The sequence below is a fragment of the Mus musculus genome, chromosome 8, assembly GCF_000001635.26.
Source record: "Mus musculus strain C57BL/6J chromosome 8, GRCm38.p6 C57BL/6J".
In the NCBI taxonomy this organism is placed as follows: Eukaryota; Metazoa; Chordata; class Mammalia; order Rodentia; family Muridae; genus Mus; species Mus musculus.
The window spans coordinates 42,381,049-42,525,227 of NC_000074.6; positions in this window are offsets into that span (position 1 = coordinate 42,381,049).

Sequence of the window (144,179 nt, forward strand, 5' to 3'; positions counted from 1 at the left end):
CCTCATCTTCCTCTCTGAGGGCTCAGGTGAGTATCTCAGGCACACATTCACCATCTGTGGTCTTCAACAGTGTTGCTAAGCTAAGATTATTACTTGGTTAAATATACATTTTTTTTGAATTATAACATTTTCTGTTTATGTTTATGATGAGATTACTTGAAAACAGCCCTTTCATCATCTGAGGAATATGTTTTTAGGAACACATTCCTGATGATACCGCCCTCCACCCCCCAATATTGGAAAGAGCATTTTAAATTTTCTGAATGAGACCATGAAGTACTTGACACTAATCAACGTAAAATATCAATATCAAAGGACTTAATGCATATGTATTTATAAGACTGTGTGCACAAAGTAAAGAAAAGGAAATCTAAGAATCTCTGAGAATTGCTACTTAGTTGAATGATTGAAGATAGGGGCAGAGAGTTGGAAAAAAAATATGATATGTACAAACAGCAGTAAAAAGACTGATCTGTTGCCCAGGATCTGCAACCTGAATTAACTGGACTCAACCAAACTTTTAGGTATCTGCTGAATGGAGCCGTGAACATAAAGTCTTGTTTGAATTTTTTGTTTGTTTGTTTTCCTGACAGGAGCCTGATATAGCTGTCTCCTGAGAGGCTCTGTCAGTGCCTGACAAATACAGAAGTGGATGCTCAGAGTCATCCATTGGCCTGAGCACAGGGCCCCCAATGAAGGAGCTAGAGAAAGTACGCAAGTCTTGGGTTCTGTTTCCCTCCCATCCTGCGGTCTTCCCTGTTGTCTGCTATAATCTATTAAGTCTATTCTTCAGGTTGTGATGTTTCACCATTTCAAAAATATGCCATTAGAAGCATCCAAATTCAGGTTTGCTATATATTCTTCATGGTTTGAATTTATTAATAAGAGCCTTCTTTACTTTTGTAATTACTTAGATTTTGGATCATGTTATGGATTTTTCACTATCACCATTTTTCCTGAAGTATATGTATACAAGTTTACTGAGATTTATAAGATTTATTTTATATTGCTTACTTAATTTTCACATTTTCCATTAGGTGATCCCTTTAACTTTTCTTTAAATCTATCATTTATAAGTTCCTGTCAATTGTTAGGATTTCCTCTGTTATGAAGAGATACCATGGACATGGCAGGACCCAACAAGCAGCTGAAAGAGTCAGATATAGATATTTGCACCCAACCAATGGACAGAAGCCACTGACCCTTGTTTGTGAATTTGGAAAGGCGGAAAGAAGCTGAGGAGAAAGGCAGCAGTCTCAATTAATCTGGACCCCCGAGATCTCTCAAATTCTGGACCACCAAACAGATAGCATACAACAGCTGATATGAGGCCCCCAACATACATACAGTAGAGAATTTCCAGGTCTGTGTTGATTCAGAGATGATGCACCAAACCCTCAAGAGACTGGAGGCCCCAGGGAGTTTAGAGGTCAGATGGGGTGGGAGATGGGGGCATCCACGTGGAGACAGAGGGTGGGGAGGACGTGTGGGGTGTGGAGCATTTGGAAAGTGGATGGGGGGGGGTGGCGGGGAATGGAATATGGAGTGTAAAAAATAAATTTAAAAAGTTTCAAAAAAAAAAAAAAAAGAAAAGAAAAAAGAAGAAAAACATTTAGTTGGAGCTGGCTTGCAGTTCTAAGGCTTAGTCCGTTATCATCATGTGGGGAACAAGAAGTAGGATGGTAACATGCAGGCAGGCATGGTGCTATAGAAGGAGCATAGAGTTCTACATATTGATCAGCAGACAGCAGGAAGAAAATGAGACACATTTCCTTCAACAAAGCCACACCCACTCCAACATGGCCATACCTCCTAAAAGCTCCACTCCCTAGTAGTCTAATGGGGGCTATTTTATTTCAAACCACCGTAATTCCTTTAGAAGATATTTAGACATTACACAAATATATACTTTGAATTTTTTTCTACAGCATTGGAAGATAGTTCAATAAGCAAATAAGACTACTGAAAAGCAATTACTTTTTATCTAAGTAATTGAACTATGATTGTCTGTTAATAGTTTAACTTTCATTTCTGAGAAATAAAATGATTGCCTCAGTAGAATTTTGATTTATTGTATTTTTTTTATGGCATTTGTGCTCTATGAGCTGAAAGCAAGCCCTCCTTCTCTCTCACTTCCTTCTTCCTTCCCTTCCCTTCCCTTCCCTTCCCTTCCCTTCCCTTCCCTTCCCTTCCCTTCCCTTCCCTTCCCTTCCCTTCCCTTCCCTTCCCTTCCCTTCCCTTCTTCCCCCTCCCTCCCTTTCCTTCCTTCCTTCCTTCCTTCCTTCCTTCCTTCCTTCCTTCCTTCCTTCCTTCCTTCCTTCCTTCCTTCCTTTTTTTTCTCCCTTCCTTCTCAGTTTTTATACATTCTAATGTAATATCTCTCCATTAAACTTCACTCTCTTGTTTCTAGGGCTATTTTTTTTCTCATCCATATTTGTCACACAAGCTTGTGATATTATTTTGAGATATTCTGTTTCCACAAACAGTGTTTTTCTACCTTACTCATTTTTCTACTTCCACATTTATTATTTTCAGCATTGCATAGGCCTTTTCTTTGGAGAGTTTTATTTTGACTTAGAATGAATTTTAAATTGTTTTTTTTTGTATCATTATTCTTTGAACACTTACATTTTCTTAAGCATTCTAAAGATACTTATTTCATGTGTTCATTTCTAACAGCCTAACCATCACGCTTGCAGTGTCTGCATTTTCTGCCCTCTCTCATATTGATTTGTTTCTACAAGTGCTGGGTGTTTTTTTTTTTTATTGCAAATTCATGTTTTATGAAATGGTTTAAAATAGATTGTTTCAGTTTATGGAACTTTTTCTTTCTCTTCTATTGGTTCAATACTTTAAATTATCTACCCAGGCCAGACATAAATTTAATTTTCATCATATTTGGCAAGGAAGGGGAAATAGGGATTATAAACTGTAGCCCAAAAGTATAGAGAACTGATTTTTTATATACATTATCTTTTACATACATTATCTGGGGCACTGTATTTTTCTTCAGTATGCAAGGGAATCTATTTATTTCAACTTTTCATTGAGGGGTTAATTTTTTTATTTACCTCTATATAACTTTTATGAAAATTACTTTTGTTTTTTTCTTCCTCTTGTTAGACTTGAACTATAAGGATATCTTTTGTGTGGATACTACTTATAACAACAAAATACCTCCTTTATTTATTTATTTTTCTTATTACACATACTGAGATTGTAACAGGAAAGTTGATTTCTTTTGTGTATATATTATAATAACTACAGGGATAGTATTTCCGATTCAGGAGAAATTATTTATGTGATTGATTTCTGGGAGTTTTTTTTGGGGTGTTGAATTTTGTAAATTACTGAAATGATGACAAGTTACAGGAAATTAAAAGATATAAGCCCGAGCATCTCAGATTCCTAATCCACCAGCTAACAGAGCAGGTACACTAAATATCACATGTTCAGAAAACACATGTTCACATTATTACAGTCCATCTTTATGCCATATACTACTTTCTTTGTAATATAAACTCTTCATGAATTTAGAAGAAAAGTAGAATAAAACTTGCCTATGTTTGGGATATCAATAATTTCACTAAAACTAAATCTTGGTTTTGTTTCTGTAGAAGTGTAGCCTTTTAAATTATCCTCAATTTTAATCCTACTCATTTCTTCTCAAAACAATAACAACAACAAACCTAAAAGCAGCAGCAGCAGCAGCAACAACAACAACTACAACAGCAACAACAATAAAAATAAAACCATCAATTTACACACTATAGGAAGGCAAATGATTTTGTTTGTTTTACCTTTTAAATTTTTGCAGGAGGTGTTATAATTTAATTTGAAATTTTCTCCCATCCCTGTTATCCATTAAAACCATTTCACATATCCTCCCCCATTTTTCTTTAAATTTAAATTCATAGCTTTTTTGTTCACTAACTGCTATTGCATACATATATGTATATACACATGTACTCCTAAATGTAGCCTGTTCAGTCCTTATAATGCTCTTTGCATTTATGTTTTCAGGGCTGAATGGTTGGATTGGGAAACCACTTGATGTCCTCTTCTCTGGGATGGGCGGCCACTCCTGTTTCTAAGTTGCCTAGAGTTCTTTCTATGGATTGAGGCATCATGAGCTATTCTCCACCCAATTTGACTTAGAAGCTGGTGAGGTCTTTTTTTTTTTTTTTTTTTTCATTCTCTTTTGAGGCAGGTCCATATTTCCTTTGTCTCTTTACAGCAGAACTCTGAAGAGTTGGAGAGCAAATGTTAAAAATAAATGGTAATGTTAACTTTGAAGCAGACTAATGGAAGCCACAGAAATTAGATAGTAAATGTACTTGTTGTTTAGTTATTCCCTGTTTTCCCTCTCTTTCTCTCTCCCCCTCTTCCCTTATCTTGTTGTGTACCCCACTCATGCCTTGAACTTCTAATTCCACAGTCTTCACCTTTCTCCTTAATTCTAAAATTATGGACTTGTGCATTCATAGGGAATCCCTCCTTTTGTTCATTGAAAATGGTTTTTGTTTGGTTTTTAAGATAAATCTGCTCATTGAAGCCATTTTAGTTCATATTCTTAAGTAATTTTAATATTTACTCTAGAAAGAAAACAATTGACAATAAATATATTAACATTTTTTTAAATTACCGAGCAAAAACTGAGAGACTCTGAAGCATTTAGTCCTAAAAGTGAGAGGTTATTCGTGCATTTAAACAACTTCTGAGATGCTTAGAATTCTTGCTCTACAATTGTGTATAGCTTGTCTACTGAAATGTATGTATGAAGAAAGAAAGAAAACTAACAAACATAAATTCCCTCTTTAGGTAGAGTTTACAGGAAGCAGAACTGACCTCTTTGTTTAATACATATGTGAATTTTAAAAAATCAAATGAAAATATGAAACAAAGAATGTACAGCAAAGTTTATATTAGTTCTTTACCCAATATGCAATAAGTTTTAAGGATAAACCTGTTATTTATATTTCCCTTCCAAGCTATACATCTTGAAAACAAAAAGGAGCGTATTTGTGCTACCAGTGTCTCAGCCTCAAGTCAACTTTTTAAGAATGAATGTTCAACTTTACAATTCTATATATATAATATATATATGTATATTTACAATTATATACATTATTGTAAAGTGGAATAATATATATATAAATTGTAAATCTTATATGACTGGGGTACATCACAGTAATATAACTTTAAAAACCAATATTATTACTACAGATTTATTACATTTTTCCTGATAGTCCTTTGAGTATAACTAAATCATTGTGCTTTTACTATCTTATTACTTGCTTGTTAAAAAAAAACCATATACATGCATATATGCAAACATAATCAGCCCCAAATTTCTACCTTTAATATCCTTTATTTTTGTTTCATCTTACTTGTGTGTTTACCACTTTCAAATAATGTATTTTATTTTTTCAGTTGGTGTATTTTAAATTCACATCTGTCAATTAGATGACTTATTCTCTTTTTGTAGATTTTATAGACTCCTTCTTGACCTCAGCTCTGTTTGGACCATATTCCCGGAAATCAGGTTAGGAATGTTTGAATTGAAAACCCTTCTGCTCAGCTCTAACTGACCTTCATAAGAGCACAGGAAATTTCTTTGAGGATTTATTTATAAATGCATCAAATTACTTTCACAGAGATGTCACAGTCAAAATTGCACATGAGAATTTTCAAATGTGTCACAGTATAGTCCTGGCTTTCATATTTCATATTACATTTAAGCAAAAAGTTTATCATTAAATATCCTGAGACACATTGATTTTTTTAAAAGAACTGTCTGATAAGCCAAAATCACTCAGCGTGATTTTTATAGGTTGCATATCCATAAGGCTATAACATAGCTAAAGCTCATTCTTGTGATTTATGCATTCACACCATCACTTTGCTGATGATTTTGTAAAAACAAAAGTCATTTAGTTTTTGTCTTATAGGTTTTAAAGGTTTTCAAAGTATATTCACAAAAGCCACAAAACCACAATTGGTAAATTGATAACAATAAAGAACAGGAGACGAGCATAGGTAAATAACAAAAGGCTAAGAGTTAAATAGTATATGTTTGGTGTTAAAACACACAGAATTCTGTTTAAAAAATAACTTCAAAAGAAAGAATGAAGCTGGAATTGTATATTGCTAAAATACACCTTAGAATCTAACATAGTATTTGCTTGAAATGTGTTACATAACTTCTCTGTTAGTGTCTTCATAAAAAATTCAAATCAGGAAATAAACTATTTTTAGTAAGGGTTAATACTGTTATTAATGCTAATGTTAGGCTGGTCAAATAACCTGAGATTCCAATTCTTGATGATATGACACCTACTTTGTGCTTGTACTTACATATACTCAAAGAAACACACATACCTAAACAAAAATAAAATAAGTTAAAATAAATAAATTGCTACTTCAGGATGAAAATTCTATTATGAACACGTATCTAGGTCTCTGCTTTGAATGGTGATGTTCACATTGAGAGCTGAAAAGCAGCTAACGTAGACAGGTCAGACTTACATTAAAGCAACCTTCATCTAGACAAGCTGTGGTTCCATAATTATACCTGGTACCTTCATTCTATGGTCACTTACAACAGTGCTGGGCTAGATGACATGACATCATATATTAGCTGTCCATGTTGTTTGGTGATGTTTGATTCTTGGATGCTCTGTAATAGGCATTCCTAGACAAATAGTAACAACTGACTTCTGCCTACTCCCAAATCCATTAGAATTTTCTGGAGTTATCAAATTTCATTCTTGATTTAGTGTCCTAGCTTTGCTTTATTGCCTATGAATTAATATGATGGTATTCTCGCCTCATAAAGTAAGTGACCTGTACATCATCAAAGTCATAATGATAAATGTGCTTCATTTTAACTTTCTCTCAGAGTATCTACTAGCATGAGTATATTGAGCTAACACATCTGAGAACCAACTTTGACTTTGTACTTTATTTTTCTTTTTTCCCACCAACTATGTTCTTTTAATGACATCATGGGCTTGTTACAGATTCCTAGGTGTATACTTGATAATGTTCTCATTAAGGCATGCCAAAAAGATAACACAAAAGTTGTATGAGATCAGATCACTTATCCATTAGCTTAATATTTCTCTGCTTTGAGCTTCAATTGACAGCATTAAATTCACTTAATAAGTGGGCTAATTTAGCATTCCCAACTACGACTATGACAGTGTCAAAACCCAAAAATGTTTACCTGGCAGATATCTTACTTCTTTCTCCTTGGTTCCCTGACTTTGGGTAAGACAGAAATCTTCAGATGCTAATAAATCCAGGAAAGGGCTAGCAACTGAGATCATTTCCTGGTCAACTTTCTCAAGTGATAGGAGGATAAAGAGTCAGTCCCCACAAAAATATCTGAGTTGTAGTGCATAGTAGTAGTGGTGCTGATGCTGTGGTCATACATAATAATCCTTCATGATGTGGTCATGCAAGCTTAGTTCCTAACTTGACAATATCAAGATGAATGTACTCTAAAGCTCATACCAACCTTGCATTAATTTGTTGTTATATATGTATTGCTTCTATTATTTGACACCTAGTGCTTATCAGTGATAAGCATAATATTTAAGCCTCTCAAAGTCATGATAATAGACACGACTATCTATGAACAGAACTCTCTGCTTGGAATCTACTCTAATAATTTTTTGAATGGGCATATTCATCTCCTTTACACATATTCAATGGATTCATCTAACCACTAAAATGAATGAGGTTAAATCTGGTAAACATTATTCTACCTCATTGTTGGCCTTTCAAAAATGAGTTATAGCTAAGAATAATGGTGCTTGCGAAAGCACAGACAAGCAAATACACTGATCTCCCAGGACAGACATTTTAAATCATTTAAAATTTTGAAATATGGGCCTCATTTTTTCCTTATAAGAAAGATAATGGTTTCCCTGTTGGAGCTCATAATGTGTTAAGATGTCTAAAGAAGCTGAATAATGGAAACTGACTTCATCACAATGCTGCTTTGTCTCATTATGAAGGAAAAAAAGAAACACCGTGATGAATTAGGCTCAATTCACAATTTATCACGACATAGAAAGAAATAGAAGAATTATTTCCATTAATGCTAAACATCTTCTGAAGACAGATATATGTCAGTTCAGCTTAATTTTATATTTATTACAAAACCCATACAAAAGGAAAGATTGAATTAATGTAAGACATATATTCATACTTTGAACTTCATGAGTAATTAAAAATGAAAAATAAGATTCTGAATAGGACTTTTGATACTTTCATCCGCCAATATGTTCCCATTAAGCACTGTAGTTTCAAATTTGGCACTCAAGTAATTTAATGTCAATTCAATTTGCCATTTAAAATGCTATATAGGAGCACAGCCTTTTAAAAGAATTAGCATGGGTAGTTGAACACTTTTTTTTTCTTTTTTTACATATATCAAATGAGGTACAGACAATTTTACATAGTAAAGTAAAATGAATGCAGTAAAATAATTTAAACAACTGAATCAGAAAAATATTAACTAGTATCTGTCACTCAATAAATATTTCTATTACTTTAAAATGACATGATCTTCACCCCACCTACACAACATGAGTGTATTATCTTCCAGGTTTTGTTGTTAGGAGAATGGAAATGATATTTTATTCATCTTTTCAAATTTCAGAAAATTATCTTAAGTGGTCTCTTATGATGCTTCTCTTATACAAAATGATGAATTAAGAATTGGAAATAAGCAACTCATGACTTAACCTTTTACATTTTTTTTAATAGCAAGTACTTTGTTGTTTTTCTTCTTGTTTGTTTTTTTCTGAAAACATGCACAGAGAATTTAGAAGGTCAGAAATAGAGATAAGGACCATCTGTGTAGCTAAGTGGTTTAAATTTTTTTCTGGTAGATATTAAGCTTTGGGTTTTATGTCCATCACCACAAAAAAAAAAGAGTGTTTTATTTTATGCACTAAATGAAGAAGTAAGAAACTTAATGAAGAAGAAAAGCAAGCAATAAAAATTCTTTTTATTATTTTTCCACTTTTATTGAAAAATTTTTCATAAATTATGTCCTGATTGCAGTTTCCCCTCCATCTACTACTCTCACTTCCTCCCATCTTCCCCACTCCAGATCCACTCCCTTTCTGTATCCCATTAGAAAGCAACTGGCTTTTAAGAGATAACAACAAATCATAACAAAATAAAATGTAAAAAGATAGAACAATAGTCATCACACCACATTTGGACAAGGCAAACCAACAGAAGGAAAAGAGCCCCCAAGCAAAGGAACAAGAATTAGAGAATTTACATACTCAGGAGTCTCATATAAATACTAAACTAAAAACTATAGCATCTATGCTGAGAACCCTGTATGGACTCATGAAGGTCCTGTGCATGTGTAAGCACATAGATGTTTAGTTCAGTTGAGTGAAAGGGCCCTGCTCTCCTGGTGTCCTCCATGCCCTATGGCTCTTATACTGTTTCTGATACTTCTTCAGAGGATTCCCTGAGCTCTCAGGGGAGGGGTTTGATGGAGACAAACCATTTAGACCTTTATGTTCCAAGGTCCCCGTGCTTCCCCCCCACCCCCAATCCCCTGCCTCGGAGTAATGTATGCCTGAAGGTCTCTGTATTTCTTCCCATCTGCTGTAGTTTCTCTGATGATGTCTGAATAAGGTACTTATCTATGAGTGTAGAGAATGTCATTAATACTCATTTTATTGCTCCTTTTTTTGAGCATTAGTATCTGGTTTTAACATCTTTTAGGTCATCTAGTCTCTGGTTCTTGGTCGCCACATCAGTGTTGGGTTCTATCTCATGGAGTGGGACTTAGGTCAAATCAGACATAGGTTGGTTGCTTCCATAAACTTTGTTCCACCACTGCATTAACGTATTTTTCAGGCATTGTAGATCAAAGGTTTTGTAGCTAGGTTGGTACTTAAACGTTTCTCTTTTTGGTATGGTACAAGAATACCTTCATCTACCAAAGACAATAGAATGTAGAATTCTATGGAGGAACCAGAAATATCTCCCCGTGTTCAATGAACTGTGTGTGTGTTGTCTTCAGCTATAGGGCCCTGCTGTCAGTTTGTGGAAAGGAATCTATAGTCTCTGCAACAGCCTGGGTTGTTTGAAATTTCCATGTGACCCCTTTGGCCAACAACTCAGTTGGATATAACATACTACTAGTGCAGGAAGCATTGGTTTGTGACAAGAGATAGCCATGAGGGATAATGAGGGACTCTCTTTCCCTCATTATTTGGATACTTCAGTAAGATCACCTTCATATATTTTAGGAAGATTCTTTGAGCTGTTCTTGTTACCAAAATTTTTTGAGAATTCAGATTCACCACAGATTAAATTGAAAATTGGGTCATATCTTGCTGTCCTTTGTCTCTTTAATTAAATAATTTCAAAATATGAACTCAAAAAGGGAATTTTCAGAGCCAGGTATAGCGGTATACACCTTTAGTTCAAGTACTGGGTGGCAGAAGCAAGCAGATCATTATGAGTTCAAGGATTTCAAGGCCAAACTGGTCTCCATAGTGAGTTCCAGGCAAGGGCTACATAATTAGTCTGTCTCAAAAAAAGTTCTAGATAGACCAGAATACATAAGTTATAAAACTCAGAGGAAAATGGAAATGGGAAAAGTGGAAGAGAGAGGAGAGGGAGATTAGATAGATAGATAGATAGATAGATAGATAGATAGATAGATAGATAGATAGATAGATAGATAGATAGATAATGTGTGAGAGAGTCAGAGAGAGAGACAAAGAGAGGGAGAGAGACAAAGGGAGAGACAGAGAGAAACAGGGAGACAGAGAAATTGCTTATAAGCAGTGACATAGAAAGGGAAGGATGCTATTTCTGCTGATATCTGAAAGAAATACTCAGAATACTATTTTAAAAAGTTATGCCTTTATGAGTCTCAAGTCAGTCATGATTCAGAAAGGGAAACCAGTCACACAGAGCCTCATATCTGCCCCCATAAGGAATGGAAAGGCAGTAGGAGTTCTGGGAAGGATAAAACGTTTCTCTTAGTAATTAATGGGGTAATTATTCCTGCTTTCTCTTTTTCATGGCTTAAGGTTAATCCACCTTCCTTAAGGCTGATGCTTGCTCAGATATTATATCAGGTCCCCAATAGATCAGATATTCCACTCCAATACCTAGAGGGAATTAATGTTTGCTTGATGGGTCTTTGCTACTGTAACTATATGATATTCTAGAGAACTTTCAAGATTTTGAGTTATATTATAATTTATATGCATAGAATAGTCAAATGCATAATACCATTGTGGATCAGTTAATGATTAGTGCTATGATAAGTCATGTAATGAAGCAGATGTAGATTTTCGGGGTGTATAGGTATCTCCTATTCAATAAATGTCTATAACAGAAGACATATATAGAGAAGTAAGATGATAGGAAAATGTGAATTTTTGACAGTGGTTAAAAAAAGCCATCCTTAACAAGGAGTTGTAATTTAAGTGTAAGCAACATAAATTGTAAATGGAATTAACAAAAAGAATTTCAGGACATTTGATGAACTTACAATGTTACATAAAATAGAGCGCCAAATGGTTTGGGACTTACATGATATCAATCAGTGTGAAAGGCATGCTATTATGCTATCATAATATGAGATGATGTGCCACAGAAACTAGCTGTTATCAACAATACTGTTATTGCAGAAATAATTATAATAGGGTTTTTTTTTTGGCAACAAGAGTACTCTAGTTTCCCTTAGGTATAAGAGCTTTGCTAAACTGACTTTATTTTATCTTTCTTTCTTAAAGTATTGCAGCTCACTCATAATGTCCAAGATGCATTATTTTGAATTCCTAGGTTGGATAATATTCTTAAATGACAGCTGGAATTTTATCTGGCATCAATATGTTCTTCTGTGTAGTGTAATCTTGCCATTAAACCATATAAAGTGAAGTACATCCCTTCACTACCCTGATCCAGTGTAGACTTTGATGGCTTTGACAATAGAACACAATGAGAACATCCAGTGTGATGAACACAAATGTTCCCCTTTAATTGTAGAGGTGGGCCAAAATATACTAGGCACATATATAACAGCTATTGAGTGTGTAGCTTAATGCCACTCCCCTGAACTATTTCTAGCCCTCAAGATGAACCCAGTAACAGCAATGGATTTATTGCTATGTATTAAAATATCATGTCTCTGTTGGGCAAAAGAGGTACAATAAGATGATTAAGGCTATAACGACATGAAATATAGTCATTCTGAAAAGCAAGGCATCTCTATTTCATATTTTGAGCTTCCTGTCTTATATTCTAGGGTCATGCTAATCAGAGTATAAGAAAATTTGTATATGCTAAATATTTTATAATACCTTCTTTGTTCTCTATATTTCTGAATTTTATGATGACAATGCTATGCTTTTAAAATCCAAAATACATGAGAAATCAGACATATCAAAATTCTGGTAAAGTGGTAGTGGTATAAAGTATTGTCTTTTAAGATAATCTAAGTATAGCTTAATGTTGATATAAGATAATGATCTATTAAATGTCATTTAAAATACTTTCTTTTGTAAATATTGGACACTTTTTTGTTTTGTTTGTTTACTGGTTTGTTTTTAAGGAGATTTTTTTTTTAAAAAAAGATTGATTTATTTATTTTATGAATTTGAGTACATTGTAGTTGTCTTCAGACACACCAGAAGAGGGCATCAGATCTCATTACAGATGCCTGTAAACCAAAATATGGTTGCTGGGAATTGAACTCATGACTTCTGGAAGAGCATTCAGTGATCTTTAACACCGAGCCATCTCTCCAGCTCAAGGACACTGTTTTAATAGATTTAAACTAATGATAAACATTTATTCAGATGTTACTGAATGAACCACAATAGGATGATAATTATTCAGAACTTTGTTTTCTGCCTTTGTTGCCTGCATTTGTTTGCTCCATTCACAGTGCTTTCCCATCAATATTCATGGAATCATTAGAACACTTAGAAATTACTGGAAAAATTCAATGAGGCTAAATTTAGACTACATCAAATAAAAGATATTTCGAAATTATAACATTCAGTAAATGTCAAATTTAGGTATAAGTATATCCCTAATTATGTAGTTAATTTTTCATTTTGAAGTGTCAAAATTTCTAAGAAGAAAGGAAGGAAAGGAAGGAAGGAAGGAGGGAGGGGGAGAAGGAGACAGCTTCTGTTTACCACCAAGGTAGGTGCTTAAGATAGGTGTACGAACCCTTGCAGTTTTTGTGGCATGACTATTATTGTTATAGTTCATAAGTGTTAAAGCTTGTTATGACAGCTGGTTGCTTCCCTCCTACAGTGGCTTCTGGTACCATGAACACTAGTGTTCACAGGTAATGTTTTCAGGCCTCAGGGGCCTGTCGGTATTGTGCCCAAAGTGCACAGTGTCTTCAACAATAGAGATTTACCTTTAGTATCTGGAAGTTAACCAAGGGCAATAGCAATATCATACAATGTTTTGAGATTCTCTTTGAAAGCTCGAAATAAGAAGGCCTCTTATGTTTGGTGTTGGAGTTTTGTAAGTTGGTTTTATATGTCTATGTCTATAATGTCTATGTCTATGATGTATATGCATATGTATGTGCACATACACATACACACTTACATGTACTATAGTTATTTGAGGTAGATAGCTAAGATTATGATTCTTCATGCATTTTCAGATATCATTATGACTATTTTACCATCTTCCATTCTTCTTTTGTATTTACCTCCCTTCTCCATCTCTAATTACAGTCTCTACTTTTTCAAATGCCCCATAGGTCACTTTTCTATTGCTCTCCCATTCATACCATTTGAATTGGTCCCTTTTTAGGTTCCTACTCTCTGAAGTATCTCTGGGATATGTGATCAGTCTCATCAGAAGATTTGGTGCTAGGAGCCTCAAGTGGGAAAGAGAAACGTGATATTTGCTTTTCTGGCTCTTTGTTAACTCACTCAATATGACACTTTCTCGCTCTATCTATTTACCTGCAAAGTTTATGTTTTCATTTTTCTTCACAGCTGAATAGCATTCTGTAATACCTATTACCACATTTTCATTATTCATTCATCAGATGAAGAACATTTAGCTTGCCTCCATTTCCATGTGTAGAGAAGCGATATCTATGTAGAAAAGGATGTCAACCCTTAGGCAGACTCTGAGAACTTTTTGGATAATAGCCTCACTGATCTGCATTACCTCAGACACTTCCAACATTCTTATAGGTCTATAGCAATATACTCTGCTTCCTTTGGGGAAAAAAGCCTTTGAAATTCTTATCAAATAGATCAAATATTAAAAATATTAAAGATCTCAAGCTCAAGATCTTTATTTCAAACTTTCTACACATTTATAATATATGAATAATCCTTCATTTTTAAACTGAATTTTCATCATTTTGTACATTTTGTATGTATGATATACTTTTTTTTAACATTGCACTACCTTAAATGTGATACATTTTGTCACTTTTATAGTATTTACTAAGAATAGTAAATATAATATTAAAGTTCTAGGACCAAGCAACCTTGAAGTTTACTATAATTTTTCAATGCTTTAAAATAGGACAATATCATTTAACTTAATGATTTGAATAGTTTTAAAATAAGAATAGTTACTATTCAAGGTACAGTGGGATTTTGCATAGTATAAATTAATGTGAAGAATTCCTGCATAGTATAAATTAATGTGAAGAATTCCTGCATAGTATAAATTAATGTGAAGAATTCTTGTTTGAGGATATATATATACATATATATGATAACTAAATATTATTTAGTAGATATATAGATGCTATATAAATAGATGATAGATAGTGAGATCTTTAGGCAATTTCTATCTTTGAAAGAGTAATCGTTCTTAACAATACTTATTGAGGAAAATTTTAAATTAGTTAGTTACATTTTAGTAAATGATTCAATAGAAAGCATATTTATTACAGAGCTCTCTTTGGGAGACTTTAAATTTGGTGGAAAGTTAGGAAACATTTTGGGATAAATCTGAGTGAATGAAGAGAGAAAAAAACAAGAAAGTCTTGTAAAGTTATTAAAAATACTTCAAAATAAGTTGTATTTATTTTTCTTTCACTAATCTATTTTCTATCATTTTTAAGAAATAAAGGAATAGTTCTTAATGCTTATTAAAGTGGCCTTTGATAGAAACCTATATATAACATTGTAAAGATAGACAGTAGTTTGGACAATATCATTGGCCAATATTAAATGTCAGTAAGCTGAATAAATATTTATTATCCATACAACCAAAACTAAAATCCTATCTGTAGAAATAATGAAAAATATTTGTTTTTTATATTCAATAAATCTTATTTGTTTAAAATTCTATAGTTATTATAACTTGTTTCCCCAAAACTTCATTATTTATTCTCAAGGTTATTTTATTGTAATACAATAGATGATTCTAAACTAGAAAACTTCCATTAAAATGACACATACTGAATGTTTATTACACATACAGTTTTAAAGAGATAGGCAAGTTAATTACATAAACTCCATAACTAATATCCCCTGTTACTGTAGATATTTATTTTTAGTAAAAATAAAAATTAGGAGAAAGGGAATGAAAGAGTGAAGGGGAAAGAAATAAATATATTCAATATTTAATATAGAAAAATATGTGTAGGTCATTATATTTTTCATACAATTTTAATGCTCTATATTTTTCTAATTAACAATAATCTTAGTCATTAAAAATAAATATGGTCAAATAAAATGAAACAAAGAATTGTAATTTTGTCAATTTACAACAGGAAAATTATTTAATCAATAAAAATAGATTCATAAAGCTAAAAAAAAAAACCTCAATATTTTCTTGCCCACATTAAATATCAGCACCAACAAATGAATGAATGACTGGATATTTATTGTAACATGGTTGTATTCGCTACAGAATAGAAGGGGATTCTGTTTTGAATCTTGATGTGTGACCTGTTCCTGAAGAGACTGAAACAATGAGCAGCATGTGTTTATCCCAGATAAGAACCAACAACCGTCAAAATTACAGATACCACCAAAGTGCAATTTGATAACTCTAAAAATTTTTACTGAGGTTACTTACAGGAATATGGATGAGTGGTTCTATATAGGAGCAGAAACGACACAAAAATAATTGCATCACAAGCATGTGTGACAGCTCACCTGGAAACCAGGAAGCATTTTGCACAATCTACACATGGTTGAACAGGATGGAGAGTGTCCTGTCCAGATAGCTCAGTTGTTCTGAGCCTGTGCCAGGCAGGTGGGCCTCTGTTTCTTCTAAGCAGGCTGGCTCCTTCCAGGTATCTGAGATTGTCTCTTAAAATTACTCTCAGCTTATATATACTGGGGTGGGGTGGAGGGTGGAGCTTAGACAATCTGGTAAATTTTAGGGACTTCCTAAAACTTTACACCTTTAAAGTGTTTGTTTATTTGTTCCTGGAGCTTAATAAGATTCCCTGGAGAGTGGAAAGCTTCAACTCCCATTTGAATATTCTATAGATTACCTCTTTTTTATTTTATATTTGAGATTATAATCTAAGTTCATTATTTCTCCTTTCCATTTTCTCCCTTCAAACTTGCTATACACTCTTCCTTGTTCTTGTTCAAGTTCATGGCTTACTTAGTCATTAATTGGTATTACACTCCTTAATATGCCCTATAGGCTTTCCTAGAGCCTGATCTTATGAAGGCGTTTTCTTATTTGAGGTTCCCCCTTTCAGGTGACTTTAGCTTGTGATAATTTCAGAAAACAGTCTAGCACGTGTTAACTTTATAGAAGCTGGCTGATATATGATAATATTTTTATTTTGATATTTGTGATAATAAGTAATCATGTATTTATGCATAAAGGTGATTTCAATTGCTTGGAATTTATAAATTTATAATTAATATACCTGTAAGACAAATAAAAATACTTTAAAGCTCTAGGCAGTGCTTATCTGAGATTCTATCAGCTACAATGTGAGGAATCAATACTTCATCATAACTGGATGAGTTAGCGTCAATGATCCAGAAATGGCTTAATCCGTAACTACTAAATTTATTTACTGAGTACAGATTTCTTTATTGACTTACACATTTCAGAAGCATTTAGGTTAAAATAAAAACAAACTATAAATAAATGGTAGAAAATGCTACTGAAGACCTATAAGTTAACCTCTGTATTCATAAGTAGATAAAATGTAGATATCGAATGCCCTAAACAATATTCTTGCTGATGAAATATATTATTGTATAAATACACATTTCTAAATATTAAAGGCTCTATTTATGACACAGAGAAAAAGAAAACTAATGAAATGGAATGCAGTATAAACTTTTGTAATGGACACAGATATTTTACTCAGGACATACTAAACCTTCATCTGACATACTTAGAAGAATGTGTTGCATAGACAACCTCAGATAGAGGTCTGATGAGGTGGGAGTGGGGGATAGAGATATCCTCGTGGAGATAGGGGATGTGGAGAAGGTATGGAATGGAGAACAGTCAGAGGGCAGACCTGGGGGAGGATAAAGTCTGGAGTGTTAAAAAAAAAGATTAAACAAAATTTCTTTTAAAAGACCCAATATAGACTACTCTATGGATCACCTACCTAAACAGAAATTTCACAATGAAAACAGTAGCTGAAATCCCAGTATGGATGGGGGACATAGCATAAGGCAGCGCACCCTGATAAAGAGCTGTAAGTAAGAGATTCCTTCCAGGAGGAGAAGAATATCTCTACTGCACAGCTATTCTCTCTAATGTGGTAGAAGATATTAGCGATATCTACTACAACGTATGTTTTCAAAAGTATTTGAAAGCAGGCTCATGAGAATTAAGGTGATTACACCATTTTAACATTATTTATAAGTAGTATTTTTTCTAAAATAATTGTACTTTTCCCATATTCACATAACGTTGATGCATTATTAATTCATTATCAACTATGTACCAAGAAAGCATGTCACTAGTTTTCAAACTATATCTCTGGTTTCTATAAAGGGGTAATTAATCGAAATAATAACATAACAATTTTAAAAGTTTAGAGTGGTCAAACACATGAAAAGAATAATTATTAGAACTATGTCTTAATACACACAAACTGAATACAGGCACAGAAATATAAAATATTTTTATATGTAATACATATGTTACATATAATATGAAGTATATACATAGAATAATGTGTAATATACATATGTGTGTATATAAGACACACATATATGTATATATAATATTATATATTTATCATATATTATATAAAGTTATATTATATATATATATATATATATATATATATATCTTTCTGTCTCTGGATTACCTCAGTAAAAAATTTTATATATATATAATATGCATATATACATATATTGTAGATTATTCATAATATATATTATGAACAATAACACTTGAACTGGTACATTTTTTGTTATGAATTTTAAAGGACCTTAAGGACAAAGAGAAAGTCACCTAACTTCAGCCACCTGATTTACAGAGAAACTCTGTCTCAAAAAAAAAAAAGAAAAATAGAAAAATAAAAAAAAGTGTGGTTTATGCGTCAAAACACATATTTGATAACAACTTCAATATATGATAGATTGTGCAGGTTCATGCATGATACAGCCTGCCTATGAAGGTCATATGATAGCTTTCCTGAAATTGTCTATGGCTAACCTGTGGGATTCAGGGTTTTAATTCAAGATGTCTGAGTTGTAAACAAAGACGTTTTACTCACTTAGTTAAATATCTCCAGCAAAAGGTAAGAACTTTTAAAATAGGACTCTAGTTGCTCACAAAATCAGATGAATAATTGAAAAATGTGGTTATATGAAATATGAAGGCTTCTGTGAATCAATAGTTTAATGAATTTTAAAAGTGGAGCTTGTACAATGGTACCCTACATAAGTGGCTAATGCTGCTATCAAATACTGCAGGCCTTTCAACAAAAGTACATGGCCCAATATAAGATCTCTCCCTATGAATAGTTGGCCAAGGAGACCCAGTGGCTACCAAAGCATTGAAGTTTATTGTTTGCTCTTAGTCACTCATCAGAACCATATGCAAGAGACCATACACTTGAACTGTGTCACAGACAAATTATGGTAGAAATAAGCCAGCTAACCTCCACTTTGGTGACTATCGTTCAGGTGCTAGGAGGGTGGCTAAGGTAGAAAAGCCGTTTAATCCAATTGTCGATCCTGAATACTACATGAAGAACTTGCAAGGCAATGTGTTCCTATTGTGGATAATTATGGAAGTAATTAATTGTTCTCTGATTGGATTTGAAGCCTATTCCAAGAAGATATGCATGCATGCATGGTTCTGTAATAATGGGCAAAAATAAAAATCTATGACTTAGAATATCACGAGCCTGTAATGGAGCTTACTTCTGATATTAAGCAGAATAGGTATGTTGCAAACTCTCTTCCAGTTATTCATTTTTATATTTATAACCTTATACTGTGTCCAAAATGTAAGGTGCAAAAGTATTAAAGGAACTAAGGAAAAAAGGCCTGTACAAGTAGGAGAAACTAAGAGACTGTAACAAGTGGTTGGTATGCTCGCAATACAATGTAAATTTTGAAAAAGCAAGGTTGTGTGAAGAAAAACACTTAATAACTACATTATACAGACCACCTCTAAGGATTTCCCGCACTAGTACACTAAAAATGTTTTAGTCTATTACATAGGACAGAGATCTTGGTTTCATGCTGCCTAGCATTGTGACTGATATGTTTATTTAGTATTTCAAAAATTGAAGACTGAACAAAAAGACTGAGACTAGAAATGAAGACATTATTATAAAAAACTAAAAATAAAAAAAGGTTAAATACCTAAAAACAACTGTAGAAATTATTAGTAATTTAGATATTTGTATGAAGATTTGTATAAATACAAACATATTTTTAATATACTGTAAAAATACCACTTAAATAAAAGTACACATTAAAAATGCACTTTTAATTTTTTAAATGGTAAATATTATCTATAATATATATGTTATAATTTAAGTAATATATTTTATATAAAATAATATATTTTAGTATGAGAGAGCCACGAGTATAAGTAATTATCATAAATATAAAATATAGAAATTTTTATTCATGTTATATATATTCTGGAGAATGTTTGGAGGAGTCACTGAATAAATGAATAAACTTATAATCTAGTTTAAGCAGTGACCATTAGTCTTAAAACAATCCAAGCAGGTTATTATATGGTATAAGTCAAAGCCACTATTTCATGTTAGAGTAGCAGACTATATACACTGGGCAAGAAAATGTTCTAAGGAGATGACATTATGTTTGCATAAAAGGAAACATTACATCCCTGTCTAGCTGGAATTTAGATGAACATTGGCATCCCAACAATTATGTTAGCTCAATCGATGGTTATAAGTTCATAATGCAGTAGAAAGGCTGACTGGAAATCCAATCTCACTTTCAAACTATTAATATTCAGAGCAACAGTCTTGATGAACTTACTCATGATGCATTTAAATATAATACTTAGTAAGGAACATGAAATAGGAACAACACAGGTATAATCATTTAGTTTTTTCTAACTTGAAGAAATATAATAGAATTATCTTATATTCCTGTTTAAAATTATAAAATATATATTTGTTAATTCCCTCAAATTTTTAAATATATTTAACACTATTGAAATTATGATGACTTATTTTTTATATTTAAAATGACTTTAAGTTCATATGTAACAATAAATGAAATAAAATGAAGATAAAAGTTTTGTGAAGTGGTTTCAAATGAAGAGATATTAAAGCTCAATTCTGATATTCATATTTATGAGCTAAGAACATAGAACACATCAGAAAGTTTCATAACAACATTCACCCTCCTAGAACCTGAAAGTATAAACATTAAAATAATTTTTGCTATTCCCATCAAGTTTTCAGATTAAAAGCAAAGGATTTATTTGATTGACATAGGTGGGGTGATTGCCATACACACAGAGTTGCCATGGGAACATAATTATTTCCATCAATATATGCATTCCTGTTGACATCTATGAGGTGTAGACATACTTCTAAACTGTAATTTCTACTTCTTGTGATGTATTATGATAAAACATTCATATTTCAACACAAATAGGTATTTACAAAGCCCTTGGTGCAGACAATTAGTTGAAAGTAGGTTGCATGAATTATGCAATAATGTTAAACATATTTAAATCACATTAACATAAATAAGTTTCAATTTCAGAAACTGCTCATGGTATATTAAGTAAATAAACGTATATAACCCAAGTTCCTGAGGGGGAAAATTGTACAGATCTCGATATCTGTAAAAGCATTAGCTGTGAAAGGTTAGCTGCATAATTTTTGTTGTGCTGATAAATGGAGGATTTGGTTTTTGTTTTTATCATTGCTCTCAATTTCAGTATGGAACATTCTGCAGTCTTTGCATTTTATACTCTAATTATGCAATAATGAACATGCCATAAGAAATATTCGCCAAAGACTCACTATAGAGACATTTACAGCTGGTAAAAAGAACTCACTCTAGTTGTGCTGGGATTGATCACTTGCCTCCTGAATCCCTTGGGAACTTGTAAGAAACAAAGTTACAGAATGTCTTAAAGTGCATTTAAAGATAGAGGTAGAAAGGGTTTTAGTCATTCTTTTAGGATACTCAGGTGCCACTTAAGCATTTTGTCAGGTCCTTTAAAATGTCCACTTGGGTACTGTGAGAGCACTAATTACACAGGGTGACGTGATGAAATTAAAACACTTCCTTCAGCTTACTCTGGAAAAAGCTGGCTCAGAGGACTACTTTGGCACTGTTTTAAGAGCACGTCAGCAGGACCACCCATTTACTTAAAGATTCCACAGCAGAGCTTGGCAGGATCAATTTATAAGTTTAAGTAAGAGGTTAAGAAAGGTTCTGGTCTCCTTATTCAACCCAAGAGATACAAAAGCACTAGTGTTTGTGCTCATGACCCAGTAAGCAAGAAAGTGTTTTATAGTCCCCTAGAAATACCAGAGTCCCAGCACTGTGCTTGTGTGCAGGGAAGGAAGCAGAAGAGAGTAAAGAGCAATTGGAGCAGTTTAACAATGAGACTGGCTTTCTAAGGTTAGACCCAACGAAAACCATATCAGTGAACAGAAAAACGATGTGATGGAGTTCTGCAACACTTTGGGTTCTTAGAACAATTGCAGACTGTTTCCAGCTCCTTTCCAATTGGAATGCATTGCATTTCTCATTTCTCTCAACTATCACAATGTCCATTGTTACAGGCCCTGTGCTGTATGGAATCATGTGTGTTCACATGAACAATATGGTAAGTGACACATTTGTCCATGAGTGCAGTTAGAATCATAATAACTTTGCTATTTCCTTACACTCTGTTTGCAAGTTAACTTGTATTATTTACTATGCCCTGAAGTTTTCTACAGAACTCTCGATGAAGAATACGACCTATCCCCACTGCTGTCGTGAAGAATGTATCTGTGAATGGCTAGTTTTCACTCAAAGAATATATGCATGAATGGAAGGACATCACATGTTCTAAAAGGTCTATTGAGAAATATCAATATTTAATAAGGACTTTAGTATAACAGTATGTTCTTTATAAACAATGAACTGTGTCATTTAGCACTCCATTTTCAAGACCATCCACTCACTCATTCACTCACTCACTCACTCACTCACTCACTCACTCACCCACCCATCTACCCTAGCATTCATTCTTTCACTCATTCATGCTTTCAACAAATACATAATACTATACACGGTGTTCCTATTTTCCAGCTCTCTTCACTAAAAGACAATAAAGGAATGTCATGCACTCTTAGCCCACAAAGAGAAAATATAGATGTAATCTCACCACAAATCAGTGTTAATTAAATGTTGAAAACACAATACATATTTTAAGATACAATGAAATATATAATAGTGAAAATGTGTTGTTTTCTTCTATAAAATTCTTTAGAATATTAAATTATGTGTCACCCAGATAGAAAATTACTGCTTCTATATTGTATTGAAGGAATATTTTAACATGAAAAAAATAAACATTGCTTTATAAATCTACAAGATTTATGTACATAGTCCCTGAGTGAACTTCACTTTGTTTTTCTATTGATTAAGTTATTCATTTAATTTACATTCCAATTGCATCCTCCCCTTTTCCTCAGAAAGGGGGAGGCCTCCCACAGATACCAACCACTTTTGGCACATAAAGTTGCTATAAGACTGGGTGCATGTTAACTGTTAATTTTTCTGCATCTTGGGTGTTATATTTACAAAACCTATAACTTGTCTTCTAGGATTGGATAAAAATTATCATAGAAAAGCTTTCTACTGTCAGGCACAATGAAGGTAGAAGGCAGGCTGTGTAAGTAATTCTAAAAAAATGTAAGCTATTAGTTTTAATAAGTAAGCTATGTGGACTGCTTTAGTGTCATCTCAAAGGCAAAGTTATTTGTTGGAGCAAGTGATTGATCCTTTTTTTTTTCTTTTTTGATTTTTAGTAACTTTGGTTATAGGTCCTGGGAAGCAGGTTTGCTTGATAGTTCCCAAACTATGCATATGAGGGAGCAATTTTGCACTAAGTTACATCTTGGGTCCTTGAAAAGAAAGACACACACACACACACACACACACACAGAGAGAGAGAGAGAGAGAGAGAGAGAGAGAGAGGGAGAGAGAGAGAGAGAGAGAGAGAGAGAGAGAGAGAGAGAGAGAAAGAGAGAGAGAGAGAGAATTTAAAAAAATAACTAATGGAATACCAAGGGATATGTTACCACTGAATTCCCTCTTCTCCACCAAAAGTCAACTTTGTATGTGTACAATATGAACTATGACAAGATCAAAGTTATACACTTGTGAAATGTCTGAATATGACATGCAGGTAGTAGATGTTACTGCAAGAAAGGTCTCTACAGTGTTACCTATCTCCTCATGCCTGACACTTGATTCTTGAGAAATGAATTATATAATCCTTGGAGTTCCAGAAGGGGTGAAAGAAAGAGCTATGTGGATTCAGGAGGGTTCAGAAGCAGGGGCTCATTTGGGAGCCTGCCTCTGTTTCATCGGGCTTTGTGAATTATGACTCTTGAAAACCAACCTTGGATATTACTTTTCATTTACCGTGTATCCCAGAGCAACAGAGAAGTCATCAGCGAAAGCTTGCAGGGATTCGTAGCAATCCTCCTCTTTAAATAGCTACTCGCCTTCTCTCTATCCCATCCCCTTTCCTCCTTCCATAGCTCATACCAATTTATATTTCCCTATTGCATTTGCAGTATGAATGCTGACTGTTTTGGATACTGTTACCTTCAGATACATGCCACTGCTAAATTTATTTGAAAGTAGTATTTTGTTTAGAAGCTACAAATATTAGTCTTATTCTTCTAACATTGGATTTGGATCCATTTGGGCATATGGATCTTCCAATTGTCACTTCTGTGACTCTGAATAATTTCTTCTTTCCTTGCTCTGAAGTGAGGCCATCACTACCTTTCATGGCTTAGGGATTAAAAGAGCTAACAGAAGGCAAGAGAATAACATACAGTAAATATTATGGGTTGAATTTATATGTTACAATCTTAATTCCCAGTCTGTTTCAAATGTAGTTAAATTAAGAAGAGATCATGGGGATAAACTGTAGTTCATTAGAACTGTGTTCTTATAAATAAGACCAGGGAAATTGGAGGTCTGAGGTCAGAGCACTACTACAATAAGCCAAGAAATACTTTAAAAATTAACTGCTCTAATTCTAGAAACTTCTGGACACTCCTGGAATAGATTTTCCCACAAGTCTCAGAAGAAACCAAACTTAGTAGCACCTTGTGTTAGACTTCTAGCATTCAGAAGGATGGAGCAGCAGTACCTTTCTCCTTGTTAGTCTGTCAGTTTATTGCCTGGTTCTGGTGATGCTAATAAACCAGATGACAAGTTATCAACAAGGTACCAACAAACTAAGAGCTTCTGTAGTGATTTTTTACTGGAGCACTGGAAATCCAGATTTTGATGTAGCAGAGATACCCACTTATATATGATTTCAAAATATGTATCTGAGTAAATTATTCAGAACAGACATTAATAGTTTAAGTTTCTCCATGTTTCAGAACATGATCACATCACAGATATCTTATTTCTACATGGGAGAAGCAGTTTCCAGCTTCAAATTCATCTAAAACAACATAATGTCTTAGTGGTGTGCTAATAGAAATAGAAATGATAGCCACATTATCAGGAATAATCCATTAATTAGAATGAAAGTTTATAATCAAATTTTACTACATTATATGTATGTCTTCCTAACAAGATTAGGATATAAACATTTTAAAAATCATGACTGAGTATGTATGGTTTAAAGGCTTACCACTCTGCAATGGACAATTTAAAAATGGGTTCCATCACTGGAATTCTCTCTCCTGGCAGTCATTAGTTGCCTGTAGGTCATTTGTCTAGGAGCGTGACTACTTGAAATACCTCTTTTTAACATGTCTTTTGATATTGCCTTCATTATAGACTTTTTTTATGCAGCCATTTCTGGGAGCAATCTATTTGCGGCAGACTTCCTGATATAAAGTCATGATTCCTGAGTACTTTGGAAGCATGTTATTTGCTTGCTTCTTTGTTTTGGTGACAAGTTCTTTTTGTAAAAGTATGATTCAGAAGAGGGTCCATTCTAGTGTTTTTTTTTTTCTTTCTGATCATCAGGCTGTGAAAAGAGACTCACATTTAAATTGCATTATTGTGAAAGCTGTGGGCCCTGGGGCTCTATAAAGATTCTGAAAAACATTTAGCAAGAAATGAAGTACTTACTAGCTGTGCAGGCTGGGAAGGAGACTCAGCAGACATACTATCAAATATCTAACAATCATCCTTCTTCCTAAAGGAGAAGCAGAGACTGGACTGAGATTTGTTATCTCCTTCCTTGTAAGATGGTTTAAACCACCCAAAACAGCGTGTATATGAGCCCTGAGAACGGGCGATGGATACGTTTCCAGAGGACTCCTCGCTAGAAATGATTTAGGAGTGTGAAATCATGACAACACCAGTTCCCTTGGTACCATCTTTACTCTCTAATGGCATCACATAAAATGAACAACCCAACTCCCCTGGGGATTTAAAACCTAGCTAAAGCTTTCTATCGCCTTGACCTGAGTCTATCCATAATCAGAGGGCGTGTTGTTTCAAGGTTCCTAATTGTGTGAGAGTTTCAGGAAAGAGGAATAAGTAACAGAACCCTTCTCATATGAAAAAGATTAAAAAAACAAAACAAAACCAAAGGCCTTCTATTTATCTTCTCATTCATTCTTTTAACTAATATGTGGTTATAAAGACTTATTTTATTACTAGGTGTTGGGTACATCTAGAAGTACAAAATGCAAATAACATGGCTTGTGGCATAAGAATCATCATAAGCAATGGGAGATAAGTAAATATGATTTGTAAAAGCTAAAAATTTGAAATTCTGTAAATAAAAGAGAGTAGACATGTTAGAAGGAAATACTAGATAGAACCGTACAGGATGGAAATAAATGTTTATGTTTGTGGTCACTATGAAAGGATTGTAGCAATGGTTGATACATGATCTGAGATTCATGCACAGCAGGTGAAGAGCCTTCTGGAGCTAAATTAAATGTGAGAAATATTTTCCTATGATCTAGAAGGTGAGCTGTAAGTTGGCATGAGGAATATAATGGGTAATAGATTATAACAGGCACAATAGGTTCTAATTAGAAGTACAACTTAAAATTTTAAGTATAGGAATAATTTTTGAAGATTTTATAGCAAGAGAATCACTAAGCCTTTTGTTTGTTGCTTTGTTTGTTTTTTTTTTTTTAAGATTTATTTATTTATTATATGTAAGTACACTGTAGCTGTCTTCAGACACACCAGAAGAGGGAGTCAGATCTCATTACAGATGGTTGTGAGCCACCATCTGGTTGCTGGGATTTGAACTCTGGACCTTCGGAAGAGCAGTCGGGTGCTCTTACCCACTGAGCCATCTCACCAGCCCGTTGCTTTGTTTTTTATTCTTGTTGGAAATTTTGGAATTTAAAAGGTTTGTGTGTGTGTGTGTATGTAGGAAACAGGTGGGTATCTACAACTAGAGCAGTAGAGATGGTAATGGTTTAGACTAAAACCATTGTGTATGTACATGGGTGAGAGAGAGAGAAAGAGAAAGAGAGAGAGAGAGAGAGAGAGAGAGAGAGAGAGAGAGAGAGAGAGAGAGAGAGAGAGAGAGAGAGAGAGAGAGAGAATTTGAGATCTTATTAAAGTTAGAATTAACATAGAACTTGATCTTGGACTTCTCTGTAGAAGTAAGTAGTTTCTAACAATAGTTACTTTATCAATTTGAAGACATTGCTGATGTTCACAAATTGGACTTTAAAATAACCTCAAGTGAATTAACAGTCATGTTACTGTGGGTTGTGTGTGTGTGTGTGTGTGTGTGTGTGTGTGTGTGTGTGTGTGTGTGTGTGTGTGTGGTATTTTTATGTTTTACACACACACACACACACACACACACACACATATATATATATATATATGTTTGTATATAAATATGTTTTATATATACATTATATATACTATATATAGAGAGGGCATGGGGGTGTGGATTTTTGGCTGTGTATCTGAGGTCTATCTCTGTGTGGGTATGAGTATGTGTCTATGTGTCCTTGTGTCTGTATCTGTGTATAAAAGAGTAAATAATTCCAGGTAGAACAAGAGTTCTGGAGGTTTATCAGAAAATTAAACATTTTAAACCATTTTGTTTTGTGAGCAACTATTGTGCTTAAAGCAAACACTTAAGAGTTCATATCACCCAATTTCCACTCCAATTTCTCACTATAGTTTAAAAACTTTAATATAAAATTCAAGTTGCTATAATTACCAATTTCAGTCCCATTGAAACTGTAAATTGTGTTTTTCATCGCTCTGTGATTTTATTTTATTGCATTTCAAATGTGATAAGAACAAATCCTTTAAAGATAAATTATTATACTGTAAATTTAAAAAATTGAACTTGGTAGAGATGCAGACCTCTCGATTTCATTTTAAATCATTAGTTCTCAGCCTTCCTAATGTTGCGGTTCCTCATGTTGTCTTGACCCCCAACCATAAAATTATTTTATTGCTACTTCATAACTGTAAATTTGCTACTGTTGTGAATGATAACAGATATTTATGTTACAACTCAGATATTTATCCGATATGTGATCCTGAAGGAGGTCAAGACCCATAAGTTGAAAATCCATTGTGAATAAAGATACAGTGGTCATCAAGTTACTTTGATCATACACAGAAAGTCTATTTGTCTTCCTGTAGTCTAGTAAACATTAAAAATAGAATTTTAAAAGTCTTAATCAAGATAGAATTATGGCTAACGAACTAAACATTTTTTTTCTTTTTAGCAGCAAATGTGTAAATATAGCTGATATGTTCACATCTGAGCAGCCTCCATTTCATCTAATAATCTCCTGGTGCTCTTGGATACTGTATATTTCCACCCATCTTCAGGAAGTGTGCACATGCAGCTAATACTGAGTTCACTTATTTGATCAAAAGATAGTCCCCATATCTTGTAACCCAAAACCTACCTTGCTGCTCACAATCTTTTTATGTCCCAGAACTAATGGGAGGGGGAGGCACAAGCTTGATCAGCATTTTGGGACACTAAACTGAGGGTTGGCATATTTTCCCGTTATTTTGCTGTGCCCTGCTTTATTAGCTCAAGGGCTGAGATGAATAGATTCGCTTTAGTCCCGTTATCTCTGCAATTAGTGGTTACATGTGAGAGCCTCTGTCCTTGATGACACATTCATTGCTTCCTATGCTTCCAACTCCAAATCCATATCAATCCTTTGAAAAGCCAAATACTAACACACCAACCCAATATGCCCAATGAAACAATGATACTCCATGATATAAGAAAGAGGGGGCAAAAAAAGAATGAGAGGAAGTCTTATTATGGGAACACACTCATCCCATTGCTGTTTTCTAAGGTTCTTCTTGGATGTAAGCTCTGTGTACCATTCCTTATAATGGATTCATACCAAATATGTGAAAAAATATAAGATTCAAGATGATAAAACATTGACCTGCTTTGTAAAAATTTGGTGGGAGAATCAAAATAGAATTTAATGATTGGTTTTCTCAGACTGATTTCTCTGTTAGCATGCCTTGTAAAATGGTTGTTGACATCAATGTTTAGGAGGTGTTTTCTCATCTCTTTAATTTTTTAAAACTAAATTTCCATCTATATAATCAGTGATTTGACTCTTTATTAAGAGTTTTAGGTGAAATCAAAATTATAGAGTAAGTGTTTGAACCTAAGTTCATTCTACACTCTGATGGCACAATAGTAGTTAGGAGATGGTGGTGAGGTTATGTGCAAGAGACTTAGGAGTCACCAACTAATTACAAAAATAATTACAAAATGACAGAAATCTGTTTGGGATTCTGGTTCTCATCTTATATCACAACAGTCAAAATTATCATTACTTGTGAAAATATATTTTGAGCAGGCTGACCTATATACATATTTAATAAAATATAGCTAGAAAATAAAAAATCATATATATCTACTATGGTTGTCATTGTTATACAGGGATAGGTAGGTAGAAAGTAGACTAAAGTGAAGAAAAGAATCCTGAAGATTTTTCACAATAATATGACAGATTCTAAGGAGAATGTGTATTTTGGAATTAAGATGCTGAATTATGGTGCAAGATGACCAGCTGGTATGAGACAAACAAAATATAAAGCAGGAGTTCCCAGAGTCTGCCTAGGATAACTTGAATGTGGCGACTTGGTCTTTACTTAACTGAAAATACCAGCTTTATTTTAATCATGTGTGTGTTTGTATATTATATCACACAGAGGACAAACTAAGCTATCTATTTCCACAAGCTCCATCTTGTTTGAGACATGTTCTCTTTATTGTAAGGCTAGCTGATCACAAGCTTCTGGAGACTTTCCCATGCCATATTCCTATAGAGCTGGTGAACTATACGGCCTTTAAAGTTTCTACTGCATAAACGTCTACATGAGTCTTGCAGGCCCAAACTCAATTCTCTACACTTGAGCAACAGGGGTCTAATCCACTGAGTCTTATCTTCAGCTATTTAAATGCTACTATTTATAGTTATTTTAAAAGCAACACATACTAGGTAAATATGTACATTAACACCATCCCTTCTTTTCTCTTCTGAAGATTCAAAGTATCCAAAGGCAGTTATGAAAATCATTTACTGCCTTTTATGTAGTTCATGTCTTGTAAAATATAACAACTTTTAAACATCCATTTGACCCTATGCATTTGCTTCCCGGTAATATGATAGCTTGCTTTAAAGGATTGGCAATATTTAAAAGTAACACAAGGCTTGTAATGGCTGTGCTTGGAAGATGGGAAAAATAACTCAAAGTTTTATGAGAAGAGGGACAAAAAACTAGGGATGAGAATAAAGGCATTTACTACCTGTCCCATAAACTCAAAATAGCCATATATTCTTTAAATAAAAATGAAAATCATAAAATGTCTCATTTAATATAAACACAATATCAAAGAAAAGAAAAACTTTAAGGCTCTTTTTTAAGTCTAAGCTGGTTTCTATTGATATAGTAATATCAACAGTCTAGTAAAATTGAGAGTATAGTTGCCAAAAGTAGTTTGATTTTCATAAATGTGTTCTTTTATTGTTTCCAGATGTTATTAACACATTTTCTGCTTTGAAATAATTCCTAGGTGATTAAGTAACTAGTAAGTTTCACAGTTTAGACTTTGTGGTTGAAATTAATAAAGAAATAGTATTAAAGGTTGACCATTTTTCCATGAACCCAAGAAAAATCCATGTATCTATTTATGCATCTATCTATGGGACTATGTATCTATGTTTTTATGTATCTATCTATCTCTATATATCATCTACCTATGTATCTATCATTATCTATCTATCTATCTATCTATCTATCTATCTATCTATCTATCTATCCACATCATGTATCTATCATCTATTTGTGTCTATCTTTACATCCAGTCTTCCCTTTCTCCTTTCCTCTCATCTGAATATAGATATAAAAACATAAATAGAATAAATATTTCTCTTTGATTTTTCTAATATATAACCACCCCATTTTTTTCAAGACAGGGTTTCTCTGTATAGTCCTGGCGGTCCTGGAATTCACCTTGTAGACCAGGCTGGCCCCGAACTTAGAAATCTGTCTGCCTTTGTCTCCCGAGTGTTGGGATTAAAGGCATGTTCCACCATGCCCAGCATATATAAACTTCTTTGTTAAATGTCTCACATTAGGAATGATTTTTATTATTTTGACATACTTATCTGACAAAACTATCTTAAAATACTTAATATAATTAATATATATTAATTATGGCATTCATAGGTGAGTTTGTACATTATATTCTGTGAAATATTATAAGAATAGTTTTGTTTTATTTTCAGAGTTTTGTTTTTCAAAACACATATGACATGTTTTAAAGGCATTCATTAGAGGCTAAATTAAAAGATTCCAGGCTGGGCAGTGGTGGCACACACCTTTAGTCCCAGCACTTGGAAGGCAGAGGGAGGCAGATTTTTGAGTTTGAGACCAGCCTGGTCTACAGAGTGAGTTCCAGGACAGCCAGGGCTACACAGAGAAACCCTGTCTCGAAACAAACAAACAAACAAACAAACAAACAAACAAACAAACAAACAAGATTCCAAGATAAAAAGATTCATTAAAAAGATTCATTCAGTTCTACAAATGAATTCTAGAATCCTTGCATTAGGAGACTTCCTAAACTGGATACACATTGGCATCTGTACAGGAACTGTAGCAACTTCTAATCTCAGAAACCACCTTCTGGTTGCGAGACTAGATTTCAGCTCCACCATCAGATTGACCCCATTAAAATTTATATCAATGCAATTTATCACCTGTAACTTTCCATTTCCTATATCTACCTCGATTTCAGACTCAGTTTTCCAACTCACAAGAGAGCATTAATCTGGCTTTTCTATTCTTAATTATACCCAGAAAGTAGACTTAGTTGGAAGAAGATTCAGTAAACACAGCATTGCCAATATCTTGCTGACACAGAGGCTCATAAGCTGGACCTGATGGCAAGTGGACAACAACCCTCTTAGTTTCTGCAGCACAGGTCTTTAACTGTCTTCTTTTGGCTGCCATAGAAGAGCAGCAGCATCCTCACTCTAGAGATGAACATGGTGAAGAAAAATACTCTTATTATCTTTCTAAACTTGTACAATGGGAAGGAAGTAAATCCAGACTTGCAGCCTCAAACAAAGCCTACTCTGTCAGCGGTGCAGTGATGCATTTGAGGTGATTCTCAAGGGGCTGGAAAATCCTTCAAAGTCAATACTTTTTCACAGTCATTTTATATTGTTTTCTCTTCCATTTGCACCATCTTTGATAAAATGAAATACATTGTAATGGCTGTTGATAGAGTCTGAAAACTAAATTTTGGTGCTGGTCTGTAGCCATAAACTCTGTTAGGATACACTGGAGATGAAATGGTATAATTAAGGTTCAAAAGTATTTATTCTATACTGTCTCAAAGATGAAAATTCAGATGATTTTATTGTAATTATCATTTTATAATGGTACGAATTAAAACCTGCATTTTATATGTGCAACACAAATGCATTGTGACAAGGGAACATCCTGGTACAATCTGAAATCATAAAAAAATAGATAGATGATAGGTAGATAGATAAATAGATAGATAGATACATAGATAGATAGATAGAAAAAAGAAAGTAACTTTGTTCAAATAAGTTTTTAAACTGTTTAAATAACATACTACCTTTTAACACTAAACATATCTTAGAAACAATGAGATAAAAGATCACTCAGAGTTCCTTTCCATAGGCGAATGTTGGCTATTATTTATTTGAAAGTATTCAGTGGATTTACAGTAAGCATTAATGAAACTACTCGCACTTTCAAGAACCATAAATATAACCCCAAAGATTTTAGATAGAAAAAAATTTAATTACACTATGATAGTTTTATATAATACAGCAGAATATCAAAAAGAAAGTTAACGTACACATCAGAATGTTAGGATATATTTTTATCTTGCATCACCACCCTCTTCTTCTATGTTCACGCCACATGGTTTAAAGCATGACTGTAACAAATTCCAAGATTACATGTTCTTCTGTCTTTTCAGGAGACACTCAATAAAACTTGCTTAGCCTCAACCTTCTGGGGAAAAGAAAAAAAAAAACTAATGTGAGTCAGAAATCCATCCTTCAGAAACGTTGTGAAACAGAGGATAAAATCAACCAATAAAAACATCATCACTCCCCATTGTAACAAAGTGAAGTCAAAAAAGGAGGCGGGGGCAAGTCCCAGAAACAGAATGGAATATGAACATAATAACTATGTGCATTTATTTCATCAAGAATGGATTTTATCGGTCATTGGATGGAATTGTTAAGCCACTCAATTTTTATATTCACTATAAAACTTCAATATATAGACTTCGAGTGAATTCCTTTATGAAGAGAAATAACTGGTTCATCTTAAAATGTTCTCTCAAAGTTTCCTTAACAGACTTCAGAGCCTACTGAAATGGAGTGTCTGAGAAACACTTCGCTAAAGATAATTAATCCTCTTCTTGCTTCTTTATGGAAGTCACCAGAACAATGGTTATAATGATCAAACTTCATTTTCAGGAAATAGGCAAAAACTAATTGGGGTTTTATGAGTTTATTGAAGGCCAGTCATCCACTGTTACTCCACTTTATTTTATTGTTGACTTTTCAGTAGCTTGGCAACACAGAAGAAAATGAGATTCAACTTAGCCTCTTCTTAATGGCAAGCATTCAATATGCTAAGCCAATGAATGTACTGAACTGAATTTTGTTCAGAGAACATCCTTCCAAAATCCATATTGCTTGTATTTTGTCTGGAAAGAAAATAACATTTAAAACTAATATTGAATAGCATGCCAATGCACAGTTGTAGAAACAGAAAACTGCAGAAATGCTATCCCTCTGCTATTGTGTGGCTCAGGGCATGACTCTCACTCTTGCTCGAGGAGGACAGATTTTAAAAATGTGCTGATTTTGGAAGCAGGTGCCAACATAGAGTTCCTGTGCCAATCTCCATCGACCAGCTATTAAGACTTTGCTACTGTTCTTTCTTCCTTAAAGTCCCACAATTGATTCACTGAAATTCTTTTACCCCAACCCTGTTTTAAAATTGTCAACCATTAATATTTATGTTTGACCTTGGAAATTAACTCACAACCAGATTTTATTTTGTTCTGCCTTTTTTTGAACACTGTGGTATCTGTATTGAACAGTAGTATTTTAGGCCAGCAGTTAGTAAAATTAATATAATGTTCAAATAAAATATGATCACAGTCTAGAAAACATGGAATTCTTACATTACTACTGGAGGCTGGCAAGATGGCTCAGTGTTTGGAAGCACTGGCTAGATGTTCTCCAAATACCCAGACTTGATTCCTAGTACCTACATGGTGGTTCACAACCACCTGCAACTCTGGTTCCAGGAAAACCAATGCGCTTTCTGGTCTCTCTTGGCAGCAAACAGTCAAGTAGCTAACAGACATACATGTAGGAAAACACCATCCACATAACGTTTTTTTTTTTTTTTTTTTTTTTGCATTCTAATAGCAGGCATTAGAAATACAGGAAATAAATTTTAGCATTTCTATGCAATGGCCACATAGCAGGTCAGTATAATCAGAAGTCTTTGAGGAAAGACTTTGGTCTTTCATAGCCTGAATGCATCATCAATTGATTCCCATGAAAACTAAATTCTAAGGAGCACTTTCCAAAGGATATACATAATAGTTAAAACATCAGTCACTGCTCGAGGTGAAATGAGGAATGTAGATGGCTACATAAAATTCTACAGGGAAATAGAGGAAACAAAAATGAAAGAGACTGAGAGGAGTAAGAAGTCAGAGAGCTACAGCATGTGGCTTAGGATTTCTTTTTTTTTTCCATTTTTTATTGTGATTAAAAACCAACCAACCAACCAACCAAACAACCAAACAAACAAACAAACAAAACAAACCTATCCAAACCATCCTGGAGAGGGAAGGAATTACAACTTTCAAGTCACACACTATCACAGAGGGACCTCAGGGCAGGACTGTAAATGGAACAAGAACTTGGAAGTAGGAACGGAAGCAAAAGCCACATTACTCACAAGCTTGCTTAGTCTGCTATTATATAGGACCCAGAACCACCAGCTCAAGGTTGACACCCGTTCATAATTCCCATACCAATCACTAATTAATAAGATGTACTGTATACTTTCACTGGCCTTTTTTCCCTTATATTAAAAATTGTTTTTTCTCACATAGTATATTGATTATGGATTCTCCTCTTATGATGTGGTTTCCAATTGTCAGAGGATGAAGTTGCAAGCAACTGAAGGTGTTCTTGACAACAGCTCCCAGTCTCTGATGAGCAAGTATAGTATAAAATGATCTGAGGAGATTTTGTTACTGAAACTCTGCCTTCTTGGTAAGGAGTACATTTTGTGATGGCCAGACAGACAATACTGGAAAGGTACTTCTCTAAAATTTTCTTTGAGGCAGATGCTGAACTTCTTGACATTTCCCATAATCTAAATTACTTTGGATATTAGGGATAGGCTTTCCAGCCAGTCTGGAGACAAGCGATGGCTCTCATAGATGCCCCAGTCAATCTGCATCATTTCCCACTCTGTAGAATCAGTGATGATAATTGCTTCACCAAAGACATATTCCATTAGAAGCCAGGAGTGACTCACTGGTAGAGAACTATGATGGGTATTCTTGGAAGTCTTATAAAGGTGTTTCATGGGAAAAATCACAGAACTCAATGACCTACGTTTCAAGTGGATGAAAGATAAAACCTCATCTTTGGCAGCCAAAAACAAAACAAAACAAAACAAAACAAAAACAAAGATTATGCCATTTCCAAGGTCTGTTTTGCATTTGAGGACAGAGTTGCTATCTGGAGAAGCTCTGGAGAAGCTGGCTTCCTGTGGTCCTTACCTTGGCTCATTTTCACCATACATTGTTACCTTTTCTATTTGGTTGGAAGCTATTCAAAATGCTTATGACAAATTAAGGGAGTATGAGACTTTGGATTTGATAAGGCAAATCCACATTACTTCAACTAAGAGCACTCAGAGTCAAGCAAAGGCGAGTAAAGGGAGACCATTTTTGGTAATTCTAAAGCATAGAGGCCAATAATGGTTTAATACTTGTCTGCTCTATTCTCATGAAATAAAAATAGAACTTGTACTCTAAAGTATATTTTTCTCATTTTTATCAAGTACATAAATCTTCAAAGGTTAGGCCTACACAGTGTGTAAGTGCTATTGAAAATGACAACACAGAGACCTTGCTTCTTCAGGATTGACCCAGAAGCCCTGAGGCACACTGGGAATTACATGTGCACATAGCATTTGCTTCTGTCCTTCTGTGAGAGGCTCTTTCATTTCTGAACAATATTATGCTTTTCACTTAAAAATACAGATTCTCTGTGTGGTGATATGTTGACTTCATTTTTGTGTTACACTGATGAAATCAGGTATTTTTTTTCTTCTTCTTCAGACAACCATGTTGTTACATCTGCATTGAATTCCTACCAGGAACCAAAACTTTCCAAGAATATTTTTTGGCTTAAAAGTAAGTATATAAAAAATGATGTTACTAAGTTCAGTTACCTTACTTTAAGAGCTAAAGATGACCCATTTCTGGAATTGTTAAAATTTGTCATATTATAAATGCACCTCTCAGCTCACCTGAAAACCTAATAAAATATAAATTCATTATAACTCCCATACCTGCGAGTGTAAATGACCTTCTCGAGGATAAAAGCTGAATATGACAGAGAGATTTTCTAGTTGTTTGTTCCTTGCTCTACACCTTTGTTGATTCCAATATGCAAGCTGTATCCTCCTCTATCCAAACTTTACCTCAATTTATTGGCCTCAAATTAGCATTGACTCTTCATGAGGCTAGAGATGAGGTGAATTAAAAACAAGTCTAGATTGTTCCTAGTGCAAGAACTGAACTTTGGCTTTGCTCTGGGGAGCAAATTTTATTTTCCATTTTCTTTTCCTTCTTTCTTTTTCTAACTTTTACTTTTATTATTTTAATTTATTAATTGTATACCTATAATTTTATGTACGTGTAGCACATGCATCCCTGGTGCCGGAAAAGGACAGGGAATTAGAATAACAGTAATTTGAGGATCTAAGGTTGTAGTCAGTTGTGAGCCACAGTGTGGAGCTGGGAATTGAATCTGTATGCTTTGCAAGAGCAGCAAGGGCTAGTAAGAACTGAACCATCTCCCTGTTTGTTTTTTTTTTCCTTTTAATCATTTTATTATTTATTCCTTTCTTTAAAATACAATATATATTTATCAAACCCACCACCATTTCCTTCCATCATCCCAGAAGTTTATGTGTTCTTTTTATTTCCACCGAGTGTATTTCGTGTCGTCAGTGTCTGCAAACGGCATCCATTCGAGCATAGACCGCCTATCATAAGGCACATCCCTGAAGAAAACTGCTGTTCTTCCTTTCTTAGCAGCACTCAATTATCAATACCACTTCGGCTAAGTGTGGAACTGCATAAACCCCTCATCTGTTCATGTTGAGATGTTGGATGGATTAACAATATGCATGATTTCTGCTACTATGAGTTCATGTTTGCAACAGACCTGTAATGTCTGGGAAATTTCTTATAGTCATTTCCATCTAATACTCTCTCTTAAACTCTTTCTGTACGCTATTCTGCAATGACATCCTTAAGTAGGCCTGGTAGGAGGATGCATGATGTAGACTTCCCATGTAAGGCTAAGCACTCTGCAGTGTATTGTCTGTATGCCGACTAGTTATAAATCTGTACTTCAGCTTTTCTAATTTACCTAATGGTGGTCATTACTTTCCCAATTTGTTGGTTCCATGTATATTTATTCTCTCTCTCTCTCTCTCTCTCTCTCTCTCTCTCTCTCTCTCTCTCTCTCTCTCTCTCTCTCTCTCTCTCCCTCTCTCTCTCTCTCTCTCCCCCTCTCTCTCTCTCCCTCCCTCCCCCCTCTCTCTGTGTATATATATGTATCTTCATTTTGTGTTTACAACTCTAAAGTGAGTTGATATTTTTTTGTTTTACTTTAAACATTTCTTTTTTTTTTTTCTTTTTTTTTTTTTTTCCATTTTTTATTAGGTATTTCGCTCATTTACATTTGCAATGCTATACCAAAAGTCCCCCATAGCCACCCACCCCCTCTCCCCTACCCACCCACTCCCCTTTTATGGCCCTGGCGTTCCCCTGTACTGGGGCATATAAAGTTTGCGTGTCCAATGGGCCTCTCTTTCCAGTGATGGCCGACTAGGCCATCTTTTGATGCATATGCAGCTAGAGTCAAGAGCTCCGGGGTACTGGTTAGTTCATAATGTTGTTCCACCTATAGGGTTGCAGATCCCTTTAGCTTCTTTGGTACTTTCTCTAGCTCCTTCATTGGGGGCCATGTGATCCATCCAATAGCCGACTGTGAGCATCCACTGAAGAATGCATCTTAGTGTAGTATAGAGCTTGGTTACCATACCTTGTACAATCTCTATCACAGAAACTGAAGGAAAGTGTTAAAGTAACTTGAGCAAGGGAATCTGAATAAGATAAAATAAGACCTGCACTTGAAACTGAAGCTGAATTTACCCTCTGAAATAAAAGGAGACAGTACTCTTAAACTAAGTAACTTAGTGAAAGTTCCTTGTTTCTGCTTTATTTACTATTTTTATATTTACTTACGTATCGTCTTCCTGTCTGAATAGTTTGTTTCCAACTGGAAAGATTTCCTAAAAGTCTAATCCAAGTGGGCCCTATGCTTCAGTGGTGTTTGTTAGATGCTCTTTTATAAAATGCTGGTTGACATCTCTGTCTCTAAGCCCTATTATAGATCCTAGGGACATTGTCCATTGTTTTGGTTGTTTGTTTTTTGTTGTTTTGTTTTGTTTTAGTTATTGACTTTTGTTTTCTTTTTTTTTCCTGTGCCTCCATGGAAGGTCTGCCCCTTCTACAATTGTGTACATGTTCATTCCTACATGAGTTGTTCAGTTTCTTCAGACCGACAGCATTACTTGCTATTTCTCAGATTTCATTGAATGTAACTCCCTGGTTCCATTGCTGCTGTTGCTTAGCACAGAACTCCCTGAGTCCATTTCCTAGAAAAATAGCACACCTCCAGGTTGTCAAGTGAGCCTTGAGACAAGAGAGTGAAAGTTGTGCCACTGGCTAAAACTACCCTGGACCACAGCCGCGTGCAGTGTCTGTTCTCTGCATGATAGTGTGAATTATTTTGCTTCTTTTGCACACTCTAACCCCACAAAACACCACGAGATACAGGTCCAACTTCCATTTGCTTAGAATTTCTGTCATTAATATTGGTGAAAGACTATAATATTAAATATAACTACACTTATTTACTTATGTAAGTATTCACAGTATTCTGCTAAATACTTTTTTAAAACTTATGTTCATATAAAATACTTGAGAGTATTGTAATTCTGCCATGTTCTTTTGTTTTTCTTTTGTTTGTTGTTCTTTTGTTTTGTTTCCAACTCCTAATTAGCGGTTAGTGCTTTGGTTAGAACCATTATTCCTATAAATGATGGTGTCAAGGTTTAACATATTTTTACAAAATTTACGACACCTAGGTTCTGATTGTTCTATGCATCTGGAGATGTGAAAAATGTAGTCCTCTTTTCCTAAAACAATTACAGAACTTGCTCGGGTAGATAAGGTGGCATTAAGTAATCCTCAAAGAGTAATATAAAACGTAGGCCGTAGCCATTGGCTCCATGAAAAATGGATTCAATAAGTGTTCTTATCAAAGATGACATGGAAGGTAGCCATCCTTAGCCACAAGTTGAAAGGTAATTATGCTGTTTGCATACCAGATGGATGGCCCAGGCAGAAGCAGCTGGAGCTTGAGGAAGAAGGATCAATTATTGCCAAAGAGGACGAAGGATCGGTTAGTGCCAGTGAGGAAGAAGCCTCATTTATTGCCAATGAGGAAGAAGGACCCGTCATTGCCAAAGGAGAAAAGAACTGTCAACCTCAGAGAAAGATATTAGATGGGCTCAAGAACATTGGATTGAGAACTCTTCAAGAGCTGAGACATAAATGTTAGTGTACTGTACTGTGTAGCTGAGGTGCTGAAAGAGAGATGTCATTTTTCATCCCCACTGTGATGCCCAGAACTCACCTCCCACATCACTGACTCCTGTGGCCACATTGCGTCTTCCCTTTGTGTTAGGAAGGTATTATCCCTACCAACACACGGAACACAGATTTCCTTTCCACTTAATTAGCCTTTGTTGCCTTTTAAATATTCTTATAAAAGAATAATGCTATTAAAGTGTACTTACTATTTTATTGCCAATCAACTGTAGTGTAATCCTTTCAATAGTCATTTTATTATGCCAATTTGATTAAAAGTCTGACCTTGTAATGGGAATGAGATTTATTTTGGTTATCACTAAGTGTGAACATAGCTTTTGAAAGGTGATATACAGCACTAAGTTTGACTGCTACTTACAAGTATGTGCTTAACCTCATTTGTACCAGAACTTTATTGGCAACAGACAGATCCGGAGAGAGGGAGAGTTTCTGACTTCAGTTGGGTTTTCACCAGCGACCCATCCAAGTTCCAATGTTTAATTCAATGGTCACACAGACAGCTCTGGTTAAACTAAATGGGTCACAAAATAAACCAAAGATCATGAATCTGGGAAATGCATTGATAGAGAAGAGAGGGTTGATAGCATTAGGAGTGAGATAAGAAACAATAGCCAAAAAGCATTTCACAGGAAGTATAAATTACTATTTAGATTTAAATGTTAAATGGAGCTTATAGGAGAAAGTGAGATATGACTTACATGGATAAAAGAGTTGATGTATGAGTGATGTGGATAAATCCATTTGATGAGACACAAACTGAAAGTACTATACTAAGTATAATGACTTAAAGGGATGGTTTCTATATGCCTTGCAACTTGAAAATTGTCCCAGATGTCACTCTACATTATCCATACCTCTTTAGTTTTCATTCACATAGATCACCAGATGCCAACACTGAGAGCATGGGATATTGATGCTCTTATTTAAATGATGATTAACAGTACTTGTATGGAACATATTTTGATTAATCTGTCTCCCATTTTGTTTATTTTCTTCCATCCCTATTAAAATCTTCACTTGCCTACCAGAAGTGTATATCACAAACATCATTCATTATAAATAATCATATTAATGAGATGAGCCCTTGTAAAAAATTAATGTTGTCACTCAGACAAACACTCACTGAGTTCTAATTACTACACATCTAAATCCCAAACTTATTGAGCATTAGTCATAAACCCAAGCAATATTTAAGATACCAGGGATGTACTCAATAAGAAAAGGTACTCTTGTTTGAATTACATGTGATTATTTCAAAGATACTAATTGGTTCATGATTATAAGCCATGAGCTGAAGTATTCTTAGGAACATAGATTAATAATGCTATATAGTATTCCTACTTCACATTATGTTGCACATTAAGAACAATAAACACACAAAATACACTGATATATTTCTCTACTATTATAGGAATATGCACGTGGTTAGAGACACATGGAGACATGAACTAGACCTATTTTTTTCAAAGGAAGAGAGATAGTTTATTCTGAGCCAAATGATTGACTATTGCTTGGGAATGCAGGATTAGCTGCCAAAATGGCATAGTCCATCAAGGATGTGTTCACATGGATTTTTGTAGTCATAAAATGATAAAGTTTTAAATCAAGGTATTTATTAAATACATTGGTGGGAGCATCAGGTGTGCAGCTTACAATGAAGCAGGGAGATGAGAAGATGTCATCATGTTGTCTGATGACATCTTGGCTTTTGTGGTCTGCTGAAAACACCTTCTATGGTGTCTAGAGGCAGAGATCAGCAGTTAAGTTCACTGCAGGAGCAGTCAGTGCTCTTAAGTTGGTTTCCAGAATCCATGTCAGGCAGCTCACAACAGCCTATAACACCAGCTCCAAGAGATCTGACTCCTCTGTCTGTCCTCCATGTACTCTGCACTTACCTGTGCAAACCCACATACTAACATATATACATATACACAATTTAAAATAAAAAGAAAATTGGAAAAAAAAAAAAAGGACATCTTCCTCCTCCAGTGTTTTTTTTTTTCCTAATAGTTGGAAGGATGTGAGGTCAGATCCAGGCAGGCAATTAATGTCTCTTGAAGTGATTAAAGAGTACAGAACAATGTGGCTCTGGGTCTGCCTTTCACCTTGCCACAGCCATGATGTTCTAATCATTCAACGCTGGAAGACTTTGAAGGGATTAGGGATGCCTTTTTTTCCTCCCGAGAACTTCAATTCACCATACCTCATGCTGGGTAAATGGCACATTTTGTGTATGCAGAGACTAAATGTTATTTATAACCCAGAGCACTAGGAAGGCCCATTCTTGAGTTCTCATATAGATTAGCAGAGTAGATAGCAGGGCCGAACTCATGAGAAAGAAATGACTGTTAATCACTAGAGAGAAGTTACTGGGCCATAATCAACATTAGCCCTTGTGATCTACCTTCTTTATCTGATACAATATTTACAGAGGCATGCAAATGTCTTATTATATCTAAAGTTAAAACCAAGAGCATACCCCCCCAAAAAAATTCTAGCCCAAAGAGGTAAAGGTAACACATGAGGAAAATTGGCCATTGTAGCCAGCCATATTGAAGACTCAATCTACAAAGATGGAAAAGTTACCTCTTTTTCTACATAAAATTTAAAATGCTTTATTTTTTTTTCTAATATCAACATAAAGATGATATGTGTCCTTTTAAATTGCTGTAAGAAAATTTTTCATGTTCTGGAATTCATAGCCCAGTGCCCATATGGCCAGGGAGCTATTTTTTGCTCTGCCATTTGACTAATTTTCATAAAAATACCATGGATGTTGTTGCCATGGGAGAATTTTTGTAAATTTGGATAAAAAAGAGTAATTTTTGTTTTGACAGGAGAATAAGTAAAGACAGAATTTCTGAAAGATTTGATGTCTAAGCGGCCTTAGGAAATATCAGGCTGACATGCCTTTGGAGACAGCAGAGAGGATGGGGTGAAAGGTAAATCTACTAGAATTCTAGGGTATATGCAATGGCAAATTACTATATTTTTGACATTCCAAATGTTGTCCCACATTCCAGTCCCCCCTCCCAGAGTTTTTCACCCCACCCCTCCTTCCTATTGCCTCTGAGAGGATGCTTCCACTCCCCTCACCCACCCACACCTCAACCCCCCTAGCATGTCCCTCCCCTGAGGCATCAAGGGTCGCTACAGGATTAGCACATCCCCTCCCACTGAGGCCACATAATGCAGACCTCTACTATATGTATGCCAGGGGACCATGCTATGCGTGTCCTTTTGGGTATGAGTTAACTCACTCAGCTGTCCCTCATTGAAGAATGGATGCAGAAAATGTGGTTTCTTTACACAATGTGAATACTATTCAGCTATTAAAAAGGAGGACACCATAAATATTACAGGCAAATAGATGGAACTAGAAAATAACATCCTACAATTCTTATAGACAGGATAAATTTTGGGTTGAGTGTTTTGTGGGTGGTAGTGCTGGTGTCTTTATTCTCCCACTGTGTTCTTGCCCGGCTACAAGAAGTAGCCTTTTTAGCTTCCATATTCCCAATGCTGTGAGTCACTGCTAAGGTCACCCTCTTTGATTCTTGTGTTCATACCTTATCTCAAATCTCTGTCATGTTCTTGAGATGCCCCCTTACATCCCTACCCTTGCTGGTTGCAGATTTTTATTCATTCTCATGGTCCCTCCCCATACCTGATCCTGAATCACTGCCCCCAATTCCTTTCCCTATCCCTTCTCCCACCCTGTTCCCTCCATCTGTCTGACTCCTACAACTATGTTATTTCCCCTTCTGAGTGATATTCAAGCATCCTTGGGACTTCCTTCTTTTTTACCTTCTTTGGATTGTGGAGTGTAGAATAGGTATCCTGTAATTTATGGCTATACCCACTTATAAGTGAGTACGTACCATGGATGTACTTTTGGGACTGGGTTACCTCACTCAGGATGATAATCTCAAGTTCTATCCAGTTGTCACAGTGTCTGTTTTTATATCTCCCTTTTCATTTCTGATTGTGCATAATTGAATACTGTCTCTCTGTGTTTCAGTTAGTTTGACTAAGGGTTTGTTTCTCTTGTTGATTTTCTCAAAGAACCAGCTCTTGGTTTTGTTGATACTTTGAATTGTTTTCTTTGTTTCTATCTGACACATTTCAGCTCTGATTTTGATTATTTCCTGCCTTCTACTCCTCTTTGGTGCTCGCTCTTTCTTCCTTCCTTCCTTCCTTCCTTCCTTCCTTCCTTCCTTCCTTCCTTCCTTCCTTCCTTCCTTCCTTCCTTCCTTCCTTCCTTCCTTTCTTTCTTTTTTTCTTTCTTTCAGAACTTTCAGGTGTAGTTTTAAGTTACTAGTATGAAAATATTCTAATTTTCTTATGGAAGCACTTAGTGCTATGAACTTTCCTCTTAGCATGCTTTCATTTTGTCCCAGAAATTCAGGTATGTTGTGCCATCATTTTCTTCGAATTCTAGAAAGTCTTTAGTTCTTTGTTTCTTTCTTCCCTGACCCAGAGGTCACTGAGTAGAGAGTTGTTCAATTTCCATGAGTGTGTAGGCTTTCCAATGTTTCTGTTGTTGTTTTAAGTCCAGCTTAAGTCCATGCTGGTATGATAACATACAAGATATTTCAATCTTCTTGTATCTGTTAAGGGTTGCTTTGTGACCAACTACATGGTCAATTTTGGAGAAGGATCTTTGAGGTGCTGAAAGAAGATTTATCCTTACATGTTTGGATAAAATATTCTATAGGTATCTGTTAGGTCCATTTAATTCATAGTGTATATTAGTTTCAATATTGTTGTGTTTAGATTTTGTCTGGATGGCCTGTTATTTGGTGAGAGTAGGGAGTTGAAATCTCCCACTACTAATATGTGGGGTTCAATGTACAATTTAAGCTTCAGCAACGTTTCTTTCAAAAATGTTGGTGCCCTTGTATCTGAGGCATAGCTGTTCAGTATTGAAATATCATCTTGGTAGACTTTTCCTTTCATGAGTATGAAATATCCTTCTCTGTCTTTTTTGATTAATATTGGTTGAAAGTCTATTTTATTGGATATTAGAATGGCTATTCGAGCATGCCTCTTAGGTTCATTTGCCTGGAAAAAATTTCATGCCTTTTACTGAGGAAATGTCTATCTTTGTTGCTGAAGTAGATTCCTTATATGAAACAAAATGATGGTTCCTCTTTTCATATCCACTGTTAGACTGTGTCTTTTTATGGGGAATTGAGTCCATTGATGTTGAGAGAGATTAATTGCCAGTAATTTATTATTTCCTGTTATACTGATACTGGTTCTGGTTTTGTGTGTGTGTGTGTGTGTGTGTGTGTGTGTGTGTGTGTGTATGCTTCTATTATCTTGCTGGTATGGAATTACTTTTTTTTTTTTTTGATGTAGTTATTCTCTTTGAATTGAAGTTTTCCCTTCTAGTATTTTCTGTATGGTTGGATTTGTGGCTAGGTATTGTTTAAAATTGAATTTGTCTTGAAATATCTTGTTTTCTCCATCTATGGTGATTTAGAATTTTGCTGGTTATAGGAGTCTAGGTGGGCCCCTGCGATTTTTCAGAGGTTACAAGCTATCTTTCCAGGCCTATCTAGCTTTTAGAATCTCTATTGAGAATTCTGGTACTTTATGTTGGTGTCTATGGTTCTTTTAGGGGTTGCACTATATTTATCCAGGCCCTTCTAGCTTTTAGAGTCTCTGTTGAGAATCCCAGTGTAATTCTGCTAGGTCAGCCTTTCTATATTACCTTGATTTTTCTCTTGCAGCTTTTAATATCCATATCCTTTCTTCATTCTGTAGATATTTTTGTTTTGATTACTCTGTGGTAGGATGATTTTCCTTTCTGGTCAGTCTAATTGGTGTTCTATAAGCTTCTTTTATATTTATAGGCATCTCTGTCCTGGAACTCACTTTGTAGAGCAGGCTGGCCTCGAACTCAGAAATCCACCTGCCTCTGCCTCCCAAGTGCTGGGATTAAAGGCATGTGCCACCACTGCCCAGTGGCATCTCTTTCTTTAGATTGGGACAGTTTTCTTTTATGATTTTGTTGGAATATTTTCTGAGCCTTGGAGCTGGGACTCTTCAACTTCTTCTATTCCTATTATTCTTAGGTTAGGTCTTTTCATGGCATCCCAGATTTCCTGAATGTTTTGTGTCAGGAATTTTCTAGATTTAACTTTTTTTTTTTTGATTTATCAATTTCTTCTACAGTATCTTTTACACCTGAGATTCTGTCTTCCATCTCCTCTATTTTGTTGGCAATGCTCACATCTGTTGTTTCTCTTCTCTTCCCTGGGTTATCTATCTCCAGGATTCCCTCAGTGTATATTTTCATTTATTGTTTCTATTTCCATTTTCAGGTCTTGCCCAGTGGTATTTATTTTCTTCACCTGTTTAATTGTATTTTCCTGAATTTCCTTAAGGGATTTATTTGTTTCCCCGTTAAAGACCCCTACATGATTGGTTGTATTTTTCTATGTTTCTTTAAGACATTTATTAATATCATCTTTAAAGGCCTCCATCATCTTTATCAGTTTGAATGTAGGTCATTTTCTTGTGCTTTGGTTGTGTTAGGAAATTCAGAGTTTGCTGAGCTCTAAAGGTGTCATATTGCCCTGGCTTTTGTTGATTGTATTCTTTTGAGAGCCTTTAGCCATCTGGATGGCAGGGACAGGGATGTGTTTTCAGAATGGAAATCATAGGGAACTTTTGGAGAGGAAACTAGGAAAAGGGAAAGAATTTGAAATGTAAATGAAGAAAATATCTAATAATAAAAAAGAAGTTTCTAACAAGATTCTTAATTAAACATGGGAAAAAGAGAAAAGGAATTAGTTGAGAAGAGGAAGAGGATTGGGAGGTGACAAGGTAGGATAATGGGAGAAATATCAAAATATATTAAGTGCATGTATAAAAATTATTTTCATAATGAAACAGTATTATGCATAATTAATATATGGTAATAAAACACTACATCAAAAAAGAATGGAAATCAAGTATTTCACTTTCCAAAAGTACACAAAACTAAAAGGATAGTCAGTATTTGTGAAAAAACTTTCTAATATTTGAGAAAACTTTATATCATAAAAAATAATAAAATGTGCATTGTATCTTATACATAGCTAATTATTTTTTTATATAAAAAGAGGTTTTGAAAAGCTGGAAATCAAGTAATGTGTTGAAAATATTCATTTTAAACTTACAATGGCTTACTCCATTTTTCACATTCAAATATGTTAATAAAGCTGTAGCTGAACAAAATCTTTCTAAGTATTCTGTCTACATTATAATGAGAGAATATCATTATGGATAAATTAAGCTTCATAATATCTGTTATAAATTTCCATATGAGTAAGACTTTCTTTATGAATATAAGTTAACACTGGGCATCGAGTCTACTATTTTTGAGGTGAAAAGTTGAATACAATTTTAATATAAAAATTTCAATAGATCTCCCTTTACACATGGAGCTGCCCAAATCTTTAGAATGTTTCCTAGTCTACGCACTCACTTTTTTTTTTGCTATTTTGTTAGAAGTTTGTTGCACCAAACTAATAATATGTTTACTAAAGATCTCTATGTTAAGTTTCTAGTTGACTGTGAAAATCATGAAAACCGAATCCCAACAAGCAATAAACACACACTTGTAGCTTATTAAAATTTGACTTTTTATTATTTATGTATAGACTATCTATATAAGATCATGGTTTGTTATTGACATCATGTACTTAATAGTAAATTGATTATATGTAAATTAACCTTGTTAACTTGGCCCTATTTCATTTTGTTTATAATGAAATTAAACTTAGAAAATAAGTTTGTTGCAGTAATTATTTCCACAAAAAGGATATTGGACCATGGTGAGTATTGATGAGTTTTAAAAAAAAAAATCAGTATGCACATTTTATCCTAGTTTGTATTATTGTCATGCATGTGGAGAAATCTAATTTTATATATATATATATATATATATATATATATATATATATATATATATATATACACACACATATTTCTACATATATATATATATTTCTAAATATAAATCTACATATATTTTCACATTTTACTTTTTACTTTGGGGAACCAAGACTCATTGGATCTTAAATCTGCAAAACAGCTCATTCCCTAAGATACTTAACAAGGGACAGGTTAGGTTTTCTATTTAGGAGATATCCACCAGCTCTTCCCACCACACAAAATGGTATGGCTGACATGGAGAATTGATGGCTACAGTATTTATTTCAATGCTTAGCAACTTGCATGAAGGTCTGTGCCAAAAATTACAGAATATAGGAAATGTTAATGTTTTCATAAACCTATCAATAAATGAACTGATAACAATGTTTATCAAAGAACTAGACACTGAAAAATACCAAATGTGAAATAGTTTTTAAACGATTATTTACAAGAATATTTATTTTTTTAGTGGAAATATATAAATCACTATAATGTTGAATGGAACTCTGAAGAGGAAATGTAATTATATTTAAAATTTTCTGATATTCAATGATACCAGCTGTAGCTGATTAAATATTGACAGCTTATTATTTTGCTGTTGATGAGCAAGTCTGGATAGATCACAAGCTAATTTCAAAATACTATTGGCAATAAGAGACTCTCAGGGCTTAAAGGGAAGGACCCTAGATGAAATGCCCTATAGTGGGGAGAGAGAACTTGTAGAGCCCACCTCCAGGAGAAAGACAGGGCATCAAATGAGGGATAGGGTTGCTGTCCCACAGTCAAAACTCTGACCCATAATTGTTCCTGTCTGAAACAACTGCAGAGATGGAAATGGAGAAGAGCCTGAGGAAAAGAAGGTCCAGTGACAGGCACAAAGTGGGATCTAGCTCAAGGGGAGGTCCCAAGACCTGACACTATTACTGAGGCTATGGAGCGCTCACCAAAAGGCACCTATCATGGCTGCCCTCTGAAAGACCCAACAAGCAGATGAAAGAGTCAGATGCAGATATTTACACCCAACCAATGGACAGAAGCTGCTGACCACTGGGGTTGAATTAGGGAAAAGCTGGAAGAAGCTGAGGAGGAGGGCAACCCTGTAAGAGGACCAGCAGTCTCACTTAACCTGGACCCCAGAGATCTTTCAGTCACTGGATCACCAACCAGGCAACATACACCAGCTGATACACACATACAGCAAAGGACTGCTGGGTCTGGGTTCAGTCAGAGAAGATGCACCTACCCCTTAAAAGACTGGAGGCCCCAGAGAGTTTAGAGTTGGGGTGGGTGTGGGGACAACCTGCTGGAGACAAGGGGGCAGGGAGGAGGTATGGGATGTGGAACAGTCAAAGGGTAGACCAGGAAGGGAATATAATCTGGGGTATAAAAAAGGAAGAAAGAAAGAAAGAAAGAAAGAAAGAAAGAAAGAAAGAAAGAAAGAAAGAAAGAAAGAAAGAAAGAAAGAAAGAAAGAAAGAAAGAAAGAAAGAAAGAAAGAAAGAAAGGAAGGGAAAGAAAGATAGAAAAAAGGAAAATGATAATAAAAAGATTATTGGCTATTATTTCTCTCCAATCAATTGTAGTAATCACTAACAAATTGTACTCTACTGCTTTTTATTTTTTTCATTTGTGACTCAATACCAAATTCCTCAAAGGAATCAGTTTATTAAATAGACCAGGAAGATAGATAAGGGAAAGTATCATTTAGATAATTATCTAGAAAAGGACCAGCTTTTACATTCTGCCCTTCTTATACAAATTGCCCTGGCACTCAAGAACATGGTACTGCCTAGCTTCTATTTACTGACCTCTAGCAGGCATAGTAGCACAGTCCTGCATGATCAGCCTCAAGGTGAGTGGTACTGCTTAATTTTAAGTTATTTCAGTGTAATAAATGGTACATTTGTGAAAATGGATTTTTTGGGGGGGGCTGGAAATAGCTTTTAAGAATCACAGTTCAATCATTTAACAGGTTGGTACTGTTCCACCCTCTTCCTCATACCTGATTTCTTATATACATATGTAGCTTTTCTGCCAGAAACAAACAACTCCTCCTCTATTACAGTTAACCACAGACTTTTTAAAAAATATGGAAAATTTTACTGTCCAGTAGATTCAGCCGTAAAATCATTTTAGCATTTATGATTAGCACACATAAAATTCTATGCTTGGTTTATGTACTTCAAAATGTTTCGTGTCTTCAAACACCAAGAAATGTAAGGTGTATTCATGTTAGTTGTCTTATTTCAGTTGAGTCATAATTTGCTACTATCCCTGCAGTTATCAAAACTTATTTAAAGTAGTTTATGCAGTCAGTGCAATCTCCAATTGTACACAGAATCAACAGGCTTAAATCCATGTATCGTGTCCTTTCTATATTTCAGATACTGTGTCAGTACAGATGAATTTCTAATGATTGGCATATTTTTGAGATGTTGCCTGATAAATGAGAAAATATTTTTAGATGTCAGTGATACACTGAATCTTACCTTTCTGTGATTTCTATCCCCCTACACTGTCAAAACTACCCTCCTCTTAAAATTGCTGCTATGCAATGTGATGGTTATAAATTTATTCTCCAGGAACATCATTACAGTTTACATTTGGTAAGACTTAGAAAAAATAATTTTGAAAGACATATCACATCACTGTCATTTCTAAATCCTCTGGTCTTTCTCATATACATTGGGAAAGTCATGCCAAAGGGAATGTCAATTGCAAAAAATATATATATGAGCTTTGGCCTAAAACATTTCCTTGATGTAGTCATGTTTGTGCTTACTCTTGGCATATAAAAATGACTTATTCATGTGAAATCTGGAAATGCATCCCAGTTGAAATCTGCAGATCCTACCAGCTGTTAATCAGCTCTCTCTAATGTCTATGAAATAGCCAAAGAAGCTCCCTGCAAACACTTTGAAGTTTTCTCTCATCTTTTGCAGATCAAGTGAGTGAGTAAAGGTAAAATTTTAATTTTGAATGCTAGCTGTATAAATTCAAATGGAAGTCACCAGCATCTGAACCAAGCTGAGCCTTTGGGAGGCTTCATGACATTACTATGTATGCTCAGCTAATGGGAAAGGGGGAGTATTCTTTGATAATTACTGAGTTAGAGAGCTACTTCTGCATACTCCTGGGTCTTAATATGTGGTCTTCCATGAGAGGAAGAAGATCCAAGAATAAAGCATAGATTTTTATATCAAGACAGGAATAAGCAAAAAGCCCGCAACATGATTTATTGCCTCGATGGCTGTCACTGTTCTGTGATGGAGAGCCAGAGTGGGTGAGTAGTTTGAGACTGAGGTGGGGTTGTTCAAATAGATACAGATCTTACCAATAATAAAAGAAAATGTTAGGATCAACCAACATCAATTCACTGTGTCAGTAATTTATATAAAATCCTTGATCCAAAGCTTATGGTTCTCAGCCCTGACAAAACATTACAAGTTTTCAAAATATGCTTGTTTTATGCAGAGGAAAATCAAGCCAGAAGGTCCATCTGGAAATCAATGTGTCTCCGTGACACAAATGTATTTTTTCATTATTTATTTTAGTGACTACTCTTTCTGAAGGTTTCAAATTTCAGCTAATATAGCAGGTTATGCAGAAACATCAAAGCCTTCAGCCACCGGCATAATCATTAGATTTGTTGCTACAGGAAGGCAAAGGGAAAAGTTTCTAAGTCAAAGATAACCTATGATGAAATAACAATGTAAATAATCAGAATATGATGGGTCCCTTTTTGTGAGTGCTCCATAGCCTCAGTAATAGTGTCAGGTCTTGGGACCTCCCTTTGAGCTGGATCCCACTTTGTGCCTGTCTCTGGACCTTCTTTTCCTCAGGTTCCTCTCCATTTCCAGCCCTGTAATTCTTTCAGACAAGAACAATTATGGGTCGGAGAAGTGACTGTGGGATGGCCTGTGTTCCTGCTGGAGGAAGGCTCTATAATTTCCTCTCCCTACTGTCTGGCACTTCATCTAAGGTCCCTCCATTTGAGTCCTGAGAGTCTCTCACCTCCCATGTCTCTGGTGCATTCTCGAGGGTCCCTCCAAACTTATATTTCCTAAGGTTGCCTGTTTCCATTCTTTCTGCTGGGCCTCAGGGCTTCAGTCCTTTTCCCTCAAGTTCCTCTCTCCCCTCACCCCACACCCATTCACAAAAAGGAACCTATCCTCTGAAAGACCCAACAAGCAGCTGAAAGGGCCAGATACAGATGTTTGCCTCTAACAAATGGACAGAAGTACCTGACCCCTGTTGTTGAATTAGGGAAGGCTGAAAGAAGTTGAGGAGAAGGGCAATTCTGTAGGGGGACCAGCAGCCTTAATTAATCTGGACCACCGAGATCTCCCAAACACTGGACCACCAAACAGACAGCATACACCACCTGATATGAGGCCCCTAACACACAGAGTAAACGACTTCTGGGTCTATGTTCATTCCGAGACGATGCATCTAACCCTCAAGAGACTGGAGGCCTCAGGGATTTTAGAGGTCTGGTGGGGTGGAGTAGTGGGGAAATCCACGTGGAGACAGAGGGGTGAGGATGAGGTATAGGACGTGGAACGGTTGGAAGGTAGATCAGGTTGGGGTGCATAAAATATGGAGAGGAAAAAATAATTAATTTTAAAAAAATAAGAATATGCAGTATTACCATCTAGCTACTGAACTGTATTCAGGATTCTTCAGAACTGTGATATATATATATATATATATATATATATTCTTTTACTTGGGTGAATGTATCTGGGGAGTGTGCCAGATAAAGGACACAGATCTGAAAACTGTTCACAACAAGGGGTGCACATTGGTGAAAAGCACCTATCTCAAACTACTCTTTTGTATTAGGTATCTAGAGAAGTTTTCAGCTCTAACTAGCAGTGTATAAAGAATGCCAAGGCCAGAGGAACATGGTGAAAAACACCTGACTGATGAAATCAGAAGCAAATCCAGACTCAAATTACTGAAAATAGAACAAAGTCTTTACTCAGAAAGTTACATAGGAAGAACAGCAATGGTGAAATGAAAGAGAGAAGAAAGAGAATGGAAGAGAGGGAAAGAGCAAGGGTAGAGGGGGGAAAATAAAAGTTAGGAGAGTCAAGATTGGTTATAAATACAAAGTGTAGACTCAGTTTGATTATGATCAAAGAAATGAATTAATGGAGATTTTACTGGTTGTATAGATTGCTTTGGTAGAATGATCATTTCACATATAGATTTTTTTCTTGTTTCTCTGCAATTACTGATTTTATTCCATTAATTTATTTTACTCACCTTATATCTGAAAAGCAGGCTCCCCTCTCCTCTCAGTTCTTCTTCACATAGTCTTTCCCTAAACCTCCCTCCCCTTCTCTGAGAAGGGGCCAGCACCAGCTGGTCACAGACACACCCCCAGCTCATCAGGTCACCCCAGGACTAAGCACATCCTCTCCCATTGAGGCCAGGCAACACAGCTCAAATAGGGGAACAGGATCCACAGGCAGGCAACAAAGTCAGGGACCGTCCCGACTCAAATTATTGAGGGAACTGAATGAAGACCATATATGCTCTTTGGCTTTTGGTTCGGTCTTTGGAAGCCCCCAAGGGTCCAGGTTAGTTGACTTTGTTTGTCTTTATGTGGAGTTTCTATTATCCTCAGGTCCCTTAATCCTTCCTCCAAATCTTCCACAGGACTCTCTGAGCTCTTTCTAATGTTTGGCTGTGGGTATCTACATGTGTTTTGGCCAGCTGCTGGGTGAAGCCTCTCAGAGGACAGTTATGCTAGGCTCCTGCCTACAAGCATAACAAGGTATCATTAATAGTGACAGGGATTTGTTCTTGCCTATGGGACGGGTCTCTATGTGGGCCACTCATGGGTTGGCCTTTCCCTCAGTCTCTTCTGCATTTTTGTCCCTGGACTTATTGTAGGCAGGACAAATTGGGGATCAAAGATTTTGTGAGTGGGTTGGTGTCCTTATCCCTCCACTGCAAGTCCTGCCTGGCTACAGGATGTAGCAGATGCAGCCACCACATTATTCATGTAATTTTCCCTTCAAAATCTAGAAATTATTGAGCACATGGTATAGCTATCTCATTCTTAGGCGCATACCACAGAGACTTTATGTGCTACTACAAAGATGGTTGCTCAATGATGATCACTGCTGCTCTACTCACAATGACCAAGATAATGAAGCCAAAAAGATGTCTGTCAACTGATAGGTAGATGATAGAAATATTCTACATTTACACAATGGATCATAATTCAGTTGTTAAGAAAATGAATTCAACTGCATCTTTGAGGTTCTTTTTTTCACAATGTTGTGTCAGGGCATTTGTTTACTTTATTATTATTATTATTATTATTATTATTATTATTATTATTATTATTACCTGAATGGTCTTTGCATATGCATTGTGACTTCCAGTTTTGTGTTTGTATGGGATTACTGTAGGGTGAACACATGTGTCAACATTTACATGTGTTTCTGCTATTTTGCTTTAACCCCTTTCCTTCTGTTTGTTTATTTTGTCTTATTATAATTGGTTTGTCTTTGTTATATCTTATTGTATTTCTTTTATTTTATTTTTATTTTTTATTTTTTATGTTTTGGTATTTTGAGACAGGGTTTCTCTGTATAGCCCTGGCTGTCCTGAAACTCACTTTGTAGACCAGGCTGGCCTAGAACTCAGAAAACCACCTGCCTCTGCCTCCCAAGTGCTGGGATTAAAGGTGTGCGCCACCACACCCGGCCCTTTTTTTTTTTAATTTTATTTATTTTTATTAGATATTTTCTTTATTTACCTTTCAAATTTTACTCCTTTCCTCATTTCCCCTTCTAAACCTCCCCTATCTCATCCCCTCTCCCCCTGCTCACTAACCCACCCACTCCCACTTCCCTATCCTAGCATTTCCCTACATTGGGGCATAGAGCCTTCACAAGACCAAGGGCCTCTCCTCTCACTGATGTCCCACAAGGCCATCCTAGCCACATATGTATTTTGTTATTAACCCTTAGACGCCTATTTCTTTTCAAAGGAAAGACAGAAAGGGAGTGGGGGAGTTGGGGAAAAAAAGAAATTTGAGGTAGAGTAACCCTAGAATATGCTATATTAAAAATTATCTTCAATAAAATGTAAAACAAAAGTTTATCTGAATGTTGTTTCAAAGTGATAATAGGCCTGTAGTCATCATATTTAAGTTAATCTTTTCTGGAAATATGTAATAAAATATCTGTTGATGAAATGTTACAGTCTCTGGACATGAAGAAATACAGTAACAGAGTCAAGCAAATGGGGACAGTTTGAGACACCACTATGGCTGATTTTGTGAATATTTGATTATTTCTATATCAACACTGTCAATAAGACAAAAAGGCCACCAACAGATTAGGAAAGGATCTTTACCTATCCTAAATCAGATAAGGGACTAATATCCAATATATATATAAAGAACTCAAGAAGGTGGACTCCAGAAAATCAAATAACCCCATTAAAAGATGGGGCTCAGAGCCAAACAAAGAATTCTCACCTGAGGGATACCGAATGGCTGAGAAGCACCCGAAAAAATGTTCAACATCCTTAATCATCAGGGAAATGCAAATCAAAACAACCCTGAGATTCTACCTCACACCAGTCAGAATGGCTAAGATCAAAAATTCAGGTGACAGCAGATACTGGCGAGGATGTGGAGAAAGAGGAACACTCCTTCATTGTTGGTGGGATTGCAAGCTTGTACAAACACTCTGGAAATCAGTCTAGCAGTTCCTCAAAAAATTGGACATAGTACTACCAGAGGATCCCGCAATACCTCTCCTGGGCATATATCCAGAAGATGTTCCAACCGGTAAGAGGGACACATGCTCCACTATGTTCATAGCAGCCTTATTTATAATAGCCAGAAGCTAGAAAGAACTCAGATGCCCCTCAACAAAGGAATGGATACAGAAAATGTGGTACATTTACACAATGGAGTACTACTCAGCTACTAGAAAATCAATTTATGAAATTCCTAGGCAAATGGATGGACCTGGAGGGCATCATCCTGAGTGAGGTAACCCAATCACAAAAGAACTCACATGATATGTACTCACTGATAAGTGGATATTAGTCCAGAAACTTAGAATACCCAAGATAGAAGATACAATTTGTGAAACACAAACTGAAGAAGAATGAAGACCAAAGTGTGTGTGGACACTTTGTGCCCCTTCTTAGAATTGGGAACAAAACACTCATGGAAGTAGTTACAGAGACAAAGTTTGGAGCTGAGACAAAAGGATGGACTGCCATATCCGGGGATCCATCCCATAATCAACCTCCAAACGCTGACACCATTGCATACACTAGCAAGATTTTGCTGAAAGGACCCTGATATAGCTGTCTCTTGTGAGACTATGCCGGGGCCTAGCAAACACAGAAGTAGATGCTCACAGCCAGCTATTGGATGGATCACAGGACCCCCAACGGAGGAGCTAGAGAAAGTACCCAAGGAGCTGGGGGGATCTGCAACCCTATAGTTAGAACAACAATATGAACTAACCAGTAGCCCCTGGAGCTCATGTCTTTAGCTGCATATGTATCAGAAGATGGCCTAGTTGGCCATTAGTGGAAAGAGAGGCCCATTTGGTCGTGCAAACTTTATATGTCTCAGTACAGGGGAATGCCAGGCCAAGAAATGGGAGTGGGTGGGTGGGGGAGTGTGTGGGGGACTTTTGGGATAGCATTGGAAACGTAAATGAAATAAATGCCTAATTTAAAAAAAGTCAAATAAACACATTGATTAAAGATAATATGCAACCTTAAAATTAAACATCACTTACTTTAGAAACCATCAACTTTTTTTTAGAAACAACACTAGCACATCTAAATTAATAGATAAAAAATTAAATTGACTTAAGAATTCACAAATAATTTCCTGTCAGTACTTAATTTTGGCCAAAATTGTTCCACAGGTTATTTATTCATTGATATATTAATGTTATATCTTTATCTCTTGCATTTTATTTTGCAACTGTTTTATTGAAGAGTATCATAAGTATGTGGTTCTGTTTCCTCACAATATATTTTATGTTTTTTATATATGGCCATGTATATTTTTTTCTGATGGAATCAAATTTTCAAAATAAGCATATAACATGACCGGAACCGAGGTGAAAGAAAATTAAGGATATGAAAATTTGTGAATTCTGCCTAAAAAGTAGTATTTCAAGTTTGTATCGTGGGGCAAGTGTTTATTGATGGTTGGGGTGTTTTAAGTGTTAGGATCTAAAAAAAAACAAAAACAAAAACAAACAAAACAAAACAAAAAAAACCCAAAATCATAAAGTGTTTGTTATATGATTTAGGAATCCAAAAGGGCCCAGTATAATATAATAATAGTTGATTACTCCACAAGATGGCATTCATGGTTAATAGTTGATATCATTAATAGAATTACAATTTACAATATTGACAGAATAAAAATGAAACAAAAAGATGTATTTTGTATATATAAGTATGATTTAAACTTCTGTAATATTTCATAATCACATATATTTCCAAAAGATTATGCCTTATTCACTAGTGAAACATAAGCATCACAGCATTTAGAAAATATGTGTTTTACACAGCAATAGACAAAGAGATTCTTGCTCTTGATGCTGCATAATGCTTAAAATCTGTGAAAAAAACTTCCTTAGGGAAGGAGAAAATGTTGCTCTAACCTTGACAATATTAGGAAGTAAGGCAAACCTAGATGGGAACTTGTCTTTAAAATAGGATGTGGCTGTGCTTCTTGGCACTACTATCCACCAGGTAAGATGATCTTTTATTAGTAAATAAAACTTACAGTACAAAATAGTCAACATTTGTTCTACTTTCAATTTGTATCTGAGACCATCCAATTGACCTAAATCATACTGATCACACTGATTAATAGAAAACACCTGTCTTTATCAGTTAATATCTATCATCTGATTGAAATTAAATAACAGCTTACATTTGATATAAGCGTAACTGATTTGACAATTTTAAGGTGTTGTGGATAGCTCTGGGGCTAATTATATTTGATGATAATTCAGTTCTCCTGTGGGGGGTTGTGAACAAGGAATGAGTTAGTACTCAGGTGATTTCCTGTAAACCTGCTTCCCACCTTAATTTGTAAAATAAAGGAGAGCTAATTATTGGGCAGATAAAGGGAAGGTAGAGCAGAAGGTGGGGAGAGAGAAGAAGGAGAAAATGGAAGAGGAAGAGAATGCAGAAGAGGAGGAAGAAGAAGAAAAGCAGAGCAGAAGCACATGGCCTGGAGAAATCGCAAGTTCTAAGGGGTCTCCTAAGCTGTGGAAGATGATAAGATAGAGGTAGATCTGTCCAATCTAGGCGCACAGCATGTATTCATATTAATTGAATCATGTCATCATTGCCAGGGTTTATTTGGGTTGGAGATTTACCACAACATTAGGGCATTGAACAATATGCTGAATCATAATTGTTCTTACAAATAAAGCAACATAAAAGTATTTTTAATCACTGCACATAATAATCAAGTAGCAAACTAGAGCTGGTGAGAAGAAATCAGTAATTCAAGAATACAAGAATAGATACAGGCAAGGAAGAACATAGAACACATATGTCTGGCATCCCAGTAAAACATGGGAAAATACTAAGATGTTTTATATATAATTTCAGTTCTTGAAAGACAGGGATGAGAGGAACAAGGAAAGGAAGATATATTTCAAGGAATGTTACTTCAAAATTCTACAAACAAGTATAAAACCCCAAGGATACTCATGAAGCCCAAGAAAACAAACATGAAGCAAACGCATCTGAGCACCTCATCATTAAACTGATGAAAAATGTAGGTTTTAGAATTACTGAAGAAACAGAAAAAGAAGAAATAGCTTTTGGGGTAGACAGATGAAGCCTAGAATTAATGGTTAGAAATTAAGAAAAAAAAAAAAAGAATTAAACTGATGTAACGCTTAAGGTTTAACCAAAACAATTAATAAAAGAATTTATCCTTATTCATTCAGATTTCTAAACTTAACAAAAAATGCTTCCTTAAACACATAAAGGATAAGAAGATTTGTATCTAGTAAAACTACACAAACCAAAATAGTAATAATATGTCTTCAAGCAGGAAAAGAATGATGTGAAATGAGTAACGGGAACTAAGAAATATCAGAAATAAGGGTATATATTCCAGCAACTTGAAATAATCTCAAAAATATACTTATTATTTTTTAAAGCCCATAGAGGCAAAGGGGAGAGTAGGGGTAGATGGGGTAGGAGGTTGTTGGACAGGTAACTGGGAAGGGGGGGATATAATTTGAAATGTAAATGAATAAAATGATTAATTAAAAAAAGCTCTTTGAAATAATACAAATGACCATAGGAAGTAAACATATTAACTAACATATATATCAAGATTAGGCACCAAAATATGGTGTATAAGAAATAAAACAGAAGAAAAATGAAAGCGTGATATTTGTAGGACACTTGCATTATATGCCAAAGAAAAAATGAAAAACCACTTAAGAGGACAAAATGTACCAAATGCAAATAACAAACATTTTTTTAGTGAAGACACAAAAAATTGTATTATTTTATATTTAACTAACACAATATACACAATACATACAATTGTGTGTGAATGAATATATGTACAACTACATATACATAATGTAATTCTTAAATAATGTTATTTCTCTTGTTTAATAATGATGTTCATAAAAAACAAAGACTAACAAAAGACCAATACCAGTCTTGAGAAACCTTCTTTAGATTGGTTGTTTAGGGAAGTCCAAATGAGTTCCAAAAATGATACAGGCTATTGCCATTGCAGTTGATATCTCCCACATGTTGAAAGTAAAGCATGATCGATCACAGAAGACATCACACTCTTAGGACCCAGAACTCAAGTTACTATAATCTAGGGATCTAGCCCAGTGCTACACAAGCATGGCTCTATGATTCATAGCAATAGACAGCATGGCAAGATATCTCTAAAGATAAAATAGTGCCACTCACATGTTGGCAGTAACCAACAACCATGTAAGTGGACTTTAAGCTCGTTCTCGGAAAGAATGTCTAGAAACCTATCGAACTACCATGCCTTAGTAAGGTAAAGAACTTTAGAAGAAAACCTACCATCTCTAATTTTCTAGTTAATTAAAATGAAAGTTAAATATTTTTGAATAGTGGAAGGTGAATTAACTTGTAAGATATTACAAACTCTACCAAAATCAAACTTTATAAAAGTAAAATTGAACCTGAATCTAGAAAAAGTACAAAGCAATGTGCCAAGAAAAATGGAACATACTGGCAATTAATAGCAGAATTTTCCAGTCCAATTAAAATGCAGAAATTCCACAGAGCAGTAAAGTATTATTGATTACAATCTATTTAAAAACATCAATATTTAATGATGAAAGTAGTAAAGAGAATGATATTAAAAAGATAGAAAAATTAATCAGATATGGCTCTACCAGCTATTTTAGCATTTTATAAGATAAAAGTTAGAAAAAAGTAGCATTATCTATAATTAAAGAATTCATATCTATTAGTAAGTTTGCCAGTTAATCAATACTGAAATGTCTATGCAACAGACTACAGACTTTCATGATATGTTTATTTTAATTTTCAATCTAAAACAGAGGAAAATATTAAACATCAACAATTATATTTAAGGATTTCAGTCTTATCAATAACTGGTCAGTAGACAAAATCAATAAACACAGAGCAAGGCATATTCTTATCAATTCAACTGTTTAACATCTTCTAAGAATGCCAAGAAGACAATAGTTGCAGAGATATTGTGAATATTAACAGAAAAATGTTTATATATTGGCAAATTGAAATTAGCAACATGTAAAAAATTATCAAATAAAAGAAAAACATAAAAACAAAAATGATAAATTATTATTTCTCCTACTTAAAATTTATGTTGAAAGCACTTGTTTGTTTTTATTTTTAAATCATGCTGAATGAAGTAACCCAGACTCCAAAAGTGACATATGGTTTGTATTTTCTTACAAGTGGATGTTAGCTTTTAAGCACTGGATAGGCATGCTACAATCCATATATCCACAGAGCTTAAATAACCCGTAAAGATCTAGGGTAGAGGGCATAATCTCTTATGGAATGGGAAATAGAATATAAAGTTAGGGAGAGACAAGGCTCGAATGGAATAGGAGGATTAAACAGGGAGGGGAGAAAAGAGGTGGAAAAAGCCGGAAATACACAAGGAGAACAACTAACACTAGATTCTACTGAGGAGTCATATGTAAACTTACTGATTCTTTTTTTTTTTTCTTTTTAAAATTGGATATTTTCTTTATTTACATTTCAAATGTTATCCCCTTTCCTGAGCTCAGTCCAATGGTTGGCCACTAACATCCATCTCTGTATTTGTAAGGGCCTCTCAGGAGACAGCTACATCAGGCTCCTTTCAGCATGCACTTCTTGGCATACACAATAGTGTTTGGGTTTGGGTTTGGTAACTGTATATGGGATGAGTCCCCAGGTGGGACAGTCTCTGGGTGGCTTTTTCTTTAGTCTCTGCTCTACACTTTATCTCCATATTTGCTCCTGTGAGTATTTTGTTCTCCTTTTAAGGAGGACCGAAGCACCCACACTTTAGTCTTTCTTATTGAGCTTCATATGGTCTGTGAACTGTATCCTGGTAATTTGCAGCTTTGGGGCTAATATGCACTTAACAGTGAGCACATTAATTCTTAAATACACATATTATAGAAATAGGAGTGAGGTCACCAAATAACTAGGGAGACAAAGCTCCAACTAGACATTGTTAACTAATGAGTGAAATCTCCAGTGTCAGTAATGGGATACATCTAATTGAGTTGTTAGGCAAAGAGGCCCCATGGACATGCCAAGCAATTTGGATTGTTGCCAAGGCTATTGGTTAGTACTCACAAACTGATAGTAAGGCTCTATTTCATCTTAATTATTATATTAGCTCATTTAACCTCATTTATTAACTACTATCAGCTTAAAATCAGTAAGTAAAATTCTTTTTGTTTTAGTAGAAAATTTTAAGGTTATTTTACACTATTTAATGTCTCTGTGTGCATAGCTAAGAAATATCACAAGTTCAAAAGAACTTGTAGAATTTGAAATTGTTGATGTGTTTTGCTAAACTATAGTCTTTATAATTAGGTTTGTTTATATTGTTTTAGAATGAATTGTTGGTAATTGTGTGAAATTTTGTGTAATATGAGCTGGCCCCTCCTATGAATTGTAAATTTGCATAGCCTATATTTCATCCACAAAACTAGCTAAAGAACAATAGTGACTTCCATGTATTAAAGCTTAAAGACCAACCAGGTGTATTGGATTGATTATAACTAATCTATAATGCATACAGGCAACAATTACATTATAAAGAGTTATTCTTAGTTTCCTTTTTATATGTCATGATAAACTGAAGCATGTAGTGGCAAAATGATTTCCCTTGGATCACAGAAAGTAAAACCATTGCTTTAAAATTCTTGTTTGTTTATTTGTTTTGTCTTATTTTTTTTCTTTTATTGAAAATAGATTTTTTTTCTGTCACATAATACACCCTGGTTTTTGATTCCAGTACTTCTGCTCTTCCCATTTTTCCCATCTCCACACCAATCCAGATCCATACCCTTTCTGTCTGTCATTAGAGAACAAATGTGTTTCTAAAGTGAATAATAAATAAAATAAGATAAACAAAAACTAATATTTTGGAATAGGACAAAACAAAACAAACAGAACGAAAAGAGCCCAAGAGAAGGCCCACGAAGCATATACACAAAAAAGTGTAAAACTTAACGTGAAACTTCACAAATCCCATTTCAAATGTCAGTTCTATCTGTATGTAACTTCCTAAAAGTGTATAGACTCTGGATATTGATTTTTAACAATAAATTGCTGATGTATCTTATGAACTCAAAAGTGATACATGGTATATACCCTGTGCTCTCAAGTGATTTGATGACTATTTTTTTAACCTGTTATATACTTAAAATAAGGACATGAGAAATGCATCAGTTAAATAAATAAATAAATAAATAAATAAATAAATAAATAAATAAATAAATAAATAGTTTTAGGTAGATTTCTAGTTATTTTTTGTATAGAATAATTTACCTAATGTCTAGTAAATATTTTATAATTGGAACTAGATGCTTTTCAAAAAATATTTTCAAAATATATTCCAAATAAGTTTAAGTAAAAAAAAAAAAGAAGCAGTTTATGTAATTGACATTTAACTTGTAACTTGTTACAACTTTCAAGATACAAATAACAAGATAAGAAAGGAATATATTCATTATAAAATTACTGAACTACATAATCCTATATAAAATGCAGATTTATTGACAACATGCCCCATTTCACAGCTATGATTTTCAATTATGAACAGCATTCAATAATATATATATAATTCTCAATTTAAGTAGATAGAACTCTTAGATATAGTTTAATGAGCTAAAAATACTGAAAAATTAGTTCTCAATATATACACTTTTCAAATTCTAGTCAGAGATGATCCTTTCCACCAAACATTTTTCATGATGCACCTTACATATGAGTCAGAAACCTTGAGTAAATATCTCCCGGCAACAGCAATTTCTGGAACAATTGTTGTCCACACCCCTTGTGACATTGAATACTAAATTATTTCCTCCAAGGAAATTGCCATGAAATGCAGTGAAGCCAAGGATAAGAATAGGGCCAGAGAAGAGAAAAGCTCTCATCAATGATTTCCGGAAGTACTGCCACGACCAGAATTCCAAAATACGAAACTATTTTTTTATTTTTATTTTTTTTTATTTTTTATTTTATTTTATTTTTCTGAAACATGCTATCTTTGTGTAGCCCTGGCTGTCCTAGAACTCACTCTGTAGACCAAGCTGGCCTTGAACTCAGAAATCTGCCTGCCTCTGCCTCCCAAGTGCTGGGATTAATGGCATATGCTACCACTGCCTGGCAGAAACTTTAAAAATGAACGGGATACAATAGAATCAGGCAGGACAAAAGGGGGAAGTGTGAAAGGGAAAACAATATTAGCAAGAGAGAAAGTGCATGAATCAGAAAGTAGCTTTGTTTGAATTTCATTATATTAAAATAACTTAAAGTAGTTTAAATATGGTAGATTTACACTCTTTCCTTTTTCTGCTTTGGTACTTACCTATTGTCATCAAGAATGTAATTATTTAAAATCTCTATGGAATCATTATTCTCTTTATCTTCCTGTTAATAAATTTTCTCTTATAAAAAATATATATCCCATGGGTTTGATGATTCCAGTGTGTGTGTGTCCTGTGTATAAATTTAACAATGTAACATATGTAAAAATAACATTTTACAGTCTCAGAGAAAACTAATATAACTGTGTTAGTTCTTTAACATAAAATTTAATTTCTTGTGGTAAGAATGCCACTTAAGATTCTTTTTATCCATGAGTTACCCAATAACTTCCTTTTAGTGTATACTAAAGTCTAGAGTTTCTGTAATTAGTCTGCACTACTAGATCAAGTATATATTTTATTTAGTTAAGCTTTTTTTTTCTGTTGCCCTACCACTGTCTTAACATTCTTGAATAATATTGTTCTGTTATGCATGATAGATATCTTTTAAACAATGGTTTTCTTTCTAGAGTTCTGAAAAGCTGTTTGGTTTTTGTATGCTCCATTCTTGTTTGACTATAGCCCAAAGATATGAACTTGGTATGCAGTCTTAGCTCCTTCCATAATGAATCTTACTATCAAAGTAAAAGATTATTACATTAATAGAACATTTTTGAAATAAGTATTTATTGACACTTATTAATCTTAACCTACGAAAGCAGGAACTGACCTCCAAGTTGTTTTAATTGATTTCATTTTTCATTTAAAGCTTTATAAATTAAAAATACACCTTCATGTGTTCCATATTTCAATTTCAACAGATCAAAAGAACTCTCATTTTTCTTAACATAAAAAATTTATTTGAGCACTCAGCAAGTTGGTATTTCATTATACAGACACTATTTGAGGGAATTACAAATGTATTAAAAATTCTCTTTTATTTACCTACACTTTTATTTATGGAACCACCCCAGACCTTTAAGGAATAATGTTGCTAAAATACTTTTTGACTTTATATAGAACACCCTCAAAAGTATAAATAATAAGAATACATAAGAAATAGATACAATGGAAGAACACAAAGATTTCTAAGAAATTAGTCCTTTTTTAAAATGCACCAGAAATGAGTCATGTATTAATTACAACCTTGAAAAACAATATCTATAAGGAATGCTTAGAACAAATAACATTGAAAACATGCATATATCAGTGATATGTGTGTTTCAAGGATCAGAAACACAAATTTTATTTTATTACATCTACTCCTTATAACTTTTTTGAAAAGCTAATATAGTTTTATTATTTCACCTTCCCTTCCCTCCTTCATTTATATATTATAAATTATATATACACATATAATTTCATAAGTATATATATCTTTTAGATATCTTTTCTAAATCTTGCTAAACTCATTCTTTACAAAACTACTAAGAGTCAAATGGCTGATAGGATTTCTAAAGTGTGAAATTTGTAAAGAAACAACCATATAATCCATAGGAACAGATTTGCAAAGTACTGATAAGAATTCACAACCTAGGTAAATGAAGAAAAGTCTGGCCGGGCGGTAGTGGCACACACCTTTAATCCCAGCACTCGGGAGGCAGAGGCAGGCAGATTTCTGAGTTCGAGGCCAGCCTGGACTACAGAGTGAGTTCCAGGACAGCCAGGGCTACACAGAGAAACCCTGTCTTGAAAAACCAAAAAAAAAAAAAAGTCTGCTATCTTCTAGTGTTCTTCATATTTCATTAACACATACCAAGATGAGATTCACATTCTTCTAGGTAACATAACACTGTGCTATTCAGAGTAAATATTTCAAGCCCTCTCTTCATTCTAGGAAACAATCATAGTTTTATGTAGAAATGTAAAATTTACTAGTTAAAATCTAATCTTTCGCTATTAAAGGATCTAATTATTGGTTCTTTTAATATAATATCACCCAAGTAGTTTTATATTCTTGTGTATGGTATATAGTATGTAGTTGAATTATTTTACAGCATGCAAGTGAGTTTTAAATTCTGTAACCATTATATAAATAACGGCTATATTTCCTCAAATAGTGTACTTCCTGCAAGCACAACTAAAGAAGGGACATTCTAAATAAACTTAATGGTCTCCTAAGAACTAACTGTTCCATAACCAATGCTCTTACTTTCCCTCACGAAACATAAAGTGAATGGAATTGTCAGAACGCAGACATATAGTCAGGCTGGTCATCTCTGGAAATAATTTCACATTACATGGTGTATTATCCACTGCTGAATTCTCAGCTAGAGGAACTCATTTTAATCACTTCTTATAGATTTATATTCTCAAGTATTCTAAAGTATTCCTACAACTTTAGTGCTCAGAATCTAGCATAGAATGATCTGAACTTTCATCACTAAAACAACTCCATCATTTATGTCAGTACGTATAAATTATTAAAATTGTTTTAAACTTTTAACTTACTCTACAACAATTAAATCATGTGAAAGTCGCTTTGGACTCTGTACAAATCTGTGACTGTTAAGATTGTTGGTTTATTTTTAAAGGTAGCTGAGGACTTTGCAAAGGAGACTTCAGGGCAATTCATGAATATGTGACATGCTGTGTATCTGCTTTAAAACAATTTACAAGTAGTATAACCAGCTTCTAATAGGACACTGATATTCAACCTATGTATGGCTACTTAGCCCCATCATCCCAACATCTTAAGAACTGAAGCAGAAAGATTGTTAGGAGTTCAAGGCTAGCTTGGTTAGAATATGATTTATAGGCCAGGCTAAACTTCAGTGAGAGAAACCATCACAAAAGAAAAGAAAAACACAGGCTTAAACTTTATAATTTAAAAACCTTATAAATTTGTAAAAATATAATAACTAACATAATCAAGACTAAAAACATGAAGATCTAACTCATTTTAATTTGCCTTCAAGAGAATTAACAGGTGTTTCAAATGAGTATTTTTCTTAAATCTTTGAATTTTTTTTTCTTCCATTCATTTTGAAACTGGATCATTTTTCAAAAGTATATAGAAATTTGCTAAATGACTGGTATGATCACCATTTCAACAAGAACAAGAACAAGAACAACAACAACAACAACAGTGAATTCCATCAGGCCTTTTCAGAAGGATGTTTTTCATCTCAGGGCTGATCAGTTGGTTGCAGAGCAAACTGAAGGTTTGTCCCCCTGGGGAAGAGCATATCTCCCACTCTCAGCAGTCCCCTGCTCTCTCTAGTCCCTTGTCTAGGGTTAAAGCCTAGTGAGCAGTTCCACTCTCATTTTAGCTTGCCCATTGATACTCTCTATTGTCGTCAACATTGTTCTGGAAATGTTTTAGGCAGTCATGTTGGGGAGATTTCAAAGAGTGTATTTTCTCTGACATTGCAAGCAAATACAATCTCCCAGTGAATGTCCTGTTCCTCTGCTCTTGCCATCTTTCTGCATCCTCTCTGTCATGATCTTAAAGCCTCAGGTGCAGGAATTGTGTTGTAGATGTGCCAGTTGGGACTGGAAAGCACAGAATCTCTTCTCTACATTTGACTTGTTTTCTAGAATGACCTCTATAGGTTACAAAGAGAAGTTTCTTTAAAGAAGGGTAGGAAATACCCTTACTTTTGGGTATAAGAATAAACATTTAGAATATAGTTAGGAATTGTATAGATTCATGCTGGTTGTAGGCTCTCCTCAAGATCAATGACTTCTCTATTTCTCAGTAAATGACTAGGTTCTTACTACCAGACTTGGTTTCTCCTTTGTTAAGTGGTACATAGGTCAATTTAGAGTACTCTTGGAGCAATGAAAAATGGAAGATTTAGAAATAGTTCTACTTGAAGACCCAACTATACCACTCCTGGTCATATACCCAAAAGATGCTCCAACATGTAAGAAGTATACATGTTCTACTATGTTTATAGCAGCATTATTTATAATAGCCAGAAGCTGGAAATAACCAAAATGTCTCTCAAAAATAGAATGGATACAGAAAATGTAGTGAATTTATTTAAAAGCACTGACTTCTAATGAATGGAAAATGTATGAAACTAGAAAATATCATCCTGGGTGAAGTAACCCAGACACAAAAGAACACACATGGTGTCTACTCACTGATAAGTGGTTATTAGCCCAAAAGCTCAGAATACCCATGATAAAACCCACAATCTATATGAAGCTTAAGAAGAAAAAGGAGAGAAGTACAGAGGGTCAGGAAATTGAATAGGAATATGTAGAAGTGGGGTACGAGGAACTGGGAGCTAGCCACTAGAAAGTCCAAGACACCAGGGAAAAGAGAGACTCCCAGGACCCAATAGGGATGACTTTAGCATTAATAAGCAACTAAGGAGAGATAGAACCTGTAGAGACCACCTCCAGTAAATAGGCACAGACTCCAGTTGAGGTATGGAGCCACCAACCCATCTCAAAATTATTAACCAAGAAATGTTCCTGTCCAAAGGAAACACAGAGACAAAAAAATGAATCAGAGACTGAAGGAAAGGCCATCAAGAGACTGCCCCACCCAGGTATTCATTCTATCTAAAGACACCAAACCCTGACACTATTGCTGTTGCCAAGAAGTGTAGCCTCCCACAAGCCTGAAGCAGGCTTAGTCAGACTTTGACTTTGTTGCCACTAAGGAGATTACTTAGGGTGGAACATGCCTCCCTGGATCACTCTATTGTTCAGCCACTGCTGTTGCTGGTACCTGCTGGGAGTCAGCCTAGCTATTCCAGACACTACAGGACACTACATGTGATCACCTGCAGCTGGGCTCCAAGGATGATTTGGTGGGAATGGGCTTCCCCTCTCCTTTATAAAGCATGTCTGCCATTAAAATTTGAGCCTTGATCAGAATCCTGTCTTGGTTCCATCTCTCTCTCTCATCCGCCTAGTTTTCTTTTCTTTCAGCTCCAAGATGCCTCCCAGGCTTGAACCCAGACATGAGAGCCACAGGCCAGCCCCAACAAAGAAGCACTTGCTGACAGGAGCATGTTAGGGCTGTTTCTTGAGATGTTCTACCAGCACCTGACCAATACAGATACAGATACAGCCAACCATTGGGCTGAGCCCAGGGACTCCAATGGAAGAGCAAGGGGAAGGACTGAAGGAGATGAAGGGGAGTACAACCATATAGGAAGAACAATATCAACTAACCAAACCACCCAGATCTCCCAGAGACTAAACCACCAACCAAAGAGTATACATGGAAGAATCCTTGCCTCCAGATACATATGTAGCAGAGGATGGCCTTATCTGATGTCAGTGGCAGGGGAGGCCCTTGGTCCTGTGGAGGCTTGATGTGGCAGCAAAGGGGTATGCTAGAGTGGTGAGGCAGATGTGGCTGGGTGAGTAGGTGGAAGAGAACCTTCATAGAGACAAAGGGGAAGGGAAAGAGGGGAGATGAGTTGTGGGGGTTGTGGGGTGGTAACTGACAAGGGGCATATCATTTTGAATGCAAATATATAAAATGATTAATAAAATATTAAAAGGTATTTATGACTAGATGAGAGACATTATGAGGATGGTATCATATTGCATGTAATTAATGGATAAATTTATATCACAGTGAAGTTGGGCATGGTGGCACATGCCTGGAATCCCGTCGGTGAGAGGATAAGGTAGGAAAATCACAAAGTCAAGGACAGCCAGGGTTACGTAGGGAAATACTGTCATAAAACTTTTAAAACAAAGAAAAAGAAGAAAAAGACAAGAAAAAAGAAAGGAGAGGACAGGGGAGGAGAAAGGAGAGGAAAGGAGAAGAGAGAAAATGTGGAGAGAAGAGGGGAGGAGAGAGAAGAAGGGGAGGGGAGAGAAGTAGCGGAGGGGAGGGGAAAAGAAAAGGAAAGGAAAGGAGAGGAGAGGAGAGGAGAGGAAAGGGGGAAGGGGGAAGGAAGGGGGAAGGGGAAGGGGGAAGGAAGGGGAAGGGGGAAGGGGAAAGGGGAAAAGGGGAAAAGGGAAAAAGGGGAAAAGGGGGAAAAGGGGGAAAAGGGGGAAAGGGGGAAAGGGGGGGAAGGGGAAAAGGGGGAAAAAGGAAAGGGAAAAGGGGGAAAAGGGAAAAGGGGAAAAAGGGGGAAAGGGGAAAAGGGAAAAAGGGGAAACGGAAAGGGAAAAGGGGAAAAGGGGAAAAGGAAAAAAGGGGAAAAGGGAAAAAGGGGAAAAGGGGAAAAGGAAAGAGGGAAAAGGGAAAAGGAGAAAGGGGGAAGGGGGAAGGAGGAAAGGGGAAGGGGGAAGGGGGAAGGGGGAAAAAGGGAAAAGGGGGAAAGGGGAAAGGGTGAAAAGGGGAAAAGGGGAAAAGGGGAAAAGGGGAAAAGGGGGGAAAGAGGAAAAGGGGAAAGGGGGAAAGGGGGGGGAAAGAGGAAAAGGGGAAAGGGGGAAAAGGGGAAAAGGGGAAAAAAGGGAAAAGGGCAAGTCACAATAACAATAACTGAAAAAAAGTTACCATGAAAAGTTATACTGAATAGATATTTGAACCTACAATGAGAATATAGTAATCTCTAAATAGAAGGGGCCATCATGAGAACCTGATTTTTTTGGCAGACTGATATTAGACTGTCTGCTTGAAGAAGTGTGAGCAATCAGTGTCTGCTTTGTAGAAGCTACCCAGTCTGTAGTTATTTTCTCACAACCACAAAGTAAAAAAATAGCTTCCTATTATGAATCAGAATCTATTTTTTTATCTGAAGATCGTAGTTTTTCATCACCAGAAGATTATGTATAGTTCCTGTCAAATAGGGTACAGTGAACTGGCAAGGTATCTGCTTGAGTCCAGTACAAAAAAAAATCTATAAACAACCCCATTAAAAAATGGGGCTCAGAACTGAACAAAGAATTCTCACCTGAGGAATACCGAATGGCAGAGAAGCACCTGAAAAAATGTTCAACATCCTTAATCATCAGGGAAATGCAAATCAAAACAACCCTAAGATTCCACCTCACACCAGTCAGAATGTCTAAGATCAAAAATTCAGGTGACAGCAGATGCTGGCGAGGATGTGGAGAAAGAGGAACACTCCTCCATTGTTGGTGGGATTGCAGGCTTGTACAACCACTCTGGAAATCCGTCTGGCGGTTCCTCAGAAAATTGGACATAGTACTACCGGAGGATCCAGCAATACCTCTCCTGGGCATATATCCAGAAGATGCCCCAACTGGTAAGAAGGACACATGCTCCACTATGTTCATAGCAGCCTTATTTATAATAGCCAGAAGCTGGAAAGAACCCAGATGCCCCTCAACAGAGGAATGGATACAGAAAATGTGGTACATCTACACAATGGAGTACTACTCAGCTATTAAAAAGAATGAATTTATGAAATTCCTAGCCAAATGGATGGACCTGGAGGGCATCATCCTGAGTGAGGTAACACATTCACAAAGGAACTCACACAATATGTACTCACTGATAAGTGGATATTAGCCCAAAACCTAGGATACCCAAGATATAAGATACAATTTCCTAAACACATGAAACTCAAGAAAAATGAAGACTGAAGTGTGGACACTATGCCCCTCCTTAGAAGTGGGAACAAAACACCCTTGGAAGGAGTTACAGAGACAAAGTTTAGAGCTGAGATTAAAGGGTGGACCATGTAGAGACTGCCTTATCCAGGGATCCACCCCATAATCAGCATCCAAACGCTGACACCATTGCATACACTAGCAAGATTTTATCGAAAGGACCCAGATGTAGCTGTCTCTTGTGAGACTATGCCGGGGCCTAGCAAACACAGAAGTGGATGCCCACAGTCAGCTAATGGATGGATCACAGGGCTCCCAATGGAGGAGCTAGAGAAAGTACCCAAGGAGCTAAAGGGATCTGCAACCCTATAGGTGGATCAACATTATGAACTAACCAGTACCCCGGAGCTCTTGACTCTAGCTGCATATGTATCAAAAGATGGCCTAGTCGGCCATCACTGGAAAGAGAGGCCCATTGGACACACAAACTTTATATGCCCCAGAACAGGGGAACGCCAGGGCCAAAAAGGGGGAGTGGGCGGGTAGGGGAGTGGGGGTGGGTGGGTATGGGGGACTTTTGGTATAGCATTGGAAATGTAAATGAGCTAAATACCTAATAAAAAATGGAAAAAAAAAAAGAAGTTATATGAAGTTGAAGCATTGAATTAATTCTGAGACTGTCTCCTGTGATTCAGAAAGCACCTGCTGTAGATAAAGTGTTTTCTCTGTCCATGTCACAGCTGAAAGATACCAGGAGGAAGCAATTCATCCTGAATTTACCCTACATATAATGGAACCCACTTTCTATAAGAATGGTAGTTGGCACAGGGTTCTTTATTACCCTGATTAAACCACTCCTGTCTTAGTATGTTGAAATTCCAGGCTATTTTGTCATTATTCCTGAGAATTAAAAAGAAGTAAAGGGAGAGAACTATATCTAATCATTCAGAAATTCTTCCTATAATTAAAAGAAAGATTCTTGCTGGGCAGTGGTGGTGCATGCCTTTAATCCCGGCACTTGGGAGGCAGAGGCAGGCAGATTTCTGAGTTCAAGGCCAGCCTGGTCTACAGAGTGAGTTCCAGGAGAGCCAGGGCCACACAGAGAAACCCTGTCTTGAAAGAAAAAAAAAAGCAAAGCAAAACAACAAAAAAGAAACATTCTTTACTTTTTCATATACTAAAATTGACTTTTTGATATACTATTACATGTTCTTTAAAATTGCAAAGAGTTACAGTAATAAAGCATCAATAACAGTATATAATTGAATAATTCTATCCTTTTAAAAATAGTTTTGGAACTACTTCTTCATGTAAAAATTTCCCCATCCTTAGCCCATAAAACCAATAAATAATCAAAACTTGACTTATAACTGAATGAAAAAAATGAAAGAATTCTATGAAAAGAATATTTGTGCATTACCTTAAATTGTCTTTCTTAATACTCTAGTGGGTGGCCTGAAAAAAGGTCAGATAGTAATTATATAGGATGGAGAAGCAATAACACATTTACTAGACAATAAAATTATCATCTTCACTGAAAGACATGGAGAGATAATGGGCCTCTAGTTGTGATACACTGTGAAGTGTGCAAGGTCGTGTACTCAATAATTGGACCAAAAATAGTTTCTACTTATTTATACTAATATGCTCACCATCAGGCAAACTTAAAGGGGAATTTCCTATTTACACAGGGATTTAGTATTTCAGAACAATGACAGAAGAGGTACATTGAAGAAAGATAAGGAGAAATAACAGCCAAATGCAATTATTGTTCCTAATTGGACCTACTTTGTAATGTGCCAATATTACCGTAGACATTATTAGGTTAGGTTAAAAGTCAACTAAGTACAAAGGAGTCTAACAATCAAATATCCATATCTGTGGATATACAAGAGAGTACCACACTTGCTAGATAATACAAATAAAAGAGGAGCTGGAGGGAAAGCACCAGGCACATGTAAAACTCAAATAATTTGGTTAAAAAAAAATGAGCATTAGTGAATGATGCAGAAATTGGGAGAAAATGTTAACAGAACTTAAATAATGGGGAGATTTTCAATTTTTTTCATTAAAATTTATTTGCAAATAGGCTTTATTTTCTTATAGAAACAAAACATTATCCTGGAAGTGACTGATAAATATTATAGAGACTATCCATTGATCTCAAATCAAAATTAATTTGGAGCAATGAATAAAATTTCAGAATAGCTCCAATTTATACCAATTCAAAGGTAACAAAACCTAAAATTGTATTTCAGAACCATAAATATCAGACAGTAGAGGGTCCTGAAAGGGTTTGGTATGAAGGAAGCACAGAGCTTGTTGAACTCAGACAATGAGCAGAACAGGACATATAACTCTAAAAAAATAGATTTAATATGGAAAAATAATACTTTTTAAATCAATTAAATACTGACATATTATCTATCCACCACCCTTAAAAGAAGTTGTCTCAAACTAGAAGCTATCCCAAAGGATTCTCTACTTCAAAACAATCTTTAAACTTCTGCATATTTTGATCATATTGTTTCCCTAATCCAAATCTTTCCTGATCCTTCCCTACTCCTTACTTACCCAACTTTAAGTTCTTTCTCACCCACCCCAACCCAAAACAACAACTACCAAAGCTAAGAATTCAACATAAAGCAACACCCAAACAGAAGAATATCAAATACCCACTAATCTGTAGACAAATAAAAGCATAGAAAATTCTGTGGAGTTCCTAATGAGTTAGACCAACTACTCCTGAATGTTAGGCCTGCCCTTGAGTGATTGATATTCAGTGTCATTACACTGGGAGAAAAAAAAACCTAATTTTCCCTTTTTTAATAGATATAAAAAACAGTTCAGTTGCTCACCTTTACACTAAGGACTAGGTTTTCATTCATTTTTTAAAAAATTATAACAAAAAAAAATCACTTTGAATTTGGACAAGACAAACCAACAGAATTTAAAAAAGAGCCTGATAGAAGCACAAGAATCCAAACCCCTCTAGTTTACACACTCAGAAATCTCATAATAAAAACTAAGCTGGAAGGCATATCTCAACCACCTCAACAGATAGTGATGTTAACATTTTCAAAATACTTAGGAATCTAAACACAATTTTCTTTCCCTCCTGGTATAAGAAAAAAGTGAATGGCTTGCTTAAAATAGCAGAAGTGTTGGGGGGGGGGGTATGGGGGACTTTTGGGATAGCATTGGAAATGTAATTGAGGAAAACACGTAATAAAAAAATAGCAGCTTTCGTTATGAGTTAAAGATTGTTAGCATGTAGATGTAGGCAGTATGCATCACCATATTGCTAAGCTAATTACAGGTTATATTCAGTTTTAACCTGTTAGTAGTAACAGCTTTTCATTTCATGGGTCAGTAGTGAATGATACAAAATATTTTTCCCTTTGCTTTTAAAACTGCTAAACATACATATGAAAAAAAGATACAAATTAGAAGGTTTTATGTTAACCCATTTATTTATTCTTCGTTCTTTATTCCATTGCTGACAATCCTCAGTGGGTACACAAAGGGCACAGCAGCAGTGAAGGATATATCAGAAAATTGCAAAGAGGATTTCTTAGAACTGACTCTCTGTTTATACTCAAGGAGTATAGTCTCTCTATTTTAGAAACAATTCTAAATGGAGATATTTAGAATAGAGATTTGATGGTTTTCTACTTGGGGTTTTAATGGGATTTAAAGATTGGGAATAATAGGTAATAGTGATTTAATCCTGAAAGAAGAATAATTGATTTTTAAAGTGTAGGTTAAATCTGGTTTGATAGAGGGGTTCAATGAATGCAGCTTTGGTCTATAGGAATGAAACATATGCATCGCCTTTTGTACTTGCCTCAAGGTTTTCTTCCCATTACCAATGAAATGGAATAAGAGCACAAGCACACAGCTTGTGAGTTTGGATAAACTTGATCTATTACCTAAATTAGCTTTCTTTATTTCCTTCTCCATATTTTAGATTAGCTGGAAGGGCCACTGGAAATTCCTGTCAGCCTAGTTTTTAGTGCACTCTTTAGCAATTGAATGAGCCTGGCTCACATACTGTAACAGCAAGGGGGTTTCTATTAGGGTCCCTTGGGAATTAGCAAAATAAATTGTACATTTCAAAAGATCTCCCTGGCCTGACAGAATCAGGAAATTTTTCTCAAAGTGCCTTCAAGTTTTGGCTTGTTCTCATCAGATGACAACCTGAGGAACATTCCAGGTCTGTGGCCTAGGCATCATAGGTCAGTTGTCTCAGAATGAGGAGTGTGCTTTGGCAGTGGTGTTCTTATTCATCTTTCCACACATCTTACTGGGGGAGAGCTAGTTTTTATGTTCCATTGAATTAAAAGCTAATAGTTTCCTAATTAAACAGAAGTCATTAAGTTGTTACAGATGAGAATATTTAATCCAATCAGTCCTTTGGACCAATCATTAATTGAGAACATCTTTTGCATAGCCTAAATGTCATCAGGCCCCAATCCCAATTCTTTATGTTAATTTGTTCTAAGTTAACTCTCATCAACTTTCCTAAAACCTCTTTCCATTCACATTATTTAGATATAGAGGTATTCAATTAATATGGAAAATTCTCCTTACCTAAAATAGAGGGAAGTGGAATTAAGTATAGCATGGTGTAATAAAACACATCACTTGCTTAACTTCTCAAGGTTCATGGTTTTTTTTTTTCTTTTCCCACTCAGAAACAGAAATCCGTAGAAGACAAAATAAGACAGAAAGTTTTGTTAACCAAATGGTCCAACAAGGGAATCAAGAGATCAGAGTAAATTTGAAAACCCAGCACCTTGTCATTCTGGCTACTTGGGAAGCTGAGGATGGAGGATAATAAGTTCAATGCCTGTCTAGGACAGAAAGAGGAAAACAAAAGTGGCCTAGTCAACTTAGTGAGATCCTGTCCATATAAAAGAAAAAAGGATAAGAGAAGGGATAGAGGGAAGGAAGGAGGAAGAGAGAGAGAGAGAGAGAGAGAGAGAGAGAGAGAGAGAGAGAGAGAGAGAGAGAGAAAAGAAGGAGGAGGAGGAGGAGAAGGAAGAAGGAAGAAGGAAGAAAGAAGAAGAAGAAGAGGAAGAGGAAGAGGAAGAGGAAGAGGAAGAAGAAGAAGAAGAAGAGGAGGAGGAGGAGGAGGAGGAGGAGGAAGAGGAAGAAGAAGAAGAAGAAGAAGAAGAAGAAGAAGAAGAAGAAGAAGAAGAAGAAGAAGAAGAAGAGGAGGAGGAGGAGGAGGAGGAGGAGGAGGAGGAGGAGGAGGAGGAGGAGGAGGAAGAGGAAGAGGAAGAGGAAGAGGAAGAGGAAGAGGAAGAGGAAGAGGAAGAGGAAGAGGAAGAGGAAGAGGAAGAGGAAGAGGAAGAGGAAGAGGAAGAGGAAGAGGAAGAAGAAGAAGAAGAAGAAGAAGAAGAAGAAGAAGAAGAAGAAGAAGAAGAAGAAGAAGAAGAAGAAGAAGAAGAGAGGAGGAGGAGAGAACTGGGGATGGAACACATTTGTGGAGCCCCGAGTTTAATCCCCAGTACTGACACACAATGCTGTTAGTTGATCTGTGGGCCCTGCTCTTGTGGTGTCCTCCACCCCTGTGCCTCAGTGATTGAAGCAAAAGCCAGGAATTCTGTATGTGTCTGAACTAGGCCTGTTCTTGTCCGAAGGGAAACTGGATCTGGGGGAGAGGAGAGGTGTCTGGAAGGGACTGAGAGGAAGTGTCTGTGGTCAGGATATAATAAATATAATAAAGTATGACAAAAGAAGAAAACAAAGTCCAACTGTGTTAGTATGTCTATTACCATCCAGAATTTATAAAGGACCTCGGACGAGGGAGCATGCATGTTAGCTTAATAGCATGAAAACCTGTGAAGTATATAATATTTAATGTTCTCACATGGTATTTTTTTTCATTGTCTTGCTTTGTTTGTATTTTTGAGAGGGGGCTACATAATGTCAACATGTCCTTTGTTTCTTCTACCTATGTTTACTTTCATTTGACAAGGAATTCCTTCCTACCACTAACCTCAATATATGATGGAGGAAAACAGGAGAGATATTAAAGAGTTTATAAGACTCTTACAGACTCTTTTAGAAGATGCTCAGGTCCAAAGGCAACAGTTTCAAGGAACACTAAGAAAATTCATCATGGCAGTGAGGCAGTCTAGGGTAGGTTCAGCAAGTCATTACACACAATGCTCATCATGCAATTTTAAAAATACTTAAACACTGAGAAAGACCTCTAAATTCAGTGATATTTTAAAAAAATAATTTGTCGTTCTCTCATATATATTACTTCCTGACCACAGTTTCCGCCATCAACTCCTCCCAGTTCCTCTCCTTGCCTCCCCTCTCTCACAGACCTCTTCCTCCATTTCTCTTGAGACAAGAACAGCCTTCCCAGGAATATTGACTAAACAGGGCATGACAAGTTACAATAAGACTAGGCACAAAACCTTATATTTAAGCTAGATGAGGCAACCCAGGAGGAGTAAAACGGTCCTAAGAACAAACAGTCAGACACCCCCCAAAATCCTACTCTCAGGAGTGTCTCAGGAAGAACACCAAATTCTACACCCATAATTTCAGTGGTTTTGATTCTAAAGTAATTTTGATTTTAAAATGGTAGAGCAGCTATTGAAACCATTGGGAACATGAACTTAAAAGAAAATCCATACTTGGGGCTGGAGAGATGGCTCAGCAGTTAAGAGCACTGACTGCTCTTCCAGAGGTGCTGAGTTCAAATCCCAGTAACCACATGGTGACTCACAACTATCCGTAATGGGATCTGATGCCCTCTTCTGGTTAAGAGAGCTACAGTATACTCACATAGATAAAAATAAATAAATAAATAAAACTTTAAAAAAAAAATCCATGACTTTGGACATGAGAGGAGATACAAAATATAGTTCAGAAAAGAAAAAAACCCACAGTAAAATCTTCTAAATGAGGGTTGATATTGAATATATCAATAGCATCAACAAAAAGAGTTTACAACTTGGTTATAGTTTCCTGCTTACTATGGCATTTTCTCCTCATTGCCTTATGAAATTTGCCTTTTCTTTTCCAGAGTTTATTGGACTGAAAAGTGAACAGTACATTGAGAAGGAAGCATAAGAAGAGTGATCAAATGACTGTTTCTTTTTCCGTTCAAAGTAATGTGAATTGCTGGTGAAGTGGCTAAAGAGAATATGGAAGCAGATGCTGAACTAATAAACATCTTGCATTATTTCATTCAGCGGAAGCTGCATAAATACCACCATAAAGTAAAGTACTTTTTGCACTGAGAACAGTATGTCACCATCAGACAAATGTTTCTTTTATTACAAGCAGGAAGAACACAGATGGCTTGGTCTGCTTGTTTTGGTATTTGTTAAAAAATAAGTGGACTAGAAATCAAGCATGTGGCTAATTATCTTCAATGTAGAAATAAGCCTTAGAAATGCAGAGATCTCTCTCAGGAAGGCCATGAAGGCCATGAAGGCTCATAAAGGAGCATGGTCTACACCAGTGCTTCTCAGCATTCCTAATGCTGCAACCCTTTAATAGAATTCCTCACATTGTGGTGACCCCAAAGATAAAATTAATGTTTTTGCTACTTCGTAACTGTAATTTTGCTATTGTTTATGCATAAGTAACATAATGTAAATATCCAATGTGCAGAATATCTGATAGGTCACCCCAGTGAAGGAGTCATTCAACTCACAAATTGAAAACTACTGTCTAAATGAAGGTGTTTGATGGAAAATATATTTTTCCTTTCAAGTAGTCATAATAATCAGTATAATTAAAATATTGTGACAATTTAAAAATAAATGAAGATTGGATTTAACAAGAAAAAAAATTGAGGAATAAGTCACCTTAACTCTTTCTCCTTATAAAAATCAGACCAAAAGATGGGCATGTATAAGAGAATTATTTGCATACTCAAATTTCATTTTCAAACTAAGACATAGGCTCACAGAAGAAATTCTTTCTTCTTGACATACACTGTTATAGCTGAGTTCTTTGCCTCCAACTCTACTGGTGATAGAAACAAGCACCCCCTACTAACACTGAAGCTAATTTGGAAGAAAATGATGTTTCTCCAATCTGCTAGGCTTGCCACTGGTCTAGAAATTCTATGACTTTTCCCTGATTTAAAAAAAAAAAGTCTGTTCACTTTTATATTTTACCTATATCTTCCTCTCAAGATTAGAGTTCATGATTTTTGATTGTATACTACGTTTGATTGTAATGAGCTATATTGCCACCTAAGAACTTCTTTACTTTTATTTTAAAAACTTAAACTAAAATAGCTTTTGTGAAAATAAATGGCCAGCAAAAAACATATAATCTAGTTTGTTGGAGAATTTTAATCCATGAAGTGTTTCATTTCTGCCCTGGGAAAAATAAAGCAATAGTTTATAAAAATGCACTGTTGAATATAAGAACGGGTGAATAAATAAATCACAAATGTGTTTTGTCTGGCCATTTTTCAGATAATTGCTTGTGTTCCACATTTCCCCAAAGTACCCGTGCATAGTCAAAGGCAGATGCTATGGTTTGTGCTCTTGGGGTTTGATATGTGCTTCCCACTAAGAAGAATACATAAATGCAAATCTCTGAGCATTTGTAATGCAAATACATCTTCATAATTAACTATCACAAGTCTAGGGATCAGATATTGTGTTCAAACCATAAACATTGTTATCACCATATTTCAATTTGACCTGGTCTGGGTTCAATTTTTTCTGATTTGTTTATAAAAGAGAGTATTATTCTTGCAGATGTTCTGAATGAATGTAATCATTCTATTTAATGTTTATTTAACAAAAACATAATTTTGATAGCATTAAATGTACAGCTGTAGTTCTTCTTTGCAAATCATAGCCTTTCTCAGTTCTCTCAAGGTTTTGACCTCTGAGGTTGGAGTTCTTTGCCCTTGATAACAGCACCTCCCATGGACTTAGTGAATAAATAGTAACATTTCTCCACTCATAGCAACACAATTTTGATAATCAAGTAGGGCTCTCAAAACATCAGTTCTTCAGTAGAGGCTATGTTCTACGGGGCAACATTTGAATCCATTGGTTAAGCCACTAAAATCTATGTGAACAAAGTTTGAGATACAAAATGACTTAAAATAACCCTTGCATCTGCTTTTCTTGGCACATCTGTAGTTGTAGTGTAATACTGTTTTTATATGGTAAAATGTAGCAGAGAATGACCTTGTCAGGCATCAGTGGGAGGAGAGGCCCTTGGTCCTGTGAAGGTTCGATGCCCCAGTGTAGGGGAATGTGAGGGTGGGGGAGCACCCTCATAGAATCAAGGGGAGGAGGGATGAGATAGGGTGTTTCTGAGGGGGGTTGGGTGGGAAAGGGTTATAACGTTTGAAATGTAAGTAAAAATATCCAATAAAAATCAATATTAAATATCATTTACAAGTGTTAGAAATTTGTGACAGTTACATTCTCTTTACAGAATTTCCATGCATTTCTTTATTTTGTAGCATTTTCACAAAAGTTGTGATAATTTTTACAAAAGAAAAATATGGCTTAGGTGTATTTAACCAACAAAGTAAAGCAGGGAATCTACACTGGTTAAGGAGATAACTAGGAAAAAGCAAGAGAGGGCCAATGCTTGAAGCCATGGCAGGTCAGATTGACGTACACGGTGATAACAGTGTTTATGGTTTGAAGACCATAACTGATCCCTAGAATTGTGATAGTTAACTATAAAGATTTATTTGCATTACAAATGTCCAGAAATTTGCATATATGTATTCTTCTTAGTGAGAAGCACATACCAGAGGGGCAATTCTAGTGGAATCACACTGCTCTTGGATTTGTCAGGCCTTGATGCTTGGTCTCCACAGCTTTCAATAATCTTGTATATGTGTTATATACTGCCACCCTGGTGATCTGTTTACTTATTGAAAAATGTAGAGGAAGATGTTTCTACTCTAAGTCCTCAGAACATAAATTCTTCTTTCTGTTTTCAGTTCTAATCTAAATCCATATACCTATATTCTAATATTTGTTAATTTTATGTTGTGGTTCTGGAAAAAGGTACTATGTCTCTGGAATTTCATGCACCATTAAATGTTTAAGGTGTATTTATTCCTATTATAATCTTATTCTAACCTTTATTTTAGCTACTAATAATTATGCTACCTAGGATATTCTAACACAATTTACTTTCTTCCAAATTCTGAATTTTCTTATTGTTCCATTTTCAATAAAGTTGCTTATTCACATATTAAAGATTTTTAAAAACAAATAGTTTTTAGAGTCTTTGTTATAGAGAGCTGCTATCTCCATATCAATGGGAGGATCCAATATTTTCCTGTTATTATTTAATAACATGCTGTCAAGATTGCTTTGAATTGCCTATTTCTAATTCCTTTCATTTTATAAAATATATAGTGATTACATCCACATTCAAGTGTAATTTGAAGAACATTTTAAATTCAGAGTCAATTTACATTCATATAGTTAACATTAGGGAAATGATAGTAAAATTAGCAAACCTCACTTTTAAACATTCAAATTCTCTAGAGATATTAATTTTAAAATTTAGACATCTTCCTATACATGGGATATCATAATAAGCATGATGTTTGCGCTTGCTTAAATGGGATCTCTTTTATTAGTATCTTTTTAAAATGTATTTTTTTTTTTACTTATTCACTTTACATTCTGCTCATTGTCCCTTCCTGGTCACCCACCCCCACAATTCCCCCTTCTTCTCTGAGAGGGAGAGAATAGGGGTCCCCCTGGGTATCCCTCTACCCCTGGCACTTCAAATCTCTGGGAGGTTAAGGGTTTCCTCTCCCACTGAGGCCAGACAAGGCATCCCAGATAGTAGAACATATCCCAGATACAGGCAACAGCTTTTGGGATAGCGTCTGTTCCAGTTGTTCAGGAACCACATGAAGACCAAGCTGTACATCTGCTACATATGGGCAGGGAAGCCTAGGTCCAGCCCATGCATGTTTTTTGTGGATGGTTCCGTCTCTGAGAGCCCTAAAGGGTCCAAGATAGTTAAATCTATTGGTTTTCCTGTAGAGTTCCTATTCCCTTCAGGGCTTGCAATCCTTCCTCCTATTATTAGTATCTTTTATGAGTTATGGATAAAAACTTTGTGAGATATATGTATTTATCTTACATTTTGTACTATTTTTGTTTTAAAGATTTATGAATTTTATTATGTGTGTGTAAGCCTAAGTATGTCTATCTACCATGTGAGGGCTGGTGTTTCTGAGAACCAGAAGAGAGGGGTCAGATTTTCTGGAACCAGAGTTATGAACTTCAGATGAGGACAATGAAGCTGGGCCCTCTGAAAGAATAGTAAGTGGTCCTTTCTTACTGAGTCATCACCTTCGCCGCTATAGCTCCTTCAGAAAACATATGTTTATAAAATGGCTATTTGAGTTACACAGCTGTCTACTAATGTCATTCCAAACCAATGACAAATGAATCTTTTTTTCAATCTTCATTTTGTGCAGTTATTTAGTTTTATCCCACTACTGGTTCTGTTACAGTCAATGTGAATGCTTGTGTTAATTTTTGAGATTTTTATGTATGGAAAGATATCCAGACATTATCTGTGAACATAATGATAACAGCTGGCAACTGCACTTTAGGTAGTACTCTATAAGATGATATAAAAACTGTTCTTATTATTTGTTATTTTTTGGAAGGCCTGCAATGTTATACACATGAGGCGAACATTATATTGTTGACCTTCAGGCCCAGCCCAGGAAAACATTTCTTCACTCTCACTCTATAACAGTGATAAAAGGACATTAAGAAAATATCTAGATAAACACAGTTCTTCTGAGGCTGAATAATCAGGTATCAGATAGTAAATCCACACAGTATGTAACACTATTGTATATCTATTCCTATCATGTGATTTGTTAATAAAAAGTCTGTGTTAAACCAAAATTATATTTCTGTTAAAGTTTAATTATTGCCTATATATCAACATTAACACTTTACTGATAGACTATGAAATTAAATATGATTTTGAAATACAGGTTATAAAATAGATTATGAAGTATATTATCTATTCTAGGACAGGATGTATCTCATTAATGCATTAATTGTTATATACTTGTAGGCTTTGAAAAATATTTCTAAAACTATATAACATAAACTAGGGCCTTAGTAAAACCTATTACTAACTTTTTTGTGGGAGTGGGGAAAGACCCATATCTATTGCTATGACAAAATTGACCTTTCATGGTCACCCTTTAATTTTTAGACAGGAATCCCAAGACCATCACATATTTATAGTCATATTGTATATTTTTAGTGTTGCTTCCTTGGAAGAAGACTTTTAGAAACATAGTCCTTAACCACCACATCTTCCCCTCAGCTGCAAATGTAGGCTGCAGCTTTGAGTTGCACTAGAGTGAAGCATCTTCCTCCCACTCAGAGTCTGGAGGGAATACAGATGTTTGTCATCACCCTGCTGCCTAATCCTATATCTTCTAATACCTCTTTCATGGTAGAAGGGACACTCTGAATGTTTTCTATCCTAGATTCAGTTCTCCACTGAAATGGCCCCAGGATCTTGTTTTTAACGCATCGGTAGTAACGACAACAGTAACCACAAAACAACAAATCCCACAGCTATTAGAGTACATTATCTCCATGACTGACGTCTACCAAAGTCTCTCTAAACGTCAGAATACTTGATCAGAATCTCTACAACATTTTTCTTCTTTTTCTGTTAGTTCCAGGGGGAATTAATCTCTTTTGCAAGCACGACTATAATTTGCGAGTATCTGCTGTTATGGTTGCTGTAGTTGCTCAGTAGATTTTATTCTTTAGCTTAAAATGCCAAAAGTCAGAACAAAGCATCCCAACCCATTGTTTGATTCATTTAACTTTCTGAATGACAATTGTGAATGCATAACTGACAAGGAAGATAATAGTGGTTTACAGCATTGTAATCAAATAAATTTTAATTACTGTGGCATTGATACAAAGATTAGCAAAAAATCAGTAAAAGACTATTAGAGGAATTGAAATTGGTTAGCAATGTTTCCATAACTGATTTCCATTATCAAACTGATAAGACTTGCGAGACACCTAGGAGATATAGTTCTGTACATATCAATGAGGGTATTTTGAGAGAGGCTTGACTGAGAAAGAAAGACCATCACTGAACATGAACAGAGTCTTCCCATAATATCAGGTCCTGGACTAAAGGAAAGAGATAAAGAAGACCACCAGCTGACTGTGTATACAGAGTCAGTCAGTCTTAGAATAGTTTGAAAGCTTTTGTCTCTTTCTGCTTCCTGACTGTGGATGCTTTATGAACAGGTGTCATACTGATACTAGATGCCTGTCTACCATGGAGGGCGTTGTAGAGCAGCAATAGGAAGAAATGTGCCTGTAGGAAGAAGACCCACTCATTGAAGGCTCCAGGGTATAACAATTCAAATTCATTTGAAGAGTGCCTGAGAGGGTAAAGCCTTTAAGGTTTCTTAGGGGAAACTGGCTACTTACAGAAATATTTTCCAAGGTTCTACTTCACTGGCACACTAAAGTTGTATTCTGATGAGTCCAGGTTGCATCCCAAAGCAATAGCAGAATTTGTTATTGTCCATAAGATATCGAATTTTCAAAAATGTAATATGTAAAATGGCAGATATTTTACAAGCTCCACCAAAGTTTCACAAAGTTTCTACGGCCAGGAAATGGGTGAGAAGGCTAAATCTTGGACAAAAAGAAGGCCCTAAAGACAGTAAGTGGAGCAACCCCATATAAAGGCCCCACATAATGCAGGTCACAAAGCCTAAAAGAGATACCCAAAATAGTTTCAATCCAATAAAGTGATTTTCCTGTTATGTTGAAATTGGGTTTTTCTTGCTGTGGCTCTATTCTTCCCCTTAAGAATTAGAATGTTTCCTCTATATAAATGTGTGTAGATATAGCAGCTTGTGTTCTCATGCTAATTATATTACCCAAAAACCTGTTTGCAGTGTCCCACATGTAGGCTAAAGGAAGACTGCCCCCAGTTTGCTCTGAGCAGAAAATAAAGTTGCCAGTGGCCAATGGTTGGGAAGGGAGCGAGAAGTGGGGAGTTTTAGGATTCCCTTACAAGAAACACAGGAGAGGGGAAGAGTTACACAGAGGGGAGTGTGTTAGCCACATGGAGGTTCAGGAGAGGCTCACCCATTGAGCTAGTTAACAGATATTTAAAAATAAACCAGAGTGTCTGTCTTGCATTTGTGAATCTAGAGCTCTTGGGCAGATGTAGAGGAGGTGCTCTTACCTGCAGGGAGCTTAAAGCAGAATTTAACTCTTTACTGCTACATATAGAATGTGTAAAAGTTATATTTTAATTCTATAGGGGCTCACAACCAACAGCCTGACTTGAATCTCCAACTTTGGATTTTTCAAGAATGCTGGAATTTTTAAAAAAAGCTTTTGGATTCGCTCATGATAACTAAATGTGTCTTGCATTTTGAGATAATAAAAAAAAAAAAACTACGTGACATTTCACCCTTCCTTTCTCCTTCTGAACCTTTTCCATATACCTCTACCCATTTTCCTTCAAATATGACCTCTTTTTAAGTTGATATCTCATGTATATATGCATATGTATGTATATATGTATATATAAGTGGGTGTATGTATAGTCCTAAATATAAGCTATTCAATCAATATAACATTACTTGTATGTATACTTTCAGAATTGAATATTTGGTATCAGAAAATGAATAGCGGATCTGTAACACTATAGGTGGAACAACATTATGAACTAAGCATTACCCTGGAGCTCTTGACTCTAGCTGCATATGTATCAAAAGATGGCTTAGTTGGCCATCACTGGAAAGAGAGGCCCATTGGACTTGCAAACTTTATATGCCCCAGTACAGGGGAACGCCAGGGCCAAAAAGGGGGAGTGGGTGGGTAGGGGAGTGGGGGGTGGGTACGGGGGACTTTTGAGATAGCATTGGAAATGTAAATGAGGAAAATACCTAATAAAAATTTAAAAAAAGAGAGAAAGGGACTAAATTGTAGTATCTAACTTGAAAAAATAAATAAGAAATAAACTAAAACAAATTAAATAAATGAATGAAATAAAAAAAAATCAACACACTGGACCTGGGGTGGCAGTGAGCAGCCATATTGTACAAAGTTATAGATCAGGAAAGTTATGAAAAAAAAAAGATGTTTTCAGGATTTGAGTGGAATGTTGTGGCTTCAAAGTGATGTGTTTGGGCACTGAAAAGATGGTTCACTTTTTAAGAAAATGTCCTGCTCTTGAAGAAGACCTCCATTTGCTTCTCAGCTCCCTTTTAAACTTCATGTAATTCCACCCCACAGGCACCTGCACACAAATTCATATACACCACTCCCAACACACACACACACACACACACACACACACACACACACACACACACACTTAAAAATAAAATCGCACTTGTCAATAGGTGGCCTTAAATCTTGGGCAAATAAAATTCTATTCATAAATCACTTTTCTACATCTATATTTTATAGGGTACTGCTTATGATTTTTTTTCTAGTTGTTTTAACAATTCAGGTTTCAATCTGAGTTATGTGATCCGTGTGAAGTGAAGTGTTCTGCAAGGGGATAGGTAAAGTTCTAATTTCATTCTTTACACTAGGAGGGACACTTAGTTTTCTGCGGCACCATTTGAGGAACCTTATATTTTCTTCCCGTGAATGTTTTTGGCATCCTTATCAAATATCAGATGGTTGCAATTACATATGTTCATATTTAAGCCTTCTATTTTGTTCCATTGGTCTGCATGTCTGGTTTTGTGTAATTACTGTAAGTTTTTATTGTTACAGCTCTATAAGGTATTTTGAAGTCTGGAATGGTGGTCTCTCCAGTGTTGTTCTTTCTAAGGACTGTTTGGTTCTCTGGTGTCCTTTGTGGTTTCTTAAGAGCTTTGGGGTGGAGGTGCTTTTTCTATGAAGAATGTTGCGGGTACTTTGATTGGGAGTGCATTGATTCTATAAATTGCCTATGGTAGTATATTCCTCAGGGTTCTCTAGAGAAACAGAACAGATAGAATAATACATATTTATATAAAAATGGAATTTATGTGAGAGGCTTGTAGGTTGTGTTTAAACTATTCCAAAACTGACTGACTCTATATATAAAGTCCAAGAATTCAATTGCTATTTGGTCTATGAGGCATAGATGGCTCAGATGGTCTGCAGTGTGTGCCAGAATCCTAAACAGGTAGCCTCTAGTACCTCTCATGCCGTGAGAGTGAGGGTGAACAGTCAGAGACTAAATGCTTCCTTCTTCTGTGTCTTTTACATTGACTTACACCAGAAGGTGTGGCCCAGATTTAAGATGGATTTGGGTTAAGGGTCGCTCTTCCCACCCTAAATGATTAGATCTAAAAAAAAAAATCCTTCTAAGTTTTACCGACCCATATGTATGTCAGTTAATCCCAGATGAAGTCAAGTTGTCAGCCAAGAGAAATCGTCACAAGAATAATGGTCATTTCACAATATCAATTCTACCAATCCATAAACATGGGAGATATTTTCATTTTCTAGTATTTTTCAGTCTGCCTTTTCAGAGATTTAAAGTTTTCATTGGACAATTTGTTTAGCTCCATCATTTGATTTATTTCAAGATGTATTGTTTGAGGCTATTGTGAGTGGCAGTATGTTCATTGTGTTTTTCTCTGTGTTTGTTGTTCATATGTAGAGAAGCTACTGATTGTTGTAAATTGGTTCTGAATGCTACAACTTTGCTAAAATTGACAGCTTCTGAACAGCTAGGAAAACAATCAACCCAATAAAAATGAAGCACATGGGATGGGAGAGATCTTTGCTCAGGATACATCTGATAGTAGATTAATGCCCAGTGTGTGTGTGTGTGTGTGTGTGTGTGTGTGTGTGTGTGTGTGTGTGTTTATTTGTGTGTGTTCTTGTGTATAAAACAAAGAGTCAAGAAAACAAATGGCTCAATTAAAAATGGACTGTGAAGTTGAACACAGTGTTTTCAAAATAAAAAAATAAAAATAACTGTGAAAAGTCTCAAACGACAGGCTTGGTGGTGTACATCCTTAATCCTAGCTCTTGGGAGACAGAAACAGGCAGATCTCTAAGTTTGAACCCAGCCTATCAAGTTCCAAGACAAGAGCTACACAGAGAAATTCTCTCTGGAAGTGTCCCTATCACAAACACAAAGTGGAGAGAGAAGAGAGAGAGAGAGAGAGAGAGAGAGAGAGAGAGAGAGAGAGAGAGAGAGAGAGAGAGAGAGAGAGAGAGAGAGGGAGGGAGGGAGGGAGGGAGAGAGAGAGAGGGAGGGAGAGAGAGGGAGAGAGAGGGAGAGAGAGGGAGAGAGAGGGAGAGAGAGGGAGAGAGAGGGAGAGAGAGAGAGAGAGAGGGAGAGAGAGGGAGAGAGAGGGAGAGAGAGGGAGAGACAGACAGACAGACAGACACAGACAGAGATACAGACAGACATTAAAAATATTTATAATCTTCTTTATCAACTAGGAAAATGATTTTTAAAAAAATACCTTTGAGATTTCATCTCATCTCAGTCAGAATGAATAATATCAACAAAATATCTGACAGAAATTTTTGGTAAGTATGTGGGGAAAGGAAAACTATGACTGTTGTTTAGAATGAGATAGATGTAACTCCTCTGGGGATCAAGAAGAAGCCTCAAAAAGTTAAGTCTGCTTAAGACCCTGCTACACAATTCAAACATATATGCCCAAAGGTATTTATATCCTAATTCACACACACACTTCCTAAGCAATGTTAATTACACTTTTATTCACAAGTTAGGAGGAGGAACCGACCTACATATTCTTCAGCATACAAATAGATAATGAAAATTCGTTCATGTACACAATGGAATACTATTTTGTAAAGAATATTATTTCCACAAAAAAATGAAATCATGAATTTAGGTAAATGAATGGAATGGGAAAAATATTATATCGAGTGTGGTAACCCATCCTCAGACATACAAAAATCACACATTCACTCTCATTTGCAGTCATAATTTCAAATCTTCAGATGTGTATATATGATAGAGTTACTGCAGAAAGCAGGAAAATAAAAATTTTCCATCATGGGAGGACAGAGAGGGGAATAATTGGATTTCAAAGATATAACTGGAAAGGAAAAAATGGAAAGAATCTCTACTGAGGAGAGGAGAAGATGGACAATACAGATGGAAAGGTATGGAAGAGTGAGTAATAACAGCAAGAATGTTGGATTTAGAGTTTGAGGGTATAGTCAGTCATGTCAATGAAGACATGGCATTGGGAGCATTTCTTTGTCTTGTCCATGAGAGAATGAGATTACTTCTACATATGCTGAGAGAATCTTTACTAAATATACACATTGAGAGAAAAAGATTAGAATCAAGAATTCACAATGAACTATAGAGAGTAAATGAGAAAAAAAACAATACAAACAATAAATGGCTTAATGAATTTTACAGATGGCTCTCCAGATATGACCTCTTTCTCTCCCTCTCTCTCTCTTGCACACACACACACACACACACACACACACACACACACACACACACAAATGTATCAGATTGAAACTGACTTATATTTGCACCCCATTGCCTAAAATGAAATCACATTCCTTTGCAAGTTTAGTCAATAGCCAGTAGCTGTTAAGGGCCTATGAAAGTTCTGAAGTTTTGCTAATAAATTCTCTTTATAATGTCAAAGAGTGATGGAATTGTTAGGAAAAATTCACTTAATCCATTCATTATGTATGAGTTTGTCACATCTGTTTTCAGATACATACATTTTTATGCATTCATGTGGGTGTGCACATGTATAAATTGTATAAATTTATATCTCCGTGAAAAATTTTAACTAATAAAAAAACAAGGATTTCACATCATTTTAAACACAGAACTCTTGGCAAAGTAGTTCTACTTATAGCAAACAATCTGTCTCATCAATGCTGCAAATAATTGTAGAAATGCAAAGTACAGGTTAAATAAACTTACTTATAGCAATTTTGAACAACTGTTAAAGAAAGTAGTAGTAGCCAACAAGTAGAAACTATTTTAACCAATTAGGCATTTGCTAAAGGAAATGTGTGAAGAAGTCTTCAAGATATAGGAATTGGTAATAATTAAACATAAAATATAAATTCCAAGTTTACAAATGATTATTATATAGTAGTAGTAGTCAAGAGACTAATTAAAAACTGAAATTAGACATATGGACAAATAGAATATGTGATGTGCTGATATTCCTACATACAACATATCACTAGACTTAGAAATCCAAAGATGGAAGTATCAGAGAGCATTGTTTTTTTATTGGAGAGCCTTATTTTTTCCATTTTTAGCAAGGTATTGTCTCAAAGGATTAAAAGTTTGTAGTGATGGGTCAAGGCTTGCTCCTTAGAGAAAGAATGCTCTAGTATGATTGAGAAAATTAAATAAATGGTTTTTGTAAAATTTGAGGAGGATACATATAGACCAAAGGATTCAAAGACTGTCTGTATAATTATGATGGAAAAAAAAGAGAAAAGAAACACAGAAAACAAACAAATAAAATAAAGCACTGAAACTTTGCTGCTGCAATGAGCAAACCAGCAGTTTGGGAATAGAGCACTTTATTCTACTCTAGTTTCACCCTCAGCCGAGATAACCTATGCTTTCCACAACTGGGATATGGAGGCATCGGAATGAATGTGATAAATGTTACCTTTGTTAGAGCAATGAGTCAAGGCAAACAATGTTCAGCTCCAACTAGGATTTTCTGGATATAATGTTGCTTTCTCTACAAATAGTCGTCACTCAGCACTCTGCTTTATCAGTGCACATAGTCTCCACTTCTTCGTCTTCTCTGATGGCACTGGCTGGAGAAAGGCTATATATTTCGGAATAGAGAGAATATAGGTAAAACTTCATAGTTTCCCAATTTCACTGTAATTTTGTCTGTTATTATTTTAAGACAATAATTTATGAAATGTGGTACAAGAGAACTGCAAACTGGACATTAAGTAGAATACTTTTTTGCAGTATGGTGATACTGTTATTCCATCAATTTATTTACCTCTTCTCTTTATGTCCAGATCACAGCTTCCCTCTCAGTACCTTGCTCACACAGCTCCTCTGCACATTCCCCTCCCCTTCTCCTCTGAGAAGTACCCCTCCAGGCACCAACCCACAGGCACAGCAAGTCACTGCAGGACTAGGCACATCTTCTCACATTAAGTCCAGACAAGGAAGCCTAGTTAGGGGAATAGGATCTACAGGCAAGCAACAGAGTTGAGGACAGCCATGGCTCCAGTTTTTAGGAGACAGACATGAAGACCAAGCTGCATATCTGCTCTGTGTGTGTGTGTGTGTGTGTGTGTGTGTGTGTGTGTGTGTGTGTGTGTGTGTGTGTGTGTGTGTGTGTATGTCTCTGTATCTGTCTGTGTGTCTGTCTGTGTGTCTGTCTGTGTGTCTGTCTGTGTGTCTGTGTGTTGGGGGTAGGCTAGGTCCAGCCCATGTCTGCTCTTTGGTAGGTGGTTTGGTCTCTGAGAACACTCAATGTTCCAGGTTAGTTAACACTGTTGGTCTGCTTGTGGAGCACTCATCCACTCCGGGTCCCTCAATCCTTCCCTCCACCTCTTCTGTAAGACTCTCTGAGCTCCATCTAATGTTTGGCTGTGGATCTTTGCATCTGTTTTGGCAGTGACTGGTGGAGCCTCTCAGAAGATAGTTAGCAAGTATAGTGTCTGGATTGTTTCTTGGCCATGACAGGGGTCTCAAATTGGGCCAATCATTGGCAGCCCATAGCCTTAGTCTCTGGTCTATCTTTGACCCTGCACTTCTTGTAGGTAGGAAAAGTTTGGGGTTGAAGGCTTTGTTGGTGGGTTGGTGTCCTCATCCCTCCATTGGGAGTTCTGTCAGCCACAGGAGGTGGGCAAATCAAGCTCCTAATCCTGCACGTGATAGGAGTCTCAGCTAGAGTCACCCTTATGGACTCTCTGGAGCCTCTCCTTTCCCAGATCACTGGCTTGTCTTAGAGATGCCGCCTACCCCTGCTGAACATAGCTGATTTCTAAATTCAAATTCAGTTCACTCTCAGAACCCTTTATCCCTGGCTCTCCCTGTGCCTGATCCCTCCTCCTCCATCTTCTATCCATCTCCTCTCCCACACAGTTTCCTCCCTCCCTCCCTCCCTCCCTCCCTCTCCCTCCAATGATTATTTTATTCCCCTTTCCAAATGAGATTCAAGCATCCACCCTTGGGCCCTCCTTGTTTTTTTTGCTTATGTCTCTGTATGGTACCATGAGTTACCTTTACTTGGGGCCTAATATCCACTTATAAGTGAATACATACCATGCATGCCCTTTTGAATCTGGGTTACCTTGCTAAGGTAGCTTTTAGTTTCATTCATTGTACAACAAATTTGTGCTTATAAAATATAAAATCTTCTCAATTAAAAAGAAGGCATCAACTTTACACAATAATCTCAAATACCTGTAGTGAGCTAATAGTGACTTCAGAAATCAAGTGAATTTGCCATGACATTAGTACAAAGCATGTAAACAAGAAGTGTTTTACCAATTTCTCTTACATTACGTTTTAGATAAGCTAAGACTTTACAAAAACTAAAAAGGAAATAGTTAAGCAATATTATTCCTGATAAAATCATATTCAGCCTGTTATTTGCATTCTAATTTCTGTCATTGGAAACTCACTGCCAGGTAAGTTAATTTCTATGCTAAGCCAAACCTGGAAGGTTTCCTTACCATTAAATCAAAGTTGACAGGGAATCTAAGTCACAACTTCAATTATAACACATTTTGCTATATTTAAAGTGTGTAACATATGAATGGAAATAAGATTTAAATATTTTGGTTTCTAAAGTGCTGTTATATAAATGGTTTTTAATAGTCACAAATATTTTCTGATTTTGCTTAACAAAAATAAAAACAGAGGTAACATATCTTAAACCACAAATAAATGTATCTATTCATCAATTGGAATATATATATATATATATATATATATCCTTGTTTGCGACATTGAGACTATCCCCTTAAATTCTCAGCCTTGAACTCATTCAACAAATTCAGTTCTTTGTGAAATAAATGTTGTTCATCTTCTATGTGTTTGGAGACCAAAACAATGGAGAAGGGAAGATCTTAACAATAAGATGTTCTATTATCCACACTGCTACCGTGTCACCCATTTACTATGTGATGTACCTGGAAATAGATATGGGGCTGAAAGACAGGCATTTGTTTTGGGAACTAAACAGCTTGAGTAGAGATTAATATTTCTATAGAAACTTAGCAATGTGTATTTTCTGTTATAAACTTTACCCTATATTGTATTATTTCAGCATCTTTTAAAAAGTCCTTAGGGTATAGCTTACTACTATTATACTGCTAAGTGATCATAGAATAAAACTATTAGTTACTTAATGATATTCCCAAAGATCAATGTATCTCTCCTCCGAGAAATGTCGATTTGCAGTACATTGTGATTAACACAGTGACCTACAACTAATCAAGGAGCAAAGGCTAAGGAAGTGCAAAATATTTGGCCCTAATGGGGACATAGATACTTCAGCCAAGGCTCAGGGAACCTTGTGTTAGGGGAGAGAGAAAAAGATCAAGAGTTGGCTGTGGTAGATGACAAGGAAAGATTTTCTGGACATAGAATGACAACTGTACACGTGAACTCACATGGTTGTCACAGCATGTTAAAAACCTAAGTCAGACCAGATAACTGCAAGGAGATGAGAAACATGGAAGACAATCCTACCCCAAGCTGTAGGTATATAGGCAATCATTAGCTTCTGGAAGGGGAGAGAGCCTTTCTAGGAGCCATTATTGAATGGAAGAGCAGACACCCAGGAGTATTTGAGCAGTACAATTGGTCTTGAAGGATTTTGAGAATGACACAAACTTGGATGGGGATAGATGAGAAGTTACTATGATCAAAATTTAATGTATAGAAGTCTCAAAGAACTAATAAAAACACACATAAAATATTTACTGCCTCTCCTATAAATATGATCTTCTGAAAAATAATAAAATATCCAGATCAAACTGAGTTAATTCCTATCATACACAAACTTACCAATGCAGAACTGTAAATTCTTTACTTGCTTTTCATCTTGGATAATGTTAAAACTCAGGAGGCAATATTATTCTTTCCTTAGTTATCAAGTGTCAGATACTAGAAATTGGGTGCTCTCCCCATAAAACCCCAAATGAATATTCTAAATTCAACTTTTCTAACATTAGTGCTTTGAGCCTTTTGAGCTTTTCACAGGACCTAGTGTGGTCTATGATCTCCCCCTTTGGTAGGATCTGAGAGCAGTACTTTTTATTTCCCTGAACTTCCCACTCCTCACTTGTGGTTGTGTACATATATCATCACAAAAGAACACAGGATATTTTCCCCACTTGTCTGATATTAAAATTTTGAATTTCTGTTAGAAAATTATAACTGTGTCTTGTCCAGTCTAGAAAAGTTTTCATAAGACCTCCCATGAGACTATGATATATGTAGTTCTTCAAAATTATTGCAAACTCCCTTGGTCAATAGCCCAGTATGTGGTAAGGGCCTCCTTTGGTTTGAACAACAAGACTTCATATACATTTAATGCATAACACACCACCCTACAACAAGAAGTGAAGAAAATACGTTATGTGCACACATGAAGACTACATCTTCAATATTCCCTTCTTTAGTGGAGAAACTTCTAAGTGAATTGTAGGTGAATATAAAACACAGTGCTGACCTTTCAGACTTTGCATTTGAGATTATATAGTTTAAAACTTAGCATCTCATCTTTTGCCTCAAACTTGGTCATTTAACTTTGCCATCTTGGCTTTAAAATGTCAACCAAGTCTATGAGACTGAACACTCTGCACCCATCTTTGTCTCTGGGATTTTGATTCCTGTATTCATGCTACTATTTATAATTATCCATAGTCTGATATTATTTCCACAGACCTATCACCTAATAGAAATGTATTGTACATTTTATGTGTGTTACAGTATTTTCAAAGATGCATTAAAAATAAATAACAAACAAGTCAGTTTAATTTCTCTAATATATTTTAATTCAACATATTGTTAATCTATCTATCATCTATCTATCTACCTATCTGTCTGTCTATCTATCTATCTATCTATCTATCTATCTATCTATCTATCTATCTATCTATCTATTTATCTATCTATCTATTACCTAGTATGTAATGGTATCTTTCTGATATGCATGTTTATGTATTATATACATTCCTGGGGCCTGCAGAGTTCAGAAGAATGTGTCAGATCCCATGGGACTAGAGTTATGCATAGTTATAAGCAACGATGTGAATGTTAGGGAGCAAGCACGGGTCTTCTTGATAAACACTTTCAGACTACTTTTAATTGTTGACCTATCTCTTCATAGCCAACTTTTAAGTATATATCGGGTTTTCTAAAGGATGATTGAGACACTTTGCCTTCTTTCATATTACAACTCTGCACTTCAGGAGCAGCATGTGATGATGCACTATAAAAATAGATAGCAGAGCAACAAACAGGCTCCCATGGTATCCTTTAAGCCTGCCTCTTAAATTGACTTTCCACACATCAGTGAACATCCTCATAAAACCTTTAAATGATGCATTTAAAGTGTTTTTTTTCTTTTTTATAAGACATGATCATTGAATGGTTCCCTTCCTGAATTGAAACCATTCTTTTTTTTCTGCTCTCATCAACAATAAATGTACTAGAAATGTTTACAAAATGTTAGTCTATCTTACTATTATCAATTATCTGATGTCTTGTTCCCTCTCCCTCTGTCTGCCCATCTCCCCATTTCCCTGTTTCCATGTTGCCCTTTCTCCCTCTCTCTCTTTCTCCCTCTCTCCCTTTCTCCCTCTCTCTCTTTCTCCGTCTTTCCCTCTCCCTTTCTCCTACCCACCCTACCTACCTGTGCTCATTTTCTGTACTGTTACATGCCCTGCTGCAGACAAACTTGTCTCAATTACTCTCTAAGCCTGCCTTGAATGTCTTCAATGTCTACATACCAGTTTTTGTGCCCTTGCTCCTCTTTCTCCTGTTTTCACATAACTATATGACTCGGATATTTCTATTTTGTGTCCAAATTAAGTCTTGTCTATGATCATCAGATCTCTGTCAATAATTCTCTATAAAATTCAACATCCCTAAATCATGTCATAAGCATTATTATTGTGGAAGCATTTGTAAAGTCTTTGTTGGCTGTACTTTGTAAGTTATGACTAAGCTTTAGTACCATCTTCCATACAAAGCATATTTACTTGTTGTAGAGGGGCACATGAGAGTAAGAGTCCTAGTTTTCAACACCTGCAATGGTGCTCAAACCACTCAGATTTTTGAGTGTTCAATATACAAGAATTTAAAGAGTGATACTTCCCATTCTTTGAAAAGAAGTATAATATTCAAGTCGGTCTGAACATATTGGTTCTTATAGTATTTGTTATCCATCAGAAGTTTGTTTTGTTATCAAGGGTAAAGTGAGAGCAATCCATTTGGCAATGTATTTTTTAACACTGGCATTTTGCAGAACAGCTAGTTCATATGGATAGGTAGCAGACTAGATTTTGTAGGTGCTGTTCTTTTTTAAACCCCCATTGCCACAGTACTCTAGCCTTATAACCCAAACAGAAAATTTACCACAAGTGCAACAAAGATAAAGTAATGATCATAACATTTGTAGCTGAACTTGACTGAAAAATTAGGCTTGAAACTAATCTGGTAACAGGTTATCAGTTCTTACTTTTTCACTCTCTAATTATGACTGAAATCTGAATACTCTAGAATCATACTGATTTTATTATGAGATGAGCAGTAAGTGAAACAACACACTATGGAATACTCTCATCCATGTCAATGAAGCCTGCTTCTTAAATGTGCAATTTTTAAAATGATATATGTCATTTCTATATTAGTTGGATTAGTAATAATCTACATTTGAACTAGTTTCAATAGTAATCATATGTTACCTGTACAACATATTTTCACTTTTTTATATGCAGCATCTTTATAGAGGGGAATATAATGAACATATGAAAAATGCAAACCCATTTTATTCTTATGAAACTAAATAAAGGGTAAGTTAATTGGTAGCTCTTTTGTTCTTATAACAACACACTAATCCATTTCATTTTAGTCATCTAGGTATGGGGCCTTAAGTTTCATGAAATGGAAAGAGAGCTTTGCCCTAATAAGGGACTTCCCAAGAGAGCTCCATGGCCTATACTAGGTAGGAACATCATATCTTTGAATAGATAAAACTAAAACATATAAAATGAATGTTTGATGACTAATCTTAGCTGTTAACTTGACTGAATCTAAAATCAACTGATGGTACGATGTGCTAGGACTCCTATGAGAAGTGGCTTTAATCCAATCATTAGAGGCAGGAAGACTTACCTTAAACCTGGACTATGCTTTGTGGTGGCCCACACAAAGGACATGCAAGAAGGAAATTTTCACTTGCCACCTTTCCTCCCTTTTTCTGGCAATTCCATGTGTCCTGTTACTGAGGCATTCCCTTGATGGTAGTAAAGCTAAGTTATTTGGGACTCCAATATATACTGATGATGAGCAACCTTTCAGGAATCCTCAAGGGCTCAAACACCATGATTGACATGCTGAGACATACAGCATTATGAACTTAACAGCTTCCATGTTTTCTGCCACACCAGTGAGATACGGCAATTCTTAAACTACATGGATCACATATTTTAAGACAATCTATTAAATAGCTCTTTATGTATATATTAATTCTATAAGATCTCTTCATTTAGAGATTCCTGACTAATACAAAAAGAGGAAACAAACATGGATTTTCCATTTAAAAGCCTGACATTGAAGAGGAATTTAGATCACATTTTTTTGGTTTCATTGTTTTAAAGCTAAATGATCACTAATTATAGAGAAAGAAATAAAAAATATGAATTGTTTCACTTATCATTACCTATTATAGTACAAATAGAAAACTAAATTATAGCTGCACTGAAAAATAAATGGTTGTGAGAATTACCAAAGGCAGTATAATTTTTTAATTACATTTCTTCAAGTTCTGATCTCTCCAATTAGAAATAATTATTGGTGAAACATATCAAATGATAGTTTTAGAACAATCTACTTTCTGGTTAGGTGTAAGAAATGGAAAACATTCTTATTAAGATATACTTTCAAGTATTACTAAATTAATGCTTTCCTTAAATCTATTAGTACTTCACTCATCATTTTTTATAATTAAGTAAAATGTTATCATTGTTAGAGTCATTAGACAAATATTTTGAGAAAACCTATCTATTAGTACATTTAGTAGTGTATAATAAGCTGTGTAAGTCTCCTTGGTTACTGACAAAATACAGAGGTTATAAAATGAAACTCTTCCACTGTAATGAGAGTTCATTTTTATGTCCTTCATTACAAGGACTGAGGTGATAGAAAGAACAATTTTGACAAAGCATGAGCCAGTGCATCAGGCTGTATAACCATGTATTCAATCATTGTTAGCAAGAACTGACCAGATGAAAAGTTTCAAGAAATGATTTCCTCTAAAATCCAGCTGTATCATTGAGTGGCAAGTCAAGGGGAAAAAGAAAATGTGTTGATTTTCGTATAAATGTGAAAATGCATTAGAATTGATTCCTTTGTGCAAAATCATTTACATCCCCACCGGCATGGCAATATGTCTTGTACATTTTTTATTAAAAGAATTTATAGCACTTTTCATGTTCAAAATGTCATAAATCTATATAACTAAAATATCCTAAAAGTACTAATCTTCAACTTACATATTCTTAACTAAATTCTTTTGGGGTAAGTAATTTTGTTAAAATGCCATTATATAACTTAAACAACTTCAATGCTATTAAGTAAAAACAAAACAAATAAAAAAAACATGTTGACTTTATGGCTAATGCTCTTATGAATGTGCCATGATTATTCAATATCATTAAAGACTTCTTTAAATTTTTATTTTATTAAGTAAAGTAAAACTAGTTTGAATGTATTTACTTGCTCAGGTTTCTGCATATTTATTAATATTCACCAAAATATCAATACAATTTCCAAGTATTTTCTATATCACTGTGATTTCCTTCTACTTTTGTATTCCCTAGAGGTAGAGCTCCTGTATCACCCACTCTAGTATAGACTGGTTTTATCTAAAGCATATTTCTGTGTTGGGATTTCTTATTCAAGTAGTCTATGTGTCTCAATAATTCTTGTGAATCATATCCTATGTTGACCCAAGAGGCACATGTAATGTGTTTTAGCTGCAGGATGTTTAAAATTTTGCCTTGCCGCCATAGTAGTTAAAAATAATACAGGGCCAATGAAACGGCTCAACAGGTAACATGCCAAGCCTAATGATCTGAGTTGGATCTCGGAAATCATATGGTGAAAGAAAAGAACCAATCCTCACCATTTATCCTCTGACCTCCACATGCGTTCCCTTTGGCAAGTGTATACAAGCACACATAGGAATTTAAATAAATAGATGTAATAAAGTGAAAGACAGGATAGATGAGCATAGGATTACAGTTTTAGGTAATTTCTCTGGAAGGGAGTTAAGGCTGTACCCACACTTTTCTAGACTCCAAATGCTGTCCCTTGAGAATATTAATGCCAATCTGTATCACATCTATGTTGAGGCTTCTACCCACTTTACCCTCAAAAGCTTGTAGAATTTCAGTTCACCACAAGCATTTCAAAATTGGATTGCTTATAAAATGTTTTCTTTTGTGTTTTTCTGTTTTCTTGTTTGGTTTAGTTCCAGACATTAAGGACTCTTTCAAGATACAGACTTGAGAGTTTCATTGTACAGTATCTCTATAGAAGGGTTTACTCCATTTTGCTGTATTATGAATATTTTTTCCAGGAACAGTTTTCACATTCTCATGTGCTCTATTACTGTGTCTTCTAGCATTTTTCTCTTCTTCCCAGAGATTATAAAATTATGTTTATTTGAAGTTTCTTTTAAAGAATTTAAGTACAGAAAATATGCGGAGAGAACATGCATATCAAGAAGATGAAGTTAAGTCAATGGGAGAAAAGCCCAACTCCATGAAGATGTAAGGCTGCTACTATGAAATATACCATTTTTTATAATTAAATAAAATAATTTTTAATAAAATAGATGGCAATTTTCAGTTTATTCCATAGCCCAATTTTATCCTACTCTGCTCTTTCTTCATGACATTTTCTTATCCACTCAAATTCTGTTGCTATATTTTGGTACAAATTCCCAACAAACTTTTGAGGACGTCTTTCTTCAGGATAGGCAGGAATATCTGACTCTTAAAACCAGTTTGCTGAGATGTTACTTCTACAAGTTTGTCTAATCTCCATCAACCCACAGTAAGAAATGACATCAATAGCAATATCAATTAAATTGTGTCTACGATGATAAACAAGGATCATCAGTGTAAGGCACTGATACATGCCATACAGTGCCTTATAACTGAAAAATAACAGAAAGTAGAACACGAAAGCATGCCAGAGATAGACATACTGAGGTTCTATTATTATTTTCATCCCCCCCTCTCTCTCTGTTTGTGTGTCTGTTTGTGTCTGTCTGTGATATGCCACAGTATGTAATGTATGTGGACATCACTTATAGGACCTGGTTTGTCCCTTCCATTATGTAAATCTTAGAGATTAAATTCAGTGTATCAGGCTTGGCATTGAAATTTTATTTTGCTGAGACAGATCCAGAAGACATTCTAAACTCAACTACTTAACCGAGAAATTAAGCAAAAAGAGAGTTAAAGTCCTATTTTCCTAATTTGCAAAACAAGAATAATAGTTCTTGCCTAATGAAGCCATTTACTATTAGACTAATAAGTAAGCATTTCAGATTCGATACATCCATTTTGTTAGGGTATATTTATCAAAAACTAAAACTATTGATGTCACGATTTGGTCAAGATGAAGTTTTAATAATCAAAGCCACATTGTTAGATACATAAAGGGTATGCATACTATATATTTTAAAAAATTCTCCATAAGCAAATGCTCATATTAGAAATATGTAATATATTGTACTTCCACTATGTCTTCTTAAAGCTATCTATTACTTCATTTTTGGTATGAGAAGATAAGAGGTGGGGGTAGTAATATAAAATATTAAATGTTGACAGTTACACACCTCAATTTTCAAATGACAGTCTATTTTGAAATTAACATCAAATTTGCATCTATTTTATTTATTATTTTGTGCCTGTGATGAGATATAGATTATTGAATAACAGCAAAAGAAATCAAAGCTTTGTAAAGTATTAGATAATGTGGGGTTATTTTGTTGGAGTTTATAAACTTTACAGACTGAGACAAACATCCTTAAACCATTTATTTTAGCAAGCATTAAATGAAGCAATTCTGTACCCTAACATGATATTCCAAATTAAACTTTTGCATCTCAACTGACCTTTATAGCAGTTTCACAGTTCATAAATTTGTGCAGTATTGCTTTGTGGAGTCATTTTAATAAATCTTGATTGTGTTGTAAATGTTAGTTTGCAGCCTTAACATGGAATTTCTAGTTCTCACTCTCGATGCAGGAGTGAGGCTTATCTACCAATATAGGGTAGTTGCCACCATGTTCATGAAATAGAAATAATTCCAGTACATTGGAGAAAGAATGAGAAATTATTTATTGCTGCCATAGATAAAACAAACCCGAGGTTTATAAGTCACTTATATTTAAAACAAATTTAAGAGGTAGAGCAAATACTTACTATGCCCAAACTAATTTTCTAAAGTTGTAAAGATACAAGGTTAAATGAGGTGGAAGCAAAAAAAAAAAAGTTAGGATGAATATGCTTGCCCGTTTATGTCACCTTGACACAATTTAGACTCAACATAAAGGAGGGAATCTCAATGAAGACAATGCCTCCATAACCATTAGGCTGTAGGCAGACCAGTAGAAGACCTCTTAATCAGTGACTGAGAGAAGAGAGCCTAACTTTTGATTGGTGGTCTGGGTTCTATAGGAAGCAGGCTGAAGCATCCGTGAAGAACAATTCAGGAAGTAGCATTACTTCATGACCTGTGTCAGCTCTTACCTCCAGGTTCCTGTCCTGCTTGAATGCCCATCCTGACTGCCTTTAGTGATGAACTATGATGAGGGGCATAAGTCAAACCAATCTTTTTTCACAGATTGCTTTTGGTCATGGTGTTTTCCCACAGCAATAAAGACCCTAACTAAGACAATGGGCAAGCCTGAGCTCCTCTAAGGTTAAATGTTTACATTTGAAGTATTGGTAATATTAGTTATTTGTCTGATAGAATGAATATATTTTTCATTATTATTTTATTTACTTGGAATTTTGAACTTAACTCTGAGGAAAATGTATGACAATCTCTATATTAATTAAATAGAACAAATTCTTCTACAATTTGGTTATTTGAAACAATAAGTACAATGTCAATTGAAGGAAAATAGAAATGCTAAATTTTTCCTATAAATCATACAATCATACTTGCAATATAAAGCTTTTAATATAATGAATTGATTGATAGAAATAAATTAAAATTTCTGAACATGTCAAACCATGATGACATTAATTTGGAAAAACAAAATAGAACAGACTGTTAGGTTGAATTTAACCCCTTCTGTATTGCATTTCATTTTATTGTTATTTTATAGGCATTCCTTCCCTCATTACTTATAGTTTCATTTCTAAAATTTCAGTTATAAGAAACTGGACTTTTCCATGTACTTTTACATATAATATATGTGTCATATATATATATATATAAATTTTTCCCCACTGTGTACGACTTGCCCTGCTTTAATTAGTAACTTCTTGCTTTGCTGTTGATTTTCTTTCAGTGTTGGGGATTTGGAATTGTCTGCCTACAATTTTAGTTGAAAATTCCTTTCATCGTTTTGAGTTTATTTAAGTCCAAATTGCTGGTCTAAATGTAGGAGTGAATGAGATAGTTCTCCTGTTCAGGGGTCAACAGTTATCTGGGGACCAGCACAAAATACCTGGTTCATATGAAAATTCATATATATGCATCATGTTTGCTGTATAGTATAAGTTTCTACTGCATAATTTCTCATGTCTCCCTAACAACCTGGCTCCTAAAAAGGTCTATATTATGCAACCTGACAACTGTTCTAGGTTCTTCTTAACTATTCTGTTCCTTGGTTCATTGCAACATTCTAATCTTAAAACTAGTATTTTTAATATTTCTTATGTAAGTTTGGACCCTGAATGTTTTCAACTTTCCAAAGGCACTATCAACTTTTATTTTCAGTGATACTGCATATGCTAGATTTCTTGTGTTACTATTATCAAATATTTGCTTTAATAGCTGAGAAGGAGAAGTGGTTGCTTTTGCTTTTGATTGACAGGATCCTATCAATTACAGTGTGTTGAGAAAAGATAGTGAATCAGAGAAGCACACAACTTGACAGTCAGGGAGCAGAGAAAGTATGTCTGAATGCTAGCACATTTTCTCCTTTAGTTCCTCAGTTCCATCTCAGACTTTAGGTTGGGACTCACTTCTGTGACTAGGGCTTAGAGGAGCCTTCCTTTTTAATTTTTTTCTAGATATATCTCTATAAATATACCTAGGGTTGTGCATTATCAATCTTCTAATCCTTTTCCAACTCACTCAAGTAACAACCAAAATTAACAATACTAATATTTTGTGTTTTTCTGCTGTGTATTGAAGTTGTAATATTAAAAATGATATTTTCACTCATTTCATGGAGTTTGGCAGGGTAGAGGAATGGTGTATGCTTTTTCCTAAGACATGATAGTTTATTTATAAAGTAACTGATTATAATTATACAAACTTGTATTGTAGCTTTTACCAGAGTTTTTTTTTCTTTTGCTATTTTTAAATTTGTTTAATTTTTAATTTTTTAAAATTTTTTTACTTCATGTATGTGAGTACGCTGTCACTGTCTTCAGACATGCCAGAAGAGGGCATCAGATCCCCATTACAGATGGTTGTGAGCCACCATGTGGTTGCTGGAAATTGAACTCAGGACCTCTGGAAGAGCAGTAAGTGTTCTTAACTGCTGAGCCATATCTCCAGACCTCGACACAGTTTTATAGTGAACAATATTTCCTATCACCTGCCTAACAACATGAAAACAATGAAAAGAAAATAGAAGCTGTGCAAAAACAATAAGAATTGCTTAATTTGGGGCACTAAAGGCCACATTGCAAAAATGGTCTACATAGAAAAGGAATTAGTCATTAAAAAATCATGCAGAAAATCTTCATATGTTTTAAATTATTTTTTATTATTCATATACAATTAGTTATTCACTACTCTTTAAGAATTGAGTGACTCTGTGAAAGCACACTATAAGTCATTATAAAATATATAATAGTATGAATGTTGTTGAAAATTTTCTCCAATAAGAAAGGCTGTTTGACTCAAATCATTATATTTGTTAAAACTGACAGTTTTTACTGACAGGTTTTAGCTAAAATTAAGAGACTCTGTTTGTCCAATTCATTACATTGTTTAAAACTCTTTTCAGTAATTTCTTATTTAATATACATAGCAAATGAATGTAATAAAAATACAAATTAATGTAATATATGGTGATTGACTTCTGCATTGTAGAAATAAGAGTTTATAGAGATGTTTAATTAAGCATAATATTTGCTTACAAGAAAAAAAATCAACCAGTTAACATATTGGCAGTCAAAAATATAAAATAGCATAGGAGGACAAATTACACTGTGATTTAATGCAGTAAAAATGACTTCTTTATTGGTGCTATGCCTACTAATCAAGCAACTGCTTATGAAAGAAGTTTCTTGAGAAATAGAATCATGCACAATATAGACTAACATTATGTTTTCTACTATAGACCATGTATGATAGAAGACAGCCTGTAGAGACAAACAACCTTAATACTTCTTCAATTCAGGACACATGTTTGCAAAGAAGAGCAAGTACATAGACGTTTTCAGCCATAACATGTTATTTCATATTAAGGGGAAAAGGTACATCAAAACATGTGAATAGTACTTTCCCTTTCACAGAATACCCATGCTACCAGGTTCTTACACATTCTTTATGCAACTAGGATGTATAACACAAAAGTAGAATGCAGAACTAATAACCTATGGTTTCAGTAAACTGTCATGAAGAGGTAAGAAGTGAGTCCTGCAAGATACATTAATACCAAAATATTACCCCATGCATAGACCATAATATTAGAAAAATCCTTTTGTCTCCTAAGCTTCTACTAAACTCCCTATAATTAATTTTATATGTAATAATAAAAAACCACTTAAGAGACTGCGGTACATAGGGAAGCAGGCTACCCGGGCCTGATCTGGGGCACAAGTCCCTTCCGCTCGACTCGAGACTCGAGCCCCGGGCTACCTTGCCAGCAGAGTCTTGCCCAACACCCGCAAGGGCCCACACGGGACTCCCCACGGGACCCTAAGACCTCTGGTGAGTGGACCACAGTGCCTGCCCCAATCCAATCGCGCGGAACTCGAGACTGCGGTACATAGGGAAGCAGGCTACCCGGGCCTGATCTGGGGCACAAGTCCCTTCCGCTCGACTCGAGACTCGAGCCCCGGGCTACCTTGCCAGCAGAGTCTTGCCCAACACCCGCAAGGGCCCACACGGGACTCCCCACGGGACCCTAAGACCTCTGGTGAGTGGACCACAGTGCCTGCCCCAATCCAATCGCACAGAACTTGAGACTGCGGTACATAGGGAAGCAGGCTACCCGGGCCTGATCTAGGGCACAAGTCCCTCGCGCTCGACTCGAGACTCGAGCCCCGGGCTACCTTGCCAGCAGAGTCTTGCCCAACACCCGCAAGGGCCCACACGGGACTCCCCACGGGACCCTAAGACCTCTGGTGAGTGGACCACAGTGCCTGCCCCAATCCAATCACGCGGAACTTGAGACTGTGGTACATAGGGAAGCAGGCTACCCGGGCTTGATCTGGGGCACAAACCCCTTCCACTCCACTCGAGCCCCGGGCTACCTTGCCAGCTGAGTCGCCTGACACCCGCAAGGGCCCACACAGGATTCCACACGTGATCCTAAGACCTCTAGTGAGTGGAACACAACTTCTGCAAGGAGTCTGGTTCGAACACCAGATATCTGGGTACCTGCCTTGCAAGAAGAGAGCTTGCCTGCAGAGAATACTCTGCCCAATGAAACTAAGGAGAGTGCTACCCTCCAGGTCTGCTCATAGAGGCTAACAGAGTCACCTGAAGAACAAGCTCTTAACAGTGACAACTAAAACAGCTAGCTTCAGAGATTACCAGATGGCGAAAGGCAAACGTAAGAATCCTACTAACAGAAATCAAGACCACTCACCATCATCAGAACGCAGCACTCCCACCCCACCTAGTCCTGGGCACCCCAACACAACCGAAAATCTAGACCCAGATTTAAAAACATTTCTCATGATGATGATAGAGGACATCAAGAAGGACTTTCATAAGTCACTTAAAGATTTACAGGAGAGCACTGCTAAAGAGTTACAGGCTCTTAAAGAAAAGCAGGAAAACACAGCCAAACAGGTGATGGAAATGAACAAAACCATACTAGAACTAAAAGGGTAAGTAGACACAATAAAGAAAACCCAAAGCGAGGCAACGCTGGAGATAGAAACCCTAGGAAAGAGATCTGGAACCATAGATGCGAGCATCAGCAACAGAATACAAGAAATGGAAGAGAGAATCTCAGGTGCAGAAGATTCCATAGAGAACATCGACACAACAGTCAAAGAAAATACAAAATGCAAAAGGATCCTAACTCAAAACATCCAGGTAATCCAGGACACAATGAGAAGACCAAACCTACGGATAATAGGAATTGATGAGAATGAAGATTTTCAACTTAAAGGGCCAGCTAATATCTTCAACAAAATAATAGAAGAAAACTTCCCAAACATAAAAAAAGAGATGCCCATGATCATACAAGAAGCATACAGAACTCCAAATAGACTGGACCAGAAAAGAAATTCCTCCCGACACATAATAATCAGAACAACAAATGCACTAAATAAAGATAGAATATTAAAAGCAGTAAGGGAGAAAGGTCAAGTAACATATAAAGGAAGGCCTATCAGAATTACACCAGACTTTTCACCAGAGACTATGAAAGCCAGAAGAGCCTGGACAGATGTTATACAGACACTAAGAGAACACAAATGCCAGCCCAGGCTACTATACCCGGCCAAACTCTCAATTACCATAGATGGAGAAACCAAAGTATTCCACGACAAAACCAAGTTCACACAATATCTTTCCACGAATCCAGCCCTTCAAAGGATAATAACAGAAAAGAAGCAATACAAGGACGGAAATCACGCCCTAGAACAACCAAGAAAGTAATCATTCAACAAACCAAAAAGAAGACAGCCACAAGAACAGAATGCCAACTCTAACAACAAAAATAAAAGGGAGCAACAATTACTTTTCCTTAATATCTCTTAATATCAATGGACTCAATTCCCCAATAAAAAGACATAGACTAACAGACTGGCTACACAAACAGGACCCAACATTCTGCTGCTTACAGGAAACCCATCTCAGGGAAAAAGACAGACACTACCTCAGAGTGAAAGGCTGGAAAACAATTTTCCAAGCAAATGGACTGAAGAAACAAGCTGGTGTAGCCATTTTAATATCGGATAAAATCGACTTCCAACCCAAAGTTATCAAAAAAGACAAGGAGGGACACTTCATACTCATCAAAGGTAAAATCCTCCAAGAGGAACTCTCAATTCTGAATATCTACGCACCAAATGCAAGGGCAGCCACATTCATTAGAGACACTTTAGTAAAGCTCAAAGCATACATTGCACCTCACACAATAATAGTGGGAGACTTCAACACACCACTTTCTTCAAAGGACAGATCGTGGAAACAGAAACTAAACAGGGACACAGTGAAACTAACAGAAGTTATGAAACAAATGGACATGACAGATATCTACAGAACATTTTATCCTAAAACAAAAGGATATACCTTCTTCTCAGCACCTCACGGGACCTTCTCCAAAATTGACCATATAATTGGTCACAAAACAGGCCTCAATAGATACAAAAATATTGAAATTGTCCCATGTATCCTATCAGACCACCATGGCCTAAGACTGATCTTCAATAACAACATAAATAATGGAAAGCCAACATTCACGTGGAAACTGAATAACACTCTTCTCAATGATACCTTGGTCAAGGAAGGAATAAAGAAAGAAATTAAAGACTTTTTAGAGTTTAATGAAAATGAAGCCACAACGTACCCAAACCTATGGGACACAATGAAAGCATTTCTAAGAGGGAAACTCATAGCGCTGAGTGCCTCCAAGAAGAAACGGGAGACAGAACATACTAGCAGCTTGACAACACATCTAAAAGCCCTAGAAAAAAAGGAAGCAAATTCACCCAAGAGGAGTAGACGGCAGGAAATAATCAAACTCAGGGGTGAAATCAACCAAGTGGAAACAAGAAGAACTATTCAAAGAATTAACCAAACGAGGAGTTGGTTCTTTGAGAAAATCAACAAGATAGATAAACCCTTAGCTAGACTCACTAAAGGGCACAGGGACAAAATCCTAATTAACAAAATCAGAAATGAAAAGGGAGACATAACAACAGATCCTGAAGAAATCCAAAACACCATCAGATCCTTCTACAAAAGGCTATACTCAACAAAACTGGAAAACCTGGACGAAATGGACAAATTTCTGGACAGATACCAGGTACCAAAGTTGAATCAGGATCAAGTTGACCATCTAAACAGTCCCATATCACCTAAAGAAATAGAAGCAGTTATTAATAGTCTCCCAACCAAAAAAAGCCCAGGACCAGATGGGTTTAGTGCAGAGTTCTACCAGACCTTCAAAGAAGATCTAATTCCAATTCTGCACAAACTATTTCACAAAATAGAAGTAGAAGGTACTCTACCCAACTCATTTTATGAAGCCACTATTACTCTGATACCTAAACCACAGAAAGACCCAACAAAGATAGAGAACTTCAGACCAATTTCTCTTATGAATATCGATGCAAAAATCCTCAATAAAATTCTCGCTAACCGAATCCAAGAACACATTAAAGCAATCATCCATCCTGACCAAGTAGGTTTTATTCCAGGGATGCAGGGATGGTTTAATATACGAAAATCCATCAATGTAATCCATTATATAAACAAACTCAAAGACAAAAACCACATGATCATCTCGTTAGATGCAGAAAAAGCATTTGACAAGATCCAACACCCATTCATGATAAAAGTTTTGGAAAGATCAGGAATTCAAGGCCCATACCTAAACATGATAAAAGCAATCTACAGCAAACCAGTAGCCAACATCAAAGTAAATGGAGAGAAGCTGGAAGCAATCCCACTAAAATCAGGGACTAGACAAGGCTGCCCACTTTCTCCCTACCTTTTCAACATAGTACTTGAAGTATTAGCCAGAGCAATTCGACAACAAAAGGAGATCAAGGGGATACAAATTGGAAAAGAGGAAGTCAAAATATCACTTTTTGCAGATGATATGATAGTATATATAAGTGACCCTAAAAATTCTACCAGAGAACTCCTAAACCTGATAAACAACTTCGGTGAAGTAGCTGGATATAAAATAAACTCAAACAAGTCAATGGCCTTTCTCTATACAAAGAATAAACAGGCTGAGAAAGAAATTAGGGAAACAACACCCTTCTCAATAGTCACAAATAATATAAAATATCTTGGCGTGACTCTAACTAAGGAAGTGAAAGATCTGTATGATAAAAACTTCAAATCTCTGAAGAAAGAAATTAAGGAAGATCTCAGAAAATGGAAAGATCTCCCATGCTCATGGATTGGCAGGATCAACATTGTAAAAATGGCTATCTTGCCAAAAGCAATCTACAGATTCAATGCAATCCCCATCAAAATTCCAACTCAATTCTTCAACGAATTGGAAGGAGCAATTTGCAAATTTGTCTGGAATAACAAAAAACCTAGGATAGCAAAAAGTCTTCTCAAGGATAAAAGAACTTCTGGCGGAATCACCATGCCAGACCTAAAGCTTTACTACAGAGCAATTGTGATAAAAACTGCATGGTACTGGTATAGAGACAGACAAGTAGACCAATGGAATAGAATTGAAGACCCAGAAATGAACCCACACACCTATGGTCACTTGATCTTCGACAAGGGAGCTAAAACCATCCAGTGGAAGAAAGACGGCATTTTCAACAATTGGTGCTGGCACAACTGGTTGTTATCGTGTAGAAGAATGCGAATCGATCCATACTTATCTCCTTGTACTAAGGTCAAATCTAAGTGGATCAAGGAACTTCACATAAAACCAGAGACACTGAAACTTATAGAGGAGAAAGTGGGGAAAAGCCTTGAAGATATGGGCACAGGGGAAAAATTCCTGAACAGAACAGCAATGGCTTGTGCTGTAAGATCGAGAATTGACAAATGGGACCTAATGAAACTCCAAAGTTTCTGCAAGGCAAAAGACACTGTCAATAAGACAAAAAGACCACCAACAGATTGGGAAAGGATCTTTACCTATCCTAAATCAGATAGGGGACTAATATCCAACATATATAAAGAACTCAAGAAGGTGGACTTCAGAAAATCAAATAACCCCATTAAAAAATGGGGCTCAGAACTGAACAAAGAATTCTCACCTGAGGAATACCGAATGGCAGAGAAGCACTTGAAAAAATGTTCAACATCCTTAATCATCAGGGAAATGCAAATCAAAACAACCCTGAGATTCCACCTCACACCAGTCAGAATGGCTAAGATCAAAAATTCAGGTGACAGCAGATGCTGGCGAGGATGTGGAGAAAGAGGAACACTCCTCCATTGTTGGTGGGAGTGCAGGCTTGTACAACCACTCTGGAAATCAGTCTGGCGGTTCCTCAGAAAACTGGACATAGTACTACCGGAGGATCCAGCAATACCTCTCCTGGGCATATATCCAGAAGATGCCCCAACAGGTAAGAAGGACACATGCTCCACTATGTTCATAGCAGCCTTATTTATAATAGCCAGAAGCTGGAAAGAACCTAGATGCCCCTCAACAGAGGAATGGATACAGAAAATGTGGTACATCTACACAATGGAGTACTACTCAGCTATTAAAAAGAATGAATTTATGAAATTCCTAGCCAAATGGATGGACCTGGAGGGCATCATCCTGAGTGAGGTAACACATTCACAAAGAAACTCACACAATATGTATTCACTGATAAGTGGATATTAGCCCCAAACCTAGGATACCCAAGATATAAGATATAATTTGCTAAACACATGAAACTCAAGAAGAATGAAGACTGAAGTGTGGACACTATGCCCCTCCTTAGATTTGGGAACAAAACACCCATGGAAGGAGTTACAGAGACGGAGTTTGGAGCTGAGATGAAAGGATGGACCATGTAGAGACTGCCATATCCAGGGATCCACCCCATAATCAGCATCCAAACGCTGACACCATTGCATACACTAGCAAGATTTTATTGAAAGGACGCAGATGTAGCTGTCTCTTGTGAGACTATGCCGGGGCCCAGCAAACACAGAAGTGGATGCTCACAGTCAGCTAATGGATGGATCATAGGGCTCCCAATGGAGGAGCTAGAGAAAGTAGCCAAGGAGCTAAAGGGATCTGCAACCCTGTAGGTGGAACAACATTATGAGCTAACCAGTACCCCGGAGCTCTTGACTCTAGCTGCATATATATCAAAAGATGGCCTAGTCGGCCATCACTGGAAAGAGAGGCCCATTGGACTTGCAAACTTTATATGCCCCAGTACAGGGGAACACCAGGGCCAAAAAGGGGGAGTGGGTGGGCAGGGGAGTGGGGGTGGATGGATATGGGGGACTTTTGGTATAGCATTGGAAATGTAAATGAGTTAAATACCTAATAAAAAATGGAAAAAAAAAACCACTTAATACCCACAGACTTAATATTTTGAATTCACCTTTTTCCTATATCTCATCAAAATATGAAGTGATAAAATGAATTCTGGATTTTCCTATTTAATTTAAACTACAGACTAAGAAGATAGATATTTCTGCTGATTTTGAAGGTTAGAACATACTCATAAGCACTGGCAAGGTGGTCTAAAATCAGAATCAAAGTTATGAACATCCAGGGCCTTAGATGGGTTTTTGATGCACCATTTGAGCTGTGAAAGAGGGTTAAGACATGTCATAACATAATGATTTAACATTATTTAATAATACTCTTTCACAACACATATGGAATACAACACCCAAACCAAGAAGAACTGGATTTGAATGCCATCTTGAACTACATAGTGAATTGGAAATCAGCATGAGCAAAATGAACAAACCATATAAAATAGATTTTTATTATTTTTGTCTAGTTTGTGTGTATGTGTGTGTGTGTTTGCTTTTGTGGTTATTGATGTATGGACAGGGTCTTATTTAGTAGGCCAGGCACACACCTATAACTCACTATTTCATCCAGACTATTTTTAATCAATGGACAATCCCCCTTTCTCAGTTTCACAAGTTCTAAGATGATGTGTATGAACCATACTTTAAAAATGCATTGTTAATTATAAACTAATTTCTCAACTAATGTTAACCACGATGCAAAGGAAAGTATGTGAAATTAAAGGTAAAACAAGTCTACTAAAGTAAGTATAAATTTGAATATCAGTGTATTGTATAGTTCAAAATATGAATTCTTTTCAATTCAGTCAGGACACATAGTTATGGTCTGATTCTATAGCCTTATTTTCACACAGAATTTACTTCTCAATGTTTATGGTATTTTCCTGGATTTCTCATTGCAGTCCCTATTTTTACTATTATCAGTGTCTGAAAAAAAAAAGCAACTTTAGTGTGGAAAGGTTTGGTTTGTCTCAGGCTCATTTTGATATAGGCTGGGATAGAGAGGAAGACATGATAGCTACAGTGGCTTTGGATGTAGAACTTTTAGTATATTATAGCATTCTTCACATTCTACAGGATCAAGCGGCGAGAAACTTGATCAGAAGGCAGCTAGGTTATAGCCATCAAAGGCCCAACTCAGTTACCTAACCCTATGAACAAGCACCACAGATTCCAAAATACCATGACAATCTGGGGACCAGGTGTTCTGAGTCATAAGCCCATGGAAAATATTTCACCTTCAAGCCACCAAGATTCAACACATACATGTTAGCTTTGAGAGCATGCTTCAGATAATTGCTTTCGTCTGTTTTTAATACAGTGAATGAGCTGGCAAGTTATTTTCAATATAGGGAGCATGAATACTTCTGTCAGTAAAGGTATTTGCTCTACAAGACTGACAACTCAACTTAGATCCCGAGAATGTATAGAAAAAAAGATGGATGGAGTCAATTGACTACACAAAGTTGGGCTTGGACCTCCTGTTGTATGACAGACTTTTCTGAGGAGACATGTCAAACAGTCATATGTCTATTTGCCAAAGAAATAGAGTCATGATAGACCAAAGTATGAATATTATCAAAGTCCACACCAACATGGAGGACAGCACACAAAACTTAAAAGCTGAAGCACACTGCACAACCTGTAGAAAACTAAATAAATGGAAGTGTCCTCTCTGGCTGTCTCAGTTGGTCTAAGCCTGTTCTAGACAGTTTATCTGGTCTTTGTTTATTCCAGGCTGTTTGGTTGGAATCTGCTTCTTAAGTATGCTGGGTTTGTCTTAGAGTCGTTTTTGCAGCTTGTCTTGTCTAAAAGTAGTTGTGAGCAGTGCTTACCATTTACTATTGGGGAGGGAGGGACCTACTAAATCTGGTCAGTTTCAGGAACATCTTGAAGTCTTTTGGGTTGTTTCATTCCTCTCTTAAAGATCTTCCCTATAGGATGAAATATTTCAATCTCAAGAAAACAATTACACAAAACCTCATTTGTGGCTATAAAATGTGTTCCTGCACATGCACAATACAAATGAATACAGTGAAAAATCAAGTACTTCAAGCAAATATTTCTGGTTTAATATACTTTAAATTTTTCAATATTTGCTTAGCATGCTTAAAATTTTAGGGATATTCACATATGCACATGTATAGGTATATACATATATGTCATATGGATATTTATGATTGTGTATATACATACATACATACATATATATGTGCATATGTATATGTGTTTTTCTCTGTCTATGTGTGTCTGTGTGTTAGATGCTTTTCTGTAAAAGTGCCACAGGTAGAGTCATGTAGAAAGAGGAATCCTCATATGAAGTCATCAGATTGGCCTATAAACGTATCCATTGACCCTTTTATTGATTGATGATGAATGTAGAAGGGATCAGTCTACTGTGGTTGTATAAAAGTCAGGTTGGGCTATAAAGAGCAAGCCAATAAGCAGTGTTAGTCTATGCTCTCCACATCAGGTTGTTTCTTTCCCCTGGCTCCTTCCCTGCATGAGTTCCTGTATTGGCTTCTCTCACTGATGGACCATGATTGGAACATGTGCATCGAATAAATCCTCTCCTCCACAAGTTAGTTTAAAAAGAAAATTAAGCAGCTTTAATTAGAGTATACTTAACATCACTTCCTCCTTCTTTTCTTCCTTTAATACCTCCTATGTCCCTCCCTTTGACTTCTTACATGTACCCCCTCACTGACTTAAATTGGAAAATTAATGCCTTATTTGGCTTTGATTAGTGTTTATATAGATATAGAGATAGATAGATAGAAAGAGAGAGAGAATACATAATATATACTATATATATATGAGTTATATATACCATATGTATACCATATATATATAGCATATTAATCATTTACATACATTTACATATACTATATGAACATATATGTATATACATATATATGTACACACATATATGTTCTCTATATATGCTCATATATATGGTAGAAAGTACCCAGCCTTTAGCTAGCCAAAGCATATCAAAATTAACTAGTGTGTGTGTGTGTGTGTGTGTGTGTGTGTGTGTGTGTGTGTGTGTGACAGAGAGAGAGAAAGAGAGAGAGAGAGAGAGAGAGAGAGAGAGAGAGAGAGAGAGAGAGAGAGAGAGAGAGAGAGAGAGAGAGATTTTTATCTGTGAATCTAGAGAGCTCTTGGACAGGTGCACTCCTGTGACCAGTTGGGAACACAGAGTGGGTTAACTAAATACTGCTATCCTCCCATGTTGGCTCTATTTATAATCAATGCTGAACGGAGACCTACATTCAAAAACAGTGATAGGCTTTACCATATCCAAGATTTGTGGTGTGTATATGAGAATTCAGAAGTGAATCTAAAATGATGCTCAAGGACTAGGAATGTGGCTCAGTGGCCCAATGGCAGAGTTGGCTAGCATTCACATGACTTTGGACTGCCCAAACACTAAGAGGGGTAAGAGAGGAAGGGAAAAAAAGAAGGAAGAAAGGAAGGGAAGAAGGGAGTAAGAGAAATGAAGGGTACGAAAGGCAAGGGAAGGGAAGAAGAAAGGAAGAAATATATGCTTGCAAATTTATTGTAAGAAAACTGACATATATATAAAATAGTGCTGAGAGCACTTGCCCAGCAAATAAAATATGCAAATGTTACCTTTATTTAGATTTTACTTCTGGACAGCATCATTGCTAAACATGAAAAAGCATGGCTCATCTGTATAGTAAAAGTACAAGCTAGAATTTTTCTCAGGATTAAGAATCCTGAGCAAGTTAGAAAGTAACACGGGCTGTACATTAACAGAAAGAGCATATAGGCATTCAGCAAGAAGTTGGAAGGAAGAATGTTGTCTGGGTTGTGACCAGAAATAGCATGAATAATAGTGATAAGGATGATAAGCCTTGGGACACAAAGTAGAATAGAATGCTTATCAGGAGTTTGAAGAAATGGGCTAGAGAGGTGGCTTGTGGCTGAAAATGTCTGCTGCTCTTGCAGAACAATGACAAACAAGCAAGGTTCTAGGGTGTGTGTGTGTGTGTGTGTGTGTGTGTGTGTGTGTGTGTGTGTGTGTGTCTGTGTGTCTGTGTGTCTGTGTGTGTGTGTGTGTGTATATATTATTTTAACCTTAAAATGCTAAAAAGAAATTTGCCACTGTGTAAGAAAATATTTTTGTTATACTAATTTTATTTTTATTGGATATTTAATTTTATATACTGGTATTGACAATGACTAGATTATGAACACTGTTATTAATAAAAGCTGGTTGCCTGATATATGGAGGCTATATTCACCTTGTATATTTTTATACATTATTGAGTCTTAAACTACCATGATTTAAAATTTTATAAATAAAACAATCATGTTGTCCCCCCACTTACTTGGATGCAGGCAAACAGAGTAAGTTGGAAAAAATGCAAACTGATGTTTCTTTACTCAGATAATGGAATTGCTAACCTTTTGTAGGTAGATTCTGTACTGTGTACTTGCATTTAAACAGTGTAACTAAGTCCCTAAAGAATTCCCTGAAACAACATCATAGTTTTTTTTTTAAATCAACCTCAAAATAACCAGAAACAAAATGTAAGCTGGTATAATATTTTGCTGATATGCTTAAAAGAAAACAATAGTGTTTTCAACTTCCTTATATTTCTTACACTCTTTTCCCAGGTACTTGACATAGAAATAAATACCACCTATTCCTATGTTGCTTAGTCTCTAAAAGGTAGGCTGAAGAATCAGGGCAGCAAGATGTAGTCCATGCTATTTTTATGATTCTGTAATTATACACTCTGTCTTTGTGAAATATGCTCACACTGCTTTCCTTGGCACATGTTTTGTTTATTTCCTTACAGAAAAACCAGTCTACTACATTTTCAAATTTAGGAGGTGGAATTTGATTTTTAGTAAGAATGACATATTTATGATCCACTTACTTGTTTTCTACCCAAGTTGCACTTCTTTTAGCCTTAAAATAATCATTTAGACTTTGAGAGCTAAATCTAAGCACTTCTTAGAATTAAACCTCTTCTTGTAAATGGCTATTAAATGAGCTGCTTGCCTGAAAATCTTATCATCTTTGCATCTCACAGCAACTTTTATCTTCAAATCTGCTGGTGCTTTAGAAATCATTATTTCATTACCCACTGTGCCCAAAGCTTTTTGAAGGGTTAGGCAAGTGTTTCTCTTCTAAATCTTTCTTCATTTCCCAAGTGATAAAGCTAATAGACAAAAATAAGAAGTGACTTTCTTGGAACAATTCTTGTTTTCTGCAGGATCAGACTACTATGGAGAGTATGATGACCTTATTAGTTGGTTTGAAGATGAAAAAAGTTTATATATATATATATATATATATATATATATCTTATGTGTGTGTGTGTGTGTTATGTGTGTGTTTGTATTAATAATACCCTTTATGTGATAACAGACACATCAATACCCAAGGACAATGTAAGAATTTTATTAAAGCTGCATATCTAATGTAGGAAACCATGAGTTCTTAAGGAATTTACTGAATGAATATTTGTGGGTGCTTTTTGGTGTTATTTCAAAATATTGTATTATTTCAATACTATCTTTACTTCAGTGTTGTTTTAGATGCAGGATTAAGAGTCCAATTATTTTAGCCAGCATTTACATAAGGGACACTACATACCGGATGGTGCATGGATGTAAAGTGCTGTAGATATGAATGGCATGAGCTTTGAGGTTTGAATTCTGCCTCTGGGACTCATTCACCATGTGTCCTTGATTCATATCTTGTTTTCTATTCTGGTCTCTTCATTCATTCCACTATGCATGGGGTCTAGTGGTAAGGGGAGTTTCTTCATATGTTAATGGTGAGGGACAAGCAGTGCTTTATGTTCACTAATCTTAGGAAGACAAATGAACTCAGTACTTAGAAAAAAAGAATAAACTCAGAGGCAGAAAAGAATCAATGCTATGAGGGTGGTTGGACCAGAGTGCTATACAAGATGAAGAAAAAGCAGAGGCAAGTATCCACTGCAGAGCAGAATTCCAGAGAATTCTGGAAGGCTTTGAAATTCCACTGAAGTTGAAGAATATAAGAGCTGGTTGGTTGAAATTACTGGTTAGCAGCTATGAGACACCAGGATCTGTATTCATTAACACATATAGCCACATAGATCACACTGTCTTAGTTAAGGTTGTGATGAAGCATCATGAGTAAGGCAATTTATAAAAGAAAGTTTTTACTTTGGTTTAAGTTTTCAGAGGGTTGGAGTCTATGATGGCAGAGGAAAGGAACAGGTAAGCGCTCACATTAGTCCACAATCATGAGACAGAGAGAGAAAGAGAAAACATGGTAAATCCCAGGAGTCTTGTGTTACCCTAAATCCTGATCAAGTGAAACACTTCCTCCAACAAGACCACAACTCCCAGTCCTTCCCAAACACTTACACCAACTGAATATCAAGTACTCAAGCAGGTGAACCTAGGAGAGACATTTTTATTCAAATCACTGCAATAATATTTAAAGAAGATTAGAGAAGCTGAGAGATTTAAAATGAGTCTGCAAAATATCAGTACCAAAAAAAGGCATGGTATTGTTCATCAGTAGTAAATCACGCCAAGATATGAAGCGTTATGTCTGGTAGTTGAAATGTGCCTAAATTTCTTATTAAGGGCCATTTTTATATTTTCAGAAATAACTAGGATACATTTATTCCCATTCATTGGTTGTAAAGTTAGATATGTGTTTATGGTCATTCAAAATATATCAATATTTCTTTCCTTATTCATTTCTTTTAGGAAATTGTTTTATCAGCAATGGCTGAGGAGACAACGATTTGTTACTTTTCTGTTAGTATGATAGATGATCCCTAGAAGAGCAACTTAGGGAAGAAAGCATTTGCATTGATTACAGCACTGAAGATGCAGTCTGTCCTGACAGAGAGAGGAAGCATGAACACAGGAGCAGCAGGCCATCCTTGCTGTCGCGAAGCTGACTAGTCACATTTTATCCAAGGCATGAGGAAGACATTCCAAAAATCTTTCATAATTTGAAAAGCGATTTGGTGCATCTGTTCCCTCTTTAGGAAACTGAGCCTTCTGGATTGTCTAAAAATCTGTACTATAAATGACCAATCATCAGCCCCTAAGAGTGTAGGAGGAATTGTGAGGGCAGAAAAATTCACTAAACAAAGTGCCTATAAAAACCAAGAGTTGCAAACACTACAGTCTCAGTACCTGATCTCAGGATGACAAAATTCTATCTAGAAAATAGCCTATAGTTGTCAGTCCTCTAATACTAAAATTAATCTTAAAAATAATCAACAATGTTCCATGCAGTGGCAAGGCACACATCTAATCCCACCACTTAGGAGGCAGAGGTAGGTGGATCTCTAAGTCTGAGGCTAACCTGGTCTACAGAATGTATTCTAGAACAACCAGGGCCATGCAGGGAAACTCTGTCTCAAAACAAAACAAAACATATACATAACATAAATAACCAAGAAGTGAAAACATAAAGAAGGGAAAAACTAAATATTTTTAGTTGGATGTTGGAGCATTTCCCTCTTTAAAAATTCATTACAACTATTTAATAGAAGTATACCAGCTAATTTTAAAGTTATTTAATATCCAGCATTAGCAATGATTTCTAGCAAATGCTCTGTCCAACACATTTTAAATAATTGTGTTAAGACTTAATGAAGTGCCATTTGATATTAAGGTGCTCGGTGGGTTGTTTCAGTTTGCTGCTTGAATTATTATTATTCCAAAATAGTATTCACTTAGTTCTCCTTAAAGGTGAAATGTAATGTGTGAATAATTTTCTACCTGCAGTTCCAATTAATAGCTTTAATTAAAGAAAAATTCACTAAAAACGTTCTGAAACTCAGCATGTGTATTAAATTAGCAGCTAGAAATTAAATGTGATATAAAATATATTTCTTGGAAGCCTTTCTGTGCTTTAAGAACTTTATATTACAGTTTTCAAAGGAGAATTACACCAATACATTTCATAAAAATAATTGAAAAAAATATATAGGAAAATTAGGAAAATCCCAACAAATACTATAACTTAATAAAGTTTGCATTTATGCTGAAAGCCAATAATATCTCAGTGTATGTGTATACTTACTGTCAGGGCTTCAGTATGAAATATTTATCACAGGCTTATGTGTTTGAATGCTTGGTCTTCAGTTCTTGTTAACACTAAGCCTGTAGAAAGGAAGGACCAGCTGTAGAAGTAGGTTGCTGGGATGTTGGTCTTTCTCACTATTGCTTAGTCCCAGTTTTAGTTGGATCTCTCACACTTGTGATTTTTCTGTAGCAAGCAGTTATCTCACAGTTTTGCTGACAGGGGATCTCATTGCTGTTTTTCTGTTTACTTTAGACGCTGTCTCCTTAAACCAGCAGTGTTCAACCTTCTTAACACTGGGACCCTCTAATACCTTTTCTCAGGTTGTGGTGAGCCCTAGTCATAAAGTTATTTTGTTTCTACTTAATAACTGAAAATTTGCAACTGTTAAGAGTCATAATGGAAATAGCTGTTTTCAGATGGTGTTAGGGGACACCTGTGAAAGGATCCTTTGCCTCTCCAAAGGGGTCACCAACAATAGGCTGAGAACCACTGCCTTAAACTCTAAGCCAAGCCACCCTCTCCTTCTTAAAATTGTTTGTATTGTGAATTAGGGACAGCAAAGACAACTATGGTATAAATATATTATGTAAACGTGTACATGTATGAGTAGATATATATTAATGTAGATAGCTATAACAATAGACAGACAGACAGATAGCCAGTTAGACACATAAGTATATGCTAGTCTTCATGGTTTGCCCGGATGCTTCACTGGGATAAAGTGATGGTACCGTTTTCTTTCATTACTATTCTCCCTTATAAACAAAGACTGAGTCTGCCCATTCTGTGATTTCTAAAAGCAATCACTTTTAGATACCTGACCCGGAGACACAGCCACTCTCCATTTAGTTGGGTAAGTGAGTGAAAGCAGACCATTCAGGTTTTGGCATATTTAGTGGCTACCCAAGAACCCCTGAAAAAAAAATCCACCTCAAGATTTGACATTAGTTTCAAAAGTACTGTGTAGAGTGGAAGAAATAAATTTCTCTACATTTGAAAAAAACAATTCATCCCAATTTTCAACCTTAAATGTACATCTTAAAGTCTGAAATATACTTTCTTAATTCTGCTGTCAACTCTTTCTTCTCTTTTCTACATATTATTTTCTAGATTTAATCTGCTTGGTGTTTTATTTTTATTTCTTTAGAGCTTAATCTCCTATGCCGAGACTTAAATGAAGCCTTCTGTATATACATGCATTTCCTACCTTTCATTTTTTACTACATTGGTCGATAAGCAACAATACCACCAGCTCAGTGATAAATGCCACAGCTCTACGTTTATTCATAAGCATAATGAAAACACGCATCCTTTCTTCCCAGAGCCTCTTCCCACTGGATAGTCTACAGTAGGGTTATGCTAACAATGAATTTTAAATTAGGTCTTTCACAAGGGAAGCTGATAAGAAAATTCCTCTTGCTTTGTAAAATATATTGTGTTTTACTTTGTAGTTTCCTTGCACTATTAGACAAACTCAGCTTAAAAGCAGGATGTACATTGTGGCAACAAACGTTTAGCTCAAGTTCAAAGTGGTTTCTTAAGAGAAATCACACAAAGCACAGCCCTTTGGGGAAACCATATGAATAGTCTCTTTAAATATGCAAAAATCACTAGAATCTGTCTTTCTGTTATAATTTAATAACTGGTTTTATTAAAGTAATTAATAATTTAGAAAAGCACATTCATCATAGTTTTCAACACAACTATATTTATTCTTCTAGAATATTGTTTCTTTCTAGAAAGGACATAGAGAAAGAAGTTGTATCACTTTCAATGTACTGCTAACTTGTGTCAAGCTTTCTTATCTTTGAAATTACTGAAAATTTAGATAAATACTTGTAATAAGAGACATTTTGACTCATTATAGTTAGAATATGTGTTATCTTCAGTTACTAATTATAACACTAAAATGTCTCTATCCAGTGAGAAATTTCCCACTGAGAAAAAGCAAGTTTAACCCTTGTTGAAATTCATTCTCTCTGCATTTAGAGTTGTATAATATTCCTTTAATATTTTTCTTAAGGTATTCCTACCCACCCTTTTATTGTTACATAGTATATATAATTGTCTGGATGACCTTACACCAATCCACATTAACTATGTTAGCAGTATGTGAACAAATTGTAGGGGTCAGTCATGACTGCAATGTTTCAAATTATATTGCTGCCTTCATATCACATATTCTCACAAGTTATAATGTGAAAAATTATTCTATTTATATTCATATACTTACACAAGCAAATGTTTAATTTTTGTATAACAAAATGCCCAAAAGGATTTGGGAAAAGATGCACCCTTTCCAATGTTGTTAGGAGTGCAAATTGGTCATTATTTAAATCAGTATTGAGACTTCTAAAAAGGCTCAAAGAACAACTATGTTTCCTGGTTGTGCCTAAAAGGGTATGCAACTCTACAGAGATATCTCCACACCGATTTCGTGAATTCTAGTCAATAAAACTGAGACACGAGAGACATTTATAATTCTGCAGGAAGTAATCTGTGGTTGCTATAGTAATCAGTCATATGAATTAAGATTTTGAAAAGAAAGGATGTGGAGGTTATCATCCTAAGTGAGGTAACCCAATCACAAAAAAATACACATGATATGTACTCACTGGTAAGTGGGTATTAGCCCAGAAGCTCAAATACCCAAGATACAATTTGCAAAACACATGAAACTCAAGAAGAAGGAAGACCAAAGTGTATGAACTTCAATCCATCTTAGAAGGGGGAACAAAATACCCATGGAAGGAGTTACAGAAACAAAGTTCAGAGCAGAGACTGAAGGAATGACCATCCAGAAACTGCCCACCTGGTGATCCATCCCATATACAACCACCAAACCCAGACACTATGGCAGATGCTAACAAGAGCTTGCTGACAGGAGGCTGACATAGCTGTCTCCTGAGAGACTCTGCCAGTGCCTGACTAATACAGAAGTGGATGCTCACAGCCATCCATTAGACAGAGCACAGGGTCCCCAGTGAAGGAACTAGAGAAAGTACCCAAGAAGCTGAAGGGGTTTGCAGCCCCATAGGAGGAATAACAATATGAACTAACCAACAACCCCAGAGCTCACTGGGACTAAACTACTAATCAAAGAAAACACACAGAGGGACTCGTGGCTCTAGCTACATATGTAGCAGAGAATGGCCTAGTCGGTCATCAATGAGAGGAGAGGCCCTCCATCCTGTAAAGATTCTATGCCCCAGTAAAGGGGAATGCCAGGGCCAGGAAGTAGGAGTGGATGGGTTGGAGAGCAGGGAGAAGGAGGAGAGGATAGGGGACTTTCAGAGGGGAAACTAAGAAAGGGGATAACATTTGAAATGTGAATTAAAAAAATCTAATGAAAAAAGAAAGAAATATGTAGTGCATTGTATGAAATCTAAAATTCTGTATTATATAAAGGGCTTTTCAAAGTGTTATTCAAATTGGGGTCTACAATCTTATCCTGTGGTTCTTTCAATATGGTAATTTAAATGCTAAAAATGACTTTCCATTTATTGAGCCTGGATTCAGGGTGAGCCCTGTGTAAGCAGGGATCTCCATATTGGAGACAAAGGTTGATTGATGTGAAGGCAGACGGCATAGAACTGGGAAAAGACAGTGAAATGGACACCTGTCTAGGACCCCAGCATGCATATGCCAAGATGTTCTATTTGACTGTCTAACTGCTAGGATGATTGGTGTGTGCTGTTTCACTAAGATGCGGTCAATTGTAACAGTCAACGAGAACTGAAACTTCAGGGTAGCCATGCACATTGTTCTAAATCTGCTACCAATCTACTGCACAAAGAGGCTGGATAAAGGTTGGAGAGAATTTGTATGTGTTTTAAGGAATAGATAACACAATGCATACAATGTCATGTACTATACTAATAATGAAGTTAAGTCATTATTTTACAGGTATGTCTAGTTATAAAGAAAACATGAGAATATTTTTTTTAGTCTTTGCTTATTGTAAGGTACAGATTCTAAAACCAAAATTCAAACTGGAGATAATGCTGAAATCATAGTATTGATTTTTGAAATTTATAGAAGTTTAGGGATAATACAGAAATAAATTATTTGAATATACATAACAGAATCCTATTCCTTGCAAAAGGCTTACTGAGTCACAGAAAAATTAAATACATGAGACTGGTGAGTATTGGCATTATATAACTTATGGCATCACTTTACAGCTATAAAACATTTGATTGAAAGAGTCCAGCTTTAGTTTCTTTTCCTGTGCTGAAATACTCTGACGTTAGCAATAAGTTGAGATAGGGTCTATTAAAAGTCACAATTCAAGAATGCAGTTCATTCATATGAGGCAGCTAAGGCAAAAAGGCCTTGAAGCAGCTGGTCCTATTGCATCCCAGTCTAGAAGCAGAGAGCAGGGAAGCCAGTACTCAGCTGTTTCTCCTTGTCATGCAATCTACAACTCCTTCCCATGGAATGCTTACAAACACCTTTAGTATGTGTCCTCTCACCTTTATTTTCACAATCAGCATAATCTCTAGAGGTGTGTGAGAGGCTAAGGAATCCATACAAAGGATGTCTGGAGGCTTATCTCCTTGGTAGATCAAAATCCTGTCAAACTGACAATTAACAGGAATAATCACAAGGTTCAATTAGAGATAATTTGGAATAAACATATGTCTGTGTTTTGATTATATATATATATATTTGTGTGTGTGTGTGTGTGTGTGTGTGTGTGTGTGTGTGTGTGTGTGAAAACAAATGGCAATTTATGAAGTATTGCCAAGGAAGTTATGTCTAAAGAATTTGAATGATGTTATTTTTCATTAATCTTGCACTCTAAGCAACAAATAACCTTTTATATCTAAAAGCTTTTTTCCTTTTTTTATTTTCAGATATTTTATTTTCTTTCCACATATTGGATTATTCCAGGGGCTGTGCATTATTAATCCTTCTTTTATAACTACACCTTCAGGGTACATTAAAGAATCTTTTAATACCCTTAAAAGTGTGTTCACATACATTTTATATAAAGACAGCTACATCATAGTGTCTTTGGGAAACAATTAATACTTGATTCATCTGAGAGCGACTTTGAAGAGCAGTGCCCTAGTTTCATAAACACTTAAATCAGCATACATAAAGTTTTAAAGTATACTAAATAAAATGAATGCTTAAATACAATGTGCTTATACATTTCTGAAGAATTATTCACTTTTCATCTTATTTTACTATTCTTCATTATCCTACCCTCAAATTATTAGAACATCTTAAAATTCTAGGTTTGTAATTTAAAAATTCACAAAGGTTAGTTTTTTCTTGTTCTGTGTGGTTTTGTGTTTGTTTGTTTGTTTGTTTGAAACCATAAAAAGAGAAAGGACATGCTTTCGTTATTTTCTCTTTTTAGACATGAATAATACCAGAGATGAATGTGGCAGTAAGACATTTTTTTTTGTCCTGGGTTAGATACAAGATTAAACATGAAAAGGAGATGAGAAAATATTTAAAAGTGATTGGTTAGCTGGAAGGAAATTAATCAATGTTTGATATTATATGTATTGTGTGTGTGTGTGTGTGTGTGTGTGTAAAACAAAGCATCCACAATGTTCATATTCATGTGGAGGTCAGAGGTCATATGTAGTAGTCTCTTCTCTCCTTCCACAATGTGGGTCCTAGGAGTTAAATTCATGTCATTAGCATTACTGACACATTTCCTTACCCACTTAGCTATATAGCCAGCTCCATCATGGGATTAATAATTGGTTTTTCTGAGAGGTTTTGTTAGTCTTTGTATCAGAATACTTTCTGAAAAAGACTAATGGGAAATTCTTGTCTGACTCTCCATTGCTTCCATCTGTTTGTACATAAACTGGAAAATTTTGGTCAAGGAGGATACCTGTCATTTCTGCTACTTCCTAAACTTTGTATCCAAGAGCATCTTCTGGCCTGTTACTGAATAACAAAAGAAGCGATCTTAACCTGGAAGAAAGCTGTACACAAAAGTAAGTCATCGGGGCACAATGCAGTTTTAACAAGTGGCATGTTCAAATATTAGATTTCTAAGGCTTTTGTTACTAAAGAAAGTAAAACAGGTATTTGAATGAAGATAGACAGAGAGATGATAGGGAGATGGTGATAGATAGATAGATAGATAGATAGATAGATAGATAGATAGATAGATAGATAGATAGATAGATAGATAGACGATAGATAAGATAGGGAGAGAGATGTTAAAAGTGCTTTATCTGTGTGAGAATTACTATTCTTACAGTATAGTAATTGGTCAATGTCTTATTTAGTCAGGGTTACTATTGCTGTGAGAAAACATCCTGGCCAAAAGTAAATTGAAGAAGAAAGGGTGTATTTCATCGAGTTCCATATAACAGCTTGTCATCTGAAAGAGTGAGGGGAGGAATTCAGATAGACAAGAACCTGGAGGCAGGAGCCAATGCAGACATCAGAGGATACTGCTTATGGGCCTCTCCACAGGGCTGGTTCAGTCTGCTATTTTATAGAAACTAGAACCACCTGCCCAGGGGTGACACTACCCAAAATGAGGTGGTGCCTCCCCTATCAATCACTAATAAGAAAATGCTCCACAGGCTTGCTACAGCCTCATCTTATAGAAGCATTTTCTTTGTTTTGTTTTTGTTTTTGTTTTGTTTTGTTTTTGTTTTTGTTTTTTGTTTTTAGAGACAGGGTTTTTCTGTGTAGCCCTGGCTGTCCTGGAACCCACTCTGTAGACCAGGCTGGCCTCAAACTCAGAAATCTGCCTGCCTCTGCCTCCCAAGTGCTGGGATTAAAGGTGTGTGCCACCACCCCCGGCTTAGAAGCATTTTCTTAATTGAAGTTCCCTCTTGTCAGATGACTTTAGCTTGTGTCAAGTTGACTTAACACTAACCAGCTCATTCAGGTCTCATTGCCTTACAAGTAGGTCTACTATCTATTGTTTATTGAAGTCAAGGAGTTAGATTTTAAGATTGTTTTTGATTGGATTGAACAGAAATTTACCTTTTTTTTTTTCAAAAATAGGACAAAGAAAATTCATTTTATAATTTTGTTTCATAGTCTACTTCTGACAAGCATTGCTGGGAATTTTGTTTAGACTCACGTTGGAAACTTTTGTTCATGCATACACACGAGACACAACACCTATGCACACATGCAACATATACAAAGCACATCTTAGATTAGAAGGAAGAGAATGGGTTAATTTTTCAAAAAGACGTTGTTATTAATTTTACAAGGAGGGAGCTTCAGCATAAAGATGAACATGTTTTCCTAAGTTGCCTAGTTCAATGGTATCTTCTAGGACACATAATAATTATCTCTGCATTTCATATGAGGTGATTATCTTATTGCCTTCATAATAAGTTCAGGTATCACTGTCTTGTTTTTCAAAATGTTTTATAATCTGTGAAAAAGAATGCATTAAAAAATTCTGTCTAAATCTGTCACTTCATGGAATTTATGTCTTTACATGTCCCAAAATTACAACTAGTAATTTTCTATGCTTATATTATTTCCAATTCTTGTAATTTTAAATATCCTCCTGTAGAAGAGATATGACTTGAGAAAACCACAGTAAACATTCTGGGTTGTAATTTTAAAATATTACATTCCCTCAACTAGAAGCTTTAAAAAAAATCTAGCGTCAGAAGTACAAAATAGTAACTTTAAAAATGCACTCCAGGCAAAAATGGGAATTCGGTAGCAGAGAAAAACATGTATTTTTTAAAGGAGACCATTCTCATTTTAAACAATAGACTGCACTATAATTATCATCTACTGAAATGCTATCATACATTAATTATAGATGGAAATATACTAATCACATGTATAAAAGTTGTTCATAGTCATCTTGAAGGTTGGTGGTAATTATAGGTCATTTTTACTTTGAAAAAAAATACAAGATGAATAACAAGATTTGCCTCTAGTCGGTAAGATCCACAAGGACTATGACTGGAATTAAGTTTTAACTTCACTACACATGGAAAGGGAAGTCTTGAATGTGAGCTGCCTGAGGTAGTATGGCGGCAATGAATAGCAGGACTCCAGCATCAACCTACAAGTCATAAAATACAGCCATAAGAGCATGCCGGGGAGTTGAAACTCTATGTACTCATGTACATGTACTCAGAGACAGAGGTTAGGCAAACACTCACTGGTAATGTTATTGGCAAAGATGACATAAAAATATGTTCTAGAAAGCTTGGTAATCAAAACCAGATCTGAGTCTATGCCATTTGTTTGACCTCAATTATTCCATTGCTATGATTGAGCCCAACTAAACTAGGCATATGAATACTGTTCATTTAGCCATGGAATTTGATATAGCTATTATGAGCACTGTTGATAGAGCTGTGTAGCTGCTAACAATGCTGAGAATTATTTGTTGCCATTTTACATAGAACCTTTAAGTAGAGAATATCTTATTTTACTGTTTTTATGAAAATATATAAGAGGATGATAATATCTCAGATGTTATTGCTGGGATGAGACAGAAGCTCATGGTCATTTAAGAGAATCTGGGCCTTTATGGGTGGAGGACACTTAAAATCTTTCCCTTTTGAGTGTATGGACAATTATCCAAAGTCCAAATGACAAGTCAAAATAAGACACAATGGCTTTTAGGGGTATACCTAATTTTTTATTAGTCCCTGTTCTATTGCTATGAAGAAACACTATGACCAATGCAACACTTATTTTAAAAAGAAAATATAATTGGGGACTTTTTTTTGTTTATAGTTTCATAGGTTTAGTGCATTATTGTCATGGCAGGGAATGTGACAACATGCACTCATGGAAGAAGTAGATGAGCATTACATCCTGATCCACAGGGAGGGGGGAGAAGGAGAGGGAGAGAGAGACAGAGAGAGAGATTGAGAGAGAGCGAGAGCGAGCGAGCGAGTGAGCGAGCGAGAGAGACATAGAGAGACACAGACAGAGATACAAAGACAGAGATACAGAGACATAGAGAGATAGAAAGAGAAGTGGAGAGAGAAACAGTGAGAGAGAATTAGGTATAGCATGGGTAAGCCAGTGATGCCATGCCTACTCCAACAATGCCACACCTCCAATCCCTCTCACATGCCATTCCAAGATGCCTAAATATTCAAATTTATGAGCATATGAAGGCCACTTTTATTTAAGACACTACAGCTACAGAGTATGGGTGAAGAGTTACTGAAACATGGGTGACTCTACAGTAACAATACCGGATTATGTTCCCCAGAATGTATGAAGGATTATTATTTTTTTTACAGCAAGACAGAATAATGTCCCCTTCATATTAACCTCCCCCACTCTATACACTCTATGCCCCCTTAGGCACCTGAGGATGTGAACTGTTAAAAGAAATGAATAGAAATAGTGTAGACAAGTGGCTGAAAATTCACGTAAGGCACTGAGGAAGATTATTGATCTCCCCTATGAGGTACTGTCCACACTCAATGGGCCAGACTGTGATGGACTTTCAAATGAGTCATCTTCAACTCATAAAGACTATAGTAGTTTGTCTGAGAGAATTGAGCTTACAAAAGCTGTGGATAATCTATTTTTCTATGACTTCTTCCCAGGATAAGAATTCTAAAATATGAGATGAAGTTGGGGACAGGGAGGTATCTGTGGATAATGTTCTTAAAAGACACATCTTCAGATTTTGGGTACAGTCTGTTCAGAGTTCTAGCTCCTAAAGAATTTGACCCTTTTATTTCATTTGAATATCAACCACAAGATTGCCCAAATTACAGAAACTCATCTGGAAAATGACTCTGGATTTTTTTATTAATTCATTTTGCAAATGATAAAATAGTGTAAGCTAATTTTAAAAATCTCAATAATTTTTACCTTTGGATGATTCCACGAAGCCCTCCTAGAACCAAAATATAGAGCTAGTTAAATATAAATATAAATTCTATTTGAAGACTAGTGCCGGTTGTCCAACCTAGAAAAGAAAACATCTGGAAAAGGGTTTGGGATACATAGCTAAAGTTCAATCCAAATAAAGTAAGTTAGCATCTTAAGTCTTCCAGAGTTTGTAGTCACATCATTTCCTCTGTGTCTTGAGTTTCCCATTTCAGAGGCAGTCCAGATTGGAGAAGTAGCTTGCTCAATTGGCATTTTCTTCCTGCCTCCCACCAATCTAATAAAAAGTTTTAGAAGAGATGTATGAAAACTTTCCTCATGGAGGGCTCCCAAGTCTATCTCATGCTTGGGCACCATTTCAGACAAAAGTCATATGATATATAATTTCTCAAAACCTATATTCAGCACCAAAGGAAATCAATAGTGAAGTTACTATAATTCATCTTCACCTCAGCTATGAATATAAAAAATATCCCAGACTTTTTCCATCAAAGGCAGTTTTTTTTTTCAAAAGGAAATGCTTAGTACTTATCATTAACCAATGCCCTTTAAGAGAAAATGTACAGCTATTTTGGATTAGAGCCATTCTCTCTCCTGCGAACAAAGAGCGTTTAAGACTTTCAGAATCTGTGCTAATTTTAAAAAAAAAACAGGCTCAGAAATTTATTTTGAGGTTTGCAATTCTGTATCTTTCTCTCCATGAGTCCTGTGGGAAATAGAGGATTTGCAGTATTTATAAGTGAACTAAACAGCTAAGAAGGTTTCAAGCCAGACACTGACCAGAAAACGTGCTGTGGGAATTGGAAGGAAAAGTGAGATTCAGAGCCTGACTCCGGCTTCCTTCCTAAGGAAGCACATGGCAAGGTCCTTAGTTTCAGAATATGTGTGTGTGTGTGTGTGTGTGTGTGTGTGTGTGTGTGTGTGTGTGTGTGTGTGTGTAAATATAACAGGAGCCAGAAAAGAAAGTGCCCTGGACTGGGTCCATGACATTTGGAAATGCTGACCAAGCCTGCTGCCTTCACCATCTTTCATAGACAAGAATAGAAAAAGAGTGAGGGCATCACTAATATGTTTTATAAAATTAGAATAAACACTGGACCTTAACAAGAAATTGGCCTCAAATAATATACTTAACAAAGATAAATACAAAATTTATGATTTTCTTAACCTAGTCTGTTTTCAGACAAAGTGCTCCTTATCTTCTTTGCTTTAATACAGTTCTTTGCATTACTATGCCCTTGAGTTCCTGATACAAAGAATCTAGTAGTTGTACACATCTTTCAATGGTTTAAGTAATTTCTTTTTGATGACCTTGTTAGATTTTATATATGTAAAGGAATCAGAGTTACTTCCCAATCATGTAACATAATAAAGTATCAGTGTAAATGTCACTGATGAATTTGAGAATATTGTCCCTAATTTGCCCTAAAAATTACCATGTACAAATTTACTTTGTGAAATTATAATAACATTGTTTCCATTCATAATCCTAACATGAAAGAGGCTGAGGCGGAAGGATTGCCAAGACTTTGGGGAAAACTTTGGCTCAGAGAAAGATCATGTCTCAAAAACACTAACATAAGGCTACAGATGTATTGTGGTACTTTGTTAGCATTTACAAGGAAAATATCAAATAAATAAATAAATAAATAAGTAAATAAATAATCAAATAAATAAATATGTAATAAATAAATAAAACTGTTCTTGGACCAGGGGAAAGCTTTTCAGCTTCCCTTAGCCTGACTGGGAGAGGCTTTGCCGTTCTCATGGGCCGGAGGTATTGCAGTACTTAATATGACCATGCTCATGTCAAAAATCCATATTAACCTAGACTTCATCCACTCCCCACAATGCACTACCAATCTAAAGGAAGATGTTACAGTCTCACTAAGCAATAATTTACTCTCTCCTATATTTCTTCCTAATTCCACAATTAAAAGAGAAACACTATGATGGATCACTTATACTGCTAAAACTGTTTTGCCTATTTAAATGTGCAGAACCGTTCTCATTTTATGAGAGAGACAAATACTTGCCTGATCTATATTGACATGATTATGCAAAACAAATACAATAAAGGATACTTCACTTTTTAAAGTCTTGTCTTCATTTCATCTAGAGCAGTGGTTCTCAACCTTCCTATTTCAGTGACCCTTTAATATACTTCTTCATATTGAGTTGACTCCCAAATATAAAATTATTTTTGAGGTTACTTCATAACTGTAATTATGATACTGTTATGAATTTTAATGTAAAATCTGTGTGTTCTGGTAGTCGTAGGTGATGTTTGTGAAAGGGTCATTCAACCCCAAAGGGGTCATGACTCACAGCCTGAGAACCACCTATCTATATAATATTATACAAAATAAGCATGTAAGGAGAAAACCACTGGTTGCAAACAACAAATCTATGTAATATTATACAAAATAAGTATGTAAAAATAAAACTTGCCTTCATAGAAATAAAACAAGGCTTTCTTGTAGCCCTAGATATCCTGGACCTTGCTATGTAGACCAAGAAGACCTAAAACTTACATTATCTATCTGCCTCTCTCTTCTAAGGATTGGGATTAAATGCATATGCCACCATGCTTCTACTATTTTAGTGGTGAAAGAATATTAATAAAATCAATGTAGGTTTGGGTAGAGACATAAACATGTCTTTATATAGCAAAATATTGGAAATAGTTAAATAAAACCAAAAGACTTCAAATGTAAAGCAAGTTTTTAGTAACACATTCAATTTGTCCTCTATTAAAGTATGATCACTGGGGCTAATCTGTTTACTCCTCAGGACCATTTTCCCATCTTTTAATCACGAGGGTCCATAATGTGTTTATCATAATCTTACACAACCACACAATTAGCAGATGGGCAAGCAAGCTTCTGGGGAAAATTTTTATTTCTCTTAAATGGAACGTTTGTCATTTTTTTTTTAAAAAAACAACTCTTCACCAGATATTGTAGGATATGATTTAGTTCAAGCTGTGTAAAGAATCTGTCATTCTCATGCCTATCAGCACTAATGTTTGTTAAGGTGATTTGCAGTCTGCAGCAGAAAGTGCTGGGCTGATCTGTAAATAAGTAAAACTGTTGCTCCTGAGGACACACACACAAGGCTTTCTTCAGATAATGTTCGGCTTTTTCATCTGCATGAAGGGAAGGGAAGAGTTCTAATAAATAAATCTCCCACTGCTATAAATATCACGTCTATGCAACAACTTGGATCTCTATGTTCTCTGCATTTGGTTTCTCTCTTTTACATTTTATTCACCTAATATATGTGTTTTAGTTTTCCAAAATAAAAAATAGTTTAGGTTATTATAAATTATATTTTCTGAAAACTTTTTGCCTATTGAAGTGTTCAGGGCACTCCTCCTATGATATGTCTGACAGATACTTACCTGATCTAGGTCAAAATGACTATGCAAAGAGAAATTGGATTTATGGAAATACCATGAATAATAAGGGAGAACACATTCTTTCCACTTACCTAAACCCATATAAATTCTAACAGCATTTTAAGTATATATCTGTATATCCACAGATAAATGTAGCTCTCATCTCTTATCAATGAAGCTGCTTTTTGCATCATATAGAGACCACCCCAAAAATTCCTTAACTGATGAAAATGCAAAGAAAAACTTATTATGGAGTGCCCAGCCCTAATTAATATGTCTGCAGGACCATCCCTACAACTTAGGCTCAGGGAACATTCTGGAAAAGGGGATGGAATGATTGTACTAGATGGCTAGAGTACCCTCTAATGAAAGATAATAGTAGCCCCTGTACATGACAGGATAGTTACACCCATGAAATATCACTAGAGTACTCTTAACAAGAAAGGCACAGTACCAGCTGACATGCTAACATCAATGAAAGAAACTGATGTGGCACCATGTGTACATAAAGCGCTAAGGTAAAAATCAATGGCTGCTGAAGAGGGGAGAATAGGTCTTCTCTAGGATCCAGCCCTCAATAGGTAATCCAATTCCAAGTGGTCATCCTTAAGCATATATACCTAGAAGTACCGCTAGCTGGATTCCATATATAGTATTGATACGTACATGTGTGTATGTATACGTGAATATATGTATATAACACTAACAATTAAAGAGAAGTGGATTTTTTAAAGGAAGTAAAGACACAGGGGGTTGAAGGGAGAAAGAAGGGTAAAAAAAATAAATTATTTATTTATGAAAATATAAAAATAACTTAAAAATTACAAAAGAGAAGAACTAATAGAATTAACTTACATTCCAGGGGAAATCTAATATGTTGGCTTATACAACATGGGTTGTCAAGTTTAACATTTCCTTGAAAGCTGCAAAGGCAGCTAACGCATACTACCAAGTTCATGAGGCTTGGGTATGGATTCTTTATAGTTCGGCATATGGGAAGCAGAAACTACCTCCAAAGTACCCTCCATAATGTTCGTTGTTAGTAGATTTTTAATAATTTTAATATATTTAATAATACTTTTAATACATTGTCAAAACACAAGAAGCCACATCTGTTATAAAACAAGTCCTAAGTAGTTAATCAGCTAAGTGACCTTTTCAAGTAAGTGATTTGAGACCTACAGTGGAACAATCCATGAAGAAGACATTATCAGCTTTAATGAAAATGAACATGGTACAGTGTACGTCATTTCCATTTTTAGAAGCCTTCTAGTGCATAAACTATTATTCTTCTATATTTTTAAATACTGAAATTTTTATAAGCTTTAATGTTGACGTGCAGTAAGATACCAAATAATCACTTTATTTATAAATAGTGCTAGACAGCAACTGGTTGTATTAGGTATTTAATCTCAATGGAGGATTTGTGACCCCCACACACCCACTTGATCATTCAAAGGCAGATAGATAAAACACAACTTTTATGTTTATAATAAGTCTTTGACAGTCTAGAGTTAGGCAGATATCTACCCTCTAAGGTATTAGAATCTACTTCCCTTTCAATAATCACTAGTTATATAACTTGCCACGTTCTATCTGGGCAGCTCTTAATTTCAATTGGCCAACCCTCATGGCCATATTTTCATGAATTATCTACCCCATAGTGGCTTCTTTTCTTACCACCATCTTCTCCCCTCATGGTCCTCCTCAATTTCCAAGTCAAGGAACTGAAACCCCACCTACCTCTCTGCTGCTCAGCTATAGGCTGCCAGCATCATTATTCAACCAATAGTTTAAATTAACAAGCAAGTTCACATAGCATTGCTAGATATATGAGAGGAATTTCTTGTCTCTGATAACCATGGCCAGTATTTATTATTACAGTATATAGCAACAAACCAAACCTCAACAGCAACTCACATAGATGACACATATAAAATGCTATCATCCTCAGGGAGAGTTCAGTGAAATAAATACTATGAGCTATCTATTATCTGTGTGATTAAATTATCTCTTTTGTTAAGTATACACATTTTTATAAAGCTTAAGTGTTAATCAATAATGTACTTAATGGAGTTAATAAAATATTATAGAGTGAACTTATTTCATAATCGTTTTAATTGAGTTAAAACCACATGGATTTCCATACTTCAATTTAGCTCAAGTGGAATATAAAAAGGGTGTATATTTTCAGACTCACGGGTAAGTTCTTCATTACTTATTGAAGCCAATATGTTTACTTACTACAATTACCCTTTCAGTAAATAGGTAAACCAGAAACAATAGAGTTTGAACCCTCACAGTCAGAAGAACTTCACAGCATCTGTATTTGTAGACAGAAACAGTATTCAGTCTTATTAGCCAATTTATGTGGTTTCCTATAACACTGGAGAAAGAAAAATCACTTTAAAAGGAAATTCATTTGTATTTTGACATTTCAGGAATTTAGCAGTTAGTAAAGTTTTAAGAGAATGTAGAGCCTAACAGAAACAAGAATTTTTGGATATCTTGATAATAAGAATTGATATTACACACTGTTTTCTAAAATTATTATTTACTTTCCATCACTGCGGATGGTTTCACTCACTGAGAATGTCTTGATATATGATAATTTCTGAATTTATATTAATTACATACATACATACATAAAACTAATTTGGACAAAAAGATTGAAATCTAAGTTTTCATTTGTAAAAAAAAGGCTCAGGCTCTGTATAAAGGCTGTGGACCCACTCCTGTATATGCTCTAGTTGGAGTTTAGCCCTTGGGAGTCCTGTGGAGTCTAGTTAGTTGACATTGTTTTTCTGCCCATGGAGTTGCTTTCCCCTTTCAGCACCTTCAGCCCTACCCCTAACTCTCCCGTTGGAGTCCCCAGGCTCAGTCCAATGGCTGGCTGTGAGTATCTGCATCTGTCTTAGTTAAGTGGTGGCAGAGCTTGTCAGAGGACAGCTATACCAGGCTCCAGTTTGCAAGCACTTCTTGGCATCAGCAATAGTCTTGGGGTATGATGTCTGTAAATGGGATGGATCCCAAGGTGGGGCAGTCTCTGGATGGCCTTTCATTCAGTCTCTTCTCCAATTTTTTTTTTTTATCCCTGAATTTCCTTTGGACAAGAACAATTCTGAGTTAAAGATTTTGAGATGGAGGGCTGACCCCATCCCTCTACTGGGGACCATGTGGTCTCTTCAGATTCTATCTCACCACTGTAGGCTAATTCCATCCCCAATGGGTCCTGGGAGCCTCTCACATCTCTGGCCTCTGGGACTTTCTAGTGGTTTCCTTCCCCCATTCTCCAACCCCACTCTGCTCCACATTTCTATTCATTCTCTTGGCCTTCTGGATTTCTTTCCTGTCTCTTCTCACACCTGATCTTGCCCCCCTTTTTTCTTCACCTTCCCCTCCCTTACGCAGGTGACTCCATCCTTCTTCCTTCCAGGATTATTTTGTACCACACTTTGGCCTTTCATCTTGTGATTTGTATCATGGGAATTCTGAGCTTATGAGCTTAAATCCACTTATCAGTGAGTACATACCATGTATGACTCTTGGGGTCTGGGTTACCACATTCGGGATGATATTATTAGTTCCATCCATTTGTCTACAATATTCAGGAAGTCATTATTTTTAGTAGCTTAGTAGTATTCCATTTTTCAAATGTACCACATTTTCTGTATCTATTCTTCCACTAAGGGACATTTTGGGTTGTCTTAAGCTTCTGGCTATTTTAAATAAGGCTGCTATGAACATAGTAGAACACATGTCGTTGTTATATGTTGAAACATCTTTTGGGTATATGACCAGGAGTGGTATAGCTGGATCTTCAGGTAGAACTATTTTCAGATTTCTGAGGAACCGCCAGACTGATTTCCAGAGTGGCTGTACCAGTTTGCAATCCCACCAACAATGAAGGAGTGTTCCTCTTTCTCCACATCCTCACCAGCATCTGCTGTTGCCCGAGGTTTTGATTATATAGGTTGCTCCTTTGTACTACTGACAGTGTCCTTTGCCTTACAGAAGCTTTTTGAGTTTTATAAGGCCCCATTTATCAATTGTTGATATAGAGCCTGAGCCATTGGTGTTCTGCTCAGGAACTTTTCCCCTCTGCTGATGTATTCAAGGTTCATTCCTGCTTTCTCTTCTTAGTTTCAGTGTATCTGGTTTTATGTGGAGGTCTTTGATCCACTTGGACTTGAGCTTTGTACAATGACATAAATATGGATTAATTTGCATTCTTCTACATACAGACATCCAGTTAAACCAGCACCATTTGGTAAAAATGCTTTTTTTTTTCTATTGTATGGTTTCACCTTCTTTGCCAAAGATCAAGTGACCATAGGTCTATGGGTATATTTCTTGATCTTCAGTTCTATGCCATTGATCTACCAGTCTGTCTTCATACTAATACCATGTGACTTTATCACTACTGCTTATAGCTTGAGGTCAGGGATAGTGATTCCCCCAGAAGTTCTTTTATTGTGGATAATTGTTTTTGCTATCCTGGATTTTTAATAATAGTGGGAGACTTCAACACCCCCACTTTCGCCAATGGACAGTCTTAGTATTTTCTAGAAAGAAATGTTTCACTTTTGTCATTAACTTGATAAAATATTCAGGGTTTCTGACAGAACACTTTCAGCTGCTTAGCATACCTCTCATGGTTTTAATATGTTCTAAATTTTTTCCCTACAAAACAACTTTATTTACTGAATTCTGATTAATTTTTGTCTTTTGGTGGGCATTATAATAGATCACTCTATTTCCTACCCCCAAGCACTACCATGTGTTCTCCCTGCTCCCTTTCAAATTCATGGTCCTTTTGGTTTAGTTGTTATTACATGTATGTGTATGTGTGTCTGTGTGTCTGTGTGTGTCTGTGCGTGTGTGTTCCTACAGAAAAGAATATCAATATGGTAATAGTTAGTAAAGTTATATGTATGTATATATACATAATACATATTGTACATATGTATACATATATATTATACTCTATTCTCTGTGTAGCTTTGGCTACCCTGGAACTCACTCTGTAGTCCAGGCTGTCTTCAAACTCAGATATCCATGTGTGTGTGTGTGTGTGTGTGTGTGTATTGTGTATAGATATATAGAAAAGAATATAGAAAAGAATATAACATTTTTCAACAAAATGATGGTAATGGAATAAAGGACACAATAATAAGAATTACAAAATTACATGGAATGGTAATGGAATAAAGGACACAATAATAAGTTATTATCTCTAGCAAATAATTCATCTTATATGTTTTATACAATAATTTACTAAAAGTGACATAGTTCCTTAAATAACAAAAATCATTTTCTTATATTTTTGGAGCCAGCTGGGTGGTTGTTCTTATTTTTTCCAACATATTATCTGAAACTTACTAATCACTCATGTTACAGTTTTACCTGGCAATAAATGGCCCAGAATAAATCAAGCATATGATAGTACCTAGTTTAGCACCTTAAAGCAAACTGGTGATTTCTGATATCTGGAAATGCTGATGTGATCAGAGTTCCCAAACTGCAACTTTCAGTAAAACTCTAGTCTCACCAGGTACTTCACGTTTTACAAAGCGCAGAAGATGTCATGAACAAAAAAATACAAAAACAAAAACAAAACATTTCCTGATTCCCCTCACCTGCTTCAACCAATCTTTATATAACAAGAAGTCTCTTTTGAACTTATTTTTAAAGACGTGTTGCACACTACTGGTACATTTTAAGTTATACAGACTGTATCAGTATTTACAAATGACATTTTAAGGAAAATAACAGGCACATTGATTCTTTAAAATTTACTAAGGAATTTCTTAAATGTTTATTAATCATGAAAGAGTCATAAACTTTGAAATGATATTATGCTGGTTTGGGCAACAGATACTTTAATGAAAGCTGTGTGCTTTCCCCGCTTTCCTTTTAAGCTATTTCAAGACAAAGACATATATTTTCACGCTTTTGAGATCCAAATACAAAGCAGGGTGAAACTTGTAAGATTTTTTTTTCTTTTGCTAAGAGAGAGGAGGCAGCAGCAGAGAGAGCTTTGAAGCCAGAGTATGTATAAAGTTTAAAAAACAAGTGGAGAAACTGCAATTACAGTTATAATAAGTCACAGTGGGTGACCTGCATTCTACCAAAGATTTTGCTTTTATCTGAATACAACTTTTTAAAGAAGAATCTTTTTTTAAAAAAATTAAGATTCGGTTGAAAACGGAAAAAAAATACGTAATTCACTCAAAACTGCAGGTCTGAAAATGCTTTTCTAAACTATTAGGGTCTGGGTTCTTTTACATTGATTTTGTTTCCTCAAGGACATCTGATCTCTTAAGGTGAGTTTCTATGGCACAGTGAGGGTTGTGGCACCTTTGACTTGGTTATAAAAGGTATGCTTAATCGCTGTGATTGGACTTAGTGGTCCCTGGGGATAGTTTCTTTGGGAAGTTAAATGGGATTTATTTTTCACAGATAAAGGCTCTCATAAGACCAATCCGTCATAAAACTCCACGAATTTTCACAGTATTTCTTTTCCACTCTCAGCTATTAAAGGTCAAAAAATTTAGCCTGTAGATGGTAGGTGCCAATTCTATGATTTTAATACTTCTCCTCATAACTGGTTTATAATATTATTGCAAGATCCTGATTGACTTAGATTTTAATAGATTTAACAACAAGGACACATTACACCTAAGGAGTAACATGATATCACTAGTGTTCGTTTGTTCCTTTGTTTGTTTTAACCCATGAGGATCCCAGAAGTCTACTCGTTGATCTATGGCACGGCCTCCAGGACATTGGTGATATAATAGGAATCTTACTGTATCTACTAAAGAAGCACGAAGTTATGAGAGTATTTGAGTGACAAAATCATTCAGAATTAAGAGGCTGGGATGTCTTAGCTGTAACCTGAGCCTTTTAATTTAGGTTTCAAGAGACTATGGGCACCACTACCTGAGGTTGAGATGAATTCCATATTAGAACTACAGTGCTTGTGTTGGTGAGTAACTAGAGGGTACTTTTGACTATTTTGGATTGACTGACATAAAGAAGTTGTGCTAAGAAGCAATGTCTCACTTATGAGAGTTTGAAGTTTGAGGCCAGACATGATCCTAGCCATGAGCCATTTTAAATTGTGTTGAAGCAAATGGAAGTCCTGATGAGCTTCAGAAAGACATGAGGTACAACAGAAGGGAGAGAACAGAGAGAAGAAAGGATGAGAAAGAAGATTGGAGGAGAAAGTCTCCTTCAGAGTTCACCCAAGTGGGGTGGAGGGAGTACAAAAACAGCCTCTGGATTTTCAGCTCCACAGTTAGATGGCATGTTGAGGTCTTGTATCTGTATCTGTATCTGTATCTGTATCTGTATCTGTATCATCTGTATCATCTGTATCATCTGTATCATCTGTATCATCTGTATCATCTGTATCATCTGTATCATCTGTATCATCTGTATCATCTGTATCATCTGTATCATCTGTATCTGTATCTATATTTAGATACAGATGCAAGTCAAAATGTATTTTTAGCTGCATTCAAATAAATCTATTGCATTTTTAAACATATTCTCTTCTGTTGTAGTGTAGCTAATACTACAAGTCTTAACTTTTAGTTAATTCATTTTCCTATCTCTAATTCTGATATAGATAGAGATATAGAGATAGATATATGCTTGAAACAAGTTTGAATAGTTAATGATCAATAAATGTATCAGGAATACCAGAATATCAGATATACCAAACTGAAAAATAAAAAATATTTTTTAGCCTGGTAACATTGTTTAGTTTATAAAGGGGAGATTAATGAAGAAAATGTCTGAAACACTTGACTAATCTCTGTCAAGTCAAAATGCATTTTAGCTGCATTCAAATACATCTATTTCATTTTGTAAATATACTCCCTTCTGATGTAATGTAGTATGTATATATTATGTATTATAATTTATCATTACTATATAATAATTATGTATAATTTATATTGGGTACAATAATATATTGAGAAAATAATTTTCTATCAAATAACTATTTAAAATATATTAATGTATATTTACAAATATGCCAATTGTATGATAAAAGTGCTTTTCCAATTCTCAAGCAGACTTTGCATCAGCTGTTGGAACATATTTCTCATCTCTTTAAGGACAAATTTTTATCTTCATTTGACCCATTTCTGAGAAAAAAAATGTCTTCTTTCAAAAAATCTATAGTGTACATCATAAAATTTTACAACATAATGAGAAAATTTGTTAAAGGCCATTTGAAATGTGATATTTGAGGATCTGTCAAACAATTTAATTAACCTTTTCTTCAGACTCCCTGAAGTCTATAGTCTATTCTTGTATTAAGTCAACATGCCCTAAAATATGCTGCCCAGCTTATCTCAGACACTCCACACATACACCATCATAAAATCTTTTCTGGGTGAAGATTTAAGATTGTAGTAACATTCAAAACACAAGGATTTGTTGGAGGCCACAAGAAATGTTGATTTAGGTCATCTATTTTCTGTTCAGAGTTTGAAAGATTATTTCTGACTGCCTCAAACGTAAATGTCTTTGAATTCCAGAGCAGTAAAAAAGATTTGCTTGTAAAAATTAACTTTGTATTTCTTCCTCCTGTTATTCATTCAATAGTTTCTCCTCTGTCCTTTCTTCATCTTCGTTGGGCTCTTCCTTTCACTATCAAAATTAATTTTTCTTGTATTAAAGTTCTAGAAAATTAAGAGCTAAGGCCAGGAAATAATTAGCTCATTATTATAGGGCTCCTGAAATAGTAATTTCCCTTTGATTTAATTATTTAAATTATCCTTCCACTGTATCTGTATGTATTATATAAACGGACTCAAAAATTTTAAAAGAATATATAACACAAAGTTATTGGCTGAATATTGTGTCACTACATTTTTTTTAATGTTGGAATTAAACCTTATATGGTAGTATGAATTGGAAACAGGACCTTCAGAGTAATATCACTGACAATGTCGGGTTGGTGGGGTGCTCCATATGCATTGGGAAAAAGAGACTTCACAGAGCTCACTCACTTCTTCACAAGAATAGAAAAGGCCACAGGGTAACACAGAAAGAAGATGGATGTTGGCATGCAGATAAAAGAAGCCTTCCTAGAAACTAACTTAGCCAGTATGTTGGCTGTAGACACATAACCTCCAGCAGTGTGGGGATGGAACTTTAGTTGTTTAAACTACTTGGACTGTTGTATTCTGTTATGGGACTCAAGTCATGCTAAGACCCATACTACCCACAGAAACTAATTATAAAATATATTACAAGTTCTACCTCAATGATAAATTCTACAGAGGTCTTATTTCCTCTGTAATCTCTTAGGTGGTATCCTAAGGCACTTTTTCTCCTCTAACATACTTGCACAAGATGCATTGCTGCAACAGGGTGGGGGTGGGGGTGGGGGAACCTTTAGCTCCTTCGTTCTAATGTTGTATACTTTCATTCCATCATATATAAATGACTTGTCATGCTGACTTAATTAATATTTCTCATTCCTTATTGTATTCTTCTTTACTTTAAAATGGCAAAGCTGTGTTTTTCTAAGCTTTTACAAATAATGTGTTTTAAAGGATGTCCCTGTCCAAATGGCAGAAAATTGAATATATTCCTTATCCACTCAAAATTACTGGTATACTTATGATTCGACCATATCTCCTTCATCTCCACTATTTAGTGAAAAAGTACAAACTACTTTATCTTCATTCCCATCCCTCTTGTATTGTAGAATACATACCCATGGTTATCTTTTACAGCCTATCATTGCGTTGTTCATTAAATTATTTTAGCCAGTCATTCATTCAGTGAATATGATGTTTTCATTCATTCAGTGAATATGAGTCTTATGCTTTCCAAATAGTCTTCAAAATATTGGCAATACAATGTGAAAAAAATCTTTACACAAAAATGGATATGTTTATTTGAATTCTGTAGATAACAAACAAAAGATGACAGAATTGTGTATGTAGTATGATATGATTATATATACCACCACATCATTTCAAATATAAAAATAGTAAATTATAAAACTGAGAAAAATTAAATAATGTGGCAGAGTAATTTCTAACAAGCTATTATTATTTGTTTACCTATTTACTTACTTATTTGACCTGAAAGAGATAAAAGCACATGCCAATAAAGGAAATGCAAAGAGACAAGAATTATTGCCTTATTGCCTATGTTTAACAAAACAATAGCAGGGTGGCATGGCTGGTGTAATATTAGAGAGTAATATAAATTACAACAGTAGTGAGACTGGAATGAATAGGTCCATGAAAGAGCATGACATTATCTTCACTATCATTGAAAAAAGACAACATCAAAGGACAGTGACGTGATGTGATTTGTGAATC